This window comes from Carassius auratus, unplaced genomic scaffold, assembly GCF_003368295.1.
Source record: "Carassius auratus strain Wakin unplaced genomic scaffold, ASM336829v1 scaf_tig00012919, whole genome shotgun sequence".
In the NCBI taxonomy this organism is placed as follows: domain Eukaryota; kingdom Metazoa; phylum Chordata; class Actinopteri; order Cypriniformes; family Cyprinidae; genus Carassius; species Carassius auratus.
This window is the reverse complement of record NW_020524345.1, coordinates 1-114,695: the sequence shown is the minus strand read 5'-3', so window position 1 is coordinate 114,695 and position 114,695 is coordinate 1. Positions and strand designations below refer to the sequence as shown.

The 114,695-nt window shown below is 36.6% G+C and overlaps 1 pseudogene; it reads right to left on the bottom strand.

Moving 5' to 3' along the window:
- Positions 1-30,453: 30,453 nt before the first annotated feature.
- Positions 30,454-112,475, bottom strand: LOC113073814 (neuroblastoma-amplified sequence-like; annotated as a pseudogene).
- Between the last annotated feature and the right edge of the window lie 2,220 nt (positions 112,476-114,695).

The window sequence follows — 114,695 nt, the reverse complement described above, 5'->3', positions numbered from 1 at the left end:
TGACTTAAATCACATAAAGATGATTATAGCGTACGAGACATTTAGACCACTTGTATGCTTTCCCCCCTCCACTTTCTGGAATTTAACAGTTCACTGTAAGAGTATTTCATTTTCTTCTTTTTTTTTTTTTTACTGTCTACAGTGACTACATTATTATTTGTTAAGGGTACCACCAGAACTTCTATTTTAACTCATGTTTGGAGAATAATTTAAGGAATAGTTCACCCAAAAAATACAATTCTTTTATCATTTAATCACTCTTGATTTTAAACTATATAGCTTTCATTCTTTGTGCAACAACAAAGATGTTTAAAGAATGTTGGTAACCAAACTGTTCTAGTGACCATTGACATCCACTGTATGAACAACAACACAACAACAACAACAAAACAATTTCTTTTATCTTTTATACTCCACAGAAGATAGAAAGTCATACAGATTTGAAATGACAAAAAGGTGAGCAGTCTTAGGGAAAGATACTTTTAAAAGTAATGCATTACAATATTGCACTACTTTCGGAAAAAAAAAGGTCAGCATCAAATTGGTTATAAAAATGGATTGGATTAAATACATTTAACATATTTAAAGTTACATATAACGTGTTTTATTATTGCAGCTTTGAGTCATATTCTCAATTGCTTTTAACTGTTTTTACTAATTTTGAGGAAAACTAAATCTGATTTGTGTGTGTGTGTGTGTGAGTGAGATGAATTAATGCATGTTCACATTTATTCTAGAACTGAGTAACATCTTACTCCCGATTTCTCTCAACAAGGGGACAGGAGATCTTTCAGTCAATAAATGGGAAAAAAAGTAACTGCCATTACTTATTTAAAAAAAAAAACTCAGATATTGTCTATTAAATTAAAAAGTGATGTGTTCCTTTACTAATTGCTTGAAAAAAAGTAATGTGATTACATAACTCACGTTACTTGTAATGCTTTGCCCCGAACAAGGCGAGTAAAGGACAACAGAACTGTTCCTTTAAGGCTCTACAAGCAAAAGGTTCTGCTGAATGAAACCTTTGGAGCTCTAATGGGGAAAACATTAGATATACTTTAAAAGGATCATGCTGTGGCCGGTGTCATGCATCCTCTAAGAAAAGAATGCCACCCAGAACTCTGTGGTGTGTCGATTTAAATTGATTTCCATTCGGATGGCCTTTTCTGGGACTTACTAAAGCAAGACAGAATGAGGAGCGACAAGACAGGTGTTCAGGAGACAGCAAATGTGCCATCTGAATCTTAAGCGATGATACACACACCCGGCGCACTGTGTGATCACAAAAGCCGCACATGGTCACATTTGAACTTCAGTGAATAAATGAATGTATAGTCAAGCTCTCCTTTATCCTCTCTACATTTGCTCCTTATCGCACTCACCTTTTGTTTAAATGCCAAAGCGCATAATGACAAAACTCACACAAACTCACACGGACACATTAACACACGCACACACAGACGCCGTTCTTCTCTAAGAATGTTAATTCAAACTCTTCATGAAAACAAAAAACCTCAAGCTATTTGAAAATGTGGCACAATGCATAATCAGCCGGCTTATAGTCTCTGTTTCTGTCTATTGATCCAAACAGAGAACAGCTCTCCAATCATCAGCACTCATTCTGGCAACCTCGGCTTTAAACCTCAAAAACTCATTCAGCTATATAATACACAACAATTTACCTCATCAAACCTACAATCACACTTAATGGTCTAATAGCCACTCCAAGTCAAAGACATTTAATGAGAAAACAGCTTGATATATTTATATTTTTATCTTATATATGCAGAGAACAACAAAGATATTGATAGATATTGTTTGGGAAAAAATACTTGTGGCAAAAGTGACTGCATGTGTACTGGTCTCTTTAAAATACTTGTTTCTGATTGGTCAATCGTTGCATTCTGCCATCAGATATTTAGTATAATGGACATTAACATTGACTGCTGTTTGCCAACCAATCTTCTACATTTTTCTTTGTTTTATTTATCTGTTAAGTAGTACATTATACCTTATATAATATGTTTTTAAGTGAATATTTCAATTGGAAATTGAGTGTAAACACCAAAGTCTCACCTGCTGTTGTCAAGAGTTTTGCTTTTCCTCATTCTCGACATCTTTCATCTCACACTGAGAAAAAGGCGGGAAACAGAGAGAGGAAGAGAGAGAGAGGAAGAGAGAGAGTTACATGTCTTTTGACTGTTCAGTCTTGACGTCTGTTTGAAGGCCAATTTCAGAATGCTTAATTTGACAAGGGTTCCCTCAGGAATTACTAATGAGTTTTTAAAATAGCATTTTATGAGTAATATCTGTGGTTGACAGTACTTGAAGACACTTTAATATCTTACATATTGTTTCTTAACATGTTATGCAAAACCATACTTCACATTTTAATCTTAAAAATGTTATTTTAAAACAAAGCTGCTGTATACATAACTACAAAATGTCTCCTTAATTCAATAACTGGTGTAACCGTTATGCAGCAATTTGTTTGCAAAGCAATTTTGAGGTGTGACTGTAATGTACAGTAACATTCAAAAGATTGTGAGGGCAACTAGTTTCTAATTTAATATGTTTTAAAAATGTCCAGTAATTTATTCCTGTGATGGCAAAGCTGAATTCCCTGCAGCCATTATTATCAGTGTCATATGACCCTTCAGGAATCATCAAGAAACATTTAGGCTGCTAGTATATGTTATAGAATGAAACGGGGAGATAACATAACCATAGACTCAATAAACTTCCTGAGGGAATCCATGGCTTGAAAACGCGAAATCTCTCCCTGGTTTTTAGGACTGTGAACTGAACAGCTATATACCAAGCACAAGAATAAAATGCATGACCATGCAGTAAATATGCAAATCTTTGAGACTGAAGGCAGAAGATAAAGTATTTGGTTTATCAGCTAATCATAAGCCAAGACTAAATATGTGAGAGGTAGAACATCTTTCAGGCTACAGCTCTAAATGGTGAAGACAGCATGTTTACAGATGGAGAGAGCTGGCAAGAGAACGCACGAATAGCAGAAGGGCTAAACATGAAAAGACAAAGCAAGCGAGATAGAAGGAGAAGGAGAGAGGGCATGAAACAGCTAGACTGGGACACACAAAACACACACACACACACACACAGAATGCATTGACTTCTATGGCAAAAGGAGTGAATTCTCCCCTGTGGTGACTCTTATTCTTGTTCTCCTCCAAAAGAGGAAGGCGGAGAGAGAAAGTAATTAATTTCCCTTCAGTGCAACGGGAGCACAATTTAACAGCTGAGAAAATGTCTGATTTCTGAGGGGAAAAACAAAAAAAAAAAAGTCAAAGAACCATTCCATGCTATGGTACCAGCATGCTCCAAGAAATGACAGAAAATAGCTGAAAACTCAAGGGGGCAAAATAACAGATCAAAATGACTGTGGGGAAAAAATGAGTTGGAGTAAAACTAAAGGATATATAAGGTTTGCCATTGTGATGAAGGTCATAAAACATATGCAATATCTGTCTATATGTGCCCATACATAGGCCAGTAGCATCATGTCCATTTGAATAAGCACTTTTTTGAATCCTCTTCAATTTTTTAAAGCCTAATAGACTATGAATGCAAGGCAAAATGCAAAAACAAAACAACTATACAGGACAAGCGGTTTGGAAAATCAATGCTAAAATGAAATGAAATAAAATAAAATACATTTAGTAATAAAATGTTAACATCAACAACTACTTTTATCTCTGTAAAAAAAAATTAAGCATTTATGCATAAGCCATTTTTACATTTTAAATAAATATATTATTTACTTATATATTAAAACAAAATATATACATAGTTGCAACTTCTGTGAAATGAATTTCAATCATTTAAGAATAAGCCATTATGTATGGAATGAATGAAAATATTGCAACAATTTCATCATATTGGCATGAAAGTCTCTAATTCCCACACTTCCTTTCACTCTCTTGCTGTCTACTGTCTCACTGTTATTCAGTGATGTGAAAATCCGTTAGGCTGACACCTCGGCCCGAGTATTTACAACACCATAATTCCATTCAACCACCATCCTACACATTCAACCCTGATGTCACATGGATTATTTTACCGATCTCCTTGCTAGGTTTCTGGATGTTGATTGTGTTTCTTACATTGCTCTCTATGCAGGGTCAGAGAGCTCTCAGAAAGCATCAAAAATATCTTAATTTGTGTTCCAAAGAAGAATAAAGGTCTTACAGGTTTGGAAGGACATGATGGTGAGTAATGACAACATTTTCCTTTAGGGGTGGAGTAACCCTTTCATAACCTGCCTATTAAACCCATTACAGCCAATCATGTTTGACTTGCATTAAGTATGATCTGAGAATAACCATTGAGGCAACACATAAACACAGCATGCATTCCAGAAACATATAAATATCTGTCCTAACTGGATAAAAGGAGTAGGCAAACCGAGGCCCTGCAGTTCACGGGTCTCCGAGGCTCTTCAGTTTTCCATTAAAATGTTTTGGTTAGAACATAAAAACAAACACATATTAATTGGCCTGAATAGTGTTCCTCATTCATATGAAATACTAACAGCGGCAGAGATAGCAAGCTTGGGGTTTTAGTAGAGAACACAGAAATTCTTACATTAAATAAGGTTACAGGACTAACACTCTACCAGGCTTCATCAATGTCCCTGATAATGTTATCAGTGTAGATGGTGGGTTTAAAAACATAAAAGCTAACCAGTGACAAAGTAATACAACAGGTCAAAGGGTTCCATTGGCCTTATGGAATTCCCATAGGAAGACTAGTCAGTGCACACTTAGTAGAAGAAGCACTCAAGATGACATGTGCTCAAAAGTAATGCCAGACAATAAATAAATAAGTATATAACATAATATAACACTGCAACCATGCACAAGAAAATTTTTGGGGAAAAGAAAAACAAAACACAAAATGAAACAAGAACAAAGCAAAGCAAAGCACAAAAAAGAAAAAAAAGGCAAGGCAAGGCAAAACCAAAGATAAAACAACAAACCACACAACACAGAGAAAACAAAGAGAGAGAGAGAAAATAAAAACACATTTACCGGGAAAATTATTTTCATTTACTATATTGAATTAAATTCACATTAAAAGTAATTGGACATTTTCTGTAGAGCATGATATTTCAGTAGAAGAAAGCAGGCAGGTGTTTTAGTGGAGAGCTTCTCTGAGGTGCTACTTTAAATGCCCTCTGCTAAGCTTCATCTATTTCCTTGACAGCATTCTCAAGTGTAGATGACGGGTCAAAAAACCCATAAGCTAATCAGTGACAAAGTCGAAGGGTCCCTGGGACCATCTTCACCTTCACTCAAATACAAAATTCCCCTAGAGAGACTAGTCACTGTGCACACTTAGAATACACGCCTAAACCTGAGGCAATGACAGCGTGTGCTAAAAGCATAGCCAGACAGATCCACACTATAATCACCCACACACAATTCTGAGAGAAAGAACGACAGAGACAGGGAGGTTAGAAGAGGACAAAACACGGAATAAAGCGGGTCTGTTTCGCTGAACTACATCCACACACATCAGCACGAGGGCAAGAGGGAAAGTTGAAAATAAAATAATATGACATATCCTCCGCCCTCCCGTATCCCATCATCCTTTAAAACAGACCCCAGGGGAGACGACGAGTGCCTGCGTTGGTGCAACCATTTCCCTGCTTCAGAGCATCTGCCCACGCCACCAAAAGACAATCTGTGTGTGTGCGTGCGGAGGGGGATCCTTAGACAAATTGAATGAGTTTGTGGCAGTGCCATCAAGCTACGCCACACTTCAAGGCATCCATCCACTCCAATGCCTCCCACCTGCTGGAAATCTCCCTGCCACAGGCAGACACACAACAACTGCACATTTATGGGTTAGTTTGGTATGTGCGTGTCCGTGTATTTGCACTCCAGTCCGCCAGTGTGGAAATTCTCATATACAGGGATTTGCGGTGTTGGAGCAAGCTGCTCATTTTTACTCGGCTGGGCTCCATCTCAGCCTGTGACAGCAAATGGTTGCCTACCCACACACATAAACATACCACTCCAACGGTGAGGAGCTTTTAGTTAAATGGCACCAAATAGTAAAAGGCTGTTTGCCTGAGGAAAAAAATATAATCTTGAAGGAAATATAAAGGACTTCCTCAGTTGTTTTGCCTCATGTATCTAAATGCAAAAAAGAGCAGACGGTTAGCAAGACGGCATTGGCAGTTGCGGCTCTCTGGATGCTGTAAACATCAGAAATGGCTGGCCTGTAATTACCAGCGTTTAACTGGACAGAACAAGAGCGGGTCCCTTTTGTTTTATGGCATGCTTGTACTTCAATGGCTACAAAGCTTCTAATCAGTCAGGCTGGCGCTGGGAAGGAGACAGGAAGTAGTGTTGCTGAGGAGGAGATGGATCTCTATTGATCGCTGTAGTATTTAGGCACAATAAGTGCACAGTGACAAGCCGAATCGTCTTGTACTTGTGATTGTAGTTATATTTAGACATGCTAGCTAGCCCAAATGCACTTGAATGCTTATGAATAGGTTTACACATCAATTCAAAGGGATAAAGAATTGAACATGCACGTGTACACACACACATTCACAAACTGTCTAATCTTCCCAAGTTGCTGAGGGGCGAACTGACCTGAGAGGCAACAGACAGCCACTCCTCAGGGGGAGGAGCGAAAGAGAAGCAAAAAAGGTGGGCATAAAGAGAATTCCAGGGCATCAACACCAGCTCTCTTTTTCTGAAAGGAAGAGTGCAGAGCAGATCTCTCAAAGAGAAAACAGCTGAAGACGGGCAGCTGCACAGAACTCCCACGGGAGCCTGTCGGGTTAGTTCAGGTCCTGGATTCTGATTGGTTAATAGAGCTTCCAGTTATGATAAAATACATTTAGACGATGATGAGTTGAACAGCTATGATGAGTATAAATGATGAAATGATGGAATATGGAATGATAAATGGAATGACATATGAACAGAAAGAACTAGTACAAATGAAACACAAAGAGTGATAGATAGAAATAGAGAAATAGGTAAGATGATAGACAGACAGAGAGACAGACAGAACGATAGAGACAACAACAGATCAACAAACAGAATGAAGAATGATAGAAGGACAGACAGACAGATAAAGCTGAAAAAAGGAAAGAATTATTTAAAGAAAAATAGATATAAATATAAAAACAGATAGATATAACGATAGATATAACGTTAAACAATCCCTTTATTTTCTTTCCATTTCAGTTCTGTGCATTTCATTGATCTCCACGCTCATGTCCATGCTCACTAACCAAAAGTAAACCTGCATATGCGAGTCATCAGTAGAGTACAGAGTCAAAGTGTTTGGGCAGCTTACACTAGTAAAATACAGGCCGGCCATGGTGGGATTAGATTAGTACCTCTGGCCTCCAACCTGGCCAATGTCAATTACAACACTCTACAATTTTCTGAGACTGATCTCCGGTCCAGCAAGAAAACAGCTGAGAAAGAAAGCGAGAGAGAGAACAGATATCTAAGAGCTGACCAAACCAGGCAGATGTGGCTCATATAAAACCAGATATTTCATCTTCCTCTGATTTCCTCTCCATAACACCACTCTGAAGAGTATGTGCAGACAGAATACGAGCAAATGAATAATAAATAACTTATGCATAATGAATAAATTAAGGCCATCCTGAGCATAGAGCAGGGAGGAAATGCCCTTAAAAGGGATTAATCCATAATTAACATCTTGTTTTTCTATTTATCAAACGAAAGGGATTCGTGGTGGAACTGAATAAACTCCGGACTCCACCGGCTCGTGGACTGAGGATGAAACAGTCAGTAAGAGGACAGACTCAGTTGGGCCTGAACATCAGAGGAAGGGTGAACCATGTGATTTCTGCAAACTTATCATACAGGTTCAGTTTGAGTTCTATAAATGTCTTTCAGTCAAAAACAGAGAGAAATCCTAATGCAACTTTCAAGGTTGCTTTGCAACACATCTGCACGTAACCTGCAGAAATTACTAGATCAGTATAAATGAAACACTAGGTTGATTTATCCTGGTTTATGGTAAGGGCTGTGCAATTAATCGCATGCAAATGTCATGTATATCTAGTCAGTAAAGCCGGTCCTGTGAGTACACATAGTTCACTGACAAGAAAGGGCGATATAGCGTTCAAAATCGAATTCGATTCATCTGTGATTACACGATATTGCCTAATTGTCAGTGAACTTTGTCTCTGTGTACTAAATACCACTCAATTTGAAAGTAGGTGATGGAGATTTACTACATGACAATCGCATGTGATTAATTGCACAACCCTAGTTTATGGTGGATAGATATTGTGATAAACATTTAGCTGCTGCTAATAATAATAATATTGTTGTTGTTATTATTATTAGACACTAAATGAAAAGTGCCTTTTTTAATACATCACTATTAGGCAAGCACCCCATCTTGTTTCTGTGGCTCAAGAGGCCTATAAGGTCAGTGTTGAGTACAACTCATTCTTTTCATTCACTGAAGATGATGTCTCAGGAGGGATGAAAGACAATGTTGAAATGGTGAGCTGGTGAAAAGAAGGCAAGAAAGAGGACTGGGGGTTGGGGGGCTTGAGACGTGTCGTGCCTGGCCTTTGGAAGGAGTATAAAATGTCTTATTAATATTCATTGACCTACTGCCTAACTTCCACTGTTTCCCCTGTGCCCTGCCTAAGAAGTGATAGAGGTCGTTCGGTTTAAAAAGACAGGAGAGGAAGGGATGGGGAGGAGACAATCAAGAGACATAAAAGTATGAGCCACTCAAGATACCCGGTCCATAAGAACAACTGAACCTCTGTATAAATAAGAGGGAGATTTTCAGGTAATGCCGACACACACCCACACAGACCAAATCCTTTTTGCTCCATATAAAGATGGCGGCTCCTGGCTGGAGGGCCCTTGAGTTTCCAAAGAATGATACTCCAGGGCGTAATCTCTGTACCTCTTCAGCGGCCCGTGATGTGCGCTCTAGCATGGCGCTGCATGCTTATGTCAGTGAATGCATGACGTGTGTGCCGGTGCAGAAGTGTGTGTCAGCATGACTGCACGCAAAAGCCGAAAGGGATCTGATGTCTGTGGATCATTTTGGAGCTTTGGTTCTAAGACTTTACAAAGATGTTGCTGCAAGAATATATAAAGAAGGCCTGGCAGCTGCAATCTATGGGCTTGATCTGGTGATACAGAATATACAGGAATTTTCCTGCACTGGAAACAAATATAGAGTTTACAAAAATGGCCACTGTAAATGAAATACTGATAGCTATTTCTATAAACATAAACTAGCATTGTATATTTAGCCTAATCTCAATGCATTGGGTTACACAAACTATGTAACATGAATCACACTTCACAAAACCAGGCGATAGCAATGAGATTAAGGCAACCATGAAATGCGAGCTAGCTTTTAGACAGGAACAAAAACTAGCTAAAAATATCAATCAGAAATAATGTATTTCCAATATATTTGAAGGGAAATGTGTGAACCGGACAATTGCTTGCAACAACCAGTGATGGGAATAACGGCGTTATAAATAACGGCGTTACTAACGGCATTACTTTTTCCAGTAACGAGTAATCTAATTGATTACTCTTCTCATCTTAATAACGCCGTTACCGTTACTGCCAAAAAATGCGGCGCGTTACTATAACTGATGATGAAGCTGTTTTTTTTTTTTCATCAGACCAACTAGATCTCTGAGCGAGAGGTAAATACTTTTTTTTACTGTTCTTCCTTGGTTAGTGGGCAGAGCACGAGACAAGCGCATAAATGCTGACGATTGGCTGAGGTAGAGTAAAATTTCATTGTAAGCCAATCAGAGGTAGAGTTGGACGGGTTTTCGAAAGCACGCATAGTAGTGATGGGAATTCGGCTCTTTTGACTCAGCTCACTGAAAAGAGCCGGCTCTTTGGCTCACAAACGGCTCTTTAAATGACTTTGACTATAATATTTCAATTTTTATTACATAATTATTTAATTTCTATAGGCTAAATTTGAAAAAATAGAGTTGGCTCTTCAGATATGCGAGCCAGCTCCCGAAGTTCAACTAAAAAAGCCGGCTCTTAGAGTCGGCTCATTCGCGAATCGCGAACGACTCATCAAAAGCTCATTCGCGAACGAGTCGATCCATCATCACTAACGCTCATTCGCGAACGACCCATCATCGGACAGGACAGGACACACAACGAACAACACAAGCCAGTCAGTCAACCAGAGACAGGTATGGCGACGAGCCCAAATAATCCAAAAGTAGCCTTCTCTAAATGGAAGTATATACATTACTTTTTCCTTCAAGAAATTAAAGAAACAATAAAAGGAAATATCAAAAGTTCCCAAAAATCTATCGTGTTATTTGCATTGATCCACTATATAGACATAATATCTACATACATGCCATTTGATTGGAGGCTAGTCTCACTTTGTCCCACAGCAACTTTTTTTTTTAGATGTGTGTACAATGTTTCATGTTTCTGTTAATAATGTATTGTATTAAGTGTCCATTTCATTATAATATTCAGATTTATCATAAATAATTGAACATGCACATGTATTCTAAGTTCCTTTAAAGAGGGGTAGAGGTGGGGTCACGTTTGAGCATTTAAAATTTAATTTTACTTGAAAGTAACGCAATAGTTACTTTCTTAAGTAACTAGTTACTTTAAAAATTTGTAACTGAGTTACTAATTTAGTTACTTTTTGGAAGAAGTAACTAGTAACTGTAACTAATTACTTTTTAAAAGTAACTTGCCCAACACTGGCAACAACAATGAAGTCAACCAGTTAGATCAGAAAGGTCCGCCATCATTTGGACTAAACCAGAAAAACTTGTTGGAACTTTTCGTAATCTTTTAAATCCAGTCAATTATTGAAGTTTTCTGTGCAATATTACGACTACATTAACTAAGCTGCAGATGCTTAGATGATTAACTAAACCTTATATTTCCTCTAAAGACTACAGTTAAAAAATTTGGTGTCTGTAATTGTTTGTTTCATGTTTTTGAAAGAGGTCTTTCATGTTCACCCAGGCTGCATTTATTAGATCAAAGTAAAAACATTTAACTTTTGATATTTTAGTGGGGTCTGTGGATTCATTGAGTAACTATAATCACCTGATGTATGTCGTTTGTTATATAACTACTGAGACAAAGAATTGTCGGTGATGAAGGCAGATAGACAAAACTGAAATGCTTGTCTTTTTTATCCCTGCTTTGATCCCAATAAGATTTAAAGAGTCAAAAACAAAAGTCAATCCCATTGAAAAAAAAAAAAAACCCAGAAAAATCCACATCCATTAGCATAGCAAGCAAAGTAAAAAAGCCTTTAATTATAAGACAGGGCTACATATTTAAAAAACACCAACACCCTGATAAAGGTCTGCTAGGGCTGATACGTGTTGGTGTTTTTTAATATGTAGCTCTGTTTTATAGTTAAATTCTTTTTACTTTGCTTGCTATGCTAGTGTCAGGATGTTGATGCTTTCTTTTTTTTTGCAATGGGATCCACATTTTGTTTTTCTACAATTTGTTCCCTCTCTGGAGCACCCAAAGTCTTGCTTGTGATTACATGATGCGACCTTGGTCAAGATTTTTTGCTAAGATTTAAAGAATGCAGACCAATCTTAGTAATGTTGAAAGAAAACAACAACAAACACAACAACAACAACATTTTACACTTTTTTTCTTTCTTCTTTTAAACACTTTTCTATTTTAATACATTTTAAAATGTAATCTATTCCTGTGATGGCAAGGCTGAATTTTCAGCAGCCATTACTCCAGTCTTCAATGCCACATCTTCTTTCAGAAATCATTCTAATATGATGATTTGGTACATTATTATACATTTTGAAAAAAGCTGCTTATTATTTTTGTGAAAACCATGATACAGTTTTTCAAGAATCTTTGACAAATAGAAAGATGAAAAGAGCAGAATTTACTGGAAATTAAATTTTACTGGCACCAACTTTTGAACACTTATTTTTGAACTAATTATTAATTCATACATTTATATAAACTATTAAATAATCAACAATCATTATAATAACTGTACTGGAACACTACCAAAACAGACCTCCTCAAATATTGATGCTTTTTGTTGTAAAGGCATTGCAGTAACACAAAATCAAAAGCTTTGCCTGTCTCTCACCTGACCTGATCCACGTTCACTGTAGCTATAATATGAAACATCAATATCTGTATCACACTGTGAGAGTCCAAGCATTTGAAACTACACTTTCACCCTTGTATGCTAAAGAGAAATGCAAGCTTTAGTCCGAAGTATTCTTGACATGCTGCCACCTGGAAAACATGCATAATGGCATTTAGTATTTCAATATTTGAATAATAAAAGCCATTTGTGTTGATATTTCAAACTCTACCACATATTTAATTAATTATGCATGCGTATGGGAGGGGCTCATAAATATTCAGAGAAGGGTTGAGGAGGTGTACCACTTGAGTGCACTACAAGGTTGAGAGTTTCTGTGAAAAACCATTTGTTTTTCAGCAAACCAACAGTCATTACGTTACCAAAGAACACAGCAGAGACTCAATCACCACATCAATGATAATCACATCCTTTATTCCCAGAACAGCCTGAATTTTGGGTTATAATGCTATTAGGCCAAATGCGAGACAAAATGACAAGTCACAAATGACTTCTGTGCAAATATGACCACAAAGAGGACATTTTAGTGGTTACTTTGTTTCTTTTTCTGCCAGGCAGCCTTTCCTCCTGAAACTCTCCAAAATTTCTTTCCACATATCAATAAAATGGGGTTTGATTAGGGATGCACACAACTGAATGGACACAATTTGTCTCTTATCAAAAGTAACAAAACACAAAGCTCTTTACAATTATTGGATTGGGGTGTGCTACAAATAATGTTGTTAAGGGTGACGGGAAAAAAGGCAGACCTGGCAACCCTGATTTGAACAATCTTAAATTTTTTAAGGTGTTTTTCATTTGATACTTTTTTACTGATTATTTACTCACCCCCATGTCATCCAAGGTGTTTATGGGTTTTGTTTTTTTTTCAGGTTTTTTAAGGAAAATATTCCAAGGATTTTCTCCATATAGTGGCCTTCAATGGTAGTCAACGGGTTGAAAGTCCAAATTGCAGACACAAAGCTCTTTACAATTACTGGATGGGGGTGTGCTACAAATAATGTAAGACATCAACATCTTGAATGAAATGGGGGCTAGGAAATTATCAAATTTTTATTCTGGAAGTAAACTAATCCTTTGATAGGCCCTGAAAACAGCCACTGGGCAAGTTTTTTTTTTTTTTTTTTTTTTTTTGCAATCTGTCCAGTTTTAGTGAGCCTCTTTCCAGTGTTGTCTCTGAAAGAAGCTGAACATGGACAATGTTATTGATGACACTGTTGTTACGGGTGGTTTTTTTCCAGTTACCGTAGAGCTGCCAATGTTTTTGTTTTTCGCACAATTGTGTCTGTAAACTCTAGAGACTGTTGTGCATGAAAATCCCCCTGAGATTAGCAGGTTCTGAGACACTCAAACCAGCCCAGGGAGAAGAGGTGGAAATGGAATCTGGAAATGATGCTAGACAGACTAAAACTCACCTCGACTTCATGGGCATCCCGGCTCAACCTGTCGAAGCGTGTTCAATAACTGATAAGTCACACTTCCAACAATGTCTACAATGTACAATCTGAGGTAGGAAGGATATTGTGCAATTTATGTGCTATAAGGCACAAATTTGTGTATTGATTTTATCAACCGCCAACCCGCCAAATGTGGGTGGATTTTGCTCTTGCAAGTAACACAGTGATTCCAACTAGACTTTGGTGGGTTGAATTGTAGTGTTTTTTAAAAGGCATCTGAAATAAGCCATATTGCAGTGTGACACTACGACACTACAACTCCCATGAGTAATAGATGCACACTAGTGATGCGCGGGTCAGGTTTTTTTCCAACCCACGGGCCCCGCTTTTATGAAGGTTATGAGGAGGTTTATTATAATTCAACTATCAAACTGCCCAGCTATTTCACTTCAGCAATGCATTTCACAGTGCGTGTAAATAAGGATTAGCGCATGTAGCCGGTGAAGTCACTATTTGAAAAATGACCATATCGCCAAACACTACAACATATATGGATTTTTTTTGTTTAACATCTACCTCAAACGCTGCAAAAGCAAAGCTGTTAAAATCATCAAAAACTCCATCCACCCCAGTAACCATCTTTTCACTTTGCTGCCATCTGTTAAGGGCTTCTGCAGCCTGATGGCAAAATCAGAGAGACTTAGGAGGAGTTTCTTCCCCCAGGCCATCAGGCTTCTAAACTCAAACCAGCCTCTTAACATCTTCATGTCTCCACTTAATATTTACTTTTACAGTAAGATGTTCATCATTCACTACCTCACATTGACTTACTGAAGGTGTCAACTTGTTTGCACATTTGCCTGTTGTACATTCCTGTGTATCTTAATATTTAAGACTACAGTATAACACACATTATGCACTTTGCCTCTTGTAAATCCCTGGGTATCTTAATATTTAAGACTACAGTGTACTTTCTTGCACATTATTTTCCATTCTATATTTAATTCTACAGTATACATATTTTTTTATATTTTATTCTTATATATTTTTTGGTTACTTTTATTTAATTCTTTCATGGCTATATTTATGTATATTTTAATCTGTGTTGTATTCTTTAATGCACTGTCCATGGAGCGGACCTGACTCACATTTCGCTGCCTGTTATATATGCTCTATATAATTGTGTATGTGACGAATAAAAATCTTGAATCAGTATTACAATTTGAGTTGAATTACTGAAGTAAATGAACTTTTCCACAACATTCTAATTTGAGATGAGCCTGTAAATTTTTTTACATTCCAAATAACATTTAAACTAGTCAAAAAAAAAAAAAAAAAAAAAAAAAAAAGATCATGAAAGATAATGGAAAAACGCCACTCATTCTCTTCCTTTCTCAGTGTCTCGTAAGAATGCCCGCATTTCAGCTCAGTGAAGCAGATTATAGCAATTAAGCAAAGATTAAAATAATTCAAATGCTCTTCAGGGATGGTGAAGAATGTATCACAGTTGCATAGTTTTCTTTTCGACACACAAAAAGGCCCCGACAGACAAGAGCGATTAGTAAAGCACCGATTTAAAGCCGAATATTGAAAACTTGTGTCAAGAGTTCTCGTTTCAATTTCTGTAGGTTTCAGCTTATGTCCAATTTAGGACTAATGCACTGTGCGGCTCAGTGGAGTGAGAAACCATTCTGCAATGTTGTTAAAAACCATCCTCAAATGTTATTAAGAGCAGTCAAACAGTCATTCACGCACTGCTGGAAAATATCGACGGGAAACTCAATGTACTCACCCTCAAGGAAACAAAGGTCATTGTGATTGTGGCTGTGTGTAAGAGGGGTGAAAAGTGTCTTGATCACAAACCAAAAACAATATACTATTCAAAGCACTGCAGTGCTTTGAAATCAACCCATACACACATTTGCAAATGCTCTCACACAGTTATCATTTACCAATTGTCTAGACAGATCAATGCTTAAAACTGGCAACTATATCTCTCTATCAGCAGAAATGTTTTGATATTTTAAGTGAAGTCTCTTAAAGAAGAGAGCCAAATTAAAAGAAAATGTCCTATGGTTTCACCTCACCCACTGCAATGCATTGGAATCCTCTTTCTTTCTTGCATGTTTTATTCTGATTCTTGCGGAGTCAACAGATCAGACTCTTGACCCTTATTTGTTATGCACTGCTTAGCTAGAAGATTATACATAGGAAAGCCCAATAGACTATATGAGAGGAAGAGAGAGGAGGAGAGAGAGCTTGACCTAATCAGAAAATGGAGACCCTCTTTTACATATGTTCTACATAAGACTGACAGAAATATTCAACAGCTGTTCACCTTTTCACCTCCCTGAGAACTCTGTCCATGTCCAGAAAGGTAAGAAAAACATCATCAAAGTAGTCCATGTGACATCAGAGGGTCAGTTATAATTATTTGAAGCATCGAAAATACATTTTGGTCCAAAAATAGCAAAAACTACGACTTTATTCAGCATTGTCTTCTCTTCCGGGTCTGTTGTGAGAGAGTTCAAAACAAAGCAGCTTGTGATATCCGGTTCGCGAACAAACCCATTCGATGTAACCAGATCTTTTTGAACCAGTTCACCAAATCGAACTGAATCGTTTTAAACTCCAATAAGCATTAATCCACAAATGACTTAAGCTGTTAACTTTTTTAAAGTGGCTCTCTCACAACAGACACGTGAAAACCATGATGCTCCGACTTTTAAAAAAACTCGCTCCTTGCTCCAGTCAAAATCAAACCGCTCCACTCACATACTCTGTTCGGGTGTATGTGGCACTCAAAAAAAGCCCAGGTTAGACCAGCGCGTGAATGAAACATTTAAAAGCACATGAAGTTAATGAGAGAGTAACTATATATAAATGTAATTAATTATTATTATTATTATTATTATTATTATTAGTATTATTAACTCTACCGCTGAGTTAATACTGCTATGAATATATGTGGTGTTGTACAGTTTATGACGGAGGCACCGGAACTGCAGTGGATAGAATGTGTTCTGTACCACAATACTATGATATTTCTTCAAAAGCAGATCGTGGAGACATTTTTATCAACCACGATCAAAAATCATCATATCGCACACCCCTTAATTTGGCTGAGTTACAACTATTTGAAAATCTGGAATATGAGGGTGCAAAAAAAATCAAAATATTAAGAAAATCACCTTTGTTGTCCAAATGAAAGTTGTCCAAATGAAGTTCTTAGCAATGCATATTACTAAGAAAAAATAAATGTATTAGTTTGTAATTTTTTTATTTACAAAATATCTTCATGGAACATGCTCTTTAATTAATATTTTCATGATTTTTAGCATAAAATAAAAATCAATAATTTTGACCCATACAATGTATTTTTGGCTATTGCTACAAATATACACCCAGTGGCTTAAGACTGGTTTTGTGGTCCAGGGTCACATAACAATAAACATGCCAGACCTAGTCATTTGACTACTTCAGACAACAAAGCTTCACGCAGCCACACAAATTTGAACCTGCGTCACCACATCTCCAGCAAACCCATAACCCATGCACCAACAGCTGCACCGCAGCTCCAGCAAGACTCCACACCTGTTCATATCCAGTGATATTGAATTTTGTTAATTTCTCTGTTTGTTTGATGAAACACCACTTGACTCCATTAAGCTGTGAGACCTCACTGCTGTTAGCATGATTGTATGTGATTAGCTGTTCAGGCAGACCCTTACAAAGGCGGAATGTGCTCCTCTTAGCTACAGAGGATGAGAGAGAGAACGAGATGAAGAACACAGACAGAAGTACCTGGAGCATAATTAAATATTAAGTCAGCTCTTTGATTTACGCAGAGCCAGAAGCCAGAGATTACCCTGTGCTCTCAATGTACAGCTGATCTAAATCCCAGTGCTGGGGGACTGGAGTTTGATATTCTGATCTTGTCTTAAAAGGACAGACATTCAGATGAAGGGACATGCACTCACACTTACAGCATAGAGGAGAAAACGGAGATCTACCTTGATCAAAGAAGGCAGATATCAAATGAGCTGTCTAGTCTGTTAGTAAATGAAATGTTAGTCCAGAGTTAGTAAATGAAGTTGTAAACTAATCTTAGACAGGACCGATCATAAAATCTAGTACTTCTGCCATGCTTTTTCACATGGCATAGAAGTCATAGATACTTTGAAACTATAGATCTGCAAACTACTTAAAACTACTTACTATTTAAAATAGTTAAACTACAATGAAGCTACCCTTTTAAAAAAAATTCCAAACTGCATGTGGTTTGTGAGTTGATGCAAGTCCAATAAATAAATCCTACAAATTTTAAATGAAGATAAATATACAGTACAGACCAAAAGTTTGGACACACCTTCTCATTCAAAGAGTTTTCTTTATTTTCATGACGATGAAAATTGTAGGGTCACACTGAAGGCATCAAGGGCTATTTGACCAAGAAGGAAAGTGATGGGGTGCTGCGCCAGATGACCTGGCCTCCAAAGTCACCACAGTCAATATAATTCCATATATAATTCCACATGTTAATTCATAGTTTTGATGCCTTCAGTGTGAATCTAGAATTTTCATAGTCATGAAAATAAAGAAAAGTATTTGAATAAGAAGGTGTGTCCCAACTTTTGGTCTGTACTGTATTACGAAATAAATATGATTTAAATTTGAAATAAAAGAACGTTTTTTTCAGAAATTGTATTTGTTTTCCTTAGTTTATTGAAAAACAATCCAAGATAGTGGCGTGTGCACACGCAGCGGCTTCTCTCTCTTCTGTCATAACAGTGTTTTCGTGTTTTTTGTCTTGTGAGTCGCAGTGTTTTTGTATGTCTTCATCGTGTCTACCTTTCTTTAAGAGTGCATAAAGTCATGACTTTCTGCTTCATGTCGGCAGAACCACAATTTTAGAGTTAAACTCAGGAGCTGCGGGATCTCAGTCTGCTCCGGAGGCCTAGACCATCAACAACCCCGACTACTGCATCTTGCCCACTGCGGAGGCACCACAAGCAGCGTGAGAGGAAGCAGAAGAGGGGTAAGCATGGAGGCATCCGGGCTAGACTAACAGCTAACCCACACAAGCCAGCTATCCCCACCATAGTACTGGCTAATGTATGCTCTTTGGACAATAAACTGGACTACTACGCCCAACTGAGAGGACTGTAAGAGACTTTTGTGTTTTTGTGTTCACAGAAACATGGCTGAGCAACAGCATACCAGACTGTGCTTTTCTTCTCGATCAGCTGACATGCTATCAACTGGACAGAGTTCTCGTCGAGGGAGGTAAGACCCACAGTGGCAGGCTTTGTGTTTACATCAGTGGTGCATGGTGCAGCAATCCTGTTGGGGTCTGCAAACACTGCTCACCCCTGGTGGAGTTTATGATTATTAAGTGCCGGTCATTCTATCTACTGAGGGAATATACAGCCAAACTGCTCGTTGCTATATACATCCCTCCCAGCTCCACTAATGAACTGTACCAGCACATCAGTGAGCAGCAGACAGCCCACCCTGATGGCATTTCTCATCTTAGAAGGGGATTTCAATTATGCAGCCTTAAAGATTGTGTTCCCAAAATTACACCAACACATAGACTTTCCAACATGGGGAAACAACACTCTGTACTTTAGTTACACCACCCAGAGAGGAGCTTACAAGGCCCCTCGCCAAACCAGTTTACAAACAAATACAAGTGTGGCTGGAAGGGTCGTCAGAGGTTTTGGCACCACTGACTGTAATATGTTTAAGCAGGCTGCCACATACAATAACACCACAGACCTCCAAGAGTACTCAGTGACTGTCACTGCCTACATCACCAAGTGTATTGATGTAACAGTCACAAAGACCATCACTGTCCAGGCCAACCAGAAGCCTCGGATGACAGGGGAGGTCTGAAATTTGTGGAATGCTGACTTCAGAGATTGAGATGAGGTGGGCCTGAAGAAAACTAGGGCCTACCTATCCCGAAGCATCAGAGAGGCTAAGAGACAGTACTCCAGGAGGATAGCCCATCAATTCAGTGACCACAGAGACACTCTGAGCCTGAGGCAGGGGATACAAACTATTATGGACAATCCCCCACCGCGGACATGTGACATCACCATCTCCCTTCTGAATGCCACCTTCTCTCGCTTTGAGGAACAAAACAGCACCACTGCACAGAAGACTCCTCCTGCTCCTGGTGACAAGGTGACGATTCTGTCCTAGGACAGCATGAGGAGATCCCTCAGCAGGATCAACTCATGCAAAACTCCGGGTCCTGACAACATTCCTGGGCATGTACTGAGAGACTGTGCAGTGGACTTGACTGATGTCTTCACAGACATTTTCAATATCTCACTAAGTCAGACTGTTGTCCCCACATGCTTCAAAGCTACCACCATTATTCCAGTCCCAATCAGCAGTCTCCATCTTGCTTTAATGACTACCATCCAGTTGCACTTACTCCTATTCTCACAAAATGCTTTGAGCAGCTAGACATGCACCACATCAAGTCCAGATCCCTTCGATTTTGCATATCGGTCTAACGGCTCTACCGATGACATCATCGCCACTGTCCTCCACTCAACACGCACACATCTTCACAAAAAAAATACACATACATCAGAATGCTGTTCATAGACTTCAGTTCAGCATTCAACCCAATCATCCCTCAACAGCACATTCACAAACTGGTCCAGCTGGGGCTCAACACTTCGCTGTGCAAATGGCTGTTGGACTTTCTGACTGAAAGACCTCAGGCAGTACGGGTCGGGCCGGGTGGTGCAGTGACAACAATCTCTCTCTGAATGTGGAGAAGACCAAGGAGTTTGTAGTTGACTACAGGAGAGTGCACACTCAAAATGCTCCTCTGTCTTTCAATGGTACAATTGTGAAGAGAGTGATCATAGAGGAGACTGCTGAGTTTCTGAACTAGGACCAGCAGACTGAAGGACAGCTTTATTCATCATTCATGAACACCCCCCCCCCCCTGCTCCAGGCACCATTGAACTCTGAACCCCCCCCCCCCCCCCTACAGATCCCACATCCCCAGGTCCTTCCACTCCACCCTCCCAATAACAAACTGTGACTTGCACCAGACATTTTGTGCAGCACTGGTACTTCATTAAGCAGTGAACTGACCTCATTCAACTACCTCTTCCATCAGTTTAAATAAAGAACTGCACTCTGAGCTGTTTATCACTTTAATCAGACTGAATAAGCTCTCTTGCACTACAATCATTTTATCTGCACAGTTTGTTTAATTCACTGGTTTGCTTTATTATATATATTTTAAACATGCACTTATTTCTATAGGTGTATTTTATATTTAATCTGTATCTATCTGTATTTTTATGCTCTACTGTTAGTGTTATCTGTATGCACCAAGGGCCTGAGAGTAACACAATTTAAATTATCTGTGTGTACTTGCTGTACATGTGGAATAATTGACAATAAAGTAGACTTTGATTTTGATATTAAACACAGGTGCAAGGACTGAATCTGTCAAACACCTGTTGATCAGATTTATTTAAATTAAGTCTGAACAAAGTAATTCACTAAGGTCATTCAGATGTAACAAATGATTTACTGTTTTGAATGAACAGAATGAACAAACAGATTTATAAGAGATGATGAGGACAAAGTTTGTTGATTATAGCCTTGAGGTGTGGTTGCATTTACTGTTGTTCTGCAAATTTTGTGTGATGAGGTGCACATAAATCCCAGTGTATCTTCTCAGCGCTGGCATAAATCTGTCACAGGTAAAGCAGTTTCCATACTGTATATAGCCCAGGGTCAGTGTGCTCTCAATTCCTGAGAACATTACGTCAAAGGTGAGTCACCTTTAAGACACTGAACTCAAACCTCTGGAAACCTGAACTCAGACCTGCTTAATGTCATGTATGCAAGTAGGACATGCTCCTGGATCACAAGCCATTGTCGTTACTGAAACAACCACCAACTATTGCTCTATGACTTTTGGAGTAAGGTGAAAACCTGGAACAACATTTTTTCCATTCCAAAATGCTCTCAGACCTTGTATTCCTGCTCATTTTTGGTGACATAATGCTGCATAGACCGTTGGGAGAAAGACCACACCCATGGAGCCCCGACAAGGTGGAAATTAAAAATAGTGCACCCTCTGGTCTTGTGAGCTTCTCAATTGACAGGAATGTTGTTGCAGGCCCTGAATCACATTGTACCTTCTCCTGAAAGCTCCTTGTGTAACCTTTTTCAACACACTGTGATTGCCTCCATCACACTTTATTCAACATCCTCCTCTGAACTCTTATCTAATTCCCCTGACTGCAGTTTCCCTTCTAGAAGCATTGTTTCTATAAAAATGTCAAAATTAAAATTCACTTCCACAAAACTATGTCTGAACTCTGAATAGCATAATGGCATACTACTATTTTCCATTGCTTAATATGGTAGAAACAGTAAGAGACTAGTTTTAATCCATTACTGATACCAAATTACACAACACAAGTTGCAGTTAGCAACATGTTCCATTACATTACACATTTTGATTACATTTAGATTACTACTTTTAACCTAACTTGTCTATCACAATAATTAAAATAGGGTATCCTGTACCATATTGATATAATTTGATTTATTGTAATTGACAACATGAATTGCATTAAAATATTACATTATGTCAAGGTTTCCTAAACTGGGGTCCGTAAAGTAACTGTAATCTAAAAGTAAAGAAATCTAATTACTTAATCCAGATTACATGCAATCAGTTACTAGCCAGATCTGATAGTATATCTTCCTTCACCAATACAATCATAGACTCTTATATACTTATATAATTATGTAGCAGGACATTTTATATTACTATTATTAAAAGCAACTGTAGTGCACAGTGAATCCCACATACTAATTAAAACGGCCAATCACAAAAATTGGCTGTACAAACCTAAAATATACTTTTTAATGATATTTGAGGATAAGAAAAAACAATTATAGTGTTTGTCAAATTTTATTGCTGATTTGATACATGTCATTTCAAGGTGAATTTGGCAATTAGTTTTTGAGATTTATTCAAATAGATAGCAATAGGGTGTGCATGCCCGAAGTATGCAATGTTGCAAATATGCCCGTGAGTAAACTGACTTTTCTTGAAAGGGATTTTTGATATAAAGTCAACAAAAATAGAATGCTAGAAATGAGAGGAATTTCAAGGAATTAGAAGAGGAACTCTTACAAAGACCTTAGGAAGTTAATGCAGGAGAGTACAGCAAGTGAAATTTACTGACACTTGAAGCCTGTGAAGTGGGAGATGATGCAAGCATGGCCCCGGGCTGTGCCAGAGAGGCGGAGCTACTGACAGAAGAGAATGACATGTGTGAAAGACGAGAGTGCTCTTGACAGAGTCGAGCTGACACACTGCCAGTGGGTCTGATGTCACATCACGTTGACATTTTGAAGACACACAATGTGTGTGAGATATTTTTCAGTCAGAAAATATAATAAATATTAAGCACAACTGTTTTCAACATTGATGACAATAAATGTTTCTTAAGCACCAAATAAGCATACTAGGATGATTTCTGAAGGATCATGTGACACTGAAGACTGCAGTAACGGTGCTAAAAATTCAGCTTTGCTTTGACAGGAATAAATTACATTTTAAAATACATAAAAATAGAAATATGTTGTTTTAAAAGTTTGTTTTGTGATTCAGATCATACAAATGAAGCACTGGTGACCATAAGAGATTTCTTTAAAAAACATTGCTATATAGTAATATAATCTGAAAAAATCTAGAAGAACTAGGCAAACCTCACTAATTTACTAGTAACTAACAGAGAGGTTTGAATGTTGGGCATTTAGCTCTTTCTCTGTAATCAACAAACAACCAAATACACAACCATGCAAGCCAACATACACACACTGGATAAAGACATTAAAATGGCACGGCTAAACATGGGCATATTAAAGCATGCACTCCGGGGGGAAACGAAGACCTTGTTTTAATGACCACATTAACCCTAGTCATTAAGCTTGTCTACGGTTAAACACACACAAAACGCATACACACATACACACATACACACACCCTCCCCATTTAACCTAAACACTGATGGCTTCTTAAAATGACAAATGAGTCCAGATTATCAAGTCAAGGGACCATGGCAATGATAACATTCCATGTCTGATCCCAAACACACATGTACATGCACGCCAGCATCCTCAAATTCATTTGCACTCATTACATCAATAACTACTTCAGAATACAAGTAAACAAGGGAGTCTGGGACACGGATAGCTGCCAAATAAAGATTCTCAATTCAGACTGACAAAGCTGCTGTCCTTTGCCAAGCGAACAGTAAGTACTCATAGGGATTGTGACATTTTGTTGCCGTTAGGCTAAGACGGATGGCTAAAATTAAGAGACGAAAAATCCACGTCCATGTGCCACCGGGATGAGAATCTGAACACAAGTCATTGCAATGCCAAATGGGTAGAGATCGTTTGCATAACACAGGCAGAAATTGCCAGGGAAATGCAGATAATGCAAGTCATTTCAATCAAATTCCTTTTAGGAAAACATTTGGTGAGGTAAATTACATTTATGGGGAAATTTGCAACATTAATAAGTTGTTTTGGAGAAGCTCGTAATACATCAAATAAGACATTCAAAAGCAGCTTATTAAACAACACAAATCACTATCGTCAGTGTAACTTAAAGGGGTCATATGATGTGATTTCAAGTTTTCCTTTCTCTTTGCAATGTTACAAGCTTTTTGTGAATAGCTAAGATCTTTAAAGTTGCAAAAACTAAATCTCAAACCCAAAAAGATATTCTATTTTAAAGTTAAGTCTTGTCTACTCCCTCCTAAAATGCCTTGTTTAACCCTTTGAGCAGTTTGGTCCCACATATGGGATTTTTATTTCTGTGCCCCTGGTAGTACAGTCCCCCATATGGGATTTACTGTAGGACGTTCGGTGACGTCACTGTGCACAATTCAAACTGTGCTTTCATACTTTAGCTGGTGCAAAGCCATAGAGAGACAGGCACTGCCCTTGCATATTATCACAACTATGCAGTGTTCTTATTCAAATAAGGCAAATTTTAGGTTTCAGACATTTGAATACACATAAGTACTAGTAAAACAATACATTTAGGGTTTGTAAAATAAACACATATGTCTATGGAAGCAACATTAATAATCCACATAGTGCAAGTAACTGTAAAGTTCACTCTATTCTTCTCACATTTCACTGGCCACATAATATTTCTATTTCCTGAGAAATTGATAAATTCACCTGCTGTAAATCCAACTGACAGGACTCTCTGAACTGTAGCGTGAACAAACATGGTGGCGCCCATCTCACATTATAGATCACACTCAAGATAATTTAGAAAGATTTTAAACAAGAGAAAACACACTCATTTACACATATTTGTGAATCGGAATATCTGATTGTTCATGACATGGTATGCAAGTTTGTCAATATTTCAAATAAAAAAGGAAAAACGAAATAAAAGCAATCCATCTGTCATACAGTGTTATTTTGGCCACGTTGTGTCACATGACAAGAATGACGCATCTCCATGGAAACAGAAAAGGGAAACGTTATAAAATAATGCTTAAAAAAAAAAAAACCTCGAGAATATTTTAAACTCACCACTGAAAAGATACAATATACCTCCACATGTCTACGTCACTGTGTGGGAAGATTTGCATAAAAACGCCCACATGTTCACACAAAGAAAGAAGGCACTTTAACTTTTATTCTTGCTGTAGTGTAGTTACTGCCGCCACCATGTCGTGGAGATGCTATGAGTTTGGTTACGAAAGCAAAAATACTTTGTTTGACCTTCCAAATGAGGACACAACTAGAAATCAGTGGTTAAGTTGTATTTACAACACTGTTCCAGAACAGTTCAACCCCAATATTCTCGTGTGTGCAATGCATTTTACTGAGGACTGTTTCCATAACCTGGGAGTGTAGCCTACAATGCTGGCTGTTCTGACTCACGGCTTGTAAGTTTTCATATTTAAAGAATTTGCCACTGATGATTCAAACGTAAGTTTTGAGCAGTGTGGAGTAGCGTTTATTGTTTTCTCATTTCTCAGATCTCAAATGCAGACATGGTTTCATGTTTACATGGCACTGTGCAATGCAATGCGTAAAAAGATAGTATTATTCATTATAACCCATAATTATGTCCCTACTAGATCCAACAAATACCTAACCACAGATTGGGTGCCACTTTTTTGATGGGAAAATCAATAATAGGACAATCAATGATAGAAAAAGCAACAGACAAATGCATCAATCAATCTCTTTGCTATCAAATATAATATAATTATTTGTTAACACTTTTACAATGTTATGTTTCAATGAGTTTATGTATTACTGGTATGATAATCTAACAATAAACACATTTTTTAAACATGATTTAATCATTTATGTTAATTTAAAAATATACTATTGTCCATTTTTAACAGGGGGGCGACCAATATGTGTTTTTCAGGGCTGATGCCGACTTTGATTATACAGATCAAGTAGAGCGATAAACTATCATTTTAATCAATGAACATGTATGGTGTAAAAATGAAAATGAATGTCAAAATAAAGAATAACAAGGGCTCTGGAAAAACTTTCATGATTTGCTTTTAAATAATTTTATGGGAAAATCGATTTTAGAAATGACCTATATCGATAAACATAAACATGTTTAATATCGATTAGACTGATATTTGGTCAACCCCTAATTTTTTTTATTCATGTTCATTTAAAATATATAAACTCATTTTGATTTATACAGCTGCAAATACTAAAACATGTTGGTATATTTAGAAATTGAAATTAATTTTGTTAAATAAATACTAAAAGTTTTTTTTTTTTTTTTATTATAGAATTAATAATTAGTACAATATTCATCATTCACAATATGGTTTACATTTGCCGTTCGCAATAAAGAGAAGCTAGTAGCTATTAGTTATAATTGAACCAAATTCACATTTGTGCCTGGGTCTAGCAGTTCACTAGAATAAGTTCTTATTACTCGAACTTATTACTTACTTATTACTATTATTCACTCGAAGTTCTTATGTACAGGATTGGCCTGGTTTGAGCGTCCAGGGGGGGAACAAGCAGTTGAGTCGACTGTCAAGGCAATTCATGAAAACGAAGGAAAAAGTGCAACCTCAACAAGGCAGCAAAAAATACACACAGCTCTACAGAAATTCTCTACACCTACAATGATTTCTGCTGAGGGTAAGTATGTGTCATTTTAAAGGGAAGCCCTTCAGCAATTAAACCTGATGAATGTAATTGAAAGAGTTATCACGTTCCACTGACAGTTACTGAACGAGACAAAAAGTCCAACCACTCTCATTCTGTCTGTGATCAAAGTCATTTCCTCAATCAGACAACTCAATCAGTGCTTTTCATTGCTCACTTGCGCTGCTTCTTTCTCTTACTATAAGCTTTGACGTTTCCTCTTAGTGAATTTGAAAGGCCTCCCCCCTATTATGCTTTGATAAAGTTCAACAATGCTACCTCATACATCAGGGAGATAAACACCACCGCAACGCAGCACAAGTAAACAACAACAGAGAATATAATGCTCAGCAAACAGAACAAACAGATGCAAGACCTGAAATGCAGCTCCTGTTTGGCACAAGTAAAGTCGCGGTTGCTATGGTGCTGGGTAGAATGGGCCGGTGTGTGAGTTAGGAGATGATTAGTTTGGGATACAGGGGGTAGAAGTGTTATATTAACAGAGAAACACGCACACAATCCTGTGGGCATGAACGAGCACAGTACAAAAACAGAGAGAAGCAAAAGTACCCAGGTATCGACATAAATGAAGACACACGTACACCTGGGGCTAACCAGACTCCGTGGCTCATGTTGTAAACCAGTGTCTGCTTCTCAGCAGACACGTGGCCTGATGCCCATAGCTCAGGGCGCACAGGCCCGGCTCAGTGTTCCCAATCAGGATTTAGGCATCTGAGTACGCGGCCTTCACATCTTGGTGAAATAGAGCCAATCCTCTTTCCCTTCCCTCAATCTGTTCATTTTAATTACTCCTCCTCCTTCAGGGCAAGACTTCTCATTACAACTCCCCTCATTTCCCTTCATTTTCAGATCACAAAAAAAAGACACAATTAATTCATTTCATTAAGGAAAATAAAGCTATTGCCAACACTGGAGACCTGATGTAGGGATACAGCCAAGCAATAGGAAAGAAAGCCCCAACTGAGACTATTTTATAGAGAAGTGAAAGGATAAACAGTGGAATTAAAGGTTAGACTTCATCCTTAATGTTCTGAACTAGTCAGTTCCAAATCTGTAACATGCCAAAAATGGCTCTTTCCAACCATATGCTTGGTATTCTGGTGTTTTCCACTAAATGACGCTAATCAAGGACTGATAGGAAACTGGAACTACTTAGAGAAATCTTGAGGGGCTCTTTTGCTTTTAAATCCCTGAAGTTTGAAAGTTGTATTTGATTATTCTATTAAACAATTGGTGGAGTAATCCTCTTAAAGTGAAACCAAACAGCTGATGGCGTCTGCTTATATAAATATTCATTTGCATGATTAAAGTTAAGTGAAAGAATGGATTATGTAATTTGGTGGAAAAAGGAATCAAAGCATGTATTTTTGTAATGTGTGTTGAGTAAGATGAGGTGACTCTTCACCTTATGTCAGAAAACTAACTAAAGAGCTATTAGGAGTTATATTAATTAGCAAAGTCTTTGATTCTTGTCTATTCATCCATGCTTCTGTTCATGCATGCATCTATCTATCTATCTATCTATCTATCTATCTATCTATCTATCTATCTATCTATCTATCTATCTATCTATCTATCTATCTATCTATCTATCTATCTATCTATCTATCTATCTATCTATCTATCTATCTATCTATTTATCTATCTATCTATCTATCTATCTATCCATCTGTCCACTCATTTAGAGATTAGCTTCTTTGTTAAACAAACAAAGCCTCATTTCTTCTTTTAAACATTAAGAAAAACATTTTAATAATTTATCTTCAGAAAATGTATAAACAAGCTCCTACAACTGTAGGCAGTTCTGAGTGGCAATAAACATTCTAATTTAATTATTAAATTAAATTTATGCATTTAACAAGCGACTTAAAGTGCAATCAAGCTATCAATAATGTGTTCCCGGGGAATCGAACCCCCAACCTTACGCTTGATAGTGCAATGCCCTACCAATTGAGCTACAGAAACATATGTTGATCTAGTATATTTATCTGATGTCTTTGACTTTTGTAAACTAAAAGTTTACCAAGGAAAATCAGGTCATTCTCCTGTGAAAAACACTGACATATTTAGACAGAAGAGTTTCTTAGTTCTTCCATTTATTCAACTCTTGAATTTACTCCTGCTTCTCGGGTACATATGGAGAGACAGAGTTCACCACATAAAACGGCAGAATGACATGCTTGCACCCCCAAAGCAACATGAGGTGAGGCCAAAGAGCATGGTTAAGTAGGCAATTGGTAATCCCTGAACCAAATACATCTCATTCCTTCACAAACACACACACACACACACACACACACACACACACACAGTATGTGTGAGAACAGTCAAGCAATTCTAAGCACATGCTAACTCGCAAAGGGCTGAGCTGTAAAATGAGATTACATTCACAATGCCTCACAGAGGAAATAAGCTAATACTGAGTCAGAGATGTGGGAATGTAATAATATTTATGTGTGAAGTGTAAATCATGTTTTATGCCAGTGTGGGTATATGCATATTTTTCACCTTTCTGTTTGGCCAGCAGGCTTACAGAACGGCTTGGCTTCTGAAGAACACCAGTAGGTGGATGTCTTGATCGCTGACGCTGAATGAATGTTCTAGGATCTGCAGGACCTCAATTCTGTGTCGTACAAGTTTAGAATCATTGCCACAAAAGGGTTGTAACCATGCCAACATGTTCTCTGATGATACCATATTCCCCTTGAAAAAAATTAATATTAGCTTATATAAAATCAGGAAATAAAAATGTATGTACAGATATATTACAGATCATACATAGCATTTTTTTCCCCCAAAGATTTTTACAAAACAAAATAAAATCACTTGTTAGGGATTGAGGGTATTGAGTTGATGGTAAATATATCTATAAAGTTACAAATAATTTCTAATAAATGCTGTTCTTTTGATCAAAAATCATCATCAAAAAATAAAAGATAAAAAAATAAAAACTATCACGGTTTTCTAAAACCTATTATGCATCACAACATAATAAATATTAGTAATAATAAATGCTTCTTTAGCACCAAATCATCATTTTTTTCTTTCTATTTTTTCTTATTTAATTGTTTTCTATTTTTATTTTGAGACAACAATATAACGTTTTTTTAAAGAAAATCCACAAAGTAAATCACAAATTAGGTCATTTACAAAATGTAACATAAAAACTGTCCAAATTGTGAATGCATTTGATTATTTACTCAGAAATAGTGCTCAAATATATAATTTTAAATGCATCTTCTTAATTGTAATTTTATAATGTTACTTTGTTCCACAATGTTTAAAATGATAAAATTTGGCTCTAAAAAAATCTGATTGGATAAGTCTTGTGTGAAGCACCAATAAAAAGGTGTTATATGGACATCTGATCGTATATCAATTTAAGATTGTTTGGCTAACAAACCATTTTCACATGTCAAAACAATTGCTTACTGTAGTCATTACTGTTAGCTTTCTTTTATCGAGCTAATACTGCTTCTGCTTTATGCTGTGCCAAACAATTCCATTTAATAGCAGAAACATCCCTGTAATTCATACCCAACATATAATTTATTCTTTACTGTTTTACACTAAAGCATACCTCATATGACTGTATACTACAAACTTATCCCTTTGTGTGAGGTCAAACGTACAATACTATGTTTCAATAATAGCAAAAGGGGAACACTGCACCAAAGGAAACACCAGCTCTGAACATTAGTGTGCACTGCTGCAACATTACCTTCCAGCACCTTCAAGGGGTCTGCGTAATCTTTCAACGTGTCCTTGTCACCGCTGAAAACAAACACACACACATACACACAGCTTGAGTTTGGATTCAGTGTCTTGAGGCTTTTAAGTGGCTTTATGGCTGCAAACTTTGTGTGTGTGTGTGTGTACACTGAAGGTTGCGATTTTCACACTGAGCAATCTTAATGCTCTTCTGCTGATGTTTTAGCTGCAGGGCTCCTCCCTTCTCCCCTGGCCTTGTCTGTCTCCCTCCATTAAAGGTGTTTGTGTTATGCTTTTATGCATGAGGCTGCACCGCCTAATTATGTTTCTATTAATAATTGCTTTGTATTTTTACACCAACATTTTCTTATTCCATTCCTACTGCTGCAGTGAACACTTTGTCAGTCTGTTATTAAATAATCTGTGGTCTCTTCAGAGGCATCTTCTTCTCCATGATGTCAACAAATGCTCTATTTTGCAGTTTCCTTCAGTGCTGTAGTTGTATGTTAGACTTCACCTTCTCTCTTTGGTTAAGAGGTTAATATAACATGAGCGATGCTTCGTTGGGAATGACACATTTCTGTTGTGTTGCTTCCAAAACATTCATGTTTCAACATCTTTTGTAGAATATATAATATTATTTACTTCAGCTGGATTCCCACAACTGTATCAAATCACAGTCAGCGGATGTGCTGTATAAAACAATAAGTGATTTATTTTCAGACTTTAATTAGCAGAGCCCTTAGTTGGGACACATTTTTCTGCTTCGCCCTTGTTGTAATCTGCACAGCAGCCCGTTTTATTGCTACAGCATCATTAAAATGTTCATGTAGTGTTAAATTCAAAGAATTGCTCTGGTACTCCTGTTATAATAAGTTTAGAGGGTTTGTTTTTAATTCCAACATGAATTAGTTCTCCTTCAATCATCTAAAATATTACATTCTGATTGTAATGCTATTACAACAATCATACATAGATTACAAAGACATCAATGACTTTTCTATTATACTAATACTAAAAATATTCCACATACAGAACTACCATACCATTCAAATGTTTGGGGGTCAGTAAAACTTTTTTTTTTTTTAAATATATAATTAAATGTAAAACAATTATTTTACATTTATTTTAAATTAATGCTGTTTTAACTTTATGCTCATCAAATAATCCATAAAAAAAGTATCACCTTTTCCACAATGTTATTAAGCAAGGTTTTCAACACTGATGATAGTTACAAAATAGTTATTAAGACTGAAAACTGGATTAATGGCTGCTGAAAATTCTGCTTTGCCATCACAGGAATAAAATGCATTTAAAATATATCAAAATATAAGAAAACAGTTATTTGAAATTGTAATAGTATTGCATTGCACAATATTACTGTTTTTACTGTAATTCTGATCAAATAAAGGCAGCCTTGGGGAGCATAAAAGACTATAAAATAAAAGTTCTTAAAATCAGAAATAAAAAAAGCCACTGACACAGTGAGTTGTATAAACGGCTGACACAGAATGGTGACGCGAAAAAAAAAAAAAAATGTTATGCTGTGGCGCCCGGGGAGCAGTAGGGGATTCAGTGCCTTGCTCAAGGGCACCTAAAATGTGTTATTGCTGGCCCGATATTCGAACCAACAACCACAGGGTTAGGAGTCAAACTCTCTAACCAATAGGCATTTTCTAAATATTTTAGCAGCATTTAAGCATATGTAACCCCTCTCTCCCGGGTCCTCTCTGACGCTCCGAGTAACTCGCTCTGAGTGGGGCTAGAACCCGGGTCTTCGGCATGGGAGGCGGACGCACTAACAAGGAGGCTAAATGAGATCGGGGAATGAGGTTTACCTGCACAGTACTATTCGCTGGCCTCCGTTACACATCATCAATATTATGACGCAGTCTGCAAAAACTTAAAACCTTCCTTTAAAATTCACTAAAGGCAACCGCACACACATATATACTCCAGTTGTCCTTGAAGGAACACTGTGTTTCTAAAGGATTATTTATACATGAAACATAACCATAATCTTTTACTCCCCAGATATAAACATCAATCATGAGCAGCTTTGTAGACCACAGATTCCACCTACTTTTAAAAAAAGATTTCCAAAAAAAAAAAAAAAACAGGTCGTAAGAAAGCCGAGAATGCAGTTTGATGAAATAAACTTTGCAAGATAGTTTGACAATTCCCTGTGCCCAAAATATTACTTTGATAATTAATAATTTGCCCACCTCTGCAAACCAGTAATTAGCAGCAGAAGACAGGAACACGCTTTAGTTTTAAGCAATTACCTAGAATATGAATCACTCCAGCAGAGAGAAAAGGGGGAGCCTGCCTTTGAATAAAAACAAACTGTAATCAATTTTAATTTTTCTGACCATCGTTTTCTCTGATTGAGGAGAACTTCCCTAATCCTGCTTGATTATGGATTGAGCAGAAATGTCTGATCAGCACAGACTCACGAAGCAGGATGACTAATCAGGAGGTGCAGAAAGATGGGGTCCCACTCTTTGATGGTCTTGGAGATTTACTTAAAAAAAAAAAAAGAAGAAGAAGAAGAAGAAAAGAAAAAGTAAAATCTTCCCGAAGAATTTCGCTGGAGCGGCCTATTCAGCTTATCCAAAAAAATTATTATACAAATAAGTGATGAAAAGTAGGGATGTGTCAATAATAAACTGATCAGTTTGAATCTGATAAGATGGTAATTATTTAATGGTTGACAACGGATGGAAAATACAAATTTATATACTATATAATATAACTTAGATATACATTTTAGCCTATATTAAATGTAAAAAGTTTTCATTTTATAATGCTTTGTTTCACAATGTTTAAAATACAAACATTTTTAAATGCATAATAGTTCATTTTGAATAGTTCATCCAAAATAATATTACAAGTACATACTATGGTTCCATTCAAATACTAGTAGTCACTGTCTAAAAAACATTCAAATAAAAAAAACTAAAGACATGTTGGCCATAAAGGCTAGAGGTGAATTTAGGCAATATAAAAATGCTAAAATTAAGAATGGGCTTATATGTCACAAAATTATGGTGACTTGAGATGTATGATATTGACATTGATACCGTATTTTTCGGACTATAAGTCGCATCAGTCCAAAAATACGTCATTACGAGGAAAAAACATATATAAGTCGCACTGGACTATAAGTCGCATTTATTTAGAAACAAGAAACAAGAGAAAACATTACCATCTACAGCCGCGAGAGGGCGCTCTATGCTACTCAGTGTCAGGCTACAGGATCACTGAGCAGCATAGAGCGCCCTCTTGTGGCTGGAGACGATAATGTTTCCTCTTGGTTCATGTCAAATTAATTTTGATAAATAAGTCGCACCTGACTTAAGTCGCAGGACCAGCCAAACTATGACAAAAAAGTGCAACTTAAAGTCCGGAAAATATGGTATATGATATTGAGATTTTAAAAATCAGCTTTTCATTTGTGTATGGTTTGTTAGGATAATACAATATTTGGCCGAGATATAACTATTTGAAATCTTGAATCTGAGGGAGTAAAAAATCTAAATATTGAGAAAATCTCCTTTAAAGTTGTCCAAAAGTCCTTAGCAATGCATATTACTAATAAAAACTATTAAAGGCTATTAAAGTGAAATAACTGAACATAAATATAGGAGCCTGAAAAAAATCCTAATTTTAGACGAAAATTTCAGATGGCATTTTTTGCATCTGAACTCTTCATATTTTTTTATATATTTATGGTAGGAAATGCACATAATATATTTATGGAAAATGATCTTTACTTAATATTCTAATGATTTTTGGCATAAAAGAAAACTTTTTTTTTTGACCCATGCAATGTTTTGTTATCTATTGCTATTAATATACCCATGTGACTTAAGGTTTTGTGGTCCAGGGTCATATAAATGATAAATGATCCAAAACTGGCTGATATAGTCATCCTCCATAATGCTACTGACCCTTTCAAGGGAACTTCGAACTGCGTCCTCTAGGAGCGCTATGGGGAGCACCTTGTCGTGACTCATGTCTGAAGCATACATTGAAAAAACACCAACGAGTTGGACGGCGACGGCCGCTGACGTCACTACCGGTGCAACTATAAACAGGCATCAAGAGAACACGTCATTCTCTTCATTCGTCTTCACTGACTGTTCTGTTTGAAGCGTGCATCTCAAAGAACCGGTAAGAGGGATCTTTCTCTGTCTATCATGGTGACTACTAGCAAGCATTTAGACAATGTGTGCATCTGTGTCGGTGTTATTTGACACCCAATGACACACGCGATCTTTGCGTCATTTGTTTGGGTGAAGAGCACGCACGCGATGTCTTTGAGGAGGCAATCTGCGTGCATTGTGAGTGTTTTTTCAATAAAAAAGCTCAGCTCTCGTTGGTCTCTTTTTTGAGAAAAAGGAAAAAAAGGCGTCCATCTGCTTCCCGCGGTTCAGGACCAGCAACTACTTAGGCATGGTGGAGAATGAACTTGTGAGAATTTCAGGTGGATATGTCTGAATGTTTAGACAGGGACTTTCCCTTTCACGCTCGTAATGGCGGCGGACGAGGGAGAGAGCCTCGGGATGATGATGTTATATCTTTAACACTTTCTGATACTGAGGTGTGTGCTCTACTGAGTTTTTACCCAGGAAAAGAAGGAGATATTTGAGGATGGTGAAGAAACTGAGGCTGAGCCTTCTCAATCCTCCTGCCCTGCGTATGTAGAGCTGTTGGAGGTTATGGATCGCGCCATGGCAAAGTTGGACTTGCCATGAAAGTGCGCTAACAGGTGACACGTGAGGCTGCCTTAATGAGCATTATCTTTCTGAACATAGCCCTCCACCTCAGGTGAGCCTTCCATTTCTGCCTGTTCTCCATACAGAGATCGAAAAGAAATAGGCCATTTTCTTCTCACATCCATCGGTTTCGGCATAAGAGTTGTGCCGACATCAAGGTGATGTGCGAAAGTGGCTATGAGAGGATGCCCCCTGTAGATATATTTATACGGGGGAGACGTCCTCTCTTAATCTCCCTTTGCTGGTGGTTATGTGTCTACTAATAAACTCTGTGAGTTTCCTTTACAGTGTTCAGTTACAGTGTTTACTAAACACTCGTCAGCACCAGTCATCTGGCTTCATGTTCCGGTATTAGGCGGCTGAGATCACAGGATTCTGCGGGATCCTCCTTGATCATCAGGCCTGGCACAGCACTGCAGGGAATTCCATGTATGTCCGGCCAGGTCACCCTGAGGGGTGCTTAGTTGTGCTGTCGCATACAGAGGGAAGTGGAGGTGGCAGTTACAGAAGTCTTCTTGTATATGCTGCCTCAGGTGATGCTCCCCTCATCAGAAGTTTGTAAAATTTGAGCTGGCCTCTCCCATGCGGTTCAGCCCCTCTACGATGCTTAGGAGCCTTTAGGTACACACGCTGAGCTCTGTGTACTTTCTGAAAACCAAATGGTAGTTAGAGTGGACGTGAATACTTTGCACACTTTCTAAAATCCATGTAAGTGGTGAGTGTGCATGCAAGACTGCACACTTTCTGTAATCCTGTACGTTAAGGGTTACACACTCCACCTTGTGCCCTTTCTTGAGATGATTAGACCTTGGTTCCTCGGGCTCCATTCAGCCAGTGTGTATTTGTTTATACACTTCAAGCATCGCTTCCCTCAACATGAGGGGCTATTTGGGCGATTCTCGTGGTATTTTAGCGGCGCTTCCCTTTTCCAATAATGTTCGCCTATGAGTGCGTTACCCTTAAATCGGAGTTATCCTCTCATGAGACAGTTCTCTGTTTTTTCCCCAGAGTGTTCCAGCATTATTTCCAGAGATCGAGTTGATGACTCTCAAACATACTGTTTTGAGATGCACCATTCCATCTATGAGCTGCTTTATCAGAGTGCCATGAGAGCTTAGAACAGTATTTGAAAATCCATGCTGTGGTAAGTTCCCAAAATCCTACATGGTGAGGGCTTCGCACGGTTGCTTCGTACCCTTTCTTGAGTTGGTAAAAGCCCCATTCATCTTGGGTGCCACTCCACCTATGTATCCTCGGATACCTATCTAAACAGGGTGTTGCTACTAGGGATCTGTTTAGACAGCTCCTTCAGCAAGCTTATGCAATAGCAAGCGGTAGCCCTTGTGTGACAAGCAAGACTTAGTATAAAATGCTAGGTTCCTAGCCGTATCCCTTTAAAGGAATCTTTCCTGATTCCAAGCCTTCAGCTCTACCCCGGGGCGAGGTACTAACGATTAAGTTGGGTATGTATCTTAGGCTTTTGTCCGTAATTGGTACGGTCACAGACAGCAATCACAGACGTCCCAAGGGCATCTTCCATGGAAATGGCAGAGTTGGTACTTAGTGATCACCATGATTCTGGCCTGCGCTCCCCTCAGCATGGCGGTGTGGGTAGACTGTTCCCTATAGCGCTCCCTAGAGGACGCAGTTTGAAGTTCCCTCGCACCGGTAATGATGTCAGAGGCTGTCGCCGGCCAACTCGTTGGTGTTTTTTCAATATATGCTTTAGGCACTGGTCAAGACGAGGTGTTCCCCATTGCATTCCCTAGAGGACGCAGTGTCTCATTCCCTACTAAGGGAACCATGGTTACATTCGTAACCTGAGATGTTTTTCTCACATGAAGATCTAAACAAAAATCCTCTGAGAAATATTTGGCTGCATAGCTGCTAGATTCAATACTTAACACCTGCTGAATGTGACACCAAGTTAAATTATTAATCACAGTAACAGTTTGTCCACACCTCTGAGCTCTTAAAAGTAGGCAGTTGGTCTGAAACTTTAAAAAGTTTCACAAGTTGTGGTGGAAAATCAGAGATTGGTTCAAGAAATCTAAGTTAGTAGCACTAGATGCTCTCTCTGAATGGCTAGTATTACTAAGGACACAGTGTTATTAAGAACCAGCCAGCAGGGAAGGTGGTGACCTCCTAAAAGCAGGAGATGAAAGGTAAGAAAAAGAGAGAAAGTGAGCTGTAAAGGAGAGGGGTTAGAGGCCAGGGCAGAGGACAATGCTGTGTTTAACTCAATCAAGCAAAAACACATCCAGCCTGACACAGGTTAATAGAGGTATAGGCCATAAAGACACAGACTGAGAGAGGGAAAGAGAGACAGAGAAAGCAGTACCAGTGAGAGTATACAACTGACAGAGAGAAAATGAAGGCGATATTAAGAAAACAACATCAGCAAAGAGAAATCAGCCAACTGCAGCTCATCGTACCTGAGAGCAGTTATGATTCGCTCCACTGCGTCCTGGACTATGGTCTTCGGCGACAGGTCGCTTGTTCCTACGCTTATTACGAGCAGCTGCTGGACTGGTTCGAGGGGCTGTCTGTCCATGGCCACTAAGACGGCCAGATGGCACACCTTAGATAGCTCGGATCTGGACAGGTCATAAATGTGACTGTACTTCTGCAAGAGCTCCTAAAAAAAGACAAGAATACAAACACATAAACTTCAGATCATGCCAGGAAAACATTTCTCTCTTTATGTTCCCCATCCTCTGGCAGTAATCAATGAGTAATATGTGTGTGGAGACAAAAACAATGCCTTAAGACATAGAGACTTACAATGGCAGTACACCTGAAGACAAGGAACAAATCAATTTGTTTGATTGCTGAGAATCGAGGCACAAGCTCATCAAAAGCTGGTGAAACTGGTGAAATGAATTAATAAAGAAAAAGTTACTTGCATCACTGTGTTACTTACATTTTCAAGATGATTTGTTAAGACAGCACTACTTATTGTTAACTTAAAATAATTGATTTTACTGTATTTTCTATCTTATAAATGCAGCTCTGAGTAGGGTAAGTAATCTCAGCGTATTATCTCAATGCACTGCAACAATTTGAAGAATGAAAAAAAAAATGTATGATTCCATTTGATTAAAATGATTGAGGATTATTTAGCAAATGTGTGACCCATGGGCCACAAAACCAGTCATATGGGTTAATTTCTCAAAACTGAGATTTTTGCATCATCTGAAAGCTGAATAAATAAGCATTCCATTGATGCTTTCCATTGATGTTTCCAGTGATTGTTTGTTAGGATGGGACAATATTTGGCCAATATACAATTATGTGAAAATCTGGAATCTGAGGGTGCAAAAAAATCTAAATACTGAGAAAACCACCTTTAAAGTTGTCCAAATGAAATTCTTAGCAATGCATATCACTAATCAAATGGTAGGAAATATACAAAATATCTTTATGGAACATTATCTTTACTTAATATAGTAATGATTTTTAGCATAAAAGAAAAAATTATATTATATTTTGACCTATATAATGTTTTTTGGATTATTGCTACAAATATACCCCAGTGACTTTTTCTGTGGTCCAGGGTCACATATTAGTAAATTTTTATAAATATTAGAGTACTGCTCTAATAGCTTAGCACCATGCTAATTTATCATGAATCAATTGTGAGTCAAATATCCATTTGCTGTTCTTTTAAAAAAAGCAGTATTTTAGTGAAAAATCTACACCATATTAAAAACATCTTAAGCTACTGTATGAAAATGTTTTTTCGACGGCATGAATAAAATATATATTTGTGAATGCATGTTATAGATTTTATTGCTTATGATTTATCCAACCATTTTTTGTTTCTAAAATATTTACCTAGTATGCAGGACTCATTTTAGTCTACACTCTGACTCATTTTTAGTCTACATAAACCAGCCCCTTCAAGCTCGCATTTATCTGCATTCAATTTTAAGTGCAAAATCCAATCTCCAACCCATGGATAGAACCAAGTCCAAGTTTTTCTTTTTCGATAATCCATTACACTCAGATGTACATCGAAATATGGAAGAAAAGATCTGTCACTACTTGCATATCATTTTTTATTTAAGTTAGCAGCATTGCTACTTTAATTTAATGACTTCCCCTACACTGGTAGGTTGCAGGCAGCAAGGCAACTGGAACAGAGAATCACACTGCAGTTTCTGGAATCATGCACATTCCTATGGGAGCACGTCGTGTGACACGGTGAGGTTGTGTCGGTAATGAGATGCAGCAGTATCTGCTCGATAAGTGTGCACTGTAAAAATGAATTCATATATTTCCATATACAAATGGCTCCATGTGTGCATTTAAGAAACCACAGGTTGACATGGACTGCCTGCTACTATCCTGCAGACAGGACACAAGCTACAAACCTGCCAATCAATCACAGCCACTGTCACACAGGTCAGGAAAGTGAGAAATTGTGAAGGGGGAGGAAAACAGCATGAAAGAGAGAAAAAGAAAAAAATGTAGCCTTCTGTGCACGCTTCGTGATCTCCAGCCTGGCCTCTACAGAGAGCTAAACACATACAGAAAACACACGAAAGGCATATGTTAAATATAATGTTACATTTTTTAATGTTTATTTTTTATATATATCAGCTTAACAAATATAATGATGCATTTCCAATATAAAAGCAGCTATTTATTTTCATATGCATCAAAATAAATTATTATAATAATAATATACAATATATAATATATAAAATACCATTACAACATAATCTTTCAGAAAGTAGTCTCTTTGCTCACTTATGCACATTTATTTGATTAAAAAAAAAACAGTAAAACAGTTATAATGTTAAATATAATCACAAGTTAACAAACAATTTTCTAATTTAATACATTTTCAATTTTTAATACATACAAAACAATACTTAAGAAATTATTAGAACAAGCTAAAATAGTGCTCAAGAAATATCTTATTATCAATATTGAAGACGGCCGAGTTGCTTACTATTTTTAGTGGAAACTGCAATATTCTGCAAAATGTTTTTTTTTTTTTTTTGGATGGATATAAAGTTCAAAAGAACAGCATTTATTTGAAATAGAAATGTTCTATTTCATTATAAAGGTATATAGAAAAACAAACAAAAAACAATGTCACTTTATTATATTGACATTTTAGCAACACTTTACTTAAAGCATTTATGTATAATGATTTATAAAAGATTATTAAGGAGTTTAAAGCATTATAATTATTCATAATTTGCATTGTAATACCTTGTTGTATATAATTATAACCAAATGCATAGTTTAACAATACATTTATAAGTATTATAATGTATTAACTGTGGTTAAAATTATTAATGAGTTTGTACAATGCATTATGGTGCACTGCAAAGTATAATTAATGCATTGACACTTCTTTTTATAATCCAATTATACATAAAAGCTTAAGGTAAAGTGTTTTTATTATATCTAAAGTAAATTATTTAAATATTATATGGATTTGCAGTTGAATTGGAATTTATTTTAGCACTTTTAACAATAAATATTCTTCAAAACTATAATGAATCAAAATTATAAACTAGTTTTCCACCAACCAAATAACTGAGTGAGATTGACTAGTTTATCTGCACATCTTTCTTTTGCGTTCTGTTCAAAAAGTCAGAAAAATCATTAAACTATCCATGAAGTTCACATGTTCAAGCAGTTTTTCATCATTGTTATTGTAATGAATAATCCCCATAACAATAGTGAATTAATCTAAATTCTAAATGGATTTTAATAGTCACCCAAAGGTGACCCGATATTGCAAAAGCTACCCAGAATTGGCCCACAACCTAAAATGAAGAAACATGCTCTTGGTTTTCTGTTTCTAATAACATTCAGTTAGCAATGGACCATTGTTCTGCTGCATATCTACTATTATAATCCCCAACAATAATGATGTCGCATAATTCGGTCTCATCCAGATTCATCTCGCTGAGATCACTTCACATGCCTGGATTCATCTTATACGGTTTACCTCCAACACTCCCCTCCTACGCTCTCCTGCTGTCATTTACGCACACACGCACATACGTTAACTGTATTTACTTCCAGTTCACACACAGTCTACGGCAGAAGCGTGGCAGATGTCATTGGTTGTTTTTCCCTGTGGTATTCTTGAGCACCAAATCAATGCGGCTCTTACCTTAATGGTGGGAGTGGGTGTGTGTTTATGGCAATGAATGTTTGTAACTTGTTTTCTGCAAACTCTAATCATTCTAACATTATATCAACATAACAATCATTACAATAACATCATCTGAACACTCCAGGGGCCACTGAGCATCAGCGATTAGCCTTTTGATTACAGAGGCTCATTTAGGATGTTTGCCACAGGGCCATGCGTATGGGTCTTTTTTGTATGCATGTGGATGTTTGACTTCCTGGGAGAATAAATAGAAAATGAAGCTGTGAGAGAAAGGAAGAAAAGAGAGGTGCTAAAACATCAAACAACACTTATTAGGCATGAACATGTCCAGAGAAGTATTTGAGCACACCATACATGTGTTATGGCATATAGATGTGCATATGTTGATTTGAATGATTAATATTAATTGTAGAAACAGACTTTAAATATGCTAGTCTGGCATTCTGGAGTATACAGGAGCATTTCTGATTTGATGCTATCAAGTGGATACAATGTGGAAAATACAGTAATAATCACTTTGAAAGTGCATTTTTAAATGGAAAAGGCAGTGGCCATTTGCCTTTGTATAGTAGTAAATAAATAGTTAAATGTAACAGTTAAATGTAACAGTAAAATAAACTTTTCAACTGGACAAAAAATAGACATTTAATATACTTTTAAATTGCAATTAAAATATTTGTTTTACGTAAATACTTTATTATATACAGTATTGTTCAAAATAATAGCAGTACAATGTGACTAACCAGAATAATCAAGGTTTTTAGTATATTTTTTATTGCTACGTGGCAAACAAGTTACCAGTAGGTTCAGTAGATTGTCAGAAAACAAACAAGACCCAGCATTCATGATATGCACGCTCTTAAGGCTGTGCAATTGGGCAATTAGTTGAAAGGGGTGTGTTCAAAAAAATAGCAGTGTCTACCTTTGACTGTACAAACTCAAAACTATTTTGTACAAACATTTTTTTTTCTGGGATTTAGCAATCCTGTGAATCACTAAACTAATATTTAGTTGTATGACCACAGTTTTTTAAAACTGCTTGACATCTGTGTGGCATGGAGTCAACCAACTTGTGGCACCTCTCAGCTGTTATTCCACTCCATGATTCTTTAACAACATTCCACAATTCATTCACATTTCTTGGTTTTGCTTCAGAAACAGCATTTTTGATATCACCCCACAAGTTCTCAATTGGATTAAGGTCTGGAGATTGGGCTGGCCACTCCATAACATTAATTTTGTTGGTTTGGAACCAAGACTTTGCCCGTTTACTAGTGTGTTTTGGGTCATTGTCTTGTTGAAACAACCATTTCAAGGGCATGTCCTCTTCAGCATAGGGCAACATGACCTCTTCAAGTATTTTAACATATGCAAACTGATCCATGATCCCTGGTATGCGATAAATAGGCCCAACACCATAGTAGGAGAAACATGCCCATATCATGATGCTTGCACCTCCATGCTTCACTGTCTTCACTGTGTACTGTGGCTTGAATTCAGAGTTTGGGGGTCGTCTCACAAACTGCCTGTGGCCCTTGGACCCAAAAAGAACAATTTTACTCTCATCAGTCCACAAAATGTTCCTCCATTTCTCTTTAGGCCAGTTGATGTGTTCTTTGGCAAATTGTAACCTCTTCTGCACATGCCTTTTTTTTAACAGAGGGACTTTGCGGGGGATTCTTGAAAATAGATTAGCTTCACACAGACGTCTTCTAACTGTCACAGTACTTACAGGTAACTCCAGACTGTCTTTGATCATCCTGGAGGTGATCATTGGCTGAGCCTTTGCCATTCTGGTTATTCTTCTATCCATTTTGATGGTTGTCTTCCGTTTTCTTCCACGTCTCTCTGGTTTTGCTCTCCATTTTAAGGCATTGGAGATCATTTTAGCTGAACAGCCTATCATTTTTTGCACCTCTTTATAGGTTTTCCCCTCTCTAATCAACTTTTTAATCAAAGTACGCTGTTCTTCTGAACAATGTCTTGAACGACCCATTTTCCTCAGCTTTCAAATGCATGTTCAACAAGTGTTGGCTTCATCCTTAAATAGGGGCCACCTGATTCACACCTGTTTCTTCACAAAATTGATGACCTCAGTGATTGAATGCCACACTGCTATTTTTTTGAACACACCCCTTTCAACTAATTCAACTAATTGCCCAATTGCACAGCCTTAAGAGCGTGCATATCATGAATGCTGGGTCTAATTTGTTTTCTGAGAATCTACTGAACCTACTGGTAACTTGTTTGCCACGTAGCAATAAAAAAATACACGAAAAACCTTGATTATTCTGGTTAGTCACATTGTACTGCTATTATTTTGAACAATACTGTATATATTTTTTTATTTATGTTTTTATGTAATACACTGATAATCAATTTTAAGTTTTTAGTTTTAAGTGGCCCTCCTAATCCTCCATTAAGTTGTCAAATGAGTGGGAAGCAAATAAAAGAAGGGAATAATGATATGATCATGAATTTGACTGACTGTATTTAAAATATATCCACAGCGATTTGCTTATAGATACAGACAGATTTCTTGAAATCTTGTCTTGTACACACTGGAAATTTTGTCAAATATTTTTATGAGAGAAAAAAAATGTTTTACATTAGACTCACCTTACTGGCTGCTTCAGGGGAAAAGGTAATGGCATCCAAGAAGTTAACAGAATCTACAGGCAGAAGTTGGTCAGAGTATTTGGCACAGGTGTCGCAGGCATGCAGAAAGCCGTGATCACACTGGGGGGCTTTTTCCAGCACATGCTGATCCCTTTCCCAGAACAGTTGATGAAGCCAGGTGGCATGTACAGCGCCAGAAGTAAGCATTCCACCTCCCTTCTGGGGGATTCAAGGGGCCAGTTTGGAGATTGGCAGGACGTTCTGGCTGGTCAGTACCGGCTCCAGAGCTTTTAAAGGATCAGAATCCTGATCGGTCAACTTCTTATAGTCCAGACCTAAAGGACAAGACATTATGACTTCAGCAACAGTTGCCACACTTTCTTCTGCAATTACTATTTCTCAGGATGGGTGAGTTCAATGTCTTTAATCAATTTCTATACAGGCACATACCTTAAAGTCAAAAAAACCCAAAAAACAATTTTGCACATTATTCACCAGTTCCCTGAACATGCTGGCCTTTTGTGACCATGCTGTCACAGTATGGGGCAATTTGACATACTGGAATCTACTATGTGAAATTTGAGAATACTTTCTCCATCTCTGCTAATTCAAAATTTATTGGACATTTGTTTTAGTTTCAAGTTTTTATGTGGCTTCTATATGTGTCAATCTATGTGAATAGGTGTAGACTTGGCATGCCTCCAGGATATATCAAGTCAGACAGACAACATTACACTGACACACAAGGCCTCATCAGGGCATTAAATATTGAAACACCTGCCTCTGAGAATGGGCCCATCTCACGACAGGGGCCAGAAGGGCATTCAACACACACACACACACACACATATATACTCTAACAGACAGGGATGTGAAAAAAAATGTGCAATCTCTCTCCCTTGGGTTGTGGCAGATGCTATGAACAGTCTTTACAGGTCTGTCTGGGAGCATGTATGCGACAGAGTGTGTTTTCGGTGCCTACTAAGTGTAAGTGCTTAAAAGGGAAGGTATATGAGTTGAGACAGAAAAGAGTGAGGTGTGAAAATTTCACTCCTTTCCTCTCAAAACACTCTCTCCAAGATTATCAAGTTAAAATGTAAGTAGTTCATGTGACAGCAAAGCTGATTTTTTTTAAAGTTATTACTTCAGTCTTCAGTACCACATGATTCTTCAGTAATGATGCTACTATGCTTGTAAACAGTTGATATTTAAAGGGATACAGTAGTTAAAAATTCTGTCATCAGTTACTCACCCTCATGTAGTTTCAAATCCATAAGACTTTTATTCATCTTCAGAACTGACATCCGAGAGCTTTCTGACCCTGCATAGACAGCATTGCAACTACCACATACAAACCCAAGACATGTAGCAAGGACATTGTTAAAATAACCCATGTGACATCAGTGGTTCAACCTTAAAGGGACAATAAGTAACTTTTTAGGTATTTTATTATCTAAAATCAATATTTGTATTCATAAATATGCCCTCAATGGTGTACAAATACCTATGCCAATGTTTAAACTAATCCTCGTAAATGAAGAATTTATTATCTTTATATACATGGGACGGGTAGGTCGACGGAGGCTTCCATGTAGTTCCGCCATCTTGCAAAACTATAATAGCAGAGAGGGACAAAAAGTACTAAGCCAACGTTTTTCCACAACGCGTTTTCGGTCAGAGCCAGAAACGCAGGTGCAGAGCAGTGAGAGGCGCTTGAAACTGCACCGGCAAGTTTAAAAGTCTGGATTGCATTCTTATTATGGACCATACATATGCCGCGCCACAGGAGAAGAAAACATCATCGCCAAAACAGTCAAAAATAGAACGTAAAAGGAAACGTGACCGTAGATTACAGAAAACAAGAGTTAATGTCGGGGAAGCTTTTTCTAGGTGGAAAGAGCTAATGCTGGATAAAGTCAGTGTTACAATCTATATTACAATATTTTTTTTTATATCTACCAATGCACATTATTCAGAAAATATAACGAATAAAGAAGACATAACTACTAATTACAATATTTCATGTTTTCCACAGTCAGTAATTCATACTGTAACATTTGTTTGTTTATGGTCATGTTGCAGTTTGTTTGAAATAACACACCTGTTCACCTGAAGGAAAACTCGACGAAGTGCTATTAGAAGACATCCTGTCAAAGCTTTTTGGTACATATCGCCTACCGTAGATGCAACGCGCATTTGAAAAAGCGAGGCGCTGGAGAGCAAAATTAGTTTGAATGCAAAATACAATTTCACCACTAGATGGGAGTAATTCCTACTTACTGTCCCTTTAATTTTATGAAGCTACGAGAATACTTATTGTGTGCAGAGAAAACAAAAATAACAACTTAATTCAACAATTGTTCTCTTCCATGTCAGAAGGACTATTTTAATGATGTCTTTACTACCTTTCAGGTCCTTGAATGTGCTAGTTTGTTGCTGTCTATGCATGGCCAGAAAGCTCTCAGATTTCTTAATTTGTATTTCCGAAGACATGAGGATGAGTAATTAATGGCAGAATTTTCATTTTTGGGTGAACTATCCCTTTAATGTTTTTGTGGAAACTGTGATACATCTTTTTTTTCTGGTTTCTTTGATGAATATAAAGTTCACATATACAGCAATAACTTGTAACAGAAATCCTGTGCGTCATAATAAATGTCTTTACTGTCACTTTTGATAAATCTAATGCATCCTTGCTCCATCTAATTTAAGTCAAAAAGAAAAAGAAAACAATCTTACTGAACCAAAATTGAATAGTAGTTCTCTCTGTCTCACTATATATGTGACCCTGGATCACAAAACATGTCTTAAGTCGCTGGGGTATATTTTTAGCAATAGCCAAAAAAACATTGGGTCAAAACTATTGATTTTTCTTTCATTCCCAAAATCATTAGGATATTAAGTAAAGATCATGTTCATGAAGATATTTTGTAAATTTCCTACCATAAATATATCAAAACGTAATTTTTGATTAGTAATATGCATTGCTAAGAATTCATTTGGACAAATTCAAAAGCCAATTTTCTCAGTAGTTATATATATATATATATATATATATATATATATATATATATATATACATATATATATATATATATATATATATATATATATATATATATATATATTTTTTTTTTTTTTTTTTGCACCCTCAGATTCCAGATTTTAGTTGTATCTCGGCCAAATATTGTCAATAAACCACACATCAATGGAAAGCTTATTTATTCAGCTCTCAGATGATGTATAAATATGCAATTTCAAAACATTTACACTTGGTTTTTGGACTGGTTTTGTGGTCCAGGGTCACATATTATGTGTATGTATGCATATTTACATTTATGTATTTTAAGCAGACATTACTAACTGCAGGCACATCATATTAAGAATCATATTAAGAACTAATTATTGGGTATGCGCACCAGTTGTAAATCTGGATAACATTTCACATAAGTATAACTCTCATGCAGTTATTAGTGAATGATTCCTGTTAAGTTTGCCATTATCACCTGCATCACATGCAATTCCCCGATACTGGAAAGAGAGAGAGAGAGAGAGAGGTAGCTAATGAACCCATTCAAACCTCACTCCGTGTACTTCATCTCATGTACTTCACAATAATATTTATTTTCTTATCAGAAAAGAACAAAAATGCATTGTATGCGGGCTAATTAACATTCCTCTATTACTTTCATTGGCACCTTCACAGCTCAGCGACCCATTTCCTGTTGCTCAGCTGGAGAGAGATGTGTCATTACATGGGAAATTTCTGGTTACGGTGTTGATTGACATGCTTGCAAGCAGGAGCTGATTTATCGCTTCATTTGTGTTACCAGGTCAGCTAGGTATCGACTGAATCCTCTTTTCTTTAAAACGATTTCACAGTCATTTCACTGCCAGGCTATAACCAATGTTTTTGCAAAACAGGCTTTGTTCACAGTTTAAAGATTTAGTTTTCAAATCTGATCTTTAAACCTGACTACCATTTTGGCAGTGATGAAATCTGATCCATTTGTTTAGATTTTGGCTGTTACTCACCAACAGCGATAGTTTTGAGCTTCTTGAGCAGTTTGAGGTATTTAGTCATGTGCGTGTAGAATGACTCTGGGTCTGTCTTTAGGGTCTCAAACAGGCCCAGAGCCTCCATTCTGTACTCGATGTCTTTGGTGGAAATCCTGAAGGAAGAGAGAAATGAGAGATGGATGGAGATGCAAGACTGAAAGGTGAGAGAAATGAAACAATGCGCAGTCGTAACCAAGGTCTGTTGAAGCAGTGATCACTCAACCTTTGAAAATTGCTTGTAGAGAATCAATTAAGGCAATGCACAGGCATTTTTCCCCCCAATCATCTCCCGAACCAGATGAGGTACATTAAGGTCATAGTTAATACGCTGTGATGGCCCACTTGTGCTGGAGAATTGATTTTGTTTAATCTAAAAGAACTTCGCCAAACTACTTAAAGGCCATTAAACTTTACTCACTGTGGTTTGACCACTTCGGGACCAAAAAAATAATAACTTTCAAGCAGTGAATTATAGCCTATGGCCAGCGTTTACCGACCCACAATAAATCTGATGTCAGGTTTGGATTCTATGGGTGTCATGTTTTATGTTAGCGCTGCTCTGATTTCCATAATTTATCTCCACGGTGACTTCATAAGCAGGCGAGCGGACTGGCCCTCCACCTCGCTCTAATTGAATGGCTTTTCAGTAAAGATAAACAGCTTTACTGCACCACAGAAATATCCCATAGCAATTCTGATGCATGGAAATGTTTTATAGAGTTCGGTTATCAATAAATTACTATGCGAACCTTCAATGACTGCCAAGTCCATTCATCCAGCAGGTCTGCTGATGCTGTACGTGAGGGCATAACGGGATGGAGAAAGAGTCGTAGACAGAAAGAGAGAAAAAAGACATAAAAAGCATGCTGACTCGATGGAGTCAGATAAGTGGGCTGCGCAGACCTCCACAGGGGCAGAGAAAAGGGCCACTTAAAAAAAAAGTCTTTGCTTCTGTATTTTCTGTTTGCACATTTTTTAACATTGTTATTGGCATTTTTTTATTATTGTTTTGGACAATGCAAGACAATGATCTGAAATGCAAGCAAGTATATAAGAGAACGGCTGAATGGAAGTAAAAGTTTTCAAATGACAGTAAATTCTTAACATAAACTCCACTAAAACGCTGATGGAGGAATCTGAAATGTGCTAGCATGCTCATAAATACAAATGTCACAAATGAAGCAGTTCTGCAAATGAGAGAAAATCTTAATAAATAACTACACTAAGTATTTTGCTGCTGTTATTGGTGATAATTGCTTTCTTCAATGGATTCATGAAACATGCAAATGTTAAAATGTATTTAATTTAAATCTTTGTATTGTTTTATTTTTTTTACTTTTACGCATTCATAAGTTGTGGTTGAAGTTCTTATTACATTTAGTGTAAAATATATGCAAAATAATACATTGGGGTGCAGCACTGTAGATTACTTTCTATAGAATATTAGAGGCATAAATCACGTTTCTATTGTTAGAACCATGGTGTCGGTAAGATTTGTAAAATGTTGATTTTAAAGTCTCTTATTTGATTAAAGGTACAGTAAAAATAGCAAACTTTCAAATATTACACATTACAGTAACTGTTTTATATTTCAATATATTTTAAAATGCTATTTTAAAGCTGAATTCTCCCGTAAAGAAATCATTGCAATGTTCTGATCTGATTATGTTTTCACAATGGTGGCCTATGGCACTTTAAATCACCTTGATAAGCCCAACACCTATTACAATAAAAAGGACTATAAAAATGTATTTCTTTGTTTAATGACCAGAAGGACACTTTTACACATACATCACTGTTCTAGCCAAATGCACAGAAACATTCATAGAGTACAAACAGGTCTCAGAATGTGTGTAGGTAAACAATATTCCTGCATGTTCTTATCGTGTTACAGCTAATCATATTCAGCGTTAATTGAACAAAATGAGTGAGCTGCAGGGTGCATGTGGCCATTTGGACAGAGATCAACCCCTATCCATTGTCTACAGATTGTAACCCCTATAGACCTTAACTTATGTTTAATGGATATGACTATATTGGCTGGAGGCAAAACATCCAGGGGCAAGAAAGAGCAATGCAGAGAGAGGAATGCAACACAAGCTGGAAAACAACAACAGGGCAGAACAAAGTGAGGAAAAGAGAAAGAAGATAGCGGAGACAAAACAGGTAGGACAGAAATTACAGGAAGGAAATGCGGCAGGGGAGAGATAAAGAGGGAAAGAGGAGCCTCTGACTGCAGTCTGCTTATTAACACAGAATAACTGCTTTTAACAGGATCAATACTTCACTAAACACAGCAGCCATTAATCCTGTCTCCTCCTGCAGTTACAAACCCAAGAACGGATAAAGGGTGTATGTGAGAGACACAGAGGCAGAGGCTGAACTCAAACTGAATTCTTCACTCAAGGGCCGACTGAGGCTGGCCACTGATCACTGACCCTTTTCAATATATATGTTCATTATTGTAAAAACAAATATTTACAGTCCCCTAATTTGATTGGTCAATCAACAGTCCAACAACATACAGGGTACAATTAGGCTACAAATGTATTTGTGTGCCTCCATCTTTGGTTGAAAATTTGTGTAAACCTCAGCTTAATTAATAAACTAGAAACGTGTAGTGTCTTCTACTGAATCATGAATTTGAAAATTGGAATAAAAACCCATTTGAAGCCTTTCACGCAGAGTTTGGTAAGTGTATCCTCAGGGTCCACAGGGCACCTAACAAAGCATGCTGGGCAGAATAAGGTCAAAACCCTATAGTACATTAATCTGCATTGAAAAAGTAATCAAAGAAAATATCTAAAACCGAGTGACCTCAAGTATCATATTCAAGTTCCTAAAACCCATTAAATTAATTCTGGGAAGAGCCCATTCAGGTGGTCCAAAGCATGAGTAATATGACTGAAATGACTAACAAGAACCTGGCTTAGCCAAGTGATCAGTGCACAAAAATAAATGACTAAAACAAACTGCAATTTTATTTGGCTCCAAAGATTTGGTGCAGACTGAACAATCAGGCTGGCATCAAGGCAAAATAGATATAGACAAAGCAGTTGTCCAGAGAAAGCACCATCATTTTGAACTGACCATCTGTCCTATGTAGGATTCAGGAAAATTGTCCCACAGTTTGTCCTGATTACCGACTGCGTTAAAACTCACATACAGTATGACAAAAGGGTTTAACTCTTTCACATTTCGAGTGAATATGTATCAATAAATCTAGCCAAAAATGTGGAAAACGTTTAATAGACCAAATTGTCTATTGTAATAAAATAAATCTAAGCATTTATATAACTCTGCTGTGCCTTGTGACATAATAAACAAAATCAACCATCAGAAAAAACTAAAACAAAGAACTGGCCCTTTTCCAATGCCTTTGAAATAGCATTATATAAACATATCATATACAAATCATGGAAACTGAGTAAATAACATAAACGATGCAAAATATGTGTTTACAAGTCCTCATCAGTCAGAAAAGCCTATTTGCTGACAAATTAGCAAACAGAAACCGCAATACAATAAAACTTTTGTGTAATTGCCAAAGTTGCTCAAACTCCCCCTGGTGCCACTCTCCTTTGATAACATCTTTGATGGGGGGGATTTTAGAGATTTCATGTTCTACACAGAGCTACGAAAAAACCAAACCAACAAAATAAAACAGAAGCCTTGGGGATGCTAATGAGCATGCAAGGACTCTCACAGGCAGAAAAAAACAACCACAAAAAAAACATTCACAGTAAATCAGTTTCACCCAAGCAATCTGTACTAAATAAGCGAAGTCAAATGAGTGCATGTTTATGTGGAGGGAGAGAGAGAGAGAGAGAGAGAGATTCAGGGTGATTAAACCCGGTGAGAGATGGAGAGGGAGTTGATTAAACCAGGCTTTGAACAATGATTCAGCGACAAATTTACCGTGCAGCGAGCTCAGGAGAGTGGATTTTGTTTGTGTGTGGATTTTCAAAGCTGTATTAAACTGACTGCAAAACTATTTAAGAAATACTATTCTAGCCTTAATACTAAAATGTAGTTCTGGAAAATCGCACAAACCGATCGCCTGGAAGCCAGTCTCTGCAATCGATCCGTGCAATCTTCTGTTTGCGCCTCTAGAGCACAGGGGTCGCAAGGTTCTGACCTGCTGGGGGCCTCACGTCAAGGAAATAAAAACTGTTACTCGTGGAAGACATTGCTTCTGACTGAGGTTTTGCAGGCTCATTTCTCTGAAAAAGTGTTGTGTGTGCAGTAATTCTTGAGTGTGAGTGGTGCTAAAGTCTGCTGTGTGTGTATGTGTTTGTGTGAGAAAGTATGAGTGTCTTACCCGCTATCACAGAAACTTGAGATGTGTCATGTGCACTTCTCAGAGAGGGATGCTGTACCACTGAGCCAGAGAACGAGAGATCCCATACACACTCTTATCCAATGTCCTAGATAATCAGGTATGAAGAACAGATCAAATAAAAGACTGATAAAGAGGTAGAAAGAAAAACTCAGACAGACAGACAGACAGAAAGACAGACAGACAGACAGGCAGGCAGACAGACGGATAGATAGATAGATAGATAGATAGATAGATAGATAGATAGATAGATAGATAGATAGATAGATAGATAGATAGATAGATAGATAGATAGATAGATAGATAGATAGATAGATAGATAGATAGATAGATAGATAGATAGATAGATAGATAGATAGATAGATAGAACACAGCTGTAACATATTTCTAACAATCCTGACCCGTCTTGCTCTGAAAGAATGTTTGATCCCTTTTCTGGTTGCTCTTGCAAATCAGATCTGGCCTGAGCTGCTGGAACTTGATTCTGCAGTTCCTACAGTAAGTATTGGCCGATGACAAATCTTGCCAGGCTTTAGTCAACCCAGACCTGTGACTCCACTCCTCACAAAACTGAGTCTCAGTCTCTGTGAGCCAGGACTCTGGTTTGGATCAAAAGATCAATCCTGAAACATGAGCTTTTATTCTAGAGACCAGCGGAAAGTCATATTCAAAGGACAGCCAGATTAAAAGCTGCAGGATGTGTGTCATTCTCTTTCAACTCTGGACACATTCACTGTGAATGACAAGCATTTGCAAAGTTGTAATCTAGGCAAAAGGTCACTTCACAATGTTATATTAAAGATAACTTTACATTTAATGTAAAATGTGAAAAATATTAAACAATCCAAGACGAACATCGATATACAAATATATACAAAACATATATGGATAATATACATATTAAACATATATGGATAAATATATATTATCTATTGTTCTCTTAAGGTCACTTTATACTAGAAAAAGTAATGTTTTTTTTTTTTTTTCATTGTACACAGGCACACAGTACCTACTCCACCAGTCCCAGAATAGTCTCTTTCTTGTACTGGTTGTCTCTGCTAAATCTCTTCACATCAACTCCACGGCCGAGTCCCTGTAGCACCTGAGCTTGAGTCAAATCTGTGGGTCTCTCACTGTATAGTCTCAATTGACTAATTGGGGCCTGCAGTTCCTCATCTCCTCAATCCCATCCAGCGTTGTCTGTCACATGCTTGGTCACAAGACGAATAAGCTCTCTAGGATCAGCCTACATGGAAACAAAAGTCAAAGAATCAATAGTGTTAAAACAAGCAGTGAGTAAGACTGCAAAAACAGTGCTTTACTATGCAAAGTAGAATCCTACTTGGCACATTCTCTCCATAAAAATTAATCAAATTTATTCAACCACAAAACATTCTATTTCCAGGTTTAAACTAAATTGTGAATCTCAGATTCATAATGTGGTCTCACACTTCTCGACCTGTACAGTACACAGCCTCCATTATTACTGTACACTATTGTAATCGTTATGCTAAGTAAGAATTTGAATTCAGTGTAATCTAGTTTGCCACGAGGAGATATGAACAGGTTAAGAGTCTTGACAGAAGAACAGGATCTAGAATGATTACTCACTAATCTATATGGAAATTATTAAAACAGCATGTAATGAGTATAACAGACTCTGATAATGGGAAGCTGTGTGGGATTGTGCATTAATGAAGTTTGGCCATTAAACAGCACATGTTTTAAGCTGACTATATGGCAAGTATAATAAGACAGTTTAGAGGTAAAGAAGGTACAAGAAAATAAAAACATTAAAAGAAACCGAGCAAAATGACAGACAAGTGTGTTAGGGAAAATAAAGCACAGAGCATGATAAAAGGATGAGAGAGATAGAAAAAAACAGTGGTACCTAAGATGAACTAGTTTTGTCTTTTACTATTATTATTATTCTTAATATTAAATACAAGGTAACACTTTAGTTTAGGGACAAATTCTTACTATTTACTAATAGCTTATTCGCATGTATATTACTAACATGTTTGCTGTTTGTTTTTACTTATTCTTATACTTAAGTCAATACCATGACTTAGGTGCCCTTGAGCAAGGCATCGAACCCCCAACTGCTCCCCGGGCGCCGCAGCATAAATGGCTGCCCACTGCTCTGGGTGTGTGTTCACAGTGTGTGTGTGTGTGTTCACTGCTCTGTGTGTGTGCACTTCGGATGGGTTAAATGCAGAGCACAAATTCCGAGTGAATGTCATGTCACTTTCACTTTCACTTTACTTATTTTACTTATTACCATTCCTAAACTTAAAAGTTACCTAACTATTAATAAGCTGCAAATTAGGAGTTTATTGGCTCCAAAGTCATAGTTAATAGTTACGTGTTAGTGAGAATTGGTCCCTAAACTAAAGTATGACCAAATACAATTTTAAAGACAATTTAAATGTACTTAAAATTGCCAATACTGTTCATCTTAATAAACAATAAACAAATAATTATATTTAAAATGTTGAAATTTGCATTAGATATAATATTACATATATTAAGCGCCTACAGTGTATACATGTTACATTCGATATAGTTTATAAGCAGTATTTACAAAAGAGTATTGTTTATCCTTACAATCAAACATTGACATTTGTTATAGGTACCATGAGCTGCACAGATCCAACAATATACAAAAGTATTAAATGACAAAAAAAAAAAAAAAAAAAAAAAAAAAAAATATATATATAGATATAAATAGAAATGCTAAAAACACAAAATCTAGAATATATATATATATATATATATATATATATATATATATATATATATATATATATATATATATATATATATATATATATATATATATTCTAGATTTTGTGTTTTTAGCATTTCTATTTATATCTTTTTATTGAATGTATTTTTACCTGAAAATGATTTCTTATTAGTTTTAATTAACAATGTCAACACTGGTTTATCCTCACTGCATGCATGTCCTGAATGTAGTCAGTCAAAACTGAATTTACCATGTTGGCATCTACTACTCTGGCTACTTCTTTCAACTGACACACCATTCTTTAGGTTAGCTGCATTTAAAATAGTCCCCCCCCCCCCCCCCCCCCGCTGTCTGTGTCCAGAACAGACTGGTGACTCACCAGTATAGGTCACCAGTTGAGAGCCACTGATCATTTGAACCTCCTCTCCAAGAAAAGCTCTTTCATGATGAAACGTCTTTATCCAGATATTCCCTTTTTTGTCTCTGCCTCACACTTTGTCTTTAGAGAGTGACAATCCAACCACAAGCAAGACTAAACCTGTAGTTTATCTGTCAATTCCCATCCATCTTTTGCTCTTCTTGTTGTTCACACCTGCCCTGTGTTATGTGTGCATGCAATAGGGTTCTCCGCGGGCCTTAGTGTGCATGTGAACCATAATAACTAACCCTGCGGCTGATGCGCTCAGAAATTCAGGTGGGCTTTAGATGGTAATTACCTCTAATGATGTTAAAAGACCTTTTTGGACAGGTTAATGTGTGGGGTTCACTGCATATTTGCATGTTTTTAGTCTGAAGTGCAGTAAAATAACAGGCTTATCGCATTTTGCATTCGCATCACATCTATTTATGATAAATGTCCTCAGGTGTGTGTACAAGAGTGCAGAGGTGGCCGGTTTAGTGCCTCCCCGTAGGGCCTCAAATATAATGCTTGATCATTCAAATTTTACGATTACAATTTTTTTGAATCGCAAATCAAAATAATGATAACTGCGGCATCTGAAAACACTCAAAAGGTTTGGGCGGAAAACTAGAGGGTGCTTACAAACACCTATTTAAATATAATGGGCATGCGGGTGGGCTGAATATGTACTTTTTGTGTTTGCTGTAGGCTATGATGAACGGTTGTATACTCTGTGGCTCGCTCTCACCCTGACAATTATGCTAAACAGTGTTTTGATTCCTTTTCTCAAAGACAGAAGCGAGCAACTTGGCTTTGCCCACAAAAAATCCAGTAGGATGGGGTTTATTTAAATTAATATTTTTGTAAAATAAATAAATAAAAATCAAAGCATTGCCTACTAATGCTTAATGCGTAAAAACAGAAAAGGACCCCAAAAAAACAAAAAACAAACAAACATGAACATACTGTAGTGTACAGTTAAAAGGAACATCCATCAACATCAAATAAAAGGCTGATAACTAATCACCGCATCCTCGCTGGTACTCAGAATGCAATATTAAATTACAAGCTCGCACTGTGTATGAAAGACACAGCACTGGCTGTAAATGCGTCAATCGTTAATAATGTGTTTATCAAGCAACAATATCTCTGTAAGTATATTTCAAAAACCAAAGGTAGTCTTTTAGCTGTCGTGCCATTTTATACTCATACTGGAGTTCTGTCTGTTATTCCACATTAGCGAATGGATGCGTGGTATAGTATATATGGGCTGGTAACTGAAACTTTGCCAATACAAACCCTTCGGGGGTGATTCATGAACTAATGTGTCCTGAGCAAGACATTTAACCCTAGACACTTGATGGAGATTAGGCGGATAGGATGCCAATGTGGAAAAAATATGACAGAAAATGGGTTTTATTTCAAATTCTTAATTCATTACTTCTTCACTATCTTTACCTATGATACTGCATGGCAGATTAGGAAAAAAAAAAGTAATGTTTTAGGGTATCGTACCTGTAGTAAATCTATTAAAACTGAATCTACTACAGAAGATGATTACAAATAATAGTTTTTAATTTAACAGATTTTAAATTATGATAAAAATAAATTGATATGATAGTTATAAATGTATTAGAATTTGAAATTTGATCATTTTTACACATATACAAAAAAAAAGTTTGGTGGCAGCAATATATATATTTATATATATATGTTTTAAAAATAAATTTTCTATTCATTAAAGAATCCTGGAAAAAAATTATGCATCATGGTTTCCAAAAATATAAGTCAGCACAACTTGTTTTTTTAAGACTGAAAATAAGAAATGTTTCTTTAGGATCAAAACAGCATATTAGAAGTGTTTCTAAACAAACTTGTTAACTTTTTTCTGGCGGTTTTAATAAAATAGACTTTGTTTTTCTGTACAAAGTCAAAGTTACGAGTTTTAACTTTACACTTTACACTCCATTTATGTGTTTATGACATGGTATATGGAAAAATAACTGTTTGAATAATGTTTATATATAATGTTGTTATATATAATATGCACATACAGCATAGCATTTTGGACAAGCCAAGCCAAGACTAATACCTTTGTTTTAAACAAAGATCCATCTATACATAAGTAACTCCAAAGATCGCAGATCTTTTCTTTGGATGAATAAAAGTAGAAAGAATTCATTTCCAAAGATGCACTGCCTTAATTTAAGACATGCGCTGCTTTCCATTTCAACAGATTCAAGAACAGAAAACAACACCCAGTTACGGGAGAAAACACTTGCTCACTGTTAGTAGGGCGTCACAGTACAACAGGATCACAGACTCATTCCTACACAGAGAACATAATTATGCACTTAGATTTGAAAGAAACATCTTGTTGGGCTTAATTTGCAATGCAAAGGCAGCGCGCCGTATAAGATGGAGCAGAATTCATCCAGAGGCCCGACTGCATGCTCCTACGGACCTACTTACTTTCAATAACAACACGTGCATGTGCTGCCTGTGATAGTGATGATGTCTGAGGGGGATCTGCTTGGAAAAAAGGGCAGAGAAAGCAAAGGAAAGCACAAGGATGGATGTGTGACAGGCGCGAGAGAGATTATGTGTTACGTGAGAGAGAACGAGGAGGTTTAAATTAAGAGAAAAGGACGGATAAATGGATTACCATAAAGGAAATAAGTGGAGGGAGGGAGAGAAAAGGCAAATGAAGAGACAAATGAATAAAGACGGTACGAATTTAAGAGGTACAAATGTCGGGGGCGTTAGAGGCCTGTCGTACAGCTTGTCTGCCGCAAGACCGTCTCCTTCAACAAATATCAGCAAACACCAATTGAAATGTCACTTGGAAAGAGAACAGATGAAAATAAAACACACAGAACATCATATTCTTTCTCTTTCCATCAGCGGTAATGGATTTTTTCTAGCATTTAACCAACGCCACACAGAGGTACATTACCATCCATTAGGAAGAGTGCGCATGTTCATGCGGATGTGTGAATTGCCATATGGTGTACAGTAAACACTGGCCACTTATTACCTCAGCTTCTTTTTAGAAAAAAACAAAAAAACATTCTTAGTGCACGTGTGGGCAGCAGCGTGGGGCTGTGGATTCAGAGAACTGGAACCTTGAAAAGATCTACGAACAATCATTTCCTTCCATTAGCTTTTGTATTGCTCTTTACAGGGGCAAGCCATTTAAAGTTTCCAGCTCGGACGTCAAAGACATTGAAAAAAGGAACAAGCTAAATTATATACCTTAAGGGTCTGTCATTATTTTATTTCCTGCCGAGGCGCAATCGAAACACAGCTAAAAGCACATAAAATGGAAGCAGACAATATACTTGTGACATGCATTCTTTGAGTGTGTTTTGTTTATCGCACACTCCTGGAGCAGCCCCGGGATTAACTGCGGTGCTCAAGGGTGAAACGGTTCTCGAGTGCTTTAACATTTCTTTTTTTCTTGTCCTTACACAGACTCACTAAGCCTGTTTTTTGACTGGAGACATCCAGTATAGTTTGGCCGTCATCGGCGCTACATTACAAAAGTTTGGGGTCAGTAAAATTTTATTCAGCAAAGACATATAACATTTATATAACACTTATGATGTTACAAAATGTTTCTATTTCAAATAAATGCTCTTCTTTTGAACTGCATATTCATCAAATAATTATTTAGTTTACTGTTTCCACAAAAGCTATTAGGCAGCACAACTGTTATGAACAATGATGAAATGATAGTAAAAAAATAAACCAAATCAGCATATTAGAATGATTTATGAAGGATCTTTGACGCTGAAGACTAGAGTAATAGCTGCTGTAAATCAGAGGGAAACAAATCTGAATGTATCAAATAAAAAGTTAATTTAAAAAGTATAATAATATAATATAATATAATATAATATAATATAATATAATATAATATTTCACAATATTACTGTTTTTAATAAATGGATCCTTAGTGAGCATAAGATGCTTTTTCAAAATAAAAAATAAAAAATAATAAAAATCACCATTGGCCTAAAGTGAAAAAACAAATTTTTTTTTTTTTCATTTGCAGGCAATGTTAATAGTAAGAAAAAAAATTCTAATTTTTAACCAGTTTTAACTCATAACTCATTATTTCCCTAAACATTTAAAGGGATGTTTCACCCAAAAATAAAAATGCTGTTCATTCAAACTGTTCCTGTGGAAAATAAAATAATATATTTTGAAAAACATTTTTTTTGTTTGTTTTTTTTAATATAATGTCTGTCATTGAGGTTCACTGTTGTTGGACCCCAGTATTCTTCAAATGTATAGGTTATACATGTTTGGAACAACTTGATGATAAGTAAATGACAGAATAGTCATTTTTAGGCCAGGTAAAATGCCACTTTGCATACTGAACACTTGATCTTCCTGCAAACAGTGACTTTTTTATCTGTGATGAAACTATGACAGAGCCACAGTGCTGCTTTATATTTTTCACACTGCGATATAATTACAAGAACATTTCCTTGTGTTTTTTGTCATCCAAGCTGTTCAGCCCTTAGCTAAGCAGAGAGCTGCTAACTAAGTGACAGCTCTCAGAAAAGAACTGTGAAGGCTCTGAAACAAACACAGACGGTTTCAAGCTCACAAAAGCAAAAAGTTTAATGACTTGAGTTCACAGAATTAGCTTGCAGGTCTAGTTCATTAAAACAAAATGTCTTCAAACTGTCAATCTTGTGTCAGCAGCAGCCAAGTGTTCACCGAAACTTTGTTTAAATATTCAAATACCAACTTCCGAATTATTGTTTTCTTTTCGTATTCGTCTCCTTTAAGCCATATTTTGTAAAACGTTGTGTGTATATTGAAAATGGATTCACCATTTGTATACTCAATCTATTTTTCTTATTAAACCTGAATGCCAGAATTTGTGAAACATTTGTACGTAATGTCTTAGAGTCTTAGAATGTCGACATCCAACACAAACTGACTTGAGCACTTCTAGGTTATTCTTCAGGTTATTTTTTAGGTTATTTTATTCTAAGTTCAGTGCAATGCTCTATGCTTACATATTTCACGAGTCAAAGTCTCAAAAATGTAGGGCAACAGTCAAAGTTCAGTTTTTTAATGAGTGTAGTGTAACATTAGTGTTACAAGCAGACCAGAAGTTGCCCTCCCTGAAGTGGAACTGGGGAAGAATGAAAATTGAAAGAAGCAGTGTGAACGGAGTCACTTTTTCATGATTTCCAGGATGATTCCGAAGTTTTGAACAAATATATAAAAAGTTACAGTCGGTGGATAGGGGGGAAAATCACTCTGACTCAGCACTTTCCACCAATACAATACACTAGGTTTTCCATTTATTGTTTTTTATAATGGATTATTATTATTAAAATCTTTTTAATAACTAGTATTTTGATGTATTTTTTATGTTAATGTGATCACTAGAATAACTGAAACCACAGTTTTATTTTGACTGTTTCAAGCTTCATGTACAATACCATAAAATAGCTCATTTCATACTTAGTTTGACCTTCTGATGTTGACAATCAGCCATTTCAGAAGGTTAAGCACATCTTTGCTCAAACTATTTGTGAAAAGAGCCACACAGTTCTTATTGCATTACAATCATCATTACAATTACAGTTCTTCATAACCCCATGCTTCACACCATAAACCTGTGAGAACACTTCTAGCCTTGATGCTTGCTCATAATGCTTGATAGGTTTTATGAAGTGTCAGCCAACTAGCACATAAACACTGACCTATGATGAGGATGCTATGCATACTAATATGTTGTTTGTGAGAGTCCGGTGGTCAAGGAAAACACAGTGTGAAAAGTGAAGACAGAGACAGTGTTCCTTGTTAAGCAACAACTCTTAAAGTGAACTGAGAGGAGCATGCATCATTATAACAGAGAGAGAGAGAGAGAGAATGAGAGGAGATGAGACGAGAGTTACAAGAGGAATGAGAGGGAGAGATGCTAAGGTGCAACAGAGGGTGAAAATGAAAGATGGAATTATGATAATAGAATGGAGGAAGAGAGTAACCGGAGAAATGAGTAAAGAGGGATGCGGAAAGAGGATGCAAAAATTTGCAGGGAAGCAGTAAAGTGCTGTCATGTGCAATGCAGATAAACCTGAAATATTACATGAAAAGAGCAAAAGAACGATACCGCAGGAGCTGTGTAAAAGGGACAGAGGGGGAATCTGCAGAGAAATGGGCAAAACAAAGAGAGAGAAAAGGCTGATCCGTTTTATCGGTCCGGTTCAAGGTGAGAACTTGTATTGTATCGCTAATGGATTCTGTTCTTGACTCGTGTAAGTGTTTTGGAAACTTGCTAAAATGCCAGATAAAGAAGAAAGGCTGTGGAATGTAGGCTGACAGAGAGAAAAGTGTATGTGCAGGCTTACCCGGCAAAGCAGGCTGCACTTGTCTTTAAAGCAGGATGTGAGGCGGGAGCAGATCTGAAGAGAGTAGTTATATGCGGCTAATTGCAGAGCTTCTCAAAACACGTGTTAGCATCCAACACCTGAAATAGAAAATGACAAAAAGTTGCATTCACACTCTACGTTCACACTGCACACTAATCTACTTTGGTTTCCAAAATAGAGCTTTAGGAAACCTAGTGCATATACAGTACTATGTTAAAACCACTGACTCATTTATTACATAGTGAATTTTACATAGTTTGTTATATGGGGGGTAGAGGGGGAGCAAAAACAAAAGTATTTTCATTAACCAAAATAAAATATAATACAACTAGTAAAAACAACGAAACAAAATTTGAAAACATTTTAATGACCCGAATATATATATATATATATATATATTAGGGGTGTAACGATACGCGTATTCGTATTGAACCGTTCGGTACGAGGCTTTCGGTTCGGTACGCGGTACGCACTATGTACCGAACGGTTCATTGGACTAATTAATTGTATTTGGAAAAAAGAATTGTGAAATATAATGATATGCATTCAACAAGGTAGCCCAATAACCCAAACGACGTAACAGGCAACGCCCCTGACACCCCCGAAGAAGAAAAAAGCACCAACTTATATGTTTATGTTATGCTGCTCAGTCAGGCGCTTGCTCACTCAGTACGCGCTGAAGGCTCGTTTAAAAAATGGCCAATGCGTTTAAAAGACCAGAAATAGAAAATCCTCCAATAACCAACAGGTCTCGTGTTTGGGTGCACTTTACCAATCGATCGGGGCATCCAAACAAGCACGGAAATCAAAATGGACTAGTACTATACTGTGTCGGAATTTCCTGAGCAGTACGATACAATTAACAGGCCTGCACGTTATTAGATAGAAGAACTGTTATAAATAGAACGTATGCAAGGGCAGTTTTGAAAACTCCACCTACTTTGCTCTTGGTATGGTGCAGCGCAAATCGCGTTGTATCTGAAGGGCAACGCTGAGCCCAGGGTCCAGCACCGCGCATACCGCGTCCTGTGTAAAAGACCCTTTGGCCATTTTCCAACGAGCCTTCAGCGCGTACTGAGTGAGCGAGCGCCTTACTCTGTAGTGGAAAACGCAGGTTTTAAGAACATGCTTAATGTAATTGAGCCCCGTTACAATATTCCTTCACGAGCCTATTTCAGCCAGAGAGTAATTCCTGCTTTGTTCCAAAAAACATAAGCCCTATAGAGAACCAATTGAGTAAAAACACACTCAATATAAAGAGTTATAGAGTTCCATATAAAAGGTTACATCTTTCTATGTGTTCATAACTACTACAACAATATGACATTTTCATTTTTTTTATTTTTTATAAGGAGCTGTTTTTGTTTATACAATATGCTGCTAAGAAAACACCATAGAATATGGGTAAAGAATAGCTCCATCATTGTTCAATGTAAAAAAAAAAAAAAAAAACATACTTTGTTAGTTTTAATAAATAAAACATTTTTTAAAAATCAAGGAAATTTATCTGCCAATTTTCTTTTTGCTGTATCTAAAACGTACCGAACCGTACCGAACCGAACCGTGACACCAGTGAATCGTATCGAACCGAACCGTGAATTTTGTGAACCGTTACACCCCTAATATATATATATATATATATTTATATATATATATATATATATATATATATATATATATATATATATATATATATATATTAAAAATGACCTCAGATTAATTTGACTTTTAATAAAAAAATAAAAAACACTTTGGCAGCCCTAAAGTGCTAAAATGGACTAAGATTAAAACTTGATAAAAACAACATTTTTTATTTGAAATAAAATATAATATTAAAACAAATATTAATGTAATGCACTAAATAGGGGTATCGACTTTGACAAAAATCATGATATTCAAATGATAAAAAAAACAAATCTCTTTTTAATTAGGGACAGTATTGGCGATATTTAAAAATGATTGGTACACATGCACATTTTGCACGATGTAATCTGAGGAGACTCAACGCATTTTTACATTTTTCATGATTTCGATATCATGATAGATTGTTATTATGATTTTTTTTTTTGACTATGATAATCATGTAGTTCAAAATCTGATATCATGACAGCCCTAGTACTGAAGTAACTAAAAGTAAAACTGAAACAAAAATGAATAAAACTATTTAAAAAAAACATTAAAAAAAAAAATACAAAAACTTTAACTAAAATTAAAAAGAAAAGAAAAAAATATTGTAATAAACCTATAATAGTTACTCAGTGATACCAAAATAACATTGGTTCAGACCACAAACATCTAAACAATTGTATTTATTTTTTTGCTCCATTTAAAAAAAAAAAAAAAATGTAAAAGTGACAAAAAGAAATGAACCAAAGGGACTTGCAGTAATCGCCATAATAATCAGGGTAAGTATTCTGAGTGACTGGATATCTCAGAAACTGGACCCATGAGGACCATCGAGGCTAAAGCAGTAGAGGAGGACAATGACCACACTAACTGCGCATCAATTTCAACCCAGCTTCACCTGATCATGAACTGAGAGGCATCACCGGGGACATGCTATCAATTGTAAGCCCATCAAAGATTTTTTTTTTTCAGATTATTTCATCAGAGCATTAAACGATCTAGATCAGGAAAATGCAATAATACTTTGAAATGGAGGCCCTGGACATAACAGGACAGAGGCTAACTGTATTAGAATTCATATTAGATTTTTACCGACTTTTAAATGGTTTTATCTTTCAATTCCGAATGCTTCTGGCTGCAGTGAGAGAAACAGTTATGAAAAACCATAATCTGAGGCACCAGAGCTCAGGCATGCCCTGCTGCACACACACACACACACACACACACACAGTCACAGAGAGAGAGGATCTGCAAATAGAGCAGTCAGACTCACCTGAGGTAAAGCTAGTAAATAGGCCAGGGCAAGTGTCATATCTTTGGGAAAAGCATCACTGGCCAGCTGAAGGAGGACCGTGGAAATGACAGAGGAGATGGAGAGAGAAAAGAAGGATGAATATTTCAGAGTTATTACTGCAGAGAAGCAAGTCCTTGCTGTACCGTTACATGACGTGACAGAAGAAAAAGAGAGGGAGGAATATGAGCCGCTATGGCTCTCAATAGCAGCCTATAAACCTGAAATGTGAATGTGACAGCAATACAGAGAGTATGACACAGATTCAGAGGACATATTCTAATCTTCTACCAAAATACCATTTTAAAAAACAATAAGTTCACAAGCAAAATCTCCTTAACATGTTCTAACCAGACACAACAAGAAGCCACAGAATACTTTGCTATTTCCTTGGTGACCATTTCTGAGGCACTGCAATAAACAGCCCCGCCCACCATGGAATCTCATTGGTCCAAAATATTGACACTCAGCAGTAAATTAACATCAAATACATTCTGATTGGTTGTCTAGTTGAAAAGAACAAACAATGGATCTATGTAACATATCCCATGATTCTTTTCTATGACAACCCTTAAATGTATGCAATTATGACTTTGTAAACTTAAACTCACTTAACAGTGAACAAAACTTTAGAGGAATTGTGGCTAAATTTGATCAATTAGGATTTGACCACAAACACCCTGGGGGGACGATTGTAAACACTCCTTAAACCTGCAGCAACACACACGAGAACAATCGGTGCAAAGCTAGTGAAGAAATGTTAGCGTTCGAAAACAAAGGCAGACTGCTGTGCAGACATGTACAGCTCCAGACTCTCAAACACGATTAGCAGGTGATGCGAGTCTAATTTTCCAGGCAGCCCATCAGTTCCCATTTCTCACAGAACTGCAATACAGTGTTAAGTTTTATTCTGCTATTCTGAGTCTGTGATTGTATCAAAGGCATTTTGTGCATCAAATAATCCTTGGCAAGACAATGTTATCAAAAACAGCTGGAGCTGAGGGAGTCTTGTGCGTGCAGAAATAACAAAGGTTGTAGTGTTCCTAACAGTAACAATTTTAGTGTTCTCAGCTGTTTAGTGCACTCAGGCTTCTTTTAACACATCCTCCTTTAAAGTCTCTTTACCACTGAAAACCAGAGAGGTTGTGGCCAGCATTATCAACTTCTTTTAATGGAAAGAGCCAGACTGAAAAGGCGCTAAATGTCGCTAGATGACATTATACACTAATAAGCATTTTTCATTACATCATCGCATCGTACTGCCTACATTTGTTTGCCTCTCTTTGCTCACATACTGTATTTTAAATTAACTAAATTGTCAATAAAACAATAAAATAAAAAAAGCATTTATACAATTTACTATTTCTGTTAATAGGTATAAATATGTAATACACACTAATACACTTCTAATATCTAAATCCATTAAAGGATTTTTAGGCTGGAGTAATTAGGTAAACCGGAACTGGGAACACTCCCCATAACAGCTTATGTACTTGCTACATCGTTAGAAGAATGGCATCTATGCTAATTTTAGTCTGTTTCTCTCTTCTCCTCTTTGCGTGCAAGGATCGGTGACGGCCCCAGTTTATTATTGTTTCACTCTCACACAATGTTGAACATCACTCTTTTACTTGATCCGGACAAACTGTGCATCATTTGAAAGTATAAAGACTCTAGCTTTGATATTTGACCAATGTTTTGATAAAACATTGTTGCAGTGACAGTTATTTAGTAATTTATGTCAGGAGAGCAAAATAATAAATCCGTATTATGCCAACATTCATATTCAGTCTTGTTGTGTTGCATGTAGTTAAGACGCGGTGTAATGCTGCTGTAATGTTGTTGTTTACACAATCAGAATTGTGCAATTATAGAACATTTAATCCAGCATAAATCAACATAAATAGTTTGATTTATTAATATTATTATCATAAAAATTGGGATGTAAAATATATATTTTATTGAACATTTAATCCAACATAAATCAACATAAATAGTTTGATTTATTAATATTAATATCATAAAAAAAATATTTGGGATGCAAAATATATATTTTATTGAAATATTTATTCAATACTTCAAGCGTAAATCAACATGTTATTTTTGATTTATTTATAACATTTAGTAAACTGTTTACACGAACAAAAATATGTTTTTCATTTAGAACTCTAAATGAGATGAAAAAATACCGTTTCATAGTCAGAAGCATGATGCACACATGAGGCGGAAAAAATATCACATATCACCAGCGGGAAGCATCTTTAATTCATAACCTTTAAGCATTTCACAAATAAGCACAGAGATTAGAGAGGACATGAGCGCAATATCTAAACAAGAGCACAGAACCATGACTGTTCTTATAGGAAGAAGTGTTATTCAGCATACGTCTTAACGTGCAGGTCATTAATTTAGCGTTATCAGCCCGCCGCAAGCACTTTCCTTTCATCTCACGTTCTCCCGCACGAAGGTGACTTTACGCCTGCCGTGCGAAACTGAACTGAACGACAGTGACACTGAAGGAATTAAAAGAGAGTAGTAAAAAGTAAGATATAAAGGGAGAATCTCTATTTGCATTCTTCCACCAAAGTTGCTGTACCCCTCCCATCACTCCGCATTGATTTTCTCATTCACCTCATCCATCTTGACGCAAAAGGCCTTGATATTTTGACTAGCCGCTATCTCTCTTGTATCAGGAGGGTGCGCATTATTTACTGCTGTCTGCTTGCAGTGAGTACACATTAATTAATCAATATGACGCTATTCTTCCGGACATGTAGCCAGCGAGTGGTGATACATCAGGGTGAGATGAGGCCAGGCGGAGGGAACGGCTGCTACCTGAGAATCTTCCCCGGGGGCCAGAGATGATAGTATTCCTAGCAAGGACACTGCAGCTAACAAGAGGGTGATGGGGGACGCATGAGGTCACCAGTCACTGTGATGGGAACTGATTTTAAGTGCAAATGTTTGTATACAGCCTTTAAGGAGCACTAACTTCGGTTGCAGGAAAGAGATTCTGTCCCTCGATGTTGGTTTCAGCCAGTTTGCCTGTCCGCAGTAAAACTTCAGTGAAGTTTTCTTGAGGGGTGTAGTCATAAGAGGAATACACATCCTTGGACTGAAAAATTAATACAGGGCAAGGGATATTACACTTTGGTTTTTGCTTGTTTATTCTGACATTTGTACACAAAGCTTAGAAATTTGTCCTAAAATATCTATTACATGATAGAAGCGAATACCTGTCAACTGAATGAATAAATAATAATAAAACATTTATTGTGCCATATTCCAAGTTTTCTGAACCCATATGATAACTATGTGTGAAGAATAGTTCAGTGTTATTCACTCAACGTTTGGAAGCTTGTATATTACTCAAAACGTCTCCGTTTGTACTGCACCGAAGAAAGTCCACATGAAGGTAATTAAATGAAAATCTTTTGAAAATCATATTTCCCTTGTTACAAAAACTGCATTCTTCCATCTTAGAAACATTGCCAAGCTACGAAACATGTTACCGGTTTCTGATGCAGAAAAGCTAGTTCATGCATTCATGACCTCTAGACTGGACTATTGTAATGCACTTCCAGGTGATTGTCCTGCATCTTCAATAAACAAGCTACAGGTAGTCCAAAATGCAGCGGCTAGAGTCCTTACTAGGTCTATAAATATGATCATATTACCCCAATTTTACAGTCTCTGCACTGGCTACCTATTTAGTTCCGTATCAGTTACAAATTGTCATTACTTGCCTATAAGGCCCTAAATGGATTAGCCCCTGCGTACCTAACTAGCCTTATACCACCTTACAAACCACGCACCCTAAGGTCACAAAACGCTGGACTTTTAGTAGTTCCTAGAATAGCAAAGTCCTCTAAAGGAGGTAGAGCTTTTTCACATTTGGCTCCCAAACTCTGGAATGGCCTTCCTGATAATGTTCGGGGTTCAGACACACTCTCTCTGTTTAAATCTAGATTAAAAACGCATCTCTTTCACCAAGCATTCGAATAAATGTATCTCTTAAATTATGACTGCAGATGTATCTGTTCAAATGCGCATTCTTATTCTTAAGCTTGGGTTAACTAATTAATTTTACTTTGTTGGGACAGCAGCTATGCTAATGATGTCTCTGTTTGTTTCTCTGTTTTGGTAACTAGGATTTACACAAGCTCCAGTCTGGATCCAGAACACCTGAGAAGAGATGATGCTGACCCCTCAGAGGACCCCAAATGATGCCAACCCTGAATCAACAAACAGAACTAACAAATATTGCTACAAGTGTGACTGCATCATATAATAACTGCTGTTAATAATGTTCATCATCTGGCTGACTACGTCTTGTATTCATTTTTCAAAAAAATCCTGTCATATGCGCACAAACTGACAGTCATCACTTATAAGAAAAAACTGAATTTTCTGTAAAGTTGCTTTGTAATGATTTGTATTGTAAAAAGCGCTATACAAATAAACTTGAATTGAATTGAATTGAATGATGACAAAAAATCTTTAGTATACCGTAGAATAATGAACACTCAGAACTAAACATCATACTAATAAATAAAGCTATATGAGAAAACACAAAGAGATGAGAGCCAGAAGGATGGAGAAATAGTGAAATTTACCCTTTTGACGTATGGATCTTTGAACAGCTACTCGTAGAAAGGACTGCACCCCTGCCTCTCCAGTTCGGCGTTCTGATTGGACGCACATGTACGGTTTCTTTCCACAGCTTGTCCCTGAGAGGAGATAAACGTTCATTAAACATTCATAGAATAATCATAAAACATTCACAGACATGCATGCAGGAGCCATTAATGTTTCAGCCGCACTCGTAAACGTTCATAAGGCGCCAGAGCCTTCTGCCAAGGACAGGGGGAGTTTTTGATTCTGGCCCTGAGAGGCAGTCACCAAGGAAGGCCATTAGAAATGCACAAGCTTCAGCTTGTCATCGACCGTTTCACAGGAAGGACTCGGGCAAATCTCACAGATGGAGGACACAGAAACAGGAACTCAAAAAACAAACCGCTTCACAAAGAGACACACAGACGTCGGTCGGGGAGAAGTTCGTTCAATCATGCCAGGTTTTAATGGCCTAACAAAACCTGCCAAAAAATGTGCAGGCGAGTCTCACTGTTGAGTTCTGTCCAGCCTGTTCCTGGCGGTTGTGTTTTGAAGAGGAGTGATGCATAATGGAGCGAGGCATGCAGTTACACTTCAGAGAGTGGCGAATAAAACCTCTCAGGCTGAATTTAAATGGGACTTACGTGCAGTGGGCAAAGTAAGCTGAGGGACTCCCTCCACCAATGGGAGTCACTGACGCCAGCCAGCACGACTCTGGTGGTCATGGTGGTGTTGGTCAGGACCCTGCTATAGTGCGGTCTGTGGTTCTGTACAGCAGGTCTGTGGGGTTAATTGATCCAGGAACAGCAGCTCCGGCCTGCTATGGGCAGCCAAGGCAGGTCAAACATGAGCCGTACTGATCAAATTACAGTTGTTATAGCTGAACTATAATAAACAATATATATACAGTACTAGGTTTTTTTCCTTCTACAGACACCTTTGACTTTCACACTAGGGGGTTTTAAGAAAGATTTTCTATAAAACTGATGTGAAACTGTGCGCTTTATAAATAAAGGAGAACTGCCATGACAAATCAGGACCATGATGCTGTGATTTGATTTGATTTTTTTTTTTTTTTTTTTTTTTTAATGAAATGCAGAAACCACAACCAAACCATATCACACTATTATATTATATTATATTATATTATATTATATTATATTATATTATATTATATTATATTATATTATATTATATTATATTATATTATATAAATTTAGTGCTGGTCAAGAAATAATTGCATTCAAAGGCACAGCGCAAGTGTGTTTGCTAGTTTCACTCCCGGGCTGTTCGCATTTTCCTGTACAGCAAAACGTCATTTAATTAGCAAATGCATTTGCGCTTATTTTTGTGCCCATGGGCGTGCTGGTCTAAAAAAGAGGTGTGTTCAGGCGCAGCAGCACACAAACAATACATGCCTACATGTCATAATGGATAGTCATCGCATGTATCAGAATTATCTATTGGCTCACACAATGAGCAGCTCCGTTTCATCTCGGAGACGCGGCCTGTCTTTGCGCTAGACATGAGCTTATTAATAGAAAGGCAAACATTATAATTCTTTCTCTTTCGCCATCAGCATTAAGCAAATACCCATTTATATAATTTATACAAATCTTTGAATGGCTATTGAACATTTATTTTTAGAAACCTTGCAAACTTAGTCGAATCCAGCTGTGCAGTTTTATCCAGCATGATCGTGTGTTCTCTGTGTGATGGTCAAACTTCCCAGAATACGAGTGCCCTGTTGGTTACAGTGTTTAATGCCTTTTTAAATCATATTTTTATTAAATATTTATATTTTCATGAAAAAATCTTAAGTATATTTATTTTACACATTTATTTTTTAATCCATTGTCAAATGATTTCAAATTTCTTAAATATTAATACAAAAAAAAAATGTTAAATTATATCGGCTTTACATCGGCTATCGGACCCCACTCCTTTCCAAGATATCGGCATCGGCTGTCAAAAAAAAAAAAAAAAAAAAAAACACATATCGGTCGACCACTAATTTAAATGCATGTAAATATTTTCTAAATATATACTGTATGTGTGTGTCTTTATATATACAGAACATAATAAATATATACATCACACACACATATATTATATAAACAGAAATGTTTATTTTGAATGCGATTAATCATGATTTATCATTGCTCGGCACAAATTACATTATATTATATTACATTAGAATATATTATGGGTTAGTGTAAGTTCATTTCATTTCATTTTGCTCCATTAATTTACTGTACTTAATTTTATTTAGTGGACTTTTAAACAGTCAAAAATCAAAGCGGGCAGTCCTGACATTTATTTTCTGCTGTTTATTCACAGCCAAGTGCAACCATGTAAACTCTGATAAATTGTTAATTGCAAAAATGACCAAAAATGTTGATCTACAAGCAAGCATTTTGTGTAAATGTGATTAATAAATCATTCATCAGAGACGGTAAATATTATCATGCTGCAATTAGGAGAGAAGTATACTAATTTACTTAAGGCAAGCGTTACCCGGCGGGGAAAATACAGACACAAAGAAACTGGAGGAAATCCCAGCAGGGACAGAGATTTCCATTTAATCCTATGAAACAAACAAAAGCGCTACTATAGTCATCACATCGAGCTAAACTCGACATGCATTATAAATGAAGGTAAAGGCACAGAGACGTAAATTGACTCCTGAGTGAAAAAGCTCTCCGCCATCAGTGAAGCAAAGCTCTGACAGCTCGCAGTAGCAACATGACAAAAACTGATACTAATGTATTTATATGTTACCGCGATGAGTGAACTTTTAAAAAAATGTCAGAAACATTGTGACTATGTACAAACCCAAACCATTTATCTCACCTCGATACATCGGTACTTCATTCAGCTTTAAATAGACATTCAGCAGATAAACAACGCACACACATTTACGCAAATGTATATTTTTGTGTGCATATGAATCTTTAAACATGTCTATGACATCTTTTCTCATGGTAAAGTGAACAGTGCTTGCTATGAGTAAAGCAGCTGAGCTCTGAAGCTATACATACACCGTATGAAAAATGCAGAGAGAGTATGTTATTGAAGCACTGAACTCAGAGTTCAGTCAAAGGCTGTGCTTTACAGCCCACTTTAATGTAATGATCCAGGAGAAGATTTTACTATTTTATAGCCATGAATAAAGCATTGGTGCTTAGTTAAAAATGCCTAACGAAAGCTTACAGAAAGCACAAAGCCCAAATGAACCCTTTTTACTTTCTTATTGCAGGTTCATGGTTCTATTGTAAATTATTTATCTATGCATGTTATTAGAAATATAAAAAAGCATAATCTTGTATTTATTAAAAATGTATAATGACAAAATGATTTGTGTGTGTATATATATATGTGTGTGTGTGTGTGTGTGTGTGTGTGTATTTTTATTACAATTGTTATTATTCAACAGATACAATATATATTATATAATACACACACACACACACACGTTTATTATGATTATATATTAATTATATTATATTTATTATTAAAAATAAATATATTAATGTATTATACTTTTTTTATTTAAATTCTAACCCAAAATGTTAATTTTGAAAAGCTAAATTCCATGGAGTTTTATGCATATATGCTTTTAAGAAAAAAAAAAAAAAAACAATTACGCAAAACCGTCATATGCAATTTTCTAAAATTGGCAGATTTATCACACCCCCCCCCCCCAAATCTCTTCGTGAAAGTGTCGCAATAAATAAAGACCTATGATGTGATGAATGCAGAAGAGCTGTTCTTTTGCTCAGACATTTCGCAGCCCGTTCTCCAGGCTTGAGAGGGATCAATCTTGTAATTTACAGCCTGGTACAAAACCCTAAGACAAGAGAGGAGAGCGAAGCATTGACTTTCTCAGTCCTGCCCTTCAGCACAATACCTTTTTTCTCTTCAATTTTCTTTGCTCTTAAATGTTTAATCGTTCTGGCAGTATTTATACTTGGCATGGCAGTAAAACTTATTTAAATTACTATTCCTTTCCTTAATACATTTTCTTTAGAGTGTTTCAATATGGTGACTATCTCGGTATACGTAAATCTACTTTAGGCCATTCCTGAAAGAAGTCTGACACCGAAGCAGTCAACACGGAGGGAGACAGAGGCGACTACAGCTGGAAAGACCGCTTAGGGGGTAATAGTCTGTGTGTGTGTTGGAGGCGATTTCTTAAACTTAAAAGTTCAGTTTTAAGTCTGTCTATGCATACTGTGTCCAACACAACACATGTCATACACAGGATGTGGAAACTTGGCAGAAGTTTCTATAGAATAACTATTCAAAGCATTCCAGCTATAAATATACATTATGAGACATCCTGGGGTTTAAACTATGACTGCAGTGGAGATCAGGAGTTAGCTTTTACATTGAAGTATCAATTACTAGTTATTAATTATAGGAAATATTGCATGTAGGCCTACATACAAAATAGTATGTAGACACTAGCAACCATTTCTCTCTCTACATGTATAAAATAATTAAAGGGGACAATATATCTAGGTTGACAAAAAGGCAGCTGTGTCTGAAGGGAACTGGAAGCTGGATGTTGCTGGGAGGACAGTGTGTGAGCGGGAACGCTATCAGCTCCTGACGGGCAGAAAGCTGCGAGTGCATCTCACACTGACCCAACTGAGCGCACACATCCCAACCATCACTATAGCCTAGAGTGAGAGGGGAAAAAAGGAAATTTATGGAAAGCAGTCGTATACAGGAGACATGAGATTTCAAACTGACTTTGGAGGAGGAGGTCAGGCATTTCTTAAGTTTTGACTTGTAAAAAATGTCATAGAGAGCACTTAGCAACCAACGTTTTCCAGGGCCTGAGTGCTGTTCAGAACTGTGTTTTAAATTTCAATTCAATTCATAAATATTCAATTGCAATTTGAATTTGAATTTTAAAAAAAGAATGAAAATGGAATAATGCTATTGTTGCTATGCAAGTGATTTTCAACTAGAAAACGAAAGTCTGTCAATCAATGCTGGTTTGATAAACCTCGATTGAAAATTTTAGAAGTCTCTAATTAGACAAACAGTATGACAGAACCACAGATAGAATGATAGATAAAGAATGACAGAACAATACAAAAAGATAGAAAAGAACAAAGAGTGATAGAAAGACTGACACAGATTGAATAAAAGAATAATAGAACGTTAGAACAAATAGACATAGAACAACAGTACTATTAATATAATATAGAACGGCAGACAACAGACAGATCTTACAACATTTGCCCAGCAACAACAAAAACATCAAAACCCACAATCCCCTGCTTCAGCACCAGCGACTGTAGCTCCGCGGCTTTAGCTATAGCATAGTCTCAAGATTCTGTTGAAGTTCCATTCTTGTTTTTCCATCCGTGGCTCTTATTGCCTCATGTATTCAGTAAATCTTTCTAATCTCTAGCACTCTCCCTCTCTTCCTCATTCTCCGCGAGTGACTGAATAATTACACAGTGAAGCAGGATAGAGGCTAACCCATTTTCCACACTGATGTTAGTGAGGCTGTGAGACCGCTGCCGATAGCAATCAGAGATTAGCAAATCTTCTGTTCTCAAGCCTGCATTAATCTACCCCAGCCTGAAGCATACACACACACACACAGACACGCACACGCAACACCAGTCTCTTTCCAATATCTGATGGCGCATTGACTGAACAGCACCACACAAGCGCACACACATAAAACACCTTTGAGCTCTGACTACAGATGCATCTGACTGGAATGATAAAGATGGGCCTGCTGATCACATTCAGAACATTTTGTTATTCAAACTTCACTTAGGTAAACACCAAAAAAGCAACTTCAAGCCAAACTAGCATAAAAATGTCTGCAGGAACCTATTAAAAAACACTGTGGGTAGCCTGTAGATTCTTTTGAAGATGGTTTTATTGCAGCAGAAATGCTCATTAAAGTTATTTTACATTATTAATAAGATATTTTGGTGAATATTCTTCATTTGCATTTGTTATCATTTTGTTTGCACACAGTACCATCCAAAAGCTTGAAAAATGTTTCTTATGCTCATCAAGGTGGCATTTATGTGATCAAATATACAGATACAAAATAGAAGCTTTGTGAAATATTATTGCAAATTAAAATAATTATTTTATTTTACAATATTTTTTAATATATATTATTCCTGTGATAAGGCTGAATTATTTAGCAGTCCTTACTCAAGTCTTCAGTGCCACATGTTCCTTCAGAAATCATTCTAATATGCTCATTTGGTGTATGAACAAAAAATGGAACAGCAAAAAAATATATATACTGTAATATCGTCCTTATAAAAATTTAATGGATCTTTCTTGTTAAGCTTTAAGATCTTAAAGTATACAAAAGTCTGATCCCTGAAAATCCCCAGTGCATTTCTTGGATTTAAACAAAGTAGAAAGTGAAGAGAGATTTCGAGTCAAGCTGTGCTGGCTTACCTGCAGCCATCAGATCCTGGCAGTGGATGTAGGAGGCCTTGAAGTCCTGACAGTGCAGAGCCTGTTCTGCCAGCAGCGTGAACACCTGACCCTTCCTCTTGACCTCATCTTCACGTAAATACACACCACAATCATGAGATATGACAAATTCTGGAACACTGAAAGGAACAGTTTACCAATAACTGAAAACTTCATTGAAAACTGACTCTCATTCAAGATGTAGATGAGTTTGTTTCTTCATCAGAACTGATTTGGAGAATGTTAGCATTACATAACTTGCTGAAAAATACATCCATCACATATCATGAATTTATTCAAAAATATACAGCATATTTGTTTCACAAGACATTAATTGATTAACTGGGGTTGTGTTAATTGCTTGTGGATTATAGTGATGTTTAAAGGGGTTATATGAAGCTGCTAAAAGGTACATTATTTTGCTTATTATTATTTGGTGTAAAGAAATGTGTTTCAGTTTAAGGTTCAAAAAACACATTTTCCACATACTGTATATTATTGTTTCTCCTCTATGGCCAGCCTTTCTGAAACGCATAGTTTTTTTGACTGAAAAGCGAGGTGTGCTCTGATTGGCCAGCTATCCAGTGTGTTGTGATTGGCCGAATGTTACAGTATACCCCTCATCATACTGTGTTGCTGCGTCGCCCAGTCAGAACACCACCTCGAAAGGACAAAACTTATAAAACCAATTACAAATGAGGCATTTGTTGCATCCAGTGGGGTCAAAATTACTGATCATAATGACTTATACTGTCTTTTTATGCGTTGAGTATCGCGCCATGTAAACATAAAACCATGTCTGCATTTGTGATTGGAGTAATAAGTGCTACTCCACACTGCTCAAAACTCACATTTGAATCATCAGTGGCAAAAAAAATTTTTTAAATAATAACTTACTTACAGACTGTGAGTCAGATGCACCAGACTGTCCTTGCAAAGAATAAGGAATGTGATGACCCCAGGATGCTTAAATTGCATCATATGACTTTTTTAAATCAGCTGAATGGACTTTCATTCTGACGGCACCCATTTCCTGCAGAGGATCCATTGGTGAGCAAGTGATGTAATGCCAAAACTGTTCTGATAAACAAACAAACTCATCTACATTTTAATTTCAGTTTAGATTAATTAAAGAGACTGACACTCATTTCAAAGTTTACTCTTACACTCCTCAGTATTCTGATCACTATCATATATTAACAAATATCCCACAAAACATTGCTTTACTATTCAAATGTTCAGTCTGATGGAAGTGCAAAGGTCCAGAATATAACATCTGTTCAGCAGTAAATTCATTTCCTTTCAGATGTTTTTCTGATAAATTCCTGGAAGGCCGCTTAGATGTTGCACAAATATCACAATCACATCTCAGAGAATGACTTCTTACACAGCTCTGATCTTGGTCCAAAATAAAAATAAAAATAAAGACCAAGAAGCCTGATGAAAACAGTGATAGGGGTTGTCTTTTTCATTAAAGTGTGTGTCAAGCATCAAAGACAATAATACGAGCAGAGGCAAGAGAGTGAGTGTGCACGTGTGCAAAAGCCTGCGATATGATTATTCTGAAGTCAAGTTAAAAGGGTTGATACTATGGGAAGTAGCATATCTCCTACTGATTTATGTGTGACATGGAAGTCTTGATATATCAGGAGTATTTATTGCTGTCCGTTTCTCCTCGCTTCACCTCTTTCTTGTGCCAGTGCAGATACAGGCGCAGGAGCGCTGACACACACGAACAAACAAAACAGCCCTACGGCCATTAGTCGAGGGTAAGCCAAGGTGAATGCATCAAATACTAGCATTGCAAACAGCCAGTCACTTCATAGAGAACTAATCAATTCCACTATATACGACAAGAAGAGCTTCTGATGTCCTGCATACTGATCCGCCTGACATCCACAGAGGAGAAGAGAGTCACCTCAATTACCCCTGCATCCAACACAAGAACTGATCGCTTCAGCTATGAGAAGACGACTGACATTCATGCTGGCCGAAAGAGATGTGAAAGGATGTTAAACAAATGATACTTTCCACATACAGAACTTTTTTTTTTGATTCATCAACAACATGCATTCTGATGTGAGAATTAACTAGATATGTTAGATAATTCTACAATAAAAAGCTATCATAAAATAAATCTATCAGGAAATAGAATTAAATATCATCATATTTGTATCCCCATTAAAATGCAGATTTTGGCCTACTGTATTTAATTTCTGAGATATTTAATAATTACACCATATAGCAATAAACTCAAAATCTAATTATGAGATAACAAGCACCAAAGTATGATTTCAACCATAAATGTCACTATGATTTCAATCTTTGGCATGGCCTTACTCAGTCAACATTTAAAATATGAATATTATATTTTCACAGAATGTTCTACATCTTTATGAAGGATGATTTAATGTAAAAAAACATTAAAAAAAAGACTAGCTGGGTTTTCAAAAGCAGGGTCACATAAGGCATGGCAAGGCAGGTTTATTTATATAGCACATTTCATACACAACAGTAATTCAAGGTGTTTTACATAAAAGAGAACAAAAAAATCACAACAATACAACAAGGAATTTAAAAACGTTGAGAATTATTTTAAATTGTTTTAAAAGGTTTAAAATGAATTTAAAATAGTTAAGAATAGAAAATGATTATATATAAAATATAGTCCAATCAGTTTGGACATTGCACAGTACTCAATCAGTAAAAGCACAGCTAAACTGTTGAGTTTTGAGTCTGCATTTAAATTTGACTCATTTTTTAGTACATCTGATCTCTTCTGGAAGCTGATTTCAACTGCGGGCAACATAATAACTAAAAGCAAATTCCCCTTGTTTTGTGTGAACCCTTGGTATTTCTAACTGACCCGATCCTAATGAGTGGTCTGTTGCAGTAAGTTCATATTCAATAAACATATCTGTTATGTATTTTGGTCCTAGGATATTGAGTGATTTATGTAAGGAAACTGAAATTAATTTTACTTGTTTCTAAAAGCAATGACTTCAGTTTTTCCTTGTTTAACTTAAGAAAATACAATTCTGGCACATCCAAATGTCAATTTCATCAAAGCACTGGCAGAGGGAGTCAATGGGGCTGTAGTCATTTTATAATAAGGCTAAGTACATCTGGGTATCATCAGCATAGCTGTGAGAGGCAATTTGGTTCTTTCTCATTATTTGACTAAGTGGGAGCATACACAGGCTAAACAAGAGCGGTGCAAGAATTGAGCCTTGTGGGACTCCGCATGTCATGGATGTCCACTTAGACTTATGCTCTCTTATACTCAAATAACAACCTCGCCCTTTTAAGTATGACCTGAACCATTTGAGTAACATCCCAGAAAGCCTGACCCAGTTTTCCAGTCTGAGATCCAGTAGTAACATCACTGAATCAGATTTTAAGCAGATATAATTTATTATCTTAATGAGCACTGTCTCTGTGCTGTGATGTGATCAGAAACCAGGTTTGTCCAGGTATTCGTTTAAGTTTGAGTATTTGTTCGGCTGATTAAAGACAACCTTTTCAATAATCTTGCCTATAAAAGGAAGATTTGATATTGGGCTATAATTGCTCAAAATTGTGTTATCAAGATTGCACTTTTTCAGAAGAGGTTTAACAACTGCAGATTTCAGGGAGTTTGGAAAAAGTCACAAAAAGAAATGAGGCATTCACCACTTTTAAGAGGTCTGCTTCTAGTACAGTTAAGCACCCTTTTGAAAAAATTGAAAAAATATGTTGGAAGTGTGTCAAGACAGCAGGTTGACAATTTTAGGTGCTTTACTATTTCTTCCAGAATTCTGCTATAAATTTCCTCAAAAGCAGACATAGTATCTTCTTTTTATATTAGTATATTGTATTAGCATATAGTATATTGCAATCGAATCTGTCTGAGCCTGCATAACTTGGAGATGTGCTAATCGCCTTCCTGATATTATTGATTTTCTCAGAAAAGAAGGAAGCAAACTCATAAATATTTGCTGTCGGAGAGCATTTCACTGGGAATCTGACTTGGGGGTTTTGTCAGTCTCTTAACAGTAGCAAAAAGAATGCAAGTGCTGTTTAAGTTACTGTTCATGAGGTTTTAGAAAAGGGTCTGTCTAGCTGTGGCTAGTTTCACACTGAAACCACGAAAAGCTATCTTTATAGATGCTATAGTGAATTTAAAATTTTGTCTTCCGTCACATCCACTCAACTTTTCTGCATTGTCTTTTCATACTCTGAACAGGAGTAGATTTTCTCCTAGCCGATTTCTGTCTGCCAGTCTTCTTGCTAACTTTCACAAGAGCAATGTCATCAATAACATTTGTAACTTTTGAGTTAAATCAAGAAGATCAACAAAGGCTGCAGAAATGCTTGGTGTTGAACATATAGCCTTCATAAATAGCATACTAGTGTTCTTGTTAATGCATCTCTTTTTTGACAGAGACAGATCTAGATTCAGTGGCAGCAGAGATCAATATATGAATACATTCTTTTGTAGTTTTGTTTTCCGCATTATCTATGTGAATATTAAAATCCCCTGCAATAGCAAAACAGTCAAACTCTGAGGAAATCATTGATGACATTTCTGTGAACTCTTCAACAAAGGCTGGAAACACACACACACACACACACACATACAGGTGTATCTCAAAAACATTAGAATGTCACGGAAGATTTCATCCCAAATTATTGTGAAACTCATGTATTAAATTCAGTGCACACAGACTGAAGTAGTTTAAGTCTTTGGTTCTTTTAATTGTGATGATTTGGTTCACATTTATCAAAAACCCACCAATTCACAATCTCAACAAATAAGAATAAGGTGATATGCCAATCTGCTAACCAACTCAAAACACCTGCAAAGGTTTCCTGAGCCATCAAAATGGTCTCTCGGTTTGGTTCACTAGGGTAATTAATCACGGGGAAGACTACTGATCTGACAGTTGTCCAGAAGACAATCATTAACACCCTTCACAAAAAGAGTATGCCACAAACATTCATTGCCAAAGAAGCTGGCTGTTCACAGAGTGCTGTATCCAAGCATGTTTACAGAAAGTTGAGTGAAAGGAAAAAGTGATGAAGAAAAAAGATGCACAACCAACCGAAAAAACCACAGCCTTATGAGGCTTGTCAAGCAAAATCAATTCAAGAATTTGAGTGAACTTCACAAGGAATGGACTGAGGATGGGGTCAAGGCATACAGACGTGTCAAAGAATTTGGCTACAGTTGTCGTATTCCTCTTGTTAAGCCACTCCTGAGCCACAGACAAGGTCAGAGACATCTTACCTGGTCTAACGAGAAGAAGAACTGGACTGTTGCCCAGTGCTCTAAAGTCCTCTTTTCAGATGAGCACAAGTTTTGTATTTCATTTAGAAACCAAGGTCCTAGAGTCTGGAGAAAGGGTGGAGAAGCTCATAGCTCAAAGTTGCTTGAAGTCCAGTGTTAAGTTTCCACAGTCTGTGATGATTTGGGGTACCATGTCAATGTCAGTGCAACTGGTGTTGGTCTATTTTGTTTTTTGAACACCAAAGTCACTGCACTTGTTTCCAATACATTTTGGAGCACTTCATGCTTCCTTCTGCTGACCAGCTTTTTGAAGATGCTGATTTCATTTTCCAGCAGGATTTGGCACCTGCCTACACTGCCAAAAGCACCAAAAGTTGATAAATTACCATGGTGTTGGTGTGCTTGACTGTCCAGCAAACTCACCAGACCTGAAACCCATAGAGAATCTATGGGGTACTGTCAAGAGGAAAATGAGAAACAAGAGACCAAAAAAATTAAAATATAAATGCAGATGAGCTGAAGGCCACTGTCAAAGAAACCTAGGCTTCCATACCACCTCAGCAGTGCCACAAACTAATCACCTCCATGACACGCCAAATTGTCGCAGTAATTAAAACAAAAGGAGCCCCTACCATGTATTGAGTACATGTACAGTAAATTAACATACTTTCCAGAAGGCCAACAATTCACTAAAAATGTTTTATTGGTCTTATGAAGTATTCAAATTTGTTGATATGGTGAATTGGTGGGTTTTTGTTAAATGTGAGGCAAAATCATCACAATTAAAATAACTACTTCAGTCTGTGTGCACTGAATTTATTTTCACAATTTGAGTTGAATTTTTCCGCAACATTCTAAGTTATTGAGATGCACCTGTATATATAAATTATATAATTTTTGAAGAAGTTGTACACCTATGTTGTATACTATTTGTGAAAAGTGCCAAATTTACACCAGGGTTGCATTTTGTGCCCATTTATCCTGTTAGTAGGACTCAATTTAGTTGGAGGTCATATTGTTCCAACCACAAAATTGCCCCAGTCTTTGATTACCCACAGCCATTTCCTGCACTGGAGAAACACAGAAAGCCAAACATTCCAAATGTGGGACAAAAAAGTGCAGACCAATTATCTGCAGCCGACAACACAGCTTGTGTTGTCATGTGGCCATTAACAAACATAAATTGGATATTTTCGATCCACACATGCACCCTTACAAAAGTGCACAATGGATTTACTTCAGAAAGAAAGAAAGAGAGAGAGAAAGCTAGCGACCAATCGTTATACAGTCCCTTCACTTTACTGACATCATGCTGATTCATGGAACTAACTGATTGTAGATTCATGAGGTCACATCTCTGATGCGCATCTTTCTGGGCTGTCCGATCTAATATTAATCTCTTGCCCCTGAGCAAAGCATACTTCAAAGAAATGTCTACTTATTCATTCAGTCGCTTACTCATGCGTATTCATCTATTTATTCACCTGTAGAAAAGACACTGCTGACATGGCAAATACAGATTAAACGCACACTGGATAGCGTACAGATTAACGCTGTTTGATCTACAAGAAATAGACGCTGTAATGCGCTGCCTTCTGCTACGACTGTCTTGTCATTTTGGAATGGCATGAAAATATTTAAAACTTTCGAGGACTGCATTGACCAACGCCTAAAACAAAACCCTGGCTGAACCAATGCCAAGAACTGATGTGAGCATTTTTCATCGCAACTGCTATTGCAGGCTGTCTGTGACAGTGTTGATGAATCTTCGTATCTGGAAATACTTCTGTTCAAGCATTTTTCTGCCATGGACATACATGAATGGACCGTTAATCTAATGCTGAGGGAAGTTTCCATGTGGTTTTACCTGCAACGCACAGCAGTCTGGTCAGGCTGAGGAGGAGCGTGGACAGTCTGTAGCCAGTAGTGCCCTGAGAGATCCACTCCTTTATCAATAATATACAATCCGTCCGCAGACGCACTGCAGAGACAAAGAGGAAATGAGAGTGGAATTCCAAAAGTTCAGATCTAGCAGAAATGCAGTATAAACAAATGTGAAGCATACAATCTGGTTGACTGTGCATAATTTGTCACATGAATATATATTCACACAAAAACACACTGACAGTTGGAGACTTGCATTATTTTTCACATGACCATTTATTTAGGCAGAGCTCAACATACACAACTGCCTGTGATAGATATACTATTTTTCATGTCAATTTCTCTTGTGGTACATCAGATTCAACTAACTGCCATAGGTGCCAGATATTTTAGCTATGCTGCCCCCCACGTTTGGAACTTCCTTCCCCCGATATTCGCAACAGCGATTGCCTGCTGACTTTTAAAACACGTCTTAAGACATATATTTTTATACAGGCTTTCTTGTAATGTTTTATTGAGTATTTACTGCACTTTAACTGTATATGCGGAGTGTTTGTTGTGTGTTATTTTTTATTGTGTAGTGATTCGTATATATTTTTTAAAATCTTTGCTTGCTTGTGAGGTGACCTTGGGTGTTTTGAAAGGTGCCATTTAATAAAATGCATTATTACTCTTAAGATAAAGGATATATATATCATTATTTTTTTTTTCTGTATCTTATTAACTGCATTAAAGTATTTTAATCAGTTTAACAACAAGGTCTGTTTGGTCAAAATGATGGGAAATTTGTACTACAGTATTTTGTGTCATTTCAAGTATCTATCTATCGATCTATTTACTTAATTTTTCTTCATTAAAATTTCCTTCATTTTTTTATTTAAAATGTAAATCCTTAACATGGGGCAAGTTGTCAATGGACCTTTTTTTTTTTCTTTTTTTTCCTGAGAAATAAAATACTCTTATTTGATTTCAGCTGATTTCAGCACACAACAAAGATGCCATAGTTTACCCCTCCTTCCACATAACGCAATACTCTTGTGACCTTTCTTTTCATAATATAGATTTGTGTGTGTGTGTGTGTGTGTGTGTGTCCTTACATTTTCAAAAATAGCATGCCTTATAAAGTCTGCACTGTGCTGTATGCATTAGCTAGCATTCCATTAAAAAAAACAGCAAACATCTGAACTATATATATATATATATATATATATATATATATATATATATATATATATATATATATATAAACACCAAATTCAACCCATGCATTCTCCTCACTCCCTGTCATAAAAGGCAAGTACTTTTGATATGTGGTAATTGGATGGACACAAAGCAGCTGTCTGACTGAGCACAGTTTAAAATATTGAGCTGGAAGTGGTCTGTGCTGGAGGTCACGCTGGTCTAAACCAGGCAGGGGGCCAAGTGGGCCGCGAGTTACAGGCCTGTGGGGGGACCGACAGCTCCATCTTCTGTGGAGACACCATGGGGGCAGCACCTGAACCACACACAGACCAGCCAGCCATCAGCAGCACCTGCCAAAGCCATTAACCTGATTCCAAAAAACAGTCACGCATCTGTGTGTGCCACTAAAAGGTTTGTGTTTACTTGAACGTGAGCGTCATTGATCACAGTTTAGCTATATTGCTCACTCTTTTACTTGGAAGACTACTGGAGGAGGAGAAGATGGGATATAAGCACATATATTGAGCCATGAGACGAGCTTTGAAGGAGGGTTCCGGCTTCCCATTGGCTGACAGTCAGGTGTATAACTTCTCCTGCTAGGAAAAAGACTGAAGTGCATAGACAGATGCTCTCATGTCACTCGGGTCATGAAGGGCGAAAGAGCTCAAGGAGAGTTTCCTCTTGATGTATTCAAACTTCCTTTGTAAGTTTAGGAAGGAGAGTTGAGTTGCTCCTGGTCTTGCCTTGACTAGATAAAACAGTTTCTTCACTTCTTCAAAGGAATGCTAGGAGAAGCACTCATGGGGCTAAAGAGGCTTTCCTTTTCTAGAAATGTGTACTTTTACTTCACTTTCCACTTGTGTTGTACTATCAATGATATCTTGATTTTGTTTCCTCACAAATGTGCTTCACTGACAAAAATAGAATGACAATAGATGACTGTCCGCTTTAAATCTCCAGATTGAATATTAACATTGGTTTTACTGAACACCTCTTTTGTAACCTCAATAGACTATCTAGCAGAAAACTGAAAATGGAAATGTGTGAGAAAAGCTCTTGAGGACAGTGTCAGTAATACAATAAAAGTGCAAGTTTTGACACGTTCTTGAGTCAAAACAGCAAGGTTGAGCACAATAGTACTGCTTTGAAATACTTGAAATACTCTGAGGGGGAAAAATAGCAAGTCATGGTGCAACGGCTGGATATGTTAATATATAGACAAATAATGTATTACAAAGCATGTTTTGTGTAAAGCTTGTCACGATTGTAACAGATCATTAATTCACAGCATGAACCGGGGAGAATCACTCCATTTACTCTTGACGAGACAAAAAAAAAAAGTAATTTTTGACCATTGTCTGTATGCGATAATGCTCAAAAAGGTTGACCCAAATGGCTTTCCTCCTGCATAATGCGTTTTTTGTGTAAAAAAAATAAATAAATACATGCATGTGGCTGTAAAATGCTTTTTATTGCTGTACTGGAACATAGACAAAGATTATTAAATGTTATTCTCCCTAATGTTCACTTAAATAAAATCTATGGAATTAAATAAATATCTATGTGCATTGAATGGATGTGTAATTATTATTATATGTATTATTTGTAAGCCATTTCATAGGAAATACATAAAGAATTAATTAGCAGGGGATATTTAAGTTTTTTAATGTCCTTTAAAGTCTTCTGCTCATCAAGGTTGCATGTATTTGTTAAAAATGCAGTATAAACAAGTAATCAAATTTAAAATATTCAAATGCTTTGTATTTTAATAATTTGTTTAATATAATCTACTGAAGGCAAAATTTAATTTTCAGTAGCCATTACTCCAGTCACATGATCCTTCAGAAATCATTCTTATATACTGATTTGGTGGTCAACAATCATTTCTATTTACAGTATGACTATTTACACTCTATTTACGGAGTGTTAAAATAATTAAAGCTTAATATTTCGTGTAAACTATGATCATTCTTTTTGAATAGAGAAGAATTGAAAAGAACAGCATTTATTTTAAATATAAATTTCTGTCAGATTAAAATTGACTTTTCTTTTGATCCATGTAATGCATCCTTTCTGGATTTTATTTTTTTACTGAGACTCCAACCTTTTGAACCCTAGTGCATTTTAAATATCATCACTAGTCTGAAAAACAGACATGCACATATAGATTGATACACCAGCCAGTCCTGGTTTGACATTTTAGTTTTGTCTATTTTTATTAGATTTTTTTCCCTCAAACCAAACAGGAAAAGCAAACATGAACAGAGCCATAAACACAAACAGGTGCATCAGGGGGTTATTTTCCAGTGGTCAATTTGATTTAGCCGATTTAGTCAGCTTGAGCACCAATCTCCTGGAAACAGTAGTAATAGGTTAGTGCTGCAATACCGTAAGGGAAGAACCTTCACGCCAAACTGCTCCAGTCGAGAGAGGGTGCTGATCAGATCCAATTCCTCATGGACAAGAGAAGGACAATCCATCATCAACAGCAGACATGACCTAACGGACGCACCAAGAAGATTCCAAATACAACATTTAACAGACAGTTCATCCAAAACTGCTTCACTTTTCAGACAATAAAAAACTCTTTTAGTGTTCCACAGAAAAAAGAATCTCATATTGGTCTGGAACGACGAGGATGGGTATATGATGGTAGAATTTTCTTTTCTTTTCTTACTGAACTGTTCCTTTAAAGTGAAAACAGAAAAAAGCAGCAGCCATTCCTTCAAATGAGTTTTGATTCTTCTTATTTCTTAATTACAGACTGAGATATTGGCATCACGTCGCTATCATACTGTTATCAGAGGCTTGCAGAGGCCTGCGTCTGCTCCACATCTGTGCTGCTATAAATGTGCTTCATAAGACAACGGGGACAGACCAAAAAACAAATAAAAGCACAGATCCCGGGCCAGCTCTGCTGTCACTTTCCAATATAGTTTGGCCGAGACAGCTGGACCTGGGGAAGCGAGCGGTGCACTTTTGAGCCAAGACAGTAGCAACAGAGAAAGCTGAGCAAAAATAATAAGTCAATTTAAGAGCTTGAGGAAAAAACAACAACAACAAAATGCAGCAGTATTTTTCAAGCAGTTTCCTCTACAATTTGTGAGGTTTACATGGTAGTTATTTTCAGTGACACTGCAATTGTCCCTGAAGATTGTTTCCAGCTCCGCTTTGCATAAGATTTACTGTGGGTCGTACAAATACTGGCCAATATATAAAAAAATTATACTACCCTTCTAACAGTTTAAGGAGCTTACGCAGCAGTTTCCTACGAATAATGTACACAGCGTATTAATCATAGTGGTGTGGCACTGTGATCTGGGGTGAGCAACCACAAGGTTGTAGTTTAAAACTATCAGCAGTGACCTTGAGTAAGGCACCTTCACGTACTGTGCATGCAATATCTGTAACATAAAAAGATTTATTTGAAAATGTTTGCTAAATGACTGCATCCTTATCAATCAAACTGCATTTCCCCTGGGCTAAATTAACATGCAACACACGCAGGCTAAGGCTGATAGGAAATACATTTGGACTCCAATAATTGTTGGAGAATGCAGCCATATTTAATGCCATTGCAATAAATACTAAACATATCAAACCTAGTGGCATCGAATACCGATCTATTAGTTTAAAAAATAGTCATCATCATTTTTGTAATGACTTAACTATATTAAACTTCAGTGGATGTCTAAAATCCACATTTATCACATTCCCAAAATTGTAATGAGCAGTTCTTAGAAACCCTCTGCGTTTAACAATACAGAATCTTTAACGTCTGCCTGCAGTTTTCCATCAAAGCAAACATTTGGTGGTTTAATGTTTGGTGGCACAGATTGTTTGGTGGTTTAATGTTTGAAAACTAAGAAAATATTGTGATTGCAGATCCCATATACATCTTTTTCCTTAAATAATTAAATAATTTTATATGTGATAAATTAATTATGATTAATCTGATCCAGAATAAAAGTTTGTTTAGATAATACAGTATATGCGTGTGTATTGTGTATATGTACGTGTATATAAAAATACACACATGTATACATTTAAGAAATATATGTAACATAAATTTATATATCACAAATAATATACAATTCTAAATATATCATATAACATCATCATCATCATCATCAATTCAACACATTACAAACCCAGCAGATTACTGAAGAACAGACAGCTGAAAACCATCATGATCTTTAACCACACCTCTCCACTTTCTTTCCACTAAACTCTTTAAAAACACTCTTCCCAACGTGTCAGAGAAGCCCAAATGGTTTCAAGCCGTTTCCAAGACAACTGTGCTACTATTAAATTGCACGTGAAAGCACCAGCTACATGTATCTTCAGAATCCCAATAAAACCCATTCAACATGAAACAACAGCTCTGAAAAACCAATGCACAGTCCTCAGCTTCCTGGGGCTAATGCAGTCTTTGTAATGAAGGCCTCTGATTAGCCTCAGTAAGCTAATAATTACCAGTGTTTTTCCCAGTTTTGTTTGGCAGGAAGTGACTGTATGCGATGACGACTTAAGCGCTCTCTCAAGATTACACACGGCATGTCTGTTTTTGTCATGGCCAAGAGACAGCACTTGTGGACATTTAGCATGTGGAGATTTTATATTTTCCTGAACATATTTTAGGTTGTCACACTTTTATTCTAATAAAATTCCACACCTAGTTTGAAAGTAGTATTTAGTAGTATCTAACAGGCCAGTGTCTGTCAACAGTTGTGGGCGGGTCTGTAAAATGTGACGTACAGTAGCATTTTACGGATTTTCCAAACTTCTTGTCCTGAGACGCTGCTTATGATTTATGGGGATTACAGAAATGTGCTTGTGGATTTTTATCATTATAGGGTGGTTGTGTACATGAACTAACAACACAAATTTTTGCTCAAACAATATTGTGTGCAATAATAGGTGCCCTTTAAAATGATCCTAGTGCCTAGTTAAAACCTCATATATCATTTAGACACACACATTCAGTGTTCGAAAGAAGAGGGACAAAAGGAAAGTTAGACAAGAACAGAAGAGAGATCTAGGACATCTTTAGCATTCTATCATATTTTTTTTTTGGAACTTATTTTGCATTTTATCCTAGTTTGAAAATCCACAACAGATGTTTCTGTGCATAACCTCTTTAAAAAGTTGGATATATTTAAAAAGTACATGACCTAACTCAACACAGTCGATATATCACAATAAAAATCAGATTTTTTAAGAAAGTGCCATGCAAAGACCAACACCATTATACTAAAATGGGAGTTGGGACATTGCAAGGTGATTACAAGGTGGAATGGGTGGTTGCTAGGTAGTTACTAGTAGGGGTTGTCTTGTAGGGCTACATATTAATCATTTTTGTTTTCAGCAACAAAAACATTTAGCAGTGGTCTGTGGAGGAAACATGCATTTATTTGGAGATCCAATAGTTTAATTAGACCACTTTTAATCACCCTTTTCATCACTCTCAAGAAAAAAGAATTCTTTGTATGATCGTATTTAAAGTAATAACAGACAACTGCAGTGCATCAAATAAAACATACTTGCTTAAAGCAGAGACTCGATGAGGTTTGTTCTGGCCCATCAAACGAGGTTGAGCTTCCGTTTATCATATTTGATTTGCCCTTTATATGTGTGTTGACGAATGTTTATAAACAAAAATCATATAAATTGATAATGTTGCTTAAGACGACTTGGCTTAAACCACTTAATTCATTTGGATTTCTTTTCTTAACTCTTTCTGAACTTTTTGAAGTGTCAAAGTGGACTTTTAATGGAAGGACAGAAATCTCTTAGGTTTCATAAAAAATATCTTTGTTTGAGCTTCAAAGACGAATGAACATCTTATGGGTTTGGAACGACTAGTAAATGATGATTAAATTATGACAGAACTTTAATTTTGGGGGGTCTGTCCCTTTAAATAGAACCACTACAGTTCCTTCAGATCTACTGACTCCGAAACAGGAGAGGAAATCAGTTATTATCTTTCCAGTCCTAGTTTGTCCCAGAATCCTTCACTGACATATTCACATTCTCCTACCATTATGCTTTCAATCTTTCACAGTCTCTCCCCTTCAGTGGAGGCAAAAGTGCTATAATTTAAACATTAAGCTCATAATTACTGTCCATCCAAGTGCCCAAGTTTCCTGGCTGTCTGTAGCATGGGCGAGTGAGCGAATGACAGTGATGTGAGATGCGTGTGAATGCATATGGAGTGGCGGCCTGTCCAGCTTCCAGCCCGTGAACTGACGACGGCCTAATTACTGACCCACTTTGCAACATGGTCCATCGCTCACGGGCTGCAGTCTGTCACCCTTAGCGCTCCAGCCCAACAAAACAAAAATAGACAGACAGACAGAGAGACTGGAAATACATTAACCTAGTGCTGCAGGGCGGAAGAGAGTGACCGACTGTCTGTCTCTGATGGAGTCGATCTCTAATTATGGCAGCTAATTACACCAATAACAGCCAGTGTGAAGGGCTGGACTCATAACAGGCAGGAGATCAGAATGACGTTGGACCGTTTGATTCCTGCGGGGTTTCTTCCTCTTTCATCATAAACTCCTCAAACAACTGCAGAGTTTGAAGAGGTAGTTTCAGGCTATTTTCACACATGGTTTGATTGCTTGGTCCGAACTAGAGTTTGATTCGACAACCCCTGCCATTCTCAACTCATATTTCTCGACACGAGTATGCATGCTCCCATTATTGCAGTGGTTTTGCCAATATTTTGGTGTTTTAAAATTTCCATAATGTAAAAGTTTTTTTAATGTAAATATTTAAGTGTTAAGCTTAAGTAATAAGTAGTTAGAATTTAGCTGAGACTTACTAATGAGAAAAAAACAGCAACCTAGTATTTGTAAATGTTTATATATATATATAAGTAATTAGGCCTGTATTAGTCCGCTATTTCTATGTTTCCTGTCAAAAGTGAATAATAAAAAAGATTTAAAAAATGAGGGGGGAAATATATAACTGTATCATAATAAATGTATTTTGAGGTATATTAAGATATATTTGCATAATTAAAATGATTATTTATCATTTTATTTTATTATTGTTGTTGTTGTTAGTAGTATTAGTACTACTATTACTACTACTACTACTACTACTACTAATGTTATAATTATTTCTAATGATAAAATAATTTTAATTAAATAAATTAACTGTAATAACAACAAAAACATTTTACTAACTCATTTTAATGATACAAAAAAAACATACAATATCATACAATCTCAGAAATGAATTAATAAAAAGCTTTACAGGAAAAAAATAAATAAATTAGAACAAAAATGTAAGTCATTGTATACAATAATAAATAACTTTTAAAAAATGTTACAAACAATTTAAATTTGAACTTCCGAAAGAGAATAAGGCTTGAGAATTAGGGCCATCTACCCCCAAAATCTCATACTTAGAGAATGACTGGAATATTACAATTTAAAATATTAAAATGCTGAACACTACTTTGTGCTGTCATTGGTGGTTGACATGGGATCAGATTCTCGCTAAATGTATTGCAGTCACAGAAAAAAATAAAAATAAATTAACAAGCATGAAACCAAAATGTAAAAATGCAAATAAAAATTTACAATTTAAAAATGAACGCAAGGTTTTCAGATAGGCGAACAATGGTCACAGAACAAAAAAATAATACGTGTGAATCAAAAATGTAATAACAAAAACAAATCATGTGAAATATTAGATGAAAATATTAATATGAAATTATCCAACTTTACACAAAATCACGTTCTCCTTTTTTTTTTCGTGCTCAGACATTTTCTAGTCATATTTTTTTTATTATTTGTATTGTGATGGCCGAACCTGTGGCCACACATTGATAAGGGTAACATCAACGCATTCATTCATGATACATACATTCATTCACATACTGATAGTTCTTTTCCCGCATTCATTCACGATACATATATTCATTTACATACTGATAGTTATTTTCTTCCTTTTTATTATTCATTTATATTTGAATTTATAGTATAGGATTTAAGGTTTATGTATAAGAAAATCACTACACAGACTTTGTTTGACAAATTGCAAAGCTTTATTTATACATGTTAGTACTTCGTTCGTTGGTTTGGAGTGCACACTTACTGGCTTGCGTTGTACTATTTCTGTTTCCTTATCTTTGTTTCTATTTGAGTTTAAGTTACCGTGGCATGGAGGTTGGATGAATGGCGTTGACTCAGGTGTGCGTCTTTCCGTCATCGCGGTCTTGACTGACAAAAGGCTGAGGCGCGTGCGGCAGTCAATATTTATGGTCTGAGCATTCCACTGGACAATACCAACTGGATGCTATGTCATGGGGGGGTGAAGAAATGGAGTTATATTTCTGATTGGTTCCAATTTATTTTGATTATTAATATTTGTTGTTTTGTATTATTAGATTGTTTTGTTTGTTACTCTATTTACCTTGATTAGATAACTTGTAACTAATTTGTTGGTTTATAAAGTGTTGATTGTATGTTTTCCCCTGTCTTGTTTAAGTGAGCTCACCGTCTGTGATAAATACCTGTCTGTTGTCTCATTTAGGGGGTTAGTTTTGTTTTGTTCAGTTCTTCTTAAGTTTCGTTATATTGAATTAAAACTTGTTTTGTTTACTTTATTAAAGTCTAGCTAGATTATTTGTTAGAACAAGTTGATTTATTTTGTAACTGAGACCTTTTTCTTATTTTTGGGTAAAATAAAACCTTTTTTTGTTGGCAATCCTGTGTCCTCGTGCCTTACTACTTGGCGATATCCGACAGTATGCTTATGCTGTTATCCCTTTGTGCTTATTTCCACATTCTGTGCTTGCTTTTCCAAATGTTGGTTTAGAGTTTCATGTAAATCAGGGCAGGCTTAAGTGTCATCACTGGTCCAGTAGTTCTAGATTGACAGCTCCTTCTCTAGCCAATCAGTCGAAGAGGGGAGTTGACTTGTTTGTTATGTGTGGTGCTGTGTCTTGTGTGTTGAACCTGCAGTGAAAATGTAATTTCCTATAAAAGACCAATAAAGTAAGAATCAATCAATCAATCGATCAGTGCACCTCATGAGCTGCTGATGTTCAATGTTCTGTTCGCTTGTACAGGTGAAAATGAATAAATGTCAACTTTGATATCAACTTACATGACTTTGGCATTATATGTGTCTGTCTGTCACTGCTGTAATAGATTACACTTACACTGGCCTACTTTTAGCTATGCCCTGGACTTGGTTCACTCTCCGGCTATGAAACTAAGTAAATAATAAAAGAAATTAGCACAATAATATTATGTATTTGCGATCTTAAAGGCTGACGTTAGGACGATATGACTATGGAGCATATCGCCCAACACTAGAATTCAATTCAATTCAAGTTTATTTGTATAGTGCTTTTTACAATACAAATCATTGCAAAGCAACTTTACACAAAATTTAATTTCTACAATATTTTGTAGTAGCTTAACAGTGGTCACTATCAGTTTGTCTGTTTGAACACCATCTAAACAAATCAGAAGATCATGGGACAACATACCATGCCAGGTTCATGCAGGGGTCACTGAGTGTGGTATTCACAGACGGCAGGCAGAAATTCTCACACAGTGCTACAGTGCATCAGCGGATGTGCCAAACGGATGTTTTCCTCTCGTCCCGAACATAACAAACTCTCCACTAACACCTGTGTGGATAAGAGACAGAGATTGACAGAAAAAGAGAGAGAAAGAGATCAGTGCTGTGTAGCGGAGACCCACGGGAAGGACACGTTCAAGTGTGGCAATTAATCACCTGTCTTTAATCAATTGCTGGCGAGACAGAATCACTACAGGAGAAATATCAAAAACTGCTCTTTCAGTGACAACACAATCTCATGAGCATCTCTCTGCAACAGCTGTGGTGTTCTGGGTAATTTCAATGTTGCCTTCAGCTACATTTAGGCAGAATAAGTCATCAGCGTTTTGTGTAATTAGGCCTATTTGTGTGTTGAACCAAAAGTTCCCTCATTAAAACATCATAAAATCCAAAGAACAAGCATTAATAAATAATAGACTGAACTAATTCTCTCTTGATTCCTGCTGTTCTTCACATAAAATACACTATCCATTATTTGTTGTATGGTGGAACTGGGATATACATATAGCAATGCCATAAGTGCACAATATTTCAGCTTTTTTTTATTTAATTTACATGTACATGTAACACTGCATTTCCTTGTACAAGAACTACACTACCCACAACCCTGCTGAGAAATTTCCATTCCAACTAGACAATAAAAAAATAAAAATAATAAAATACATATATATATATATATATATATATATATATAGTTATGGGCTAGTGAGGTACAAATGTAAAAAGACGAACAAGATCAACAAAAAGGTATTTTAGACACAGATAAATAAATCTACATTACAGTAACGAATAAACATTAATTGAAAACAGACAAGAAACCAAACATGAAGAAGACCTTAAATAAGGCAACTGACGAGGGGAAAACAGCTGGAGGGAGTTAACTAATAATAACTAATGAGCAAATTAATCACAAAACATAGAAACAAACAAGGCAGGAGAAAGCGAATCACAGAAAACTAAACCAAAACAGATCATGACCATAACACACACACATATTATATATATATATATATATATATATATATATATATATATATATAAAACACAAGAAGAGTACTACAGTGACTGCCCATTCCCATTAAGCACTGTGAATTACACAACTTGTTTCCTACAATCTCAAACTACTATCGTTTAAACATTTGAGTTTTTAAATTTTTTATTTAGTTTTTATTTAGTAAAAAAAAAAATGCTTTTCTGTGACTATATATATATATATCTGACAAAAGAGACATTTTGCATTAGGTGAACAATCTAGTTAAATCTGCTAAACAAAGTGGAATTATGGACAGATATTAAGAGAACTTAAAAATATATTTTCTCCATTCCACTTTGTGCTTGTGTGTGTGTTGCAAAACCTGAATGTCATTAACCGTGGCCCTTGGAGTGTCACATGGTCTTTAGAAATATAATCTGCAAGTGCTTTAATCTGTCTGCATTAGAGAATCCAATATCTGCAGTGCACATTGCACCTATAACCATAACACGGTTAACTCCTAACACCACACAAATGAAATATCCGCCCCTGCTTGGTCTGCGAGCCAATGAGCCATTCCTAATGCACACCCACGGAAGTGAGGCAGACTTTAGAGCTGGTTGCTGAGGTTTGTGTAAGTTCATTAGCTGTTTAGCTATTGAAGAGATTTCAAAGCAACTCTGCTGCACTCTGTCAAATGGACCCAGACGCAGAGGGGAAATGCTGAGAATGCCAATTCCATTACACTACATCCAAGTTCTTTCATTTTCCTCTCAGAACTTTCAATTTACTGTTCGTCTGGGATCGTCTTTCAGTAGCTTGTAGAAAAATACAGTGCAGGAGCCCGTACTGACAGGGACGGAGTAGAGGCTGAAGGAGAATTCTCTTTTGTTGTGGTGTTTTTTTCTTTCTAGTCATGGGGTGAGCAGCTCGGAGTTGAGGATGAACTCCTGGCCGTAAGATCAGCTCAGCTGTTCTGCTCTTGATTGTGATGAAGAACAAGATGTTCGAATGCAGTCTTGTTAGAGAATACAGCTGAATTACAGAGCAAACAGACAAAGCCCATCATCGGCATCAGACTAACACAAAGCCTGAGACTCTTTTACACACACATACGGACATACAGAATTACACTAACACAGTAGAGCAACAAAAGAAGGTAATGAGATGACAGATAATGCTGGAGCTGAGGCAGAATGAAACGATTGGAAAAGTAGAGGGGAAAGATCACAAGAATTGTATAAAAGACTAACTCAGCAGTAAGGAACATAACATACAGCATAGTACAGAAAAAAAAAAAACATTTTAAGATTAATTGTAAAAATAAAATATAATACCTATATTATTTTATATTATATGTGTAGTACCTGATTGCAGGTTTCTGGCTCTAGACAGGTATAAACATTCTGCTGCATGTCCAGGAGATCTTGAAGTTAACTTCTCCACACTCTCTCACTCACAGGAGGGTTTCTGAGTAAACAACAGACAGTGAGACAGGTGCACACAAGTGCTGTGGGAAAAGGTAAGGTGGCCATATGTGTGTGTGTGTGTGTGTCATACTTGTGTCCTGTGTGACGGTTGAGTAGGACCATCAGCTGGTGAACTTCCTCTTTAACATTTTGACTGTTCCTCACGAACGAGATGGGCTTCTGGAGGACGTGTTTCTCCAACACCTAAGCAACACTGGGGAGAGATAGAACAGAGCCTGATTTAAATAAAAGTGCCTAGATGGTTAAAACTGGCTTACAGTATTTGTGAAGCCATATAAACCAATGCCAGAATATACACTTCTCTTGCGCTGTACACTACCGTTCAAAAGTTTGTAAAGTTACTGAAATAATATTTTATGTATAAAAAAATACTATACTAAAATAGGATTTTATTATGTGCCTTTAAAAGGATTAGGTCACATCAACAATAAATATGTCCTGATAGTTTACTCGGTGCCATGTCATCCAAGACGTTCACGTCTTCCTTTCTTCAGCTGTAAAGAATTTTGAAAATCTGTGGAAAACATTCCAAGGATTTTTCTCCATATAGTGGACTTAAACAGGAGCCAATGGGTTAAAGGTCCAAAGTGCAAATGGCGCTTCAAATGGCTCTACACAATCCCAGCAGAGGAAGAAAGGTATTATCTAGTGAAATGATCAGTCATTTTTTAAAAGAGAAATTAAATCTATACACTTGTATCCACTAATACTCATCTTGCACTAGCTCGGCGATGCCCGTCCTCAACTTCACTCATTACGTAGTCACGTTGGAAAGGTCACACATGATGAAGGTGGAAGTAATATGCAAAGAATAAATGAAACATCCTTTATAAATATAGGTAAAACAATGTCGATGAGACCCTTATTCCTCAGATTTGAACCTGCGTTGAAACTAGAATTTGGACCTTCAACCCATTAATCTGGAGAAACTTTCATCTTTTTTCATTAAAAACCTTAATAAAAGACACAAATATCTTGAATGAAAATGGGAGGGACAAAATTATCAGGTAATATTTATTCTTGAAATTAGCGGAGACCTATTTATGAGTTTCAACCCATCAGTTGAGAACCTCTGTGGCTTAACCACAGCTATGCTAACAGCTGCTTAGAGGAGCCAAGAGCAGACAGAGGTGTCTGAACCTCAGTGAGCTGAACTGGTGCCATGTCTGTCTGAGATGCCCTCAATAAATGAGGAAGCACCATCCCTTGGGAGCATCTAGCACAGATGTTTTCTGTTTCCTTCCTTTCTTCCTGTCTCACACTCCTTCCCTCATGTCTCTTTCTTTCTCTCTACAATCTGCTGGGGACAGACTTGTGGGTTTTTTTTTTCTGTTTCACTTACATATTTTGGAGCTTCTCTCTCTTTTCCCTCTTTTTAACTCCTCTCTCCATCTGTCTGTAGCTCTTTAAGTATTTTCCAGTGATCATGACCTGCTCCTGAAATAGCTGCTTAAACATGCAAAACATTTTCTCTTGCAATTTTATTTTGTTTCTGAAAGCTTTATTTTAGTGTTGAACCTTCTTTCTCCAGTGTTCTACTGTACAGACGTTAATTTACTTTTCCTTCAGCCTGAGGTTTATTCATTACACTTTTTGGTCTGAAAGGGCATTTACATTTGCTATAAATAGAACTTTTATATTAAAAACAAACAATCAAGTCCCTGCTCATATTTAAAAGTAACATAGCGTATTACTTTCCATTAAAAGTAACTAAGTAACGTAACTAGTTACTTTTTTAGGGTATAACACAATATTGTAATGTATTACCTTTAAAAGTAACTTTCCCCAACACTGTAAACACACACATACAATATATATTTATATTTTTAAATACATTACATACGAATATATTTAATATGTAAACAACATATTTTACTTAAATGCAGTATGCATGCACAATATATATATATATATATATATATATATATATACACACACTTACACACTGATATGTCTCTGTATTAAAGTGTATGTAAAATTTAAAGTGATAAATGGTGTAAAACAATCAAAATAATAACTCCTAAACTTTTGGTAATATCTATTTATTGTGAACATTACAGAATGTCTACATTGATTTCTTCCAAAACAGGAATGAAAATCTGGTTTTGATATGCCCTCTTTAACATTCAAACAGAGAGTGGAGAGCAGGGGGGATAAAAGAAAACACTGGCAAAGTCACAATTCAGATACAAAGAGGAGAAAGGGGAAATCTTGAGAGACGGAGTAAAACGAGTGATAAGTTAGAAAGCAAACAAGAGAAAAAGAGTGAAATTAAGGCTGCAGCGACTGTGCCCTCCCAGGCCAGTCATAAATATCTGAAAAAGGGGCTTTCATCATCCTTTCCACCGACAGAATTCTAATGGATCTAAAGGAATGTGTCTCTACGGAGCCATTACAGGCTGATCACGTCACCTGAGCTAGGGTTGACACACAGACAGAAAGACATAAACACGGAACAGCATGCAAACAAGGTGCAGCATACAACATACATACAAACATGCTTTGTTCAGACAGGCAGAACTAGATTTGTTTGGTTTGTCTTATTCAAATCAGTTTCTTTTCTTTCTTTTTTTTTTCTGAAGTCTTTTAAGTTTTGAAAACTAAACCTAATGTTTATAAATCAGATCCTAAGAATCAGATTTTTCTCTGGGAATGTGTCTCAGTCTGAACAGCCAGACTGAATTTCAAGTAGTTTCTTTTGTCATTCAGGGAGTATTGCGTATGTAACATCACACAAAGTGTGCAATATAGTCTCAAGCGGTGAACAAATACAATCATTTCTGCTCCATCTTTCCTAACATAGCAAACTTACTGACATTATCTGTGTAGTGAAAGGTAAAAGACTAAATGAGTGAACACTTCAGCAGGTCTTGGAGACTATATGCATGAAATCCTAAAATGCCTCTGTTCTCTCATGTGCTGCATGAGGGAGATATCATGATGGACATGAGTAGACCAAAAACTTCCAATTTTCCCATCCGCTCTCCCCAAAAATGACAGCTATTCTCAGTAGTTGCATGAGAAAGTCTCCTGCAACGTGCTGAAGCTTACATCAGTACACACCAAATACTGACTACACCAGCGGCTCATAAACTTTTCAGGTCAAGTACCACCTCTGATCAAATCAAAACGCCCAAGTACCAGCGAGACACAACAATGTTCCTTTCTTTTTCATTAGCTTTGATTGCTGAAGGGCTTTGAGAAACATACACATAATACCGCATTCAGATTAATATCGATAATTCTGCAGTTCAGATCAATCATGTTGCTGTTAGACCCTAATAAATCCCCTGACTGGCCCTTTGCAGTTGTGTGAAAGGACCCTACCAGGAAACAGACATATATCAAAATAGTGACATCTAGAAAGGATTACAACGCATTTCTTTGAGTTAATATGCAAATTTTGGAGTCCAAATCAAACACATAAATAATAAATAGCCTAGTATGGAATATGAGGTAATGTGGCCAATCTGTCTTGAAGCGTTTGAAACAGACTGGTTATGTAATTGATAAGCTACTGTGCTGAGTGGTTGATCCAATGTTTCAGAGACAAAATGAAGGCCACTTTTAAAACTGATAAAATCAACCCTTTGAAATTCACATCTAACATTGCTGAACTAATAATATTGGCTATGAAATACCGTTTTAAATTTACAACGCTATATTAAACGAATAAATAATTTACAAATTTACAAAAACAAAATATTGAAAAAATAAATAATACATTAAACTAAATGTTTAAAATTATATATTAGGCAATGCACAGTATTAATCTACACACTACCATGCAAAAGGGGACAGTATGATTTGTTTTAAAGGACGCATTAATGTAACTGAATGTATTATTATAGACATTTATAATGTTACAAAAAATGAATCCAAATAAATACTGTTCTTAAAAAAATAATCACAGCTTCAAAATAAAGGTTTCAACATTAATAATGAAAATAAATGTTACTTAAAGCACCAAATTTGCATGTGAGAATGGTTGTGTTATATGAAGATGAATGATTAATTTATATCATGTTATATCATATCATATTACATTGCATTACATTATTTAATATTCAGAGCATAATATATCTCTCTGAAAAAGCTGAAAGACTTTAATCACACTGAACATTAATACAAATAAATGCCATTATATTTAGATCAAAGTTGTGAGGATCATTTAAACCATAGCAATATATTACCAGCTCTAAAATCACTCTATAGTACAGCATTAAGGCTCTAAAATGTGACAGTCTTTCTATAAAACTGCCTTGAAACGATGTGTATTGTGTAAAGCACAAATAATGCAAACAAATTTAGCTTGACTTGAATCATTCATCCTCTTCTCACCGCAAGTGTTTCTTGAGAGGGTCCACCTAGTCATGCAAGGCTTTTGTAGAGTCTAACTCTGGTCTGAGAAAGAGAGAGAAGTGAACAAGACCAAAGATCAGCCATCTGAACACACACAGACTTACGTCTATTGAAAGTCACTTCAACCTTCTATTATCTAATAACATCACCAGCTCAGTGCTTCGGTATGCCAGCCATTCTGGTTATACGCTTTTATACTTGCTCTTTGTAATAAAAACTCATTGGTTATAGTTGTTCTATGAATACTCAATACTTGTTTTCTATCTGATCACCAGACAAGGTCAACACACATTACAATAGTGAGAGGGCTGGTCCAGTTAGCATCTGCTGCCAGATGCTGTAACAACACCATCTGGACCCAAGAAGCATTTTTCTTCACAGACAGTTATTCAAACATTAGCAGAGTATTCTGACTAAATGAAAATGTTTGCTTGAGAGAATTAAGTTGCAAATATTTTGTTCAATTACTAACGATATAGTAGCAGCTGAGCAACTGCTACTTTCTTTTTGTGTGTGTGTGTTTACAAGTGTTTTATTTTATTTATTTATTTATTTTTTTTTTTTGCTGTGCCCCTTATGTGAACTTGAGCTGAAATCAAGTGCCATTCTGCTTGAGAGTCCAGTTGCCATGGAGATGATGTCTGAATTGCAAAAAAAAAAAAAAAAAACATATTGCTGACAAAACTCAGACTTCATAAGTCTAAACCAAACTTGATATGAGTGCAATATTTCCCGAGGCACTTTTTAAGTTCCGACATTTTACTAAAAAGATCTTTACATATTTAGTTGTAGTCTGTGTAACCCAATTCATCTCCTCATCCCATGTCTGAATAGCATTTACAAACACGTCATTTTTCCAGGGGCGGCAAAAGATAAGAAGAGGAGCTCTGGAAAAACCCTTAAGCATTGATCCTTGTACAACAATAGGAGTGTAAAAACACATTAGGGTTTTGCAAAGGTACAGAGAGATTGTACAACAGATTGACTGAAAGTGAGAATGAGAAAAAGCCAGATGGCAGAATGTGCAAATGTATCAAAACTGTTTTTAGCATAACAATATCGAACCCTTGTGATAAAGCAGTCACCAAATTTTGCGAATCACATTATTTCTGGTGTAAATGTGTTATTTCGTTGCCCCTTGAGAGAATCATGCTAGAAAAACACCAACCCTTTGTACACACACTAACACTTCATTTGCCGTCCAAAGACTGGACATTTATATTTTATGTCAATATTTATTTTCGAGTGACAGGCCTCTCAGTCTCCAAGACATTTATAGGCAGCAGGAATATAATAAGTAACGCTGAGAGGTTTTGAGGGTTCACACTTTGAAGGCAGAAAGACACATGCTGTGCTAATAATGAACTAATCAGGGGCTTAGTGATAACTGTGCACACGTGCTAATTGTGTGTGTTTGACAGGGCTTTAGTGACAGCAGTGGCAGGACAAGTTTTGAAGTTGAGAGGCCAGCTTTAATGACCAGCTTTGGAACCACTTTGTATGAAGTGTCTTTAATTACAATGTACTAACATTTAAATTACTCATTTGATACAATGCACTTATTGTGTACATGCATACTTTTATGATGTACTTATCTAAAAATACCAGCATATAATTGAATCTGTAATTACATCGCTGGCACAATCCCACCGTCAAACCTGACCATAGCACAAATAAGGTCCCGAACCTTACCTGTATTACACCCCAATAGTAGCAAAAGTGATTTGCAATACAACATGAACACAGTTATAAGACTGCACCATTTTTTTTATTGTTTTTATCATTTTAAATATGAATTATATATATATATATATATATATATATATATATATATATATATATATATATATACACACACACACACACACATACACAGATACACACACACACACACACACACACACACACACACATTTAAAAGATTATGGTCAATTAGATGTTTAAAATAATATTTTTGTGTTCATCAAGCTTGCATTTATTTGAAAATATATAGCCAAAAACAGTAATAGTGTGAAATATCACCACAATTTAAAATATTTATATTTTAAAGATGTTTTTTTGCCATATACTGTATTTGTATCTTTACCATTATTCTAGCATTGAATTGTCACATCAGCCTTCAAACATATTACTAATATATGACCCTTAAGTCACTGGGGTATATTTTTAACCATAGCCAAAAAAAAAAAAAAAAAAAAAAAAAAAAAAACTCAAAATGGATCAAAATAATAAAATTGTCTTTTATGGCAAAAAATCATTAGATCATTAAATTCATGAAGATATTTTGTAAATGTCCTACCATAAATATATCAAAACCTAATTTTTGATAAGTAATATGCATTGCTAAGAATTCATTTGGACAACTTTAAAGGCTATTTTATCAGAATTATTTTTCGGCACTCTCAGATTCCGAGACAAATAGTTGTATCTCGGCCAAATATTTTCCTTTCCTAACAAACACTGCATCAATGGAAAGCTATTTATTCAGCTTTCAGATGATGTGTGAATCTCAATTTTGAAAAACTGACACTTTAGACTGGTTTTGTGGTCCAGGGTCACATATGCTGATTCATTCCTTATTAATAATGTTGGGTGGCTAGTGTTGAAGTGTCTTTACATTCATTCAAGTATTTACTTGAAGCTGAAATCTTTTGAAATGTTTGTATTTTGATCAATGCATCCTTGTAATTTCTTGTAAAGGAAAAAAAATCTTAGTGGCCCCAAACTTTAAAAAGCTTGTGCGTAATATTACCATAACAATTCTGAGTGAATAGCTGAATCAAAAATTGTTCTCAGTTATGTGAGCTCACCCATATTCTCTCTGTGGCAGACATTCAAGAATATCATAGCAGAGTGCAAGCTGGTCGTCTCTCTCACAGCTGTACTGTAGATACACTCTAATGCCACAGACATCAGCTGATCTGAATCTCCAATGACTCTGCAGGTAAACAAACACGTTATCATTGGTAAAGTGTAAATTAATGGCAAGACCTAGTAAAGAAGAGACCTATATTGCAATTCCGAGGATCATTGGCTTATTTTAATGCTCAAAAATGCTATAGAGGGAGGTTTTGAAACAACCAACTTGTACGGCTATACAACAGAACATAACTTTGTATGTATGACCTTCATACAAGTGTTAATATAGAGCCATTTCATCGCATCTCCTCTCAGACAATAGTAACTCAAGCACAGATGCCCACACAAGCAGACAAAAAAAATCATGTTGGTGTGGATTAGATTGAATTTCATTTCACACAACATTGAATGTGGAAGGCTGATTCACAGACTCAAACACAAAAAAGAAACACAAACCCATGCACAATCTCATACACCTGATTTCTCTCCAGCCGCTTTTATTAATTTCCTGTGAGGGAAATTGATGCCTCAGATGTGTAAGCTGGTCATACATTTTTTATCATGGCCTTGTGAGAGAGCGTGTACGTGTGTGTGTCTGAAGGTCTTCTGTGGCTTTGGACTCTGAATTGGAATTGCTCTTCCTCTAATCATTTCACTGCTCTCTCTAATATCTCTATCTGTGTGTGTGACATTAAATTACTTACATTTATTCATTTAGTAGCCGCTTTTCTCCAAAGTGACTTATAAATGAGGAAAAGAACAAGCAATTTATCATGAAAGAGCAACAATATTAGTAGTGCCGCTACTGAATTTTTAATATTAAATCACATCAGTACAGAAAAATGAGACTTGTGTACTTGTTTTGCCAGGTGCAAAGTATCTTCACAGCTCATAAAATAGGCCACAAATGTCTTGAGTAAAATAAAGGGTTCATATTATGTCTATTAGGAACAGGAGGTATTTATGAGTATGATATCATTCAAGGACAACAAATGTTAACAGGACATCCTCATAACAGCATGTGTACAAATTTGTGTTCATTTATTTTACAATAAAATATACACTATAATAAATACATTATAGATAGATAGATAGATAGATAGATAGATAGATAGATAGATAGATAGATAGATAGATAGATAGATAGATAGATAGATAGATAGATAGATAGATAGATAGATAGATAGATAGATAGATAGATAGATAGATAGATGGATATATGGATGAATAGATAGATAGATATTAAAAATTAAAATAAATATATATATATAATTCTAAAACTGCATTTCATATGTGCTTGTTTTGATAGAGAAGTATACGTATGTGGTTTGACTTACATCTTGCTGGAAGATTTTGAGTGGGAGTGCAAGATCATCTTTGGCGAGGGTTACCAGATATTCTCTAAACAAAGTGGAAGCAGAGCCCACACACTGTCCTTCCCAGCGTTGCAGAAACAGGACAATCCACTGGAAGGAATTCCTCACATATCAATCCTCAGTGGACTAAAAACAGAGAAATCATGAAGTACAATAGAGTCGGTAAATGTTAAAAAACACAATACAGTAGTTTTAAAGGAACACAGAGTGGCTGAACTAGGTATTGCAGTTCAAACCAGTTCAAAATATTGGAGTGGTTATTTTTTTCACCCGGACCATCCTACTCAGACTTGACACACACGCAGGTTGCCAGATTGACGACAGAAATGCTCATTGTAATATACCTGCCATACATTGTCATTTGTATATTGTCATTCCTTACCCACCTATTTATTTGTTTTTTGTTTTTTTTTTCTTATTGTGTTTTTTGTTCTGTCGCTGTTATGTTGCACTGCGGAGCTTCTGTCGTATGTGTGAACATACCTGGCAATAAAGCTCATTCTGATTCTGATTCTGATTCTGAAACAGGAACGAGCAGACTTGATGATAAATGAAATTAAATACGCTATGTTTTCTGCCAACTGATAACCTGAAGTGCCAAAATACAATTAGGTAAACTGGCAGTGGGCAGGTTTCACAAATCAAAACAAAAACCGATATTTCAGCCCAGAATTCACTTTTTTTTAAAGGAGAATAACTGACTGTAGCATTACTTTTCAGATAAACAAGTATGTTATCTTAGCATGTTTCTTAAATATCTGCAAACATATTATGGTATTTGTAAGCCTTAGTAGAGTCAAAAATGTACATACAGCACCTTTAAACACAAAACGAGTAATTCAGAAGAATGGGCATGTTTCTGTTTTCCCAATTCCAATAAACAAGACTGGAGTCTTAAAAAGCTTCAAAAACATTGCCTTTTTGAAAGAAGAAATCATTCAGATCCTTTCAGAAGCGGTTTTTGTCTCCTTTTATGCTCCACAGAAGAAAGAAAGTTTGGGACGACATGAGGGTGAGTAAAAGCTGACAGAATGATCTTTTCTGATTGAACTGAGTGTTCCCTCAGAAAACATTAAAAGTATCACTAGCAAACAGACGCTAAGATGGCAATTCACCCACTCAAAGCATTTCCCCTTAAACGAGCAAATGAGTATTAAATCATTTTTAATGAAAGCATTAAATCCAAACAAGCCCGCTGGATGTGCTTACTGCAGTCATAATGAGACCACCCCTGTAAACACAAATCTAGACACACTCTCACAGATCTGTCATTTTCACTAGTGCTCTTTTATATAAAGAGCTGCTTAAATACACAGTATGTATGACTGTTGAGCGAAGCAGAGGTGTTTAAATCAATACACTGTGCTTACAGCGTGGCTACTGACACTTCAGACAAGAAAAAAACATTACACTATGTCAGTATTATATACAGACGGCGGTGATAAATGCCAACATAATAATACAAGTGTTGAAGGAGTCTGTAGACAGCAAAACAAAGAGAGAACAGCCTCATAACATACATTTTTCATGAGGAGGCGGAGCTTGTCAATGTCCCTGAGCTGCTGCAGCTCCTTTAGTGTGAGACTCAGGTCACATGATGTCTTGTACACCAGTGTCTCCATGGTAACCGGGTCCTCACACAGCACCTCCAGCCCAGGAATGTTCTGCACTTTTCCCAGACGCACCAGAGACAGAGCACAATCAACCTGTGTGGACCAATCAAAAAGCTGAAGCAATCTAATAGAGACATGCAATATAAATAAGAGGGAAGCACTGTCTAACACATTCAAATAAGAATACAGGTTTTAGGAACTGAACTGTGCATAAAATATAGTTCATATATTTTGTATTTTAATGTATATGTTAATTAATTGTTTATTTTTACTATAATTAATCTTTCATTTGATTGAAATGTGTCTCTAAGGAGCCTTTTAAAAAATACAAATAAAAGAAATCATAATAATTAAGTAAATAATATAAATTGTATACAACAATATATATTAGTGGTGGGCATAGATTTTTTTTTTTTAATCTAGATTAATCTCACTATAATCTTGGAATTAATCTATATTAATCTAGATTAAAATGGCTCATTTGAATTCTGCCAAAGGCATTCAGAATATGTGTGCTACCCAAATAAAATAATGTAATAACACACTACTTTTTACTTCATTTTTATGAATAAGCTCATGTGGGACCATTTATTAGGAATAAACAGGCCATTAAAAAGGTCTTTCGCCATCATTTAATGATTCAGCTACAAAATATTAAAAAAATTTGTGTGTTGGTGTCCTACAACTCACACTGTTGATTAAAAAAAATTAAATCCATTAAAAGAGTGTGTACAATTGAGTGAAAATCTGAATCTATGAAACCTGTCAGACCACATCAAACAGAGATGCAAAAATACAAAAGACTGACAATAAAATCGAAAGAATGCTACAAGTAGAATCCCCTATCAGATGCGTAAAAAGTAGAACCAGTCGATGAAATCCCACCCGCCTCAGCGGCCCATCAATACAGTAAGCATCATGAGCTGACGATTGGTATTCCTCTACCAGTTGACAGGCAGAGCATGGTGCCAATCAATAGTGAATGCCTGCATAGAGGAAATTATTGCTGCTGTTTTCTCACCTGGTAGGAAACGAAACCCTTGACATTTGAGTTAACAAGAGCCAAACACCTCCGGAGCAATACAGCCTTCACAATAACACAATACAACAAGCAGAGCTGCTTAACACAACACTAAATCAGAATCAAAAGCAGTACGTGTATTTGCCTTATAAACAAATGATTGCAAACAGCACACCTTTGTTTATGCATACCTGGCTTTGGTTGAACAGAAGTATTGATCTCTATATGCACAAACATTTTGCCATCGTTCTCAGCCATTCTTCCCTTCTATAAGGACCAAACAGGCAGGCAGAGCTCAGATGATCAGATCTTTTATTACATTAGATTTATTTTTCTGTCTTTTTTTTTCAGTTTCAATCTGCTCCCAGGCACTGCCAGTCCTTTTTCCCTCACTTCACATGTCAGGCTCTTTCAGAGCAGCCCTTTCTCCTTGCTTTAACCTCTGTCCTGACAGAGTGATGTCTCTCCTGCTCTGTAGCTCTTCCTGAAACAGGCTGTGCTTACAGTTGAGTGATAGCAGTTGTCATAATGTTCATATTTTGTGAGGACAAAAAGTTTGAGACTACTCATAACAGAAATTCAGGCTGAAAAACAAAGACCAAAAATCTTCACTTTAAATTAGACTGTATTTGGAATAACTAAAACTCTCCAGGTGGGATTACTTTTAAAATATCTACGCCCCATTTAATTTCTTAAATTCTTAAAAATATTGCTCAGTAGATTACTTTTGCACAATGTAAGCACATATTGTACAAATAAGATATTTTGAAATGCGTGTTTTTTTAACTGCACTCAAAAATCTAATGCTAAAAATACAATTTATAATAACAAAAAAGTACTGAATCAGAAGAATGAAAATTAAAAGCATATTAAATAGAGGTCTCAGACTTTTGGACCCCACTGTAATTGCAGCTTTTAGTAAAATGAAAAGCATTTGTGGAATTGTGGAAAATCAGTGCCTTTTAGCGTTTCTTTTAAAGCAGTTCTTTTGGAAATATATATCTTTGAAAAGCATAGAAAGAAAGAAAGAAAGAAAGAAAGGACAGATGGAGGAAACGAGATAGAAAGACTCAAAAAAGAAAGGATGGTTGGAAGGAAGGTGGCAAAGAAATAAACTAGGAAAGGAAGGAAGAAAAGCATGAAACAGAAAGCAAGAAAAATAGACAGAAATAAAGACAGGTAGACAGACAGAAGGCAAAAGACAGAAGGAAAGCAGGAAATAGAGAGAGAGAGAGACAGAGGGAAAGACAAAAGAGAGAGAAAGAAAGATCCGTGAGTCAGATGTGCATCTGTATGTGTATCGGAGGAAGTTGTTTGTTTTTCAGCCAGATAAGGTGTCAGTCAAGCGAAAGTGCAAAAGAGAGTGGTGTGCTTTGATACGTGTTTGAGTGTCAACTTCTGTCAGCGTGTGCACTTGTATACCTGGCGAGAATTGCTCTCTGTCCTGTGCCCTGGTCAGGTACCACTCAGTCAGCAGTCCTTGCACTCAACTTCCTTGCTTTAGCACCAAGCTAATTTTGCCACGCCCACTTCTGAACACACCCCACTTCATTTTGCCACACCCACTTCTGAAACCCATAGCAGGTGTACATTTTGCCAGTTCTGACACCTGTGCAAAATTTCATGAGTTTTGGAGCATGTTTTGGCCCTCAAAAATGCCATTCAATTTGGAGAAGACAACAAAGATGAAGACAAAGAAGAAGAAAGAAAAAAAAGTCTAAAAGAAAAGTTAATTTGGCTGTGTTTCTTTCTAGCAGAGACGGCAGATGGCGAGAGACCACTGGTACGGTGTGAGTCCTGCAGCAGAGCTGTTAGCGCTCACAGGCCGGGGAGAGAAGGAAACCGGCCTCCAGCTGCTGAGTGGTGATGGATGTTCACTGCAGAGGCGACTGACCTCCATAAGAGAGAATGGGCGGAAGGAGGGTGACCAAATCCAATACACTAAATCTATTCTGTCACCCCCATTACTGGAACATTAGGGGGGGAAGTTGCAAATGCCCTTACTCTGTGCATCTCTCTCTCTCTTAACACACACAAACCTGTCCACTAAATCAGCGCACTCCCATACACACACACCAAAGCGTGTATAACCACCTACCTGACAAAAACATTGCTAGATTACAATATGTACAAAACAGAGCCGCACAAGCTCTCACCGGGTCCTCATCTCAGTGTAAGCGTAAGTGTAGAAGCTATTGCCTGTTTCCTCTGTTTTGATACTTTTCGTGTATATATTTAGAGTGAGCAATTACATCAGTCTTTCATGTCTGAGTTCTGAGGGCGTCAAAAGAGACAGCACACTTTTGGAGTGTGTCATCGGCGAACAAGATCTGTGCGAAATCCCTGAGGAAGTCTTACCCGACGCCACAAAAGCGTTCGGCGTATTAACGCCTTCAAATCTGCAAAATCTCATTTCTTCTTGCTCAGCTATGAGGTGAAATGGAAATTAAAGATAAACTGAAGTCTATTTTTAAGACGGCTGTCAAAAGCTGCTGTTAAAAGTAATTATGACAAATCAATCATGTAATACTAGGGATGTTACGTACAGCTGTCTGCCACTCGTGATTAATTGCTCCTTAAATACAAATCAAGCTCAACAGAGTTTCTAAATGAAACCACTTTTTCCTCTTTTCAGGAAAAGAACAAATTACACTGAAAGCAGTGGCGCAGCACAAAAGTAAAAGTGTCGGGATGGACTTGCCGGTCACTTAGGTTGTTGCTTGTAATGGAGAGGTCATTGATTCAATCTTTCCGACTGTCTTTGGATATCTGATGTTTGACATTTAAGGCTTCTGAGTTAAAACGTGTCTGCTCTTAAATATAATGGCTCTGTTACACATTGTTCTGGACTCAAATATCTGAGGTCTTTCGGAGTGAGCTCAGATATGTCTGTCCCGAAGATGTAGTCCCTGATTTTAATCGCTTACTCACTTCAGGATATGGCAAGAAATCTTTCTTTCTGAAGGAGCTCACCAGGAAAAATTCTGGCCGGCAAATATATTAAACTTATTGGAAACACAAACGAGAAACTAGAGTTAAAGAAACAATTATACATAAGTCAATTATACCTGCACTTTATGGGCTTGGAAATGAACATTTTGTAATCATTTACGCACCCTCATGTTATTCCAAGCCTCTTTCTTTCTAATGTTGAACACAAAAGAAGATATTTTGAAGAACCAAACAGACGTCCGTAGTAGGGAAAAAGATACTATGGAAGTCAAGTTTGATTACCAGCATTCTTTCAAAATATCTTCTATGTTCAACATAAGAAACAAACTCATACAGGTTTGGAATGAAATGATGGCGAATTTTTGGATGAACCCTTTAAAAGGTTTTTGTTGCTTACCTGCAATATTATACTGGTTTTTACATTAATGTTGCTATGTTACATTTCACTTGAGTGAGCTTTGATAATAATATAATAATCAAATTAAACAAGGAACGCACATAACTTTTATTAAACGCCCCATCTAGGTTTGATTAATTATCAGCTTGGCCATAAAGAGGGTCTTTCATCATCATTTACTGATAAATGGGGACTTTTGTGTATGTGTCAGTTCAATCAATTCTTTTATTTTAGAATACATGCAACATTATACAGAAAATTAAAACATCATGCTGAATAAATGTGTTAATGTTGTTAAACTTAGAATGATAAAAGTCAACCTTTAACCACACATTTGATGAATTAATTTTGACAGTCATACATAGTACCGTTCAAAAGTGTTTTTTTTTTTTATTTTGTTTTTTTTATGTATTCAGCAAAGATCAAAGCTTTAACCAAAAAGTTATTTTTTAAAAATTACGGTTTCTCAAAAATAACAGTTTTTAAGCACCAAATCGGCACAAAAATCTCACCGACCCTAAACGTCTGAACGGCTGTGTACATATCCCTTCAGTGTTTATTTTTAGTATTTTTGGCCCAGAGCCTGCAGGTAACCTCACAGCCTGCAGTTATTTCATAATCTTAAGGTCTCAAAGACTAAAGCACATATGGAAAAGGTGCACTGCAAAATGTCTCATTTACATAACCAACCTGTTTTAAACTAGCACCTCATTCGGTCATATAGCAGACGTACCTAATAACCTCTTTCAGTGGACCCGTCATCTAAAAATGACCTTTTCCCGTTAGGCTCTTTCAAAAAGATTTATGTGGCTTTTGTTTATCCTGTTCACGGTAGATCGGCATCCTCTAATAAGTAATTCTTACCCTGCCTTAGGCAGAAGGTCGGAGTACTCGTGAGGAGAGGAGGTTCCTGGGAAATTGAAAAGAACAGCGAGCCGGTGCTGGAGCAGCTCAAAGCCGTAGTAAGTGAAGAGAATATCCAACTCTTGCACGTTGCTCTCCTAAGAGAGAGAAAGAGATGAGAGGAACAAGATTGATAGAGATAAATAATGAATAGATGATTTATGAAACAGAACTAACTACGGACAGCTTTATACTCTGCAGCAATATTTCCCACATTACAAACCCCCAGAAGCCTTTGCAATGGGCAGGTCGCCATATTTCAGACATCTACACTTTAAAATACTCAGGATAAGGAGGGGATCCATATTTTACGCCACACGCTAGCTAGCAAGGGCCACACACACTTATCTACAAAACTGTGAAATGGTGACTATAATTCACGCCGCAGGACCCCGTTACAGACGCTCGCGTCATGGACGGAGAACAAAGGAAGAAAGATTTACCCTTGCATGCGTTCTTGCTGACAGAACAATATTCTGATTGCGGAACCTCTTGAAAAACTCAGCATCAAATCGCTGCTCTGCCGCATGGGGTCCACCCAGAATCTCCTGAAGAAAAGTGATGTAACAAGAAGGATTAGAGACAGAGAGCAAGAAAGCAAAACAAGCATGAGAGTTCAGGATAGGGTCTCGCACGTATACGTCTGAGGTAAATCCTACCAGTCCACACTGCTGACATTTATCGCTTTGACATTTACAATTACAGCCTTTAAGTCGACAGTGTAAAACATATGTATGTGTGTGCTGTGCACTTGCACGTGTGTGTTTAATGTCTCAGAGGTCTGGTTACATTCAGAACTATTCCCATAGAAATCAATTACAGATGAAGATGCTGACAAAGGCCATTCATCACAATATGAGCAGGACATTAACTATGCGACAGGATGAAACAAAGACCCTCTCCTGCTGATTACTTTTAAATTGAAACAAAGCATTACGATATGAAGTTTTTTAAAAAAAACGGTGAGATGAAATGACTAGATAACTGAGATAACTAAGGATCTAAAATCCTAGTCACGCCATTCGCTGTGGGTTTATGGTTTCAGGATGATCAAAGATACTTCAGAAGGCAATCTGTATCATTTTACTATTAATTAATAACTGACCAACATCCAATATCTGCAATAAAATTGGTGTAATGTAAAAATAAGCAGGCTGTTTTTGCTACTCTGCCTAACCTTCACATACAAGCATAAATCACATCAAGGGATTGAAATGACAGCAGCTGAATACTAAATAGGTGTTGACGGCGTCTAAAATTAACTATCTGCCAAAAGTGGGTGAATTGAGAAAATGTACTGAACATAAATATTTATGCGGACATGAAACACATATTCAGTAGAATATTTTTATTAGAGATGCATCCATAGGTGGAGTGTGAACCAACTCCAGGGTAAGGCTAAAAGCAGCCAAATGTTTTAAACATCATAAACACGTCTTTTAGATAAGAATCAGACATCGGTGTCATGTAGGCTAAAAAAATTTGGGACTGAATTTGACTGAAAATAATGAGACTAAATTGGAATTTAACATGATTACAATTTAATAAAAATGTTAGAAATTGATAAGTATATAACGTTTCCATTCCACGGTTATTCAAACAGCAAATAAATTATATATAGAAAGTGATATCACTAACATTGATTTATGGCGAGTTTTTGTTTAAAAACAAACCAAAAAAAAAACTATCGTTATAATCACTGAAGCTGTATACACCATGAAATTAATCTCTTACTTATATTGTACGTTCATCTGCGCTTCGTTGTTTATGATGGGAGAACTCGCAAGAGTCCGGAATTCAGTCACCGAACGCGCACGCACTCAACAAAACTCATGAGTTTGGACTCATCTGAACGCCTCTGATTGGCTATTGCATTCCTTAGCTCAACAGAATTGTGCAACACTGTAAAAATGCCTAAAATGAAATCAAGTGCAATGGGAGCAGATCTTAATTTAATGTCACAATCGACAATGTCTATTCATATACACTTTTTTTTAGCAACCGACATAATAGATTTAAATTGTTTGTGCAGGGGCTTTTTGTACAATTTAGTGGCATTTTTGCCCCAAGTACCCATGGCGAGCCTTACACATTTGTTACTGAATGGTTCCACATTTTTGAATGAATCTAGTGAGTCAAGGATTCAGTAAACCATTCAATAAAGACAGTAGGCTGTGTCTAAAGCCTAGGCAGCTGACTTGCTGCCTCGCTGCCTCATGAGGCAAAAACTTTGCAGGCAGCATTTTTGCATGGAGGCAACTCGTGAAACCGATTTCAGACAGGCTTCTGAGGCTATATGATAACTAAACTGGTGATAACTAAATTAATGTTTAATTACTGCAACTTTGAGATGCCATCTTTATCCGTCACTCAACTGTCATGGAATGGAACGCACAGGAAGCGAAGGATACATCTATGCTGCTTTCAAAATGTTATCAGAAGAAGGTACCTCTGGAGACAGGAAGTAATGCAGAATTGGATTCGGACATGCCTTGAAGCCTTTCTGCCTTGGAATGCTGCCTCCGAAGACAGCATTTTATAGCTTTCGGACACAGCCTCGTTGCTGAATGAATCATCCATTTGAATGAATCTGTGAATGAAGGAATAAATGACTCACTCATTTAATATGGTCAGTTTGGTTTCATATTTAAAAACTATCATTGCATTTTCCCCAATATTTCTTAATTGTATGTTTAAAAATATTTAAAACATTCATCTTATAAAATTCTTTATGCATTCAAAAGTTTGCAGTATAAATGCATTTATGA